Source organism: Zalophus californianus, chromosome 4, assembly GCF_009762305.2.
Source record: "Zalophus californianus isolate mZalCal1 chromosome 4, mZalCal1.pri.v2, whole genome shotgun sequence".
NCBI classification, from domain to species: domain Eukaryota; kingdom Metazoa; phylum Chordata; class Mammalia; order Carnivora; family Otariidae; genus Zalophus; species Zalophus californianus.
The window spans coordinates 36727965-36857995 of record NC_045598.1 but is presented as its reverse complement, the minus strand read 5'-3'; the positions used below and the strand labels follow the sequence as shown (position 1 = coordinate 36857995).

At 52.4% G+C, this 130031-nt stretch overlaps 5 protein-coding genes across 15 annotated transcripts; 4 read left to right on the top strand and 1 right to left on the bottom strand.

Annotated features, from left to right (window-relative positions):
* Positions 1 to 13388: 13388 nt before the first annotated feature.
* On the top strand, positions 13389 to 21993 carry MOB3C (MOB kinase activator 3C). 4 transcript variants are annotated; one of them, XM_027604381.2, is made up of 4 exons: positions 13389 to 13633; positions 16904 to 17372; positions 19486 to 19688; positions 20009 to 21993. In XM_027604381.2, exons 2-4 carry the CDS (start codon positions 16955 to 16957, stop codon positions 20036 to 20038), a joined length of 651 nt encoding a protein of 216 aa, XP_027460182.1. In that variant the 5' UTR covers positions 13389 to 13633; positions 16904 to 16954; the 3' UTR covers positions 20039 to 21993. The 4 variants fall into 4 exon arrangements, with proteins under 4 accessions (XP_027460182.1, XP_027460178.1, XP_027460188.1 ...); XM_027604377.2 differs by having other exon boundaries at positions 13391 to 13526; XM_027604387.2 differs by lacking the exon at positions 13389 to 13633 and adding an exon at positions 13697 to 13770.
* Positions 13429 to 67297, top strand: MKNK1 (MAPK interacting serine/threonine kinase 1). 8 transcript variants are annotated; one of them, XM_027604334.2, is made up of 15 exons: positions 13429 to 13526; positions 34102 to 34272; positions 40736 to 40806; positions 41987 to 42093; positions 44236 to 44337; positions 46461 to 46558; positions 49487 to 49566; positions 51123 to 51196; positions 53794 to 53898; positions 57251 to 57306; positions 60556 to 60651; positions 62338 to 62532; positions 63211 to 63375; positions 64620 to 64663; positions 65957 to 67297. In XM_027604334.2, the coding sequence occupies exons 4-15, from the start codon at positions 42078 to 42080 to the stop codon at positions 66189 to 66191; spliced, it is 1266 nt and encodes a 421-aa protein (XP_027460135.2). In that variant the 5' UTR covers positions 13429 to 13526; positions 34102 to 34272; positions 40736 to 40806; positions 41987 to 42077; the 3' UTR covers positions 66192 to 67297. The 8 variants fall into 8 exon arrangements, with proteins under 8 accessions (XP_027460135.2, XP_027460116.2, XP_027460109.2 ...); XM_027604315.2 differs by lacking the exon at positions 13429 to 13526 and adding an exon at positions 24839 to 24940 and having other exon boundaries at positions 40752 to 40806; XM_027604308.2 differs by lacking the exon at positions 13429 to 13526 and adding an exon at positions 24839 to 24940.
* Positions 67298 to 72755: 5458 nt separating this feature from the next.
* Positions 72756 to 76475, top strand: KNCN (kinocilin). Its single transcript, XM_027572152.1, has 4 exons — positions 72756 to 73115; positions 74189 to 74257; positions 74943 to 75017; positions 75819 to 76475. Exons 1-4 carry the CDS (start codon positions 72965 to 72967, stop codon positions 75896 to 75898), a joined length of 375 nt encoding a protein of 124 aa, XP_027427953.1. The 5' UTR covers positions 72756 to 72964; the 3' UTR covers positions 75899 to 76475.
* Positions 76476 to 81458: 4983 nt separating this feature from the next.
* Positions 81459 to 88360, top strand: TMEM275 (transmembrane protein 275). Its single transcript, XM_027569454.2, has 2 exons — positions 81459 to 81591; positions 86753 to 88360. Exon 2 carries the CDS (start codon positions 87092 to 87094, stop codon positions 87614 to 87616), a length of 525 nt encoding a protein of 174 aa, XP_027425255.1. The 5' UTR covers positions 81459 to 81591; positions 86753 to 87091; the 3' UTR covers positions 87617 to 88360.
* A 17157-nt stretch (positions 88361 to 105517) lies between these two features.
* DMBX1 (diencephalon/mesencephalon homeobox 1) lies at positions 105518 to 111400 on the bottom strand. The gene is made up of 5 exons (XM_027576749.1): positions 111379 to 111400; positions 110757 to 110922; positions 107368 to 107546; positions 106753 to 107101; positions 105518 to 105969 (listed from the first exon to the last, which is right to left on the bottom strand). The coding sequence occupies exons 2-5, from the start codon at positions 110908 to 110910 to the stop codon at positions 105518 to 105520; spliced, it is 1134 nt and encodes a 377-aa protein (XP_027432550.1). The 5' UTR covers positions 110911 to 110922; positions 111379 to 111400.
* Between the last annotated feature and the right edge of the window lie 18631 nt (positions 111401 to 130031).

Genomic DNA, 130031 nt, shown 5'->3' with positions numbered 1-130031 from the left:
GCTACTTCTTTCAGTTTGGAAGCAGGAACTACGTGTTCTGGGTTTTTTTGCAGTCTCCACAATACCGATGTCTTGTTCAGTCTTGGAGAAGAGGTATAAACGCCCACCCCCGGTCATTTGATTTAGCATTGATTCAGCAGTCATTAATATTTATTGAGCACCTATTCTGTGCCAAGCATAGTTATAGGAAACTGGGGAATACAGCAACAAATAGGACAAATAAGGCCCCTGTTTTCATGGAGTTTATATCCTTGTGGAGAAGACAAATGAATAAACTAATAAGATTATTTCAAATACTGGTAGTGCTATGAAAATTAAAAAAAAATAGTGTGCTAGAATGTGGAGTGGAAGCAATAACCTAGTGGTCAGGAGAGCCATCTCTGCAGAGGCGAGAGCCAATACATGAGTTGAGGGAAAGTAGCAGGTTGAGAGAATGGCAAGTGCTGAGGCCTTTGCAGCAGGGCCCGGCTAAGCATGAGTGTTTCTGGGCAGATTTCAGGGTTCATTCCTTGCCCTTGAGGAGCTCACAGTTGAGCAAGCAAGACACATGAATAATTAAAATACAAGGCAAATGGCCCAGTGCTATCCCAGAAGAGGGGCAAGGAGGGCTCAAGAGCGCTACTGGGTACCGTGGGGATGCACATCTTCCCTGACCGTGGCCCCCACCAAGAAGTGCTTATGGTTTTAAAAGAGAATAACAGGCAGACGATATCACAGTCTCAAAAAATATGTGCTCCATGCAGAGAGGTCCGGTGAGCTTAGAGCTGGCCTCACAATTTATACACATTAATGGTAACCACTAGCATGGATTACTGGAAGCTCACTACGTGCCAGGCGCTGAGCAAGCCCTTTGTATGTATCAGCTCTGCCCTTCTCACAAGCCTGTGAGGTCAGCAGGAACCTGCTGGTTGGTGAGACGCGTGGCTGCTCTCTGTGGACCAACCCTGTCTTTCCCTACTTCCAGCTCAGAGGAGATGGCAGCCTCCCAGTTACCCCTAACCCTAGCTCCAGCAGCCAGCCCAGGCCCTGAGAAGTCATGGGTGGCTCCGGAATCCGCCCTTGCTCTGAGACACAGGTATGCCACTTTTCCTGCTGTCAGCTAAAGAACAAAATGCATGTGTTAGACATTTCTAATTTCTCCAAACCCTATTTCAAAAGGCAGTGTGTCCCAACTAAGGAGAACTTGTTTTGTGCTGCCTGGAGCACTTTGGTCTTGGCAGTTCTCCTAATGTGGCAGGTTGGTGGCAGCATTTCTATCCCTGTTCTGCTGAAGGAGAGACTTGGTACACGAAAAGGGAAGAGATGACTGAAAGGTCACTGCCTGCATCAGGAGCCAAGCCAGGAATAGAAGGCGACTGTCCACGCTCCAGACTTAATGGTGTCATTTGTAACATCCAGTGAGCAGACTCATCTCTCATTTTCATAGGACCACCTCTGAGCTCTGAGGACCTCAGGAGCTGAAAGGGCTGCAAGAAAAATCGGTTCAAACCATTAGGAATCTTCCCAGGCTCCCCTGAGCTTTCAGAATCAAGTCCCTTTCAATTAGCTCACAGGACACAGGAACTTCAGGATCTGGTCAGCTTCTCCAGGCCCCTCTCGGGCTAGGCCCCCACCTACTCCCTTAGCTCCACTCATTCTGGATGAGCAGCAGTTTCCAGAATAACCTGTGAGCTTCTCACCTCTGTGCTGGTCTTTGGATATGTCTGCCTGCCTCAAATGCCATTCTCCCTTCATCAGGTTAATTCTTACATGCCTTTCAGAGCTCCACGGAAGCATCCAGAGCCTTGCCTGACATCTGCCCCCCTCCCTGATGCCCATCATGTGCTCCTCTGTGCTTCCCCAGCATTTTGTGCCCCACCTGTACAAGGCTGTCGCTCCCTTAGACTGGACACTTTTTGGAGACAGGGATCATATCTTAACTGGACATTATCTTTCCAGGGTCCAGCATGAAGCCTACACAGAGAGATAAGATACCCAGCGAATGTGGAATAAATTCCTCTTCGATGACTGCTCAACTCAGACCACCTGTGTCTATAAACATCCCTTGCAATGAGATCCAGCCCTGGCAAAACATATTGTGATTATGTCCCAGCCCAGGCAGTGGGCATTTTACTTGCTCTTATTACGGAGGCTGCATGTAGAAAACAAAACCATGGGGCCATCATTGGAGGCAGCCAGGTTCAGGGTATATAAGCAGGAAAAACTGAGAGACAGCGTCCAAACTTTTGGAGCAAGATCATTATTTTATTTATTTATTTATTTTAAGATTTTATTTATTTGACAGCACAAGTAGGCAGAGTGGCAGGCAGAGGGAGAGGGAGAAGCAGGCTCTCCGCTGAGCAGGGAGCTGGACATGGGGCTCGATCCCAGGACCCTGGGATCACGACCTGAGCCGAAGGCAGCCGCTCAACCGACTGAGCCATGCAGGTGCCCCAAGATCATTATTTTAAAGCATGTTCAAGCTCCTGTCTTGGCTTACCAAGTCTTAACATTAAAAAAGACCTTGGAGACTGTCCAGTCGCTAGTTTTCAACTATGCTTCAGGGAATGCCAACAGTTCTTTAGAGGTAGGGATCCTGGGAGCCTGGTCCTTATTACCGCTAACTCAACCAGAGAAGCAGGGTGTTATTTACTGGGCTTCCCCTAAGCTGTCATTTGAAGAAACAGTTTCTCTAAGAAAGATTGAAAAACGGTGGTCTAGTTGAACCTCCCGCCATGACAGCAGCCCTCTCTACAGCATCCCCCAGCCCCTGGGCAACTATTTGAAAACTTCCAGAGCCTGGGAGCTGTCCCACCTGCTAGCTGACCTGGGCCCTGCTGAGACAGCTCTGAGTGATAACAAGTTCTTCCCCACGCTGCACTGAGACCTAGCCAGCTCTCAGTCCTCATCTCACTGGGCTTCGTTCTGCCCACCATTGCTGGAGCCTTCCAGAAAAGTCTGTTCACTTTACTACCACCACAGCAGCTCTCAAGTTGCCTTGAAGTCTTCGCAGCAGATGAAACCACCTTCTGTCTTTCCTTGTATGACTCGAAACCCCAGCCCCTGCTTATGGAAAGTCTAACGCACCAGTGTCTGTCTCACATTGGGGCCTGGAGCTGAGCCTAAGATGACTTTGTGGGGTAACCAGAGTGGACGTAGGGTGGCGGTCCCTTGGGAGTTGCCATGGCCCTCCTGGCAGCCATCTCCCCACCCTGCTGCCCCTCACTGAGGTCATCTGACACCCCTCCACCTTGTCCTTTTCTCCCTTTTGTCCCCCTCCCACCCTCTACTGTCTCCCAGTGATCTGCTTGTCAAACATGGTTTTTCCTATCCAGAACTCCTGGCTTCGAGGCTTCTATACATATCCCGGTTTCTCATCTGGCTGGTTGCAGGCCAGTGTGCCCATCACATCTTGACTTGAATCTTGACTCTGTTGCCCAGCACCTGTGTCCCTCTCAACGTGTGGTACTCACTTTTCCTTGGTCTTCTACTTCTGTCATGGCAGTCATCAGAGATAAGTGGTATCCCCTCAAGTGTTTCACTTAACCACTCCCCTCCAAAAAAAAAAAAAAAAAATCCCTGCTTTGGTTTGCAGTTTCACTACTGGGCCATTTTTGACTTTTGGTCCACTGTGATCCCCAGATCATTTTTGCTGGAGCCGTTATTATTCCCACTGTTATGATGTGGCACGAATCCCCGCCTTGCACTCATATTTCTTCAACCCACATTTATTCTCCCATGTTGACCTCCCTCTGGTATGGTGGGAAGTAGCTGACAGATCTTATATTTTGCAGGGGAAGGGAGGGAGCAGAGAGGTACTTTGCTGAGCCTCACTTGGTACATGTCTCCCAGGAGACTCTGAGATGTTTGCGTCCACTACTTAAGTTTCTTCCATTTGGTCTTTTTCAGCAGTACTGTGAGGATATTACTCCCATTTTACAAATGAGGACACTGGGGAGACAGCATTGGAGGTGTTAAGAGTAAGGTGTAAATTAGAATCCCAGGTCTGCCTTTGGACAAGTTACCCAGTCTGTCTGAAACTTTGTGTTCTCATCTGTAAATTAAAAAAAAAAAAAAAAGTCCTATCTCAAAAGAAAAGGATTAAATGATATGGCATATCATATCAGTGATATGTTATGTTTAGCAGTGTTTAGCACTATGCTTCACACATAATAAAAGTGCAAAACAGTAGCTGCTAGGTTTTTTTTTTTAAAGATTTTATTTATTTATTTGACAGACACAGCAAGAGGGGGAACACAAGCAGGGGGAGTGGGAGAGGGAGAAGCAGGCTTCCCGCCGAGCGGGGAGCCCGACGTGGGGCTCGATCCCAGGACCCTGGGACCATGACCTGAGCCGAAAGCAGACGCTTAACCGACTGAGCCACCCAGGTGCCCCCATAGACCTACTTTTAAACACAAGTTTCTATTGTGCCATTCTTCCTGCACTATGTTGTCATTTCTAAAAATTCTCTTCCACGAATATAAAGAGGCTTGAGCAACAGGTATCATGCCAGACAGCACGGCAGTAGGAATATCATGCCAGACAGCACGGTAGTAGGAATATCATGCCAGAGAGCACGGCAGTAGGAATTTGGGGATCTCAAGGCTGGATTCACAAACTAGCAGGTGGGAGCAAGGAGGGGAAGGGTGGGTTAAGCCCAGACCAGAGCATACAGGTTGGAATGAGCACTGTTTATCTCTTCTGATCACCAGCTGGCTGGACCCAGGGCCTATACCTAGGACAGGGTCAGGAACCAGGTGACACTTGGGAGTTTCGGGCCAAGGTGCAGGGCCTGCCTGATTATTGGTGGATGGCTTATCTGAGACCAAGTTCCTCCAGATTACAGACCTCTGCTTTCTTAGCTCATTAGACATAACAGTTTACAGCGTAGAGTCCAAAGCCATAATTTTCCCACCTGGTTGAGCATCAAAAACACCTGAACAACTTATCAAAGATATTGATTCTTAGGCCCCACCATGAACATATGGATTCTTTTGGTTGGGGTGAGGCCTGGGAAACCATTTATTTAAAAAAAAAATCTCCAGGTAATTCTGAGGCTCAGTCTGGTTTGGGAACTCCTGCAATAAGTTAATGATTTTACACCTGAAGAAAAAGGCCCCAAACCAAGCGAAATGATTTTCCCAATGTCACACAGTGTGTTGGTAGCAACATTCCTTCTCTCTCCTTGTTGCGTATTTTCTCTGCACTTCGGTTCCAGGCAGCCCACCTGTAAAATATCTGAAAAACAAGAGTTTGTTTATTATCTTCCTATAGGAAAGATTTCTGGGATGAGACTAGCTCTTCCTAGCATGTCCCAGGTAAGGACTCTGACGGATAACAGAGGAAAGTAGAGGCCTTCCCAGTCTCTTTAGAGTCCATATGGCTTCCCTGTCTAATTGTTAAGTGCTGAGAATTCCCCAGCTCATGACTCCTGGAGCCAAATGCTGGATTATCTGTGCCCGGCCCCTGCAGCTGCAAGGAGAATTGTGTGTTGCCTGCACAGGCTGAAGCTCTCCATCCATCCTGTGCACATTTGCTCTTGCCTGTGGTGAGGGAGCGGAGGGGGATGATGTATGGAAGCTGGGCAGGCATGGGGATGGATGGGAACTCAGCTATGGAGCTCGGCTGGGAGACTCACACCCCATTGGAGTTGGGATTGATTGGCTGGAACTTTCTCGCCCTTCTCAGTTTGTCTCAGGCCAGCAGGCTGCACTGTGTCCTCTGGGCACCCCTGTGGAGAGGGAATTGCTGTCAAGGTCAGGGAAGTTCTGGGTATCTCAGTGGTGGTCTACCATGTACCTTCTTCCCAGAGGCAGAGACCCTCCACTCTAAAAACCAAGTGACCCTCAGATAGGCTTCTGTTCCTGAACCCCTTCTCGCTGTGTTTGGGCTCCTTGTGTCTTTCTGCTTTTCTCCTTTTCTACCTGCAGCTCACCCTAACGACTTTCTCTCTTGGGTGCTATCTGTAGAATGTATGAAATATGACCCGCACTGGCAGATTTTGTAAGGGTATCAAAAGAGTGAGCGAGAAATCTAACATGGTGTCAAGGTTACTGAGGATGGTGGATGAACTTAATGCTATTTAGTGCTTTGACATGGATCCAGGTACAAATGTCCGTGTTATCATCTATTTTCCCAGGAGACCATTTTTAGAAAAATGTCTAGCTCCCTTTCAAGCTGATTTGCTCTCGTTTTCCCTGACTTAACTGGGTGGGTCATATGAGATAGCTCTTAAACCGTGTGTCTGCTAAGCGCTCAGTGTGTTGGCAGGGGGGAGGGTGGGCATGATTGGAGTTAGGAGGCCTGGGTTTGAGTCCCAGCTCAGCCATTTTCAGGCTCTGCCTCTTGGCCAAGTAATTTCACCTTTTGGAGCTAGTCCTTACCTCCCGGGGTTGTTACAGGACTCAAAAATGACCGGAGTGGTGAAAGCATTTTGTAAACCAAAAAGTTCCTTACAACTGTCAGTTGTTGCTACAGGGTGTCAGGGGAAGGGGTAAAATAAGTAACAGCCCACTTTTCAGGGTTTCCTGTGCAAAGGGAAGACAATCTCATGGGCCTCACCAGGGAGCCCATCTGCGGAGTGCTAAGAACTTTCTGTGCCAAGGGCTCCCCCATGAGGAGGATTGGTTCCAGGCAGCTGGTGTAATGGAAGGAGACTCCCTGGAAGAGGAGAGCACACCCTTATTTCCCTTTGCCTTGGGCAAAGCTGTGCTCCTCCAGCTGTTTCTAGAAAAAGCCCTAAACACAGCACCGCCCCCCACTCGCACCCCGCCCCGATGAGCTGGAGGACAACTGTGGGAAGTCACAAGCCGTCACAAGCTGCGCTGGCTGGTGGTGGAATACAGGCTGCGCAGAAGCGCCCCCCCCCCCCCCCCCCCCACTGCCTGACTGCTGCTTTCTGGCTGGGAAGGGATGCAGTGTTCCCTCCTCCGGAAAATGAAGCCAAGATGGGACCTCGGGGTTCTCCCAGAGAGAACTGTAGGGCAGAGTGTGGGGTGTCATCCTAACATGTCCAATGCCTTCTTCCCCCTTGGTGTAACTTCTTTTTCTCTTGCCCACCCCTCCATCCCTCCCTTCCAGGGTCAATGAGAGGAAGGAATGAGAAAATGTATCTCAAGCACAGTACATAAAAGGTTCACTGAATGGCTTTTATTGTCCTTATTTATCTTTGGGCCCATCCCTCTCACTCCCTGTGCCTCATTTTCCCGATTTACTCTCAGGAAGTTAAAAGAAGTGATGATAATCACTGGGGCCTTCCCCTTTAAGAGCCAACCCTGTTATGACCTGTTGCACATAATGATCTTCTGTAGCCTCAGGTTTTTGTTTTCTTTTGTTTTGTTTCAAAGTAAGCTCTATGCCTAGAGTAGGGCTTGAACTCACCACCCTGAGATCAAGAGTCACATGCTATACCAGCTGAGTCAGCCAGGAGCCCCAGTGCAGCCTCAGTTTTATGAGCTGTGAAATGGGACATGTAGGCCTGGTGGAAAATCCTTAGAAGACTGAGGCTTTTTGTCATCACCCACAAAGCAAGGGCAAGGTCTGCGTGGGGGCCACGTACAGTACCTGCCATCTAGTAAGCCCTCAGTAAATACTTACAGAATAGAGTAAATGAACAAATGAACAAATGAACCAGATGGGCATACTGTTTTCACTCTACCGTACTGTCTCCATAAGGTGTTAAAGCTATACTAATTTACTACCATTATTACTAGAAGACATCACCCCGCCCTCTTAGAGGCCCTCCGGCTTTACCCCGCCCCACAGGTGATAACAGGGAACAGGAAGAGGTTGTCTTAGTCTGTTTGGGTTGCTGTAACAGAATGCCATAGACTGGGTGGCTTAAAAACGACAGACATTTATTTTCGACAGTTCTGGAGGCTCGGCAGTCCAAAGTCAAGGCAACCATGGTTTCAGTGTCTGGTGGGGACCTGCTTCCTCGTTCACAGACGGCCACCTTTTTGCTGTGTCCGCACGTGGTAGAAGAGGCAAGGGTATGCTGTGGGGTCTCTTTTTGTAAGGGCACTAATCTCTTTCCTGAGGGTTCCATCCTCATGACCTCATCACCTCCCAAAGGCCCCACCTCCAAATACCATCACATTGGGCATTAGGTTTCAACATACGAATTTGCAGGGGAGTGATAGAAGCATTCATTCTGTACCAGATGTTCTCAAACCTCAGTGTTCTGAATAAACATCACTGGGGAGCTTCCTAAACAGCAGATTCCGAGACCCACCCCAGAGATCCTGAAACAGAATCACTATGAGAGAGGCCCAGAAACCTGCCCTCATGTGGTTCCTTTTTTAAACTTACTGTTAATAACTTTACTTATTATTGTTAATAAGTCAGTACTTATTATTTATTTAAAATACTTATTATTTAAGTAATACTAATTATTAAGTTTACTTATTAATAAGTTTCAACTTATTATTGAAATATTAAAATGTATACCTAAGTAGAGCCAAAAGTGTAATAGGTAATAAAGCCCAAGTCCCTATGACTCAGCATAAAAAATTTTCAACACATAACAATCTGGTTTCATATATACCCTTACCCACTTTCCCTCCAAATCCTGGACATCATATTGTTTCATCCATACATACATCTGTTGATATTTCTAAGAGACAAGTACTTTTAAAAAATCCTAAAGTAAATAACAACAATTCCTTACTATCAAAAGTGCAGTCATTCAAATTTCCCCAATTGTTTCATAAAATGTTTTATAGTTTATTTGTTCAAATCAGGATCCAGAGAAGATTTGCAACTGATATATCTTTTGGTCAGTTTTTTTTAAACTTATTTTTTAATAATTTTGGACTCACATAGGAGTTGCAAAAATGAGAGTTCCCATGTACCCCTCCCTCAGTTTCCCCCAGTGACAACATCTTACATAACCACACTAAGGGTCACAACCAGGAAACTGATATTAGTATAATGCTATTAAAACTATAGACTTTAGGGGTGCCTGGGTGGGTAGTCAGTTAAGCGGCTCTTTGTTTTGCCTCAGGTCATGATCTCAGGATCCTGGGATCAAGCCCTGTGTCTGGCTCCATGCCTAGTATGGAGTCGGCTTGAGATTCTCTCCCTCTGCCTCCCCCGCCCCCCTCAAATAAAATAAATAAAATCTTTTTTAAAAAAACAAACTACAGACTTTATTTGGATTTCACCAGTTTTTATATCCCCTCATTTTCTTTTCTTTTTTTGTATATAGTTCTATGAAATTTTACAACATGTACAGGTTTATGGACTTAGAATCAGGATGCAGACCTGTGACCCAGAGAAAGTCCCTTGTGCTATGTCTTTGTAGTCACACTCTCCTCCCCAACCCTAACTCTAGCAACCACTGGTCTGCTCTCCATCACAAGTAGGGATGGACAGAACTTCCTGTGCCGGCTTTGTGGTGGGCTCTATGGAAGGCTGAGCCTGGAACACTGGTGAACACCACCCCCCCCTTTACTATCACCTCCCCTGGGAACTAACTGGGAACTCACCCCAGTGGTTGGAGGGTATGCACTTAGGGGAGGGGCAGTGTCTATCAGAGCCATTTTGGGGGTCAGGGCAGAGGGTGGTGACGTTAGTCCTAAGGCCCTTATGCACACACTCTGCCTCCCACTCCAAGGGTGCGTAGGGAGCCTGGAGGGAGGAGCACCTTGGAGCACAAGCAGGCTATGTGGTTGGACGGCTCTGATGTGTCTCCTGTTGCCTGGGTCTCTGCCCCCTGCCTTCCAGGACCACAGGGACCAGTGCAATCCCTCTTCTACACATAAGCCTGCTGGATGCTTGAAGGCAGCACCCCCCAAAAGACTGGCTACAGCTTTTTGCAGTTTACAAGGACTATCACATCCGACCCTCACAGCTCTTCTGTGGGGCACGCATTATTATTGTTGTTGTTTCTATTTGACAGAAGGAGAAACAGACTCGGAGAGAATAAACGCATTGTCCAAAGTCACATAGAATTTTAACGTAAATCCTTTTTGACCTTGTCTTCTCCTGTCACATTCCCTTGAACTTTGTCTTTCTCAAGCTAAAGGCAGTCAGCTCAATTCCTCTTATTGCCATGACGTATCCCTCACTTTTTCCTCACTACCAGGATGAAAAGACTCAGGATGAGAGATCCTGCCTTCTGGGCAGGAAGGGGCAGAAGCTGAAATAGAAACTTTTTCTTGGGAGAGTGAAGGGAAGATGGGCACCATCAGGCTGTAGATGCTGCCAGATACCTGGGTGGGGTGAGCTGGGGGTACTGTAGTTCATTCTGGGAGGAGTGTGCAAATGAGGGGGGCTTTCCTGGCACAGGAGGGCTGGGGAGTCCCCAGGGAGAGGTCACTCTGTATCAGTGGAGTCACCGGGTACAGGCCTATGGGGGCAGGAGTGGGAAGTTGGTCCTGTAAAGGCATTTGGAATGGTGGGGCTGGAAGATACTTTTGTGGTACAAAGGGGGAAAGTAGACTTTCCCAGAGACACACAGAGAAGGGCAGAGACTTTCCCAGACACACACAGCAGGGCAGCGGCCCAGGTCTAGCCACAGCCCAGCGGCCACCTGGAGCTCTCATAGAGGAGTCATGTGCTCAGGCTGTGCGGTGCAAGAGAGTACGTCCTCAACTAGGTCCTCGATGGCTCCCGCCAAGCTTTAGAGACAGGGCCTTATTTGAACCACTTATACTCAGGACACAGTGCCTGTCCTATAGGGTTCCAGCATGCCATCAGAGAGGGCAGGAGTAACCTAAGTTCACACAGCTAATATGTGGTATAGCCAGGACCTTGTTCTCCAGGGTCTGGGTCTTAGTCCCAGAAGGGCCTCCTGGAAGAACACAGTCTCTCTAGCCCAGACTCAGAGCCATAAGAAGAGGGTACAGGTGTTTGAGGGATTTGGGGTCATCTCTGGCTTCTCCTAACCCTTCCATCTGCCTCCCATCCCACCTGCCAGCCTGTCAGCTTGTATTAAGGCAGGCACCAGGGAGCTCTGTGGATGAGCTGGGAATTACGAAGTGCCTTCAAAATGGATCATTTATATTGCCCACAACATAAGATTCTGTGCTTTTCACTCTTCACCAGGCAAACTCCTGCCCATCCTATAAAACCCAGCTCAGAGGTACAGCAAATAACCATGTACAAACCCACAGAGGGAGTCACATCACATTCCAAAGAATCTTACAGACCATGATCTCCGACCACAATGCAATATAATTAGAAGTCAACAAGAAAAATATAAACCTCCCATAGGCTGAGAAACTAAAACCATACTTCTAAATCATCCATGAGTTAAAGAGGAAATGACAATGAAATTTTGAAATATTTAGAACTGAATGATAAGGAAAGCATGAGCAGTTTCTATTTCCTTTGTGAAGTCACAGTCTCTGGGCCCATGTGCCAAACATTTATCTTCCGTTGCCTCTCCAGCTACACTCTGCACCCTCCTCCCTCCAGCTCTAGGCTCCGGAGCGCCCACCTCTATGGGCTGCATAGACATTCCCTTGTCCAGGGCTTCCATAGGATTTACCCCCAGTCCTTTGCACCATGATTGCTCTGAGCTGGGTATGCCTGTCAAGCTTAGGCCGTAGCTCCTGTCAGTAGCACCCCCCCCCATAGTTGCCACTTTCACCACTCCCTCCCAGCACCCCTTCAGCTCGGGGTGACAGCTTTGGCCTAGGGCAGATGGCAAAGGGCTGCTCTTGCTAGCCCTTCAGTGATATGCCACCCCTGTGGTTTCCCTGCACCCTGACTACACCTTTAAATAGTGCTTTCCTTAAACTCTCCTCAAAGGGCCCAATTTGAGTGTTCCATGTGCTTCCTGTGGATAACCCCATGCTTAGAAAGTGCTCGCCAGCAGTCCCTAACCGTGTTCTCACTTCTGGATGACTGAGCTCTGACCTTATGTTATCCCTCTCTGGGTTGTCCCTACTGCTAACTTGTCAGCACCTGAGGTCAGCAACAGGGTCAGCTTCATCACCTGGTCTACTCTCAGGGCACAGAAAAGGTATTGATTAGGATATCAAACAAATGAAGGACTAAATTAGAATTCCTTCTGCATACATGAGAGCATGCGATTGTTCGCTTGTAGGGGATTTGGGACAGAGTGAAGACTCAGACATCAAGAAAAAAAGAGAGAGAGAACTTTAGACTTTAGACTGGGGCAAAAATAGGTGCTTAACAAAAGAATGAGGGGCGCCTGGGTGGCTCAGTTGGTTAAGCGACTGCCTTCAGCTCAGGTCATGATCTCAGGGTCCTGGGATCGAGCCCCGCATCGGGCTCCCTGCTCTGCGGGAAGCCTGCTTCTCCCTCTGACCCTCCCCCTGCTTGTGTTCCCTCTCTCGCTGTCTCTTTCTCTCTGTCAATTAAATAAATAAATAAAATCTTTAAAAAAAAAAAAGAATGAATCTTCAGTTCTATGAGCTGGGATTCTTAAGGATTCAGTCTGTTCTCCTGCCATCAAGCAAACAGAAGATCCAGACACAAGGAGAGCCCAGTGGGGCATCAGTGCAGTAGTAAATGCCTACCCCCCCAACCTGCTCACCGGCACCCCTCCAGAGTGACTTCTGTAGCCCATCTCTCGGCCTTGGTCCTCCCATCCTAGAAGGTCTCCAACCTTCCCTCCCATCCCAGAACAGAGTCAGCCAACTGATCTCTGGGCCGGGGGGCCATAGTGCCTTGAGTACTGGTATGGGGTATCTGTCTGCCCTCAGGGGAGGAACCTAAACTGAAAAGTAGAGAGAGCACATCAGGTCTTAAAGGTTTGGATTTGGCTGGAAGAAAGGAGGTAAAGAAGATATTCCAAACTGGGCAGAGCTGGAACAAAGGTCTTGTGGGGGGAAATGGGGTGACTTTGGGTGAGGAGTGAGGAGAATCTGCCCAGGCTGAGCAAAGACCCCAGCCTTGGTCGGTCGGGGAGGTGAAAGTCTGTCACCTGATCATTTCTCAGGGCCAGTCCTTTCAGTGCTGGGTGAGGGACTCAGCTTGTTTCCCAAAGCATTCATTTACCCAGAAAACGGGCATTAAGTGCCTGCTATGTGCCAGGGACTTTGCCAGGAACTTAGGGTACAAGAGTGGCGAGGGCAGCCCCCATCCCTGATTGAGCTCGGGGACAACTGGGACACAGATGATTCTAGGAGGGCAAGGAAACCACCATTACCTAGCAGCCCCTTTGTTTCTGCTCCACGCAGAGGCTGGGTCTGTCCCCATTTTACAGTCGAGGAAGCTGAGGCTGCCTCGGTGGCAAAGCCCAAGGACTTTGCTGACAGGGTCAGCTGCTCAGTCAGTCCTTTGCCCAGAGGGAAGCTGGGAGCACGCTTCGGACTTTCCGGAAAGGCGGAGTGCGTCTGTGCACTGGGAGGGGGTCCCCTTTCCCCGCCCCTTCCCCGCCCGGAGGCCGCGGCGCGGCGGGGCCCGGGAGGGCGGGGGCGGAGCTGGCGACGCCGCGGGGGCGGAGGGCGACCGCGGCCCGGCCGGGCGGCGGACAACCCAGAGAACCGGCGTAGCCGGAGGACCGGAGGAGGAGGCGACCCGGCGCGCCGGGGATGTGACCCTGCGGCCAGAGGAGGACCGAGGCGGTCCCCGTGAGTGAGCACCCGCGCCCCCCCGGCGCACGGCCCAGCCTCGCTGCCACTTTCATTTCTGCGGCTGTCCCGGCGTGGCTCCGTCCGGAGGCGACCTCCGCCGCAAGGCAGGCTGGCCGCAGCGCTCCGTCCGGGGTCCGAGGCTCCGAGCTGCGAAAGTCGGGGTTCGGGGGTGCCGGTGTTGGAGGGGGGCGTGTCTTCGGGAGCGGAAACGTCAGGCCTGCGCCTCTGGGTCCTACGACCGGTCTGTCCCGGCAGCTGGGCGAGTGGGGTTAGGGGGTGCGGGGGCGGCCTAGGGGTGGACACGGGGGACCGAGCGCCGCTGGGCAGAGTCCCGCCTCCACTTTTCTCTTGGATCTCTGCCTTCAGGGCGCCCGCGCGCGCACACACACAGACGCACACACTTCGCCCAGGCAGAGGCAGCATTCTGGTTTCAAACTGGGGCCAGCCCCCTGCCAAGGTCCTGGGCCAGGCCTGGGGAGTGGCAGGTGTGGCCCTGGCAGGGGGCTACATGTCAAAAGCAGGCAGGGCCACTGTGTGGTCTTCATTTGGGAAGCCCAGATGCCCACCCAGGGAGTGAGCCATCCCTGGGCACTTTAGGAGTAAAAGGACCCCCGGAGTTAGGAAACGGGGGCTCAGAGGCAGAAATGGCCAGAGTTCAGGGAGGGGACAGAGGTTCTGTGAGGCAAGGAAACCCAGTAAGGGCATGGGAGTGGAAAGGGAAGAGACAAGGGACAAGTGGCTTGTATAGATTCTCCCCTGCCCTTCCTGAAGCTTACATTTTCCTGGGGAAAGACCCAGGTCTTGAAATACCCAGATTGTGGGAGTCTAGCTCACTGGTCAGGACACTCATGGTGCTGTGGGGGAATGGGGGAGGTCCAGCATGTTGGGGGAACAGGAATTAGGTTGGTCTGACTGGTGGGAACATGCTTCCCCTCTGTCTCCACTTCCCTCTTTTCCCCTTACCTCCGCCAGAACAGTGACCAGCCAGCACAAGAAAATGGCCCTTTACTCATTGTGATGGGCTGAGCCCCACCTTATCCCAGTTCCCAGTTCTGCCGTTGGAGATCCCCTGTCAGTAACTTGCTGTGTGAATGGCGGCTCCTCAGAAAGAGGGCCTCAGTTTCCCCATCTGTGCAAGAAGTGGGTTGGTCAGTTGATTTCTCAGGGCTCTTGAAACTCTAAGCTTTACTTAAAGCCTGAGCATCGACTATGTGCCAGGCCCTGCCCTAGGCAGGGGGTGGGGGGGCGGGGGGGGACTTGGGGGGAAACAACAGTGGCCAAAGAGCAGCCTTCCCCGCACCCAGGAGAAAGACATCTGGGTTCAGTAGAGGGGGCTGTGGGAGGAGATAGCTTTCCACCTGACCGTGTATAGTCACAGAGACTGGTGTGAGAAAACACACAGAGGCAGCAGGGTGGGGATAGATTCAGGGATCACGCAGCAGCGCCAAGGTTGGGGGCAGGTGGCAGACGGAAGTGGGCAGGAAAGATAGGGTGAGGTGATGAATGTTGGTAACTATGAGTAAAGGGGGCTGTGGAAAGGAGGAGAACCAGGAACCCCACCTAATTGCAGTAGGAATGATTTTGGAAGCACCTGCCCCAAGCAGAGTGTGGAATACAGGTGGCATGTGAAGTGTGGAAATCTCCTCCTCTGGGATCAGGAAACCCAGGATCCACACTTCTCTGGGTAGAAGTCGAGGATCAAGGAATGGATGAGATGACTTTCCACATCTTTGAGGGATTTTTTCAAGAGGACAAGACCCTGCTGGGAGACCTGCCCCTACTCCCCAAACACCTGTCATTGACTTGACCATCCCCATCCTGACCTGCCTGTTGTGCATACAAGGAAGAATCCTTGTTCCAGGCTTCTCCACTAGCCTGACTTGTTGTCTGACGTGACATCTCCCTCCATCTGTCGCGTTGTTCCTTCCCCCATCCTGCCCCAGCATTATGAGAGACGTGAGAAGGTTAAGTGCTTCTGTGTCAGCTCTGAGGTTAAGGCGAGGCTTTGTTTGTGGCTGTGTTCAGCCTGAGTCTAGGGCTAGAGTCAGGACTCAGATTGACCGGGGTCAGGGCCAGGTCAGAGGTCAGCCGGGAGCCACAGCTCAGTGCTTAGCCTACGCTCAGCCTTAGCCCTCCGTCTGTGGCTAAATTCTGGTCTCAGCAGGTACCTGGGTGCACGTTTCCCAAGGACTCATACACGCCCAGGGGAGGTGAAATGACTACCACGTGAGTCTCAAACACCTGGCCTATACCTGCATGGCCCAGGACATTGTGCGGGTCAGACTCATGCTTGCTCTGGCATTCACCAGCCGTGGTGGAGCTGAAACTAGAATCCAGGACTCCTGCCCCCAAGCCTGGGGCTCTGCTGTCCCAAAGTCTGTTCTGAGTCTGGGATCCCTCCATTTGAGAGGCAAAGCAAATTTGTCTGAATTTTAGAAAGGCCCAGCTGGGTAGATGTGACTGCATTCTCCTACCTCCCGGTGCCAGGCGCGTAGTAGGTACTCGCAGAACATGTATGTCAGGTGCAGGGGGAGAGGCCAGTGGCTTGTTCTGCTTTGGGGCGGGAGGAGGCTGGCTCGGCGGGGGAAGGATCTCTAGCCACTCTCAGAGGAAGTGGCCCCCATCCGGACCCGCCACATCCCCCTCTCCTCCAGCGCCTGCAGCCACACTCAGAGGCCACCCAGCTGGCCATATGAGGGCCCTGTCCTCTTCCAGGGTAATAAAAGGAAAGTACATTTTTGGTAGAAAAGTCCCTCCTGCTCCCTGGGAATCCCCGGTGGCCGGATGGACTACGGGATATCCCAGAGGAAGCTGAAGGCGGGGCCTTGCCCCTACCCTGACCCCCAGCACAATGCAGCCAGGCTCTCCCACGCTGCACCGGCTGGCCCACGGGGCGCCCCCGAGGTCATTTCATCCAGGCTCCTGCCTCCTGGCGAGCCTGCAGGAAGCCTCTGCCACCTCTCTAATGGTCAACAAGAAGTCAGATGAGCACCTGTTTGGAGCCCAGGCCCAGAGCTCTGTGAGGTGCGGTGAGAGGGGAGAGGAAACAAAATGAGATAGGAGGGCTGAGGCCGCTTGGCCGGGGGAGCGAGGGTAGCCTGGAGACCGGGCAGGGGCCCTGGCCCTAGGGGATGCGGGGGATTTAGACTCTAGGCGAAGGCTGCAGAGGCTGGCCAAAAGCTGAGGGTGTGAGGGTAGCCTGGAGACCGGGCAGGGGCCCTGGCCCTAGGGGATGCGGGGGATTTAGACTCTAGGCGAAGGCTGCAGAGGCTGGCCAAAAGCTGAGGGTGTGAGGGAAATGATGTGTTGGGAAGTCAAAGCCTTTTGGTGAGGACCTGACCACCACGCTCCCTCCGTGCCCTTGGTCCTGGCAGGGCATCCACAGGTCCTGCCCCTGGACACCTGGCCCTCCACCCAGCCCGGCCATGGCGCTGTGCCTGAAGCAGGTGTTCGCCAAGGACAAGACGTTCCGGCCTCGGAAGCGCTTCGAGCCAGGCACACAGCGCTTTGAGCTGTATAAGAAGGCGCAAGCATCGCTCAAGTCCGGCCTGGACCTACGCAGCGTGGTGAGGCTGCCCCCGGGGGAGAACATCGACGACTGGATCGCTGTGCACGTGGTGGACTTCTTCAATCGCATCAACCTCATCTACGGCACCATGGCCGAGCGCTGCAGCGAAACCAGCTGCCCGGTCATGGCCGGCGGGCCCCGCTATGAGTACCGCTGGCAGGATGAGCGCCGGTACCGGCGGCCCGCCAAGCTCTCGGCGCCGCGCTACATGGCTTTGCTCATGGACTGGATTGAGGGCCTCATCAATGACGAGGATGTCTTTCCCACTCGTGTTGGTGAGTGCCTCCCGGCAGGCAAGTCACACCCAGCCGGGGAGGGAGGGAGCCGCCAGAGCCCATTCTGTAGATGAGGCGTTTAGTTTGACATAGCAGTTCTGTAAGGGGTTGGGGTTGGGGGGGCGGTGGCGGGACATGATTTTCATCCCCATTTTGTAGAAGAGGAAACTGAGGCTCAGAAAGTTTAAGTGTCTGCTCAAGATCAGGCATCTTGAGCTAGGACTGCCTGACTCTCAGCTTGGGACTCTTCTCATCTGAAGCTCAAATGTCCCTCCAGGAGCCACCCTGGCAAGACCACTGTGATTCTTGGAACCTTCTTGAAGAGAATGCCTCTAGGTGCTCCTAGCCCGTCACCCTGCCTGGGCTGACTGACTCGCAGCCGCCTGTTAGTTCTGACTTTTCCCTTCAGGAAAGGGAAGGGGGTGGGGATTGGGAGGGCCAGATTGTATCTGGACCTCAGAGGGGTCTAAGGGCAGAATTCTCCCTTGTCAGGCCCAAGCTCTGGGGCCTTTTCTTTATCTCAGCTGGGCAGCCTGGTGAGGGTGGCGAGAGGAGATGAGTGAAGTCACACTGGCCCTGCTTCCCCACCCAAGGGCAGCAAGAGCGGGTGTTGGCCCAGGAGCCAAGCAAGCATGACAATGTATTCATCACAGCATCACCACCCCCACCTGGCCTCCTGTTCTCCACGTTAAGGCTATGGGAATCAGAGATGGGTGGGGCAGGGTGGGCAAGCCCAGAGGGGAGAAGTCTGAATACTGAGGGAGGCTGGGCACTGAGTCACAATTCAGGGCTCACAGCCCCTCCCCATGTGGGGGCCTGTTATTTCCTGCATTATCATGTCCAGCAGTGGGCATCTGCATTTCACATAGGAGGAACTGAAGCCAACAGAGAGGGACGGTGCACTGAATCGGGGATTCAGAACTGCACCTCGGGTCTCTTGGGGTCCAGGCCCCCGAGTCTAGACGGGCAGGACAAGTCTGAGGAACCTGGGCTGGGCCTGCAAGGGCTCACGAGGAGGCAGGGCTCCAGCCCACCTGAGAGCCATGAGGACCCGGATGGAGCAGGGTGGACCAGTATGGGCCCATGTCTGGGCTCTTATTCCCTTCTAGCCTTAACCCCCAGGCCTGGGACACCCCAGTGTCTGTGCCTTAACCCTGGGGATGGCTCTGCCATAGAGGAGAAGAAGGTGTAGTCACCAAGATCTCTGCCCTGAGCGCGGGGGACTGTGCCGAAATTACACCTCTTTTACAGGTGCCGGAGCCTCTCTCGGGCAGGGGGTGTGGGGTTTGTCTCTGAAGGTCGCTGCAGGGCAGTGCCCACAGGTTGGAATCCTGCCTCCAGTCTGTACTAATTGCTAGTATCGCCTTGAGCGAGTGGGGTTGCCATCATGCACCTCGACTTTATCAGGTCTAGAAGGGCTACCGTACCCATATCATAGGGGGCCAAAAGTGCAGAGGACCCAGCACAGGGCCCAGCTCAAAGACGGAAGGTTCTTTGTGTTATTGAATAGTTGAAGTGATGAGAGTTATCTGAACTAGTTCTTGAGGATTTTGTAATTCTCAGGATGCAGGATCTGGGGCCTGCTGTGTGAATGTTATGAAGAGGAAGGAGATGGGGTGGGGCTGGCGAAGGAGGTTGGGGTCAGATCATGAAAGGCTTTGAGCAGGCACCATGCTGCGAAGTTAGAACTTAATCCCGAAGACCCGTGTTTTTAAAAATGGACCAGAGATGTTGATAAACTCACCTTGGAATTATATCCAAGATATCACGGGGCAGTACCTGCACACACGCACATATTTCTGCGGGGAATCTGGGCATAACTTCCATCCTAGTCGAAGAAGGTTGGTCAGTGGCCCCAGCATGGTTGCAGAGTCCGGCTCTGGGTGATGGGGAAATGTGGGAGATGATTCGTAGTTCAGCAGGGGAGAGGCACAGCGAGATCTGTGCTTTGTTTAAAGGGGAAGTGGGGAAAAAGCGGGCCCTGGTCTCTCCGTCCCCTGCAAGGAAGTGGCCATCCTGGGTGAAGGCTGCCTGTGGCGGAGAGGGCAGGGTTGGGCAGCAGTTCATCCCCAGACTGCTGATCCCCCCACTTCTGCTCATCACCGCCCGCTAGGAGTTCCCTTCCCCAAGAACTTCCAGCAGGTCTGCACCAAGATCCTGACTCGCCTCTTCCGGGTCTTCGTCCATGTCTACATCCACCACTTCGATAGCATCCTCAGCATGGGGGCTGAAGCACATGTCAACACCTGCTACAAACACTTCTACTACTTCATCCGTGAGTTCAGCCTGGTGGACCAGCGGGAGCTGGAGCCGCTGGTGAGGCTAGGCCCCTGCCGCCCTCCCCTCCCAGGGCTAGCCTCAGAGTTTTCAGATCCAAAGGCTACCTACTTTCAGAAAATCGAATCCCCATGTGGATAAATTAGGGGAAGGCAATTCATTGAACAGTAGATTCTGTACTTTAATACAGAATTCATTCTAGTTTCAGTTTATAGACTCATCTACAGCCTGGAGTTGGGGTGGTGGGTGCGGGAAGGGGCCAGATTCAGGCAGAAGAACAGCCAGGCCCCGTGGTTTGGGAAGGGACTGCCTAGTAGGTTGAGCTCTGACTGACCCCTACCTACCTTCTGTCTCTGCAGAGGGAGATGACAGAGCGGATCTGTCACTGAGCCCAAGCCTGGAGTTATTGCCTGTCAGATGGACCATCTGAACACAGAGTGGCTGGGGAGAAGACCCTCAGGAATCTGGTGGCAGAGGAACCTAAAGTCCCTGGGACCCCTCCACACACACAAAGCCCCTGGACTTGTAGTTCTCAAGAGTCTGCCCACGTGCCCCCTGACTGCTTATCAATGGAGAACGGGAGAGCTTAAAAGTGGGCAAATAGAAAGAAAGAAGGAGGTACATCTTCATAGGAAGTCTAGGGTGGGATAGACTAGGTTTCTGCTCCAGTCCTTGACCCTTCCATGGTGGTTCCCGTGCCCGTGTGGGGAATGTAGATGTGGCTGAGTGATAGCGAGAAAGGTACAAGAGTGTAAGCAAGCTGTGTGTGGAACAGCACAGATGACTGCGTGAGTGTGTGTGAGTGTGTGATTTACACTGTGGGGTGTGTCTGTAAGAGCTAGCTGCCTTAGACCCTCCTTGGCACATAGAAGGCCCTCCATAAATGCTAGGTAAATGAATGAACGGAAGGAGGGAAGGAAGGAGGGATTGGGACCACCAGACCATGACCCCTGGGGGAGTGATGACAGGTCAGTGGTCTAACCATGTGTGTAAGTGCACAAAATATGACTGTAGATGTAGTTCTTTATTTGAACCTTCAGGCTACCAGCTTCCATAAGCATGCGTTCTGGGGAGCCGTAGGGACTTAAGAAGGGACTCTTGCCCTGAGTACCTAAACCCTTGGCCCACCACAGACACAGGTTCTGATCTGCTCAGTCAGAGATGCCCAGGAACTGTCATTTCACTCATCCCTCTGCTTCTAGGAAAGCCTGATTATAGATAGCCTCCTGAGGGCTGGGAGCGATCCCTCATGTCCACAAAGGTCCTCTGGTCCTTAAATTGGGAATCATACACTCCAATCTAGCTCCCAGAATCTATAGACTTGGCTCTCAGGATCTGAAGCCCAGTGCAAGATAATCCTCCAACCCAAGGAGCTAGTGGAACTTGAATTCGGAAACCCCAGAGACTTGTCTCCCATCCCCGGCCAGTGAAGACATATTGCTAGTGAATGGACTCTTCCAGGCTTGGAAAGCCCCCATCCTGCAAGGATCTGCCTCCTGCCCAGCCATCCGCGAGACATTCCAGCTGGTTGGATAGCTGTCCACAGAGAACCTGGGATGTTCATTCGACACTCCATTACTTGGTACCGCCATGCCTAGCCCTGTGCCCAGACCCACCTGTGGGGAAACTGAGGCAGGGACGGGGCCCTCCCTCCCAGAGCCTCTACACTGGGAGGCCAGGATGGAGAGCCAGAAAGGGCCTGAGGATCATCCAGTCTCCCAGAATCCTCTATGTACGTAGGAGGAAGCTGAAGCCAGGAAGAAAGGAGAGAGAAACTGTCCAAGGCCTCACAGAGAGGCTTTTGTGGAGCGAGACTAGCAACCAGGGGTCCTGACTCCCACCCCAGGGCCTGTGGATTGCTACATAGGGAGATGAGTTGCATGTGGAAAGAGGGTTTGACAGCCCCTCTCTAGAGCACAATTGTTCCTGCTTTAAGCAAGGATTTCTAGTGAATGCCAGAGTACCCACTGCCCCGCAGGTCCGCTGGGGCTGTATGCTGAGCCAAGCCTCCAAAATTATGCCCCTCTCCGTGGCCCAGCAGCTGCCTGATCTCTGAGAAAGCAGATGGGGCTCCTGGGGCCCCCATCTGGACCCCAGACCACTGCCTCTGGAGAAGTTCCCGAGGGAAACACTTACCCAGCAGCTTTGCCAGAGGCTCTGGGGTGGGGTGAGGTCCGGGGGGATCAGAGATTCCCTCAGGGAGGACTGTGGATTGGAAGATGGGTTCTAGGCTGTGGCCAGTGCTGGCTGTGGAGGGGGTGGGGAGACGGGAAATCTATTTTTGTGAAACAGAGAGAAGAGTTTATTATTGTTATTTTTGGTAAAATAAAGGAGGCAAACTAAAGCGGCACTGGTGGGAAACTGTGGTCTGGGTGCCACATGGCTCCTGGGCAGGCTGTGGGGGGAGCTGGGCCAGACTGGAGAAGGGAGGGCTTTTTGCCCTGAGATCCCAGGCCATGTGGAGGGCTGGCTGGTGTGGTCATGTCTGGCCTAGCTCTCCAGGGTGGAGACACCAAGGTTTTCCCAGGGCTCTAGGAATTCTGGACCCAGAATTTCTGGCCTAGTCCAGGAGTAGGGAGGGCTGGCCCTTGCCTTCGGGAAATTCAGTCTCTTGGGAGTGTTTCCTTGTTTCAGCTCAGGTTCCCTGGCATGGCTATTCTCATCCCACCTCCTTAGTCTGTGTGGTTTGTTGGAGCAAATGGGTTAAGGGACAGAGCAGAACTATAGCCCTAACCCTAATGACAGCAAAGGAAGCCTTTCTCAAGAAAAGGCTGTTTGTCAGGTGCTGGCTAAAGCTCAAAATGGGGGTGGCAAGGCATGGGGCTGACTTCTGAGCTTATTCCTTCAGGATACATCTGAGCCCCTTAGCGCAGGTCTTGCTATCATTCCACTGTCCCTTACCCACCAGCTGCCCATACAAGAGTCAGCAAAGGGCCACCTAGAGCTCTTTCCTCTCCCTGAGAAGGAGACAGGCTGGCTTTGTGCAGTGGCTCTCCTGGGAGGTACAGTCCTGAGGTCTAGTCCCAGCCCAGCCCCTAAGGTACAATGATGGGCCTTTTTCCCCTCTAGACCTCGATTTCCCAGTCCGTTTCATGACCCCCAGTGTGGGAGCGAGGGACTGACTTACCTCTGAGCTCCTTCATTACTCACAGTCTGTGATCATTCACAATCATAACAGTAATAGCTAATACTTGACTGAGTGTCAGGCACAGTTCTAAATGCTTGACATGTAATAGCCTACCAAATCAGGTTTGTCTTTGGCTAGCTGCCTGGCTCCCTTCCTAGTGCCCAGTATTCCTGCTTTCACTGCTTTAATATCTGGAAGGCCTTCCACTCTGCCGTTCCTTCTTCAGGCTCACCAGAGGAGGCCCAGCCCAGCATCCTAAAAGGTGGCCCTGCTTGCATACCTCCTATGACAGGTCACCCACTACCTCCTCAATGACTGGACAGCTCAGACTCAAAGTTCAGGCTCTGCGCTCATAGTTGTTTTGGAATACACCACAGCAGAGAAGGTAAATTTATCTCAAAACTGTGTGGCCTTAACATGAGAATGTCTAATTACATCAGGAAGACATCGCAAAACTGCTTTGAGAAATTCAGAGAGGAAAAAAAAATTCAGAGAGGGATTCTCAGAGAAGACTGAGCAGAGGTAAAGAAAAAGGAGGATGTAGAAGAGAGAGCTAGGGCTTCAGCAAGCCAGAGGAAAGCAAGCAGCATTTCCCCCACCCCGTAGGGCAAAACTTGGCAGGAGAGGGTCCTGTGAGAGGCAATGTGTTGGGGGTAGAGGGACAGTTTGGTTGGGTAACCACTGCAGAAGGCTTTGTTTTCCTGTTTGTTCAAGATCCATAAAAATATTTAGAGCAGAGAATGAGGTGGAAGCAAGGCACTCTCCCCATTTTGGGACAGAGCATCTACCTTTGAATACCCTACCACCCTTGGCCCTGGTGAACATTGTAGCTTCTTTGAGGTTTCCTGCTGCCATTCCCACTCTCCCACCCCCAGAAGCTGTATGTAGTGCATGGTGAAGGGAGCCACAGTATAGCTGGAGGTCCAGCTGATTTGGGGGAGCCCTCCTGGAGCCCTTCCTTCTCTGAATCCTCCAGAGCCTTCATCTAGTATTAACTGAACCATGTACGTAGAGACATAACAGTTTTGAGAACCTGGATTGAAACATAGGCCTGAGAGACTCAGGACCAGCTGGCTATTTAGATATTCAGGGAACAGAGAGAGGAACAGGCCAGCATGGCCACTGAAGACATGAAGTTTGAGTGGGCCTAGAATGTGATGGGTGGGAGAGGTCAGGATATACAGGGGCTTTCGGGTTGGACTGAGGGATTCTCTAAGTGACTCAATACAGAAGCTTGGGGGAAGGCCCCCTTTCCAGCCTTCACCCAGACTGAGAAATGTAGCAAATCCCTGAATGTTCTCTCAGGTTCCAGACCTCCCATCATACAGATGAGAAGACTGAGCCCAGAAGGGGAAAAGAACATTCATCAGGATGGTGGGATGGAAGTCTAAGAGGCTCTTAACTAGCAGTGCTCATCAGACCCACACAACAATCCTGAGACAGACAGGGAAGGGATATTTTACTTCCATTTCACCAAGGAGGAAACACACTCAAAGTCAGGACCTGAAACCCAAGTCAGCACTCTCATTCCCTCATTACACTTGCAGGCTTCGGCCGCCAGGAAGGAGGCGGCCAAGCAGCGGCAGGGGGCTGTTGAAATATTAATTTAAACGCAGCTGATTTTCTCCAAGAAATGAACTTTTAAGTGTTTAATTTTGAACTACTGGGGGTAACGCTTTGCTCAAGGAAAACTCTTTGAGTAAAATGATAGGTACACAAACGTCTGAAGAAATTTTACGGAATTAGCCCTCGTTTTAGAAAAGACTGGCAGCATTCCCCCATATGCAAAAGGCACTTTAAAAATTCCATCCTGGCACACGGAAGCTCTCGGAAGCACTCGGTAAATGGTAATTACACCTGCCGGTGCTTGGCCGCCTCCCTCCTGGCCCTTCCCCGACTTCCCGACCTTCACTCGGAATGGAGCGAAGCTAAGCTCCACCCCCGCCGCAGCAATCTCCCCGCCCCAGCAATCTTCCCGCCCCTCTCTAGCGCGTCTTCCCAATTTACTTAACTCGCCCCCACTCTTGCTCGGGGCGTAGCCATCAGGGCGCATGCGCAACTCCGCCCCTCTCCGGTCGGGCCCGCCCCTCGGGTCTAGTACTGCCTCTTCCGCGTTCTCGGAGCGACCTGCCGGTGGGTGCGCGCGACCGGTCCCGCAGCTGAGGTAAAGGCGACGCAGCGAGGTATCCCTCCGAGCAAAATGGGGCGGGGGGGGGGGTCTGTGAACGAGTCGGTGTGCCCGGGACAGGGCAGTCAGGGCCTTCAGAGTGGCCCGAGGTCACGATCCGATGGTGTTGCGGAGTGACCGTCGAAGGGAACGCTTCTTTAGGGCTCTCCTCAGGGACCCCGTCTGTGACCTGGCTGGGTTCCGTCTGTGGCGAGCTCAGGACGCGGCGTGATGCCCCCGGCCGGGGCTCAGCCGGTACCTGGGGTCAGGATTAGGTTGTGACAGGTGTCCGAGGTCGGAGCTCAGTCAGTGGCCAGTGTGAAACTCAATCCCTACCACGCTGTATGGCTGGGCTCAAGGCTCACAAAGTACAACATCACGAAGAGATTTTCACATGAGGAGTTTATCATCTGTGTGCACTATCTTATTTTAAAGTTAACTGCTTTCATCCAAAAGCTCTTGACATGTGTGGGTCCGCTGTACAGTGAGGAGAGATGATGCTAGGCGTATTCTCTTATTAGGCTACCTGTCAGATGGTCAGTGGCAGATCAGAGCCCTGCGCAGGTGACACGAATGAAATGTTGGACGTGCTTGACTTTGGGTTAGGTAGTCCTGGGTTTAGCTCTCACCTCTGCCACTTCCTAGCTGTGTGCCCTTGAGTCATTTCCCCTCTCAGAGCTTCGATTTGTCTTGTATAAAAAGGGCATAATAAGGTCATTGTGAAGGTTGACTAGGATTACATGGGTCATCTAGTATGGCACCCATCACAAAATGGGTGTTGAAGACATGGCAGGTGTGATTTCTAGGAACTAGGTCATTTTGGATGGGAGTACTTTAGAGAGGGCCCTGGGGAAGAGTTGAGGTGCCCTAAGTCTTGAAGCCTCCTTGGACTTTATAGTTGGAACTTACCTTGCAGAATGGGAAGGGAACTAGTGCTTTTTTTTTTTTTTTTAAGATTTGATTTATTTATTTGCTAGCGAGAGAGAGCATAGGCGCAAGAGAGTGAGCGAAGAGTACAAGCAGGGGGAGCTGCAGGCAGAGGGAGAAACAGACTTCCTGCAGAGCAAGCAGCCCCATGCAGGACTCGATCCCAGGACCCCAGGATCATGACCCCAGCCAAAGGCAGCTGCTCAACCGACTGAGCCACCCAGGCATCCCGGGAACTAGAGCTTATTGACCATGGCTCATGTGCCAAGCACTGCACTGGGCCGTTGATGTATATTGTCGCACTGGATCCTCAGCCATCGGCCTCAGCACCAGCCATCAGCCTGGTGCTTTCAGTCTCACTGCCCTTTGCTTCAGCCCTTTGAAAAGGGCGAGGCTGGAAGTGATGTAGAGGAGACCCAGGATTGGGTTTTCATATGGAGCTGAACCAGCTGGAGACTTTGACGTCCCCTTTCCCAGTTTCTCCCACCTCAGCTCTTCCCTTTCTGTGATCCCAGAGTCACTTGGGTTCTTGACTTTGGGAAACCTGTTACTCTTGTGTTGTAGCAGATTTTGATGGTTAGAGGGCTGGCAAGAGAGCACCTCTTAAACTTAGATTGCATGAAGCTGAACGTTGGCAGAGAGAAGCTCTGTGAACAGGACCTGTTGGATTCCAGCACACGCTTAGGAAGTGTATGTGGTCTCCTATTACGTGGTCTTATAGTAATCTAGTAATTTGGTTCCTTTTGCATCCTTTTCAGGGGTGCCCATGTGATCTTCCTCAGACAATGTTCTCATCATGTTATGTCTCTGCTCAGAAACCTTGGCAGGCTTCCTTGCCTACTATATAGAGTCTGGACTCCTCTGCCGCATAGACAAGTTCCCCCATAATCTGTTCCCAGACATCTCTCCTGCCTTGTTTCCCTTTGTTCTTCCAAACCTGCCCTGTGCCTCAGTCAAAATAAACCAGTTTTTGTTCCTTAAACAATCCCTCCGTGTTCCTTTGCTTGCACTCTCTTCCTGACATTCCCTCTTCCTTCCCATCTTTCAAGGTCAATGTCTCATGTGACCTTCTCAGTGAAGCTTCTCTCATCCCCTTGCTGGATTAGTTGCCCTCCGTCGCATCTTCTGTAGCGGGGGCTGAACTTCGAATATAGCTTTGATGACTGTCTACCTTGGGGTAGGTCAGGTCACCCCATGTGTACTCTGAGTACACTGGCTAAGGGACCATGTCTGTTTCATCCCCCCTCTTCCTGGCACATAGTAGGCCTTTGCAGTGTTTGTGGTTGAATGAGTCATTAACATTTTTTATTTACTCGCTTTGGTCTTTGTTTTTTTTATGAGCTTCCAGTGTAGTTGGGAAGATAGAGAAGCACATAAATAACTGAAATCAGACTGACTATGGTAAGGAATGTAAACAAAGTGGGAGTTTGGGAAAAGGAGAAATCAATCCCAGCATGACCAAAGGGAGTCTAGAAAAGGATTCCTGAAGATGGAAATTTTGCTGGGCTTTGAAGAAGTTCATTCCTATGAGAAGCTGCAGTCTTGAGCAGTAGTCTAGAGGTAGAAAGGAGCAGGTGTGTGTGTGTGTGTGTGTGTGTGTGTGTGTGTGTGTGTGTGTGTGTGTGTGTGTGTGTGTGTAGGAGAGGAAATAAGCTGAAATGGTAGGTTTTGGAAGAAGTTCATTCCTATGAGAAGCTTCAGTCTGAGCAGTGGTGTAGAGGTGGAAAGGAGCAGGTGTGTGTTTGTGTGTATGTGTGTTTGTGTGTGTAGGAGAGGAATGGACTTGGTAAGGAGAGGAAATAAGCTGAAATGGTAGGTTGTGGCCAAAATGTAGAGGGGGGTTGGGAGGAAAACATTAACATTTATTGAGGGTCTGCTCTGCATTGTGGCTTACAGTATGTTAGATTCTTCACACACTATGATTTATTTAATCCTTACTATCCCACAATATGAGGATATTTTTCCCCAATTTAAAGATGAAGAAGCCAGACCTCAGCAAGATTAAAGTGACTTGCCCAAGGTCAGGTAGTGAGTAAGTGGCAGAGCTTGGTCCAAACTTAGGGGTGTTGGATTTCAAAGACCTATGTTCTTTCCATTATGCTGCAAGGCTCCTAATACCATGACTAGGACTCTGTTTACTCTGGCTTCACAATGGAGGCCAGTCTGGAGCAAAGAAGGTCCCAGAAGGAGGACATCAACGAGGAAGCTGTTGGAATAGTCCAGTTCAGGCTTAAACTGTGAACCATCAGCCTAATCGGAAGCTGCCTGGCCCAGGTGTGCTTGATTGGTTTAATGTGTGAGCATTTTTGGCAGCTCCTGTAGCACCATCAACCAAGTGCATAGCCATTTTTTGCTAGTAGAATTTCAGAATCAGTTTACAGAGGCTGCTGGCATCCTTGTGTTTCAGGCATAAGTTCTTTTTTTTTTAAGATTTTTTATTTATTTATTTGAGAGAGAGAATGAGATAGAGAGAGAGCATGAGAGGGGAGAGGGTCAGAGGGAGAAGCAGACTCCCCGCTGAGCAGGGAGCCCGATGCAGGACTCGATCCTGGGACTCCAGGATCATGACCTGAGCCGAAGGCAGTCACTTAACCAACTGAGCTACCCAGGCGCCCTCAGGCGTAAGTTCTAATCGAGATTAGCAGTTCATTACAGAAGGGTCTGGAGAAGGAACTCATTTGGCAGATACCATTCCTTCATTTTCTCACCCTCAAATTCAACAAGAATCTATAATTGAGGAAAGAGGTCCACACTCGGAGTTACTAGGCTGGTTCATTCAAGTCCTGGTTCTGCTCATGATCATCTGTGAGTCCTTGATCTCATTTTCTTTCTCTGTAATATTAGGTCTATGTGGGTTCACTTCTGAGATCTCTTCTCTTGCTAATGTCATGTGTTGCTTTGCTCTTCCTGGCTTGGGGTAGTGTAAGGAAGTGGCCGGGAATATGCACCTTGGATTCTGAGAGATTAGGCTTTAAATTCCAGCCTCTCATCCTTCTTCTGGATTGACAGTAGCTAGGTTATATATAGGTTATATATAGACTCCAGAGTTGGACTGGCTAGGTTTGAGTCCTGGCTCTACCAGTTGCTAGCTGTGTGATTGGGGCAAGTTATTTAACCTTCCTGGGTCTCAGTTTCTTTGTCTGTACGTTGGGGGTACAAATATTACCTACCACATAGCGTTGTTATGAGAATTGTCAAACACTTAGCACAGGGCCCAGCACATAGTAGGTGCTCAATAAAAGTTAGCTTTAATAGTAGTCATATTAACAACTATTATTAGTGTCCCATTAGCTGCTGTTTTTATAGAAGGTATATTTATTTGGGCAGTGTTCCCTACTGTCTTACTCTATTGCTGTCTTCTCTTGCCTTCCATTGCTTTATCAGGAAACTTTGAAATAATACATTGTTGTATCACAGAGCTGCAAAGTGTAACATGGCAGAAAGTGCCTGCAGGAAAAGGGTCAGTTAAGAGTCAGTGGCTCATTAGAAAATCTTACCTGATTTGTGTTTTCACCCACCTCTCTCCACAGTAAACAGGAACAGAGCAGCATACTTAATTCCCTTTTGCACAGCCTTCAACAAAAGTGCTAAGTAAGACCCCTCCAATGCGCTTGCCAAAAAGTACAATAGCGGTATCTCTGGAAAAATGATGCCTAATTTGGTTCTTCTTTCTCTCCAGCTTAAACCCCTTTGACTTTAACTTAAGCCATTTCTTCTCGTTCCATTTTCCGTGAATATGGAAAATTTCCTTCTGATTATAAAGGCAGGATGAGATCAAGATTTTCTCATGAGAACCTTTTGTGTACTTAAAGCCAGAATCGAGTTAGGCCTCCTCTTCTCTTCTCCAGGCTAAGCAGCCTTGGTTTCTTTTACCTCACTCTTAAAACCTATTTTCTGTTGCTTCGATCACATTGGTCATGCTTCTTTTCTTTCTTTTTGGTTTTTCTATTTCTTGGCAGTGACCCAGACTGCTTAGTCTGCTAATAAGAATCCAGCTAAAACAGTTTAAGGGAAGAATAACTTCAGGTGTTTTCATTCATTCATTAACATTTATTGAGTGTTTGCCCCGTGCCAGGCCCTGTGCTAGGTGTAAGGTACCCAGAGAGGAATCAGACATAGTCTTCACCCTGTCCCCAGCTCATAGGCTAAGGGGAGATGTGCAATCACATGTTATAGATGCTGTGATTGGACTATGCACAAGTGTGGAGAGCTGGAAATTGTCGAGGGCAATTAGGTAGAAACAGATCATCCATTCAGCCTGGACTGTAGGTCAGGATTTCTGTAGAGGAATGGTAGGACATAATGCAGGAGGGGTAATCTGGGGCAAGGTTGTGGAGGCCCTGAGTGATAGCAGAGGGGCTTGGTTATTCCAGGGGAGTGAACACCCATTAGAAGTGTTGGAGCAAGGAAGTGACAGGCTTTTTTGGACCAAGGACAGAGATACCACAAGCCTTAGTCTTATCTGCCCTTCACGGATATTTTCATATTATTTGAAAATAATATGATGGATCCCTGGTTTGTATACAGGCTTTTTTGCTCTAAAACTTCTATAGATAAACTAGTTCTTGAACTCTGGAAAAATTTCATTCCATATACAGGCAGGAAGTTCAGAAGAAATGAGAGGAAACTGGGTGCCCAGCCTATATAAGGCCCAGTGACAGGCCCCTGTGTGTAGGTGTGCTCTGGCCACATTCATCCTTTCCCAGCCGTATCCCAGGAAGAGGTCTAGGAAGAAGAGGGCTCCAGTGCTCATTGGGGTATTTAGTAAGCAATGCTGAGAAGATTCAGGCAGTGTGAGAGTCAGAAGTTCTTTCTAAGGAGGAAAAGAGACCCAGAGGAATTTGAAATGGTACCAGAAGGAATCAGGGCCAACCAGGCACTTAGAATCCTGGGTCACGAATCTGAAAACCTCCAAATTCTATCTCTCTGCCTTTGTACTTTGCTGTCAGTTTATTCCTTCTGATGCCCAGTTGTGGTTTATAGAGTGCATTCCAGGGCCACAGCTGATCTGGGGAAGCCATATCTCAAGCTAGAGTCATAATTGCTATTTATTGAGTGCCTACTCTATGTGCCATTGTGCCATGAACTTAGAATACATTAGCTCATTTAATTCTCACAATAACCCTGCAGCATAGGTGTTCTTGCCCCCATTTTATAGATGATGACGGTGAAGCAGAGAAGTTAAGTATTATGTCCAAGACAACCTCATTAGTGGATGGGAAGGCCACAATCTGATTCTAGGCCCTCATGGCTCAAAATCCCATGCACTTTCTACCTCCCCAGCCCTTGAGTAGTTCCAGACAACAGAATAACACAAAATCCATAAATAAATTCTGAAGGTTATTTTTACTACAGGCCTGCTAGAGGTGGAAGTGAACAGAGGTGCGTTCGTGTGTGTATGTTCATGGAGTTGGTGAGGAGGGGAAATAATCTGGGTTGGCCCACAGGCTGTATCTGGCTTATCACCTGTTTTGTATGAACTGCAAGCTAAGAATACTTCTTACATTTCTAAATGGTTGGGGGAAAAATTCAAGAGAAGATTAATATTTGTGATGGGAAAATTATCTAAAATCCAAATTCCAGGGGCGCCTGGGTGGCTCAGTTGGTTAAGCAGCCAAGTCTTCCTTTCAGCTCAGGTCATGATCTCGGGGTCCTGAGATTGAGCCCCTCATTTAGCTGTATGCTCAGCAGGGAGTCTGCTTGAGATCCTCTCCCTCTCCCTCTGCCCCTCCCCCTCTCATGTACTTGCTCTCTTTTCTCTCTCTCTCTCTAATTAATTAAAGGGGCGCCTGGGTGGCTCAGTATGTTAAGCATCCGACTCTTGATTTCAGCTCAGGTCATGATCTCAGTGTTGTGAGATCAAGCCCTGTGATTGCAGTGTGGAGTCTGCTTGTCCCTCTCCCTCTGTTCCTCACCCCACTCGTGCTGTCTCTTTCTGTCCCTAAAGCAAATAAATAAAATCTTTAAAAATAAATAAATAAAATCCATATAGAAACATAGCCACAGTCATTCATTTACATATTGTCTATGGCTGCTTTCACTCTACAAAGGCAAAATTAAGTAGTCACAATAGAGATCAGGCAACATAGAAAGCCTAAAATATTTACTATCAGGCTCTTTGTAGAAAAAAAAAATTTGGCCAACTCCTACTATAGGCAACAAGAAGGAACCTGTGGCAAGACTAAAGGCAAAGAGTTAAAGTTCAAAGGTGTTCAAGGTTGTCCCTGGAAATGTGGCCATAAGGAGAGGGAGTATAACCTGAGCTTCTTTGGGCCCTGGAAATAGTTTCATTGGGCCACAGAGATTTGTTGGCGAATAAAAAGCACGATAGGAAAAATAATTGTGTATGCTAACATTCTCTATTGGACAATAAAGAAATACTTTATGGATGAAGTAATGTAGTCAGATATCTACTAGAGCCCTTTTTGAGCCAGATACTCTGTTAGATACTAGAAATACAAACATGAAAAAGTTCTGTCCCTGCCTTTGAGGAGCTTACAGCCTAGTGGACAAGCCATGTATGTGTGTGAATATCCAGCTCTGTGTATTATCATAGCATGCCGTGGATGTGATGAAATGCTGGGTGAAGAAGAAAAAAGTCAAGGACTGCTGTAATTTGTGGGATCACTTTCAGTAATTCGTGAGGGGCCGTGAAGGATGAATAGGTGTTCTTTTCAAGAAGCAGCATACCAGGCTGAGGGAAAGCCTGACCGTGTAAGCATTTGGAACGACGAGGTTGGAGGAGAAAGAGCCAATGGAAATGATTCAAACGACCTGTGGCTGGGCCCCTGGCAGGGTGATATTATCTTATAGAGAAGAAGGGAAAGGAGGAAGGATGGGGGTTGGGACAAGTCGAGCTTGGGACACATGATTTGAGGTCATGGTGAAACATATCCGGCTTCCAGTTAGAAAATGTTAGCACAAGGGCCCAGAATTCAGATTTTTTTTTCAAGATTTTATTCATTCATTTGAGAGAGAGACAGAAAGAGCACAAGCAGGGGGAGGGGCAGAGGGAGAGGGACAAGCAGATTCCCTCTTAAGCATGGACATGGGGCTCCATCCCAGGACCCTGAGATCATGACCTGACCTGAGCCAAAGTCAGACGCTTAACTGATTGAGCCACCCAAGTGCCCCAGAACTCAGATTTAAACTGTATGTTCAGAGCTTTTCCACTGGGGAAAGGAGAAATAGGTACTCCTTTTGTAGGGAAATTGACAAATCAGCTTTGACATATGATAGCTAGAGTCCAAAGATTGAAAATTACAGTGGACATATAGAAAATGAAGTTATCACATGGAAAACTAGCAATAATTATGCATTGGGCCTAAAACCTTGTTCGTGTTTATACCACCTGCTGTTCTTAGCATCTACTTTATCTTTCTGGCTCTGTTGCCTCCTGCCTGTGAGACCTGGACCTGGCCACTAAGAGATGGAGCCAGAGTTCATTCATTTCTAAAAACATGGATGACAGGGGTGCCTGGGTGGTTCAGTCGGGTAAGCGTCTGCCTTCTGCTCAGGTCATGATCCCAGGGTCCTGGGATTGAGCCCTGCGTCGGGCTCCCTGCTCAGTGGGGAGCCTGTTTCTCCCTCTCCCTCTGCCCCTCCCCCTGCTTATGCACACACTCTCTCTCTCAAATAAATAAAATCTTTATTTTATTTTTTTTTTAAAGATTTTATTTATTTATTTGACAGAGAGAGGCATAGCGAGAGAGGGAACACAAGCAGGGAGAGCCAGAGAGGGAGAAGCAGTCTCTCCGTGGAGCAAGGAGCCAGATATGGGACTCAATCCCAGGACCCTGGGACCATGACCTGAGCTGAAGGCAGATGCTTAATGACTAAGCCACCCAGGTGCCCATAAATAAAATCTTTAAAAAAAATAAAATGAAAATGTCAATGACAGAGAAGTGTCAGCTTTTACCTTCCACAGGACACTCCTCAGTGAACAGAGCTGTCCAGATCTGTCCTCCAGGTCCAAGTCTGGACTCCCACAGTGGAAACAGAATCTGGAAACTTTTACTCAGACCCTCATTAAATCTTCAGATGCTTAGTATCAGCATTTTCAAATGCTCAAATGCCTGATTTTAAAAACAGGAAATCTGCCATGGTCTTGTGTATATCTACTTAGTGGTGTGACACATAGGTTTGGGGGACATGGAGGGTGATCTTTACCTTCACTGGTCATTTTAAAGAAGTCAGATTTTTATATCTTTTCTATTTCTGCTTTTTTTAAGATTTTCATACCAGATGAGGCAACAGCCAGTGGGGAAGTGAAGAATGCCTGCTACCTCCAGAGACTATTGAAACACTTCCTGGAGTTGGAAGACAGCAGCCCTCCGACAGGAGCGTTATCTCATTATTTCATTTCAGTTTACAGAGGATTTACTTCTCAGAAGTTGGGCAAGGTAAGATTGGATGCATATTTTGTTTAACGTTTTAGATTGCTTTGGGTTGAAATTATCTGATACTTCCAGAGGAAAGGGTGGGTGGGAGATTTCGGTATTCAGTAGGCAGCTAGGATTAGCTGGGCTGCCTGGAGTGCCTAAGACAGTTACATAGTAGGGATGAGCATATTTCTACCAGAATACAATGGGAGAGAAGGTCATAAGGAAAACCATGCAGTAAGTAACACATATATATTTACTTGTAATTATAAAAGTAAAACAACTGTGCCATAAATAACAAAATCAAATACAACAGAGGTATGAAAAGTATAATTCTGTACCTACCGAGTTTCGTTCTCCCAAAGTAACCGTTGTTAATAATGGCTTGAGGTGTATCTTTCCAAGGTCTTTTTTTTTTTTAACTTGTCATATTTTTGACATATATGATCCTCTTTTGAAGTGTTCTTGAATGCCTGAGGCTCCATCATGCCTGGCAGGTTAGAAATAATGCCTTAGTTGTAGATTGGGTGAGGATGGTTTGAGTCTGATCTGTGAGCTTTCTTACTCCTTTGCTGCTGTGTGTCACCCTTCTTCATTTGAAGCTTCCCAGTGACACACCGTCTTCCCCTCTCCCCATTCCCAACCAGCTCCCCGTCCTGAATTCTCCCCTTCTTTGATTTTAGTTCATAAACATATGTTGAGGTCCCCCTCTGTGCTTGCTCCCTGCTGGGCAGAGGGGACAGAGAGATAATAGGCCCCGTCCCTGCCTTCAAAGAGGATGGACATCTCTGACTCCTCCACCATCTCCAGTCGCTTGGAAGGACTAGGACCAGTTCTGCCTCTGCAGCTTCATCCCCTCATCTCTTTCTCTTCCTTCCCATCCCTGCCTTAGTTACAGGCCTTCCTTGCCTTCCTCCCAGCCACAGCAGCCTCTCCTTGCTCTCCCAGTCCCCGGCCAGCTGCCTGTTGGTTCTGCACATCACAGCCAGTTTCACAGCCCAGTCCCTCCCCACTGCCTAGAATGGTGGTTCACAAGTGGGCTGTGCAGACCAGGGGGTTCCTTGAAACCTTTTCAGGGTATCTACCAGGTCAGAACTGTTTTTGTAATAGCACTAAGATGGTATTTGTTGCTGCAGAGCAATAGTGGGTAGAACTGCTGGTGCCTCAGCATGAATCAAGGCCACGGCCTGGAACTGTCCTTGCAGTCATTATATTCCTCATTGCTATACTCTCAGTTTGTTTGTTTTTTAAAAAGAAGGTCCTTATGAAGCAGTAAAAATTGCTAATTTTAGTGAATCTCAACCCTTAAGTACACATCTTTTTTATATTCTGTGTGACAAAGTGGAAATGCTCATAAAGCACTTGTGTGCATACCAAGGTACGGTGGTTGTCTCAACAAGAAGCGATTGTGGGATTGTTTGAATTACAAGCTGAACTAGCCACTCTTCATTTTTACTTGAAATAATGACTGAGGCTTGGTGAGGCTGCAGAGCACATAGGGACCAAATGTTGGAGGGCCTTGTGGCCACATTAATAAGGTTGGGTGATCTGACTTCAGCCTGCCTTTTTCAGCTTTTTATACTGTCCTGCTCCCACAAATACAGTCCTTCCCTCTTGCTTGCTCTTTTTAAAGCACATACTTCTTTACCCGCTCTGTCCTTCCTCTGATCATTCCTTCTGCCAGGAGATGTGCTAACAGCTCTGAAGAGTCAGAACAGAGGAAGAAGATGGGCCTGACTCCAGACCTTTTCCCTCTGGAAATCTTGCTATCCTAGCCCTTTATGAGGCCTTTTGTGAATCACCACCCTGCCGGCACCCTTGTGGGCCTCAGACTGCCAACTCTCACTGTAGTTGTGTGAGATACTGCAGTCTGCCTCATTCTGGCCAGCCTACCTACACACAGGACTCTTGGGAAAAACCTGTGAAATAGCCTAGCCCCCTAGAATCACACTCACAGACTGTCCTTTGAGTGAGTTGATTGCACAGGTGGCTCCTTTCATCCATCATGTCTTAAATTTGACTAGCTTCTGTTTGAGTGTACTTTTTCCTTGACCTTGTCCCCTACATAGTAATGATACCATCAGAAATGACACCAACCAACCAATAGGTCAGATAGAAGAAGAATGTAGCCTTGTACCTGATACCAGAACTGCCGTGAAATAATGTGGTTGGACTGGTTTGTAACTCATCCTCCATAATATGCCAAAACACAAAATACAAAGTTATCTCCAAGTAAGACAAAGAAACTTCTGATAAATCAGATTTCAGATTAATATAATAATGGTAATGTGGTGATAATGCCTTTGTATTTGTGTAAGCTAGAGCAGAGCTGCCCAGCCTTCTTGACATCATAGCACACACAGAAAATTATATTCTTCAGCCCAGTGACGGGATCAATATCTCATTCACAGCACATCAGTAGGGAAACTCTGTGCTAAAGCTTCTAAATAAAAGCATTCTTGTTGGTGCCTGGCTAATTCTGACTGGCTACTGCTCCTGCCTTTCAGCATGAATGCCTCAATATAATATTAATAATATTTGATATATGAAATAATATTAAATATTCTACTAGTAATGTAATAGTTAAAAACTTGAATTTTAAGCCAGTCTATCTAGATGTAAATCCTAGCTCTGCCACTAACTAGCTTTGTGACCCTGGGCAAATTAATTACTTAATATCTTTGTACCTCAATTTCTTCATCTGTAAAATGTAAAAATATCTCATAGAGTTGTGAAGATGAAAGAAGTTAGGATATGTAAAATGTGTTTGTAGGGGTGCCTGGATGGCTCAGTCATTAAGTATCTGCCTTTGGCTCAGGTCATGATCCCAGGGTCCTGGGATCGAGCCCTGCATCGGGCTCCCTGCTCAACCAGGAGCCTGCTTCTCCCTCTCCCACTCCCCCTGCTTGCATTCCCTCTCTCGCTGTCTCCTTCTCTGTGTCAAATAAATTTAAAAAAAAACGTGTTTGTAAAATGCTTGGGACATTGTCTGGCATCTGGTGAGCACTGTGTAAGTGTGTGCACTGTGGCTGCTAGTACTGCTCCTTCAGAGAAGTAAGTGTCCATTTTTTGCCATTCTAACTGGTGTAAGGTGGTATCTCAGTGTGGTTTTGATTTGAATTCCCTGGTGGCCAATGATATTGAACATTTTTTCATGTGTCTGTTAACCATTCATATGTCTTCTTTAGAGAAGTGTCTGTTCATGTCTTCTGCCCATTTTTGACTTATTTGTTTCTTTGGTGTTGAGTTTGTTAAGTTTTTTATAGATCTTGGATACCAGCCCTTTATCTGTAGTATCATTTGCAAATATCTTCTCCCATTCCGTGGGTTGCCTCTTTGTTTGTTGACTGTTTCCTTTGCTGTGCAGAAGCTTTTTATCTTGATGAAGTCCCAAAAGTTCATTTTCGCTTTTGTTTCCCTTGTCAAATTGACAAGGCAAGAAACAACAAATGTTGAAGAGGATGTGGAGAAAGGGGAACCCTCTTAAACTGTTGGTGGGAATGCAAGTTGGTACAGCCACTTTGGAAAACAGTATGGAGGTTCCTCAGAAAGTTAATAATAGAGCTACCCTGTGATCCAGCAATTCCACTACTGGGTATTTACCCCAAAGATACAGATGTATTGAAAAGAAGGGCCATATGCACCCCAATGTTCAAAGCAGCAATGTCCGCAATAGCCAAACTGTGCAAAGAGCCAAGATGCCCTTCAACAGACGAATGGATAAAGAAGATGTAGTCCATATACAATGGAATATTACTCAGCCATCCGAAAGGATGAATACCCACCATTTGTATTGACATGGATGGAACTGGAGGGGATTTTGCTAAGTGAAATAAGTCAAGCAGAGAAAGTCAATTATCATATGGTTTCACTTATTTGTGGAACATAAAGAATAGCATGGAGGACATTAGAAGAAGGAAGGGAGAAATGAAGGGGGGGAATCAGAGAGGGAGACGAACCATGAGAGACTATGGACTCCGGGAAACAAACTGAGGGTTTTAGAGGAAGGGGAGTGGGGGGATGGGTTAGCCTGGGGATGGATATTAAGGAGGGCACATAGTGCATGGAGCATTGGATGTTATACGCAAACAATGAATCATGGAACACTATATCAAAAACTAATGATGTACTGTATGGTGACTAACATAATAAAATTTTAAAGAAAAGAAGTAAATATCTGGGCTCTGTCTTCCCAGGCCCCTCCTCATTGCCTCCTCCTCATTGCCTCCTCCTCAGCCTCCCATTTCTCAGTCTTGGCTCTTCCTTAAGAGTGTCTGCCCCCTTCCTTTGATTTCGTCAGGTCTCCATTGTTTGGGGGCCTCCACCAGCTGGCGACTGAGGAGGCGACACAACAGATAATTGTACTCCTTAGCTTGTTCTCACCACTCTTCCTTCTCTGGAAAGCCCTTGTGACTGAGGGAAATAACTCTTACAGGTTGGGAAAAGGAGTGAGCCATAGACTTTGAAAAGAACTCTCGAGCACTCGGGAGAGGAGCATGAAGTACATTTGCTGAGCTGAGTTAGCCAGCAAAGTTGTGTTCTTAGGGGGAAAATGATCATCTTGGGTATCACATGTCAGATGCAGGAGCTGCTCAGTTCTCTGTAGGCTCCATCAAAACATGGAGAACAGATCTGCTGCTTTTGGGGGCAGTGTGGCTCATAAGACTTTTTGGAGAAGTGACAATTCTTTCAGAGGTGGGCCTTGGGGTCACCTGTGGGGAGAGCAGTGGATGAAGGGTTTTTCTGGTTTTTTTTTTTTTTTTTTTGGATGAAGGGTATTTAACGTGTTGGGAATATCTGTTGCTATTGCAGTCCCACTGCAATAGGTGAGACTCCTCGGCCCCTCCTCAATGGCTCTGGGAGTTCTCTCGAATTCACACTGACTGGCCATGCTACCTCTCTTCAGCCTTAGCACACGCTCTTTCTCTGTCCTCCCCAGGCCTCACCCTGGCCAGTTCCCACTCATCCTTCAGATGGCAGCTTAGCTGTCCCTTCCTCTAGTTACTAAACTGAATTTGATGCCTGTCTTCTGCTCCACAGCACCTGATACTTGCCGGTCACAAGGCACTTGTCCTACATCTTGTTTTATAGGTCATTGGATTTAAATTCCTAAGGGCAGAGAGACTGTCTTCTCTTGTATTCTTACTGTCTAGCACTGGACAATCCATAGGTTCCCAGTAAATACAGTATTTGTTGAATGAGTAACTCATCAGTGCTTTCACATCATCTCTTCTTTGACCCTCGCCACAGCCTCGTGGTACAGGCAGCCCAGGCCTCTGACCTCTTTTGGTATATGAAGAAACTGATACTTAGAGAAGCTAAGCAAGTGCCAGAGCGCACACAGTGGTGGGGAGCCAGGATTTAAACTGGTATCTTGCAGGCTCAAATGCTCATTACATCATTTTGTTTTTTTACAAAGTTTTTCCTTTAAAAAAAAATAGCATTTAAAAAAATAAAAATTAAAATAGTGTTTGTTGTTTTCAAGGCACCAATATTCCTGAAATGTTTTTTCCTCACTGATTGTTGGATTTCAGTACAGAGAAATCTAGATATGATTTTAAATACTGTATATTCAGATTCTAAATTCCAGTGTGTGTTGGAGAAAAATTATTGTGTATTTTATTGAAAATAAAACTTGGCTAAAATAATAATAGCATTTAAAAAGTAACACATTTCATTGTATAAAATTTGGAGAATGCTGAAAAATATAAAGCAGAAAATAAAAATTACCCCATCACACGGAGAAAACTATAGATTAGAAATATCCTGGATGCCAAAGGTAGCATTGAGCTTGAATCCCAGTTAAACCACTAACCAGGTGTTTGGTGTTTGGTGTTTGGTAGATTGTTTAACCTCTGAGCCTCAGTTTCCTCACCTGAAATATAATAAAATATTTACCTTGTGGGATTATTGTAAGAATTAGAATTATTGTAATGTATGTAAAATACGTAGCACAGTGCCTGGCGTATATTAGGCACTCTTTCAAGTTGCAATAGTATTAACATTTTTGTGTATTTCTGTCTAGTATGTCTACATACCTGTGCATATTCATAATTTTTAAGATGTATTCATTTATTTTAGGGAGAGCAAGTGAGTAGGGTGGGGAGGGGCAGAGGGAGAGGGAGAAAGAGAATCCTGAGCAAACTCCCCACTGAGCGTGGAACCCAATGCAGGGCTCGGTCTCACGACCCTGAGATCATGACCTGAGCTGAAATCAAGAGTCAGACGCTTAACCGACAGAGACACCCAGGTGCCCCTTAATGTATGTTTCTCCTGCACATTTATATCAGGTATGTCATTGGGTCCTCACAGGGTTGCTGAAAAGGGCAGATATTATTTTAAAACCTGTTCTGTAGATGAGAAGGCTGAGACTCTAAGAGGCAAAGTAACTTGGCATAGCCTTGGTGCTATGTCTGCTAATATCTGAGGCGGGATTTTCACTTTGGTCTCCTGTTGCCAAGCTCATGTCCTTCCCTGTCAACAGTGTGCTTCCTTTCCAGCTCCACCTCTACCAGTACACGGATGGTAGACCACCGAGCCCTGACCAAGGGGAAGGTAAGGGCTAAAGGCAGTAGAAGTACTGGGAGCCTGCACACCAGCTGGAGTCTGTCTGAAAACGTAAAAGAAGTCCTCGTTTCCTCCTCTGAAATCACAAGCACGTTGCTCAATTCTATAGCAGAGACCAGGCTTCTGGCTAGAAAGTCAAGGGCCACAGGGCTTTTTCTTAGGAGGAGTTTGTCAGAGAACTCAGAACAGAATAGCCTCACTCTGCAGTCTGTAGGGCAGGGGTGGACCCACATTTCTTTCGGTGCATGCGCTTTGTTACTTAAAGGGCCTGGGTGACATGCACTGCAACTAACACTAAGTATGTGCAGCATTTTCAGTGCACATTTTCTGAGGGTTGGTATGTATCTGACACTGTGCCATGGCTTATAGGAGATGTAGAGATGAACAGGCAACAGTCCTGGCTTTTAAGAACACTGGGGAGAGAGAGCTCAAGGCCAAATCCCGCCAGTGCTCTAATGGAACTTCTAACAGGGTGTTTAGGAGCAGAGGAGGAGCACTATTAGTTCTGTGCAGTGAAGCCATCTATTTGCCTAATACCTAACTGATTTCCAAAGTGTTTGTACAAACTGAATTTGTTCAAAGGGGTGGAGACTCTGGAGGTGGGGGAGCAGAGACTTTTGAGCTGGGTTGTAGTGTTTGCAGTGAAAAGAAGTCTCTGGCCAAGGGAAGGCGGTGAGCTGAGGACCAGCATGATTGTGGAGGCTTATGCCCCGAGGAAGCTTTTTTTTTTTTTAAAGATTTTATTTATTTGACAGAAACAGCAAGAGAGGGAACACAAGCAGGGGGAGTGGGAGAGGGAGAAGCAGGCTTCCTGCGGAGCAAGGAGCCCAGTTCGGGGCTCCATCCCAGGACCCTGGGATCATGACCTGAGCCGAAGGCAGATGCTTAACAACTGAGCCACCCAGGCGCTGCCCGCCCCCCCCAGCCCAGGAAGCTTTCATCTAGTGTTTGCATGCTTAAAAAATTAAGGTCCCATAGACCCTGCCAGTGGATTGTCTGCAATAGAATAGAGATTATGGACAGGCTCCAGTTGGGGAACCTATCAACCCCTTGGTAAGATTATGACACCTCTCCCTCTCCCCTCCCCCCATGTAAACAGGGAAATTAAGCATGGTTTTTGGTTTTTTTTTTTTCACTTCACTGCCTTCCTACATTTTTTTCTTCCTAGTTTCAAAAACAACTCTCCTTCAACAAGTTCTGTTTCCAAGGAAAATCTTAACCATTTGTCCCTTCTGGCGTACCCTCTTCCATTGAAATCCATGCAGAATAGACCAGGTACTCTATCTTTTTGTGTGTGAAGTCATAAAATCTAATATTGAATATGCGGCAGTGCTCAGAGGTATGATTCTTCCACAAGAGGCTCCCTCAGCCCTGCTGTGGTAAAAACCAAGTATAAATTGCCTCTAACAGGGTTTTCTAGCTAGAGTCGTAAGTATGTCTGTGCATCCCCTATGAATTATAATGCTTCCAGCTCTCTTGCTGCTCCTCTGCATTGCCTACCTTTTGGCTGTTTTGCTTGTCCTTAGGCCCTCCGTCTGAGTGCAGGCAGAGGAAGGAGAAAGAGAAGGGAATCCAAAATCGGTCCAGTCTGCACTTGCCTCGCAGCACTGAGAAGAAAACGGATTGGCACTGGACTGCGCACAAGGGCAGGGCGAGAAGGATGGTGGCCCCTCCTCCTCAGCCTGCTGTCCTAGTGGCCAGTGCCCCTCCCTGGGCTCCTGAAGAGCCCCCTGGGTTTCATTTCTGTAGAATTTCTCACTGTGTTGGGCAGCTTTTTCCCTTTAACTTACCTTAGTGAGGGTGGATATTGAGTGCTGATATTTAAGTTGGATTCTTTGAATTCATAGTGTGTTGCCGTCCCCAGATAGATCTTGTGCTTGAAACTGTTGGCCAGAGTAATATTTTGAGATCCTCTTGGATTCCTTTTATCCATGTGCTTATCTGTTCTCTAAAGTATAATTGAAAATCTGCTGTCATCAGATCCAAAAATGGGAGGAAGAATGCACCTAAACTGAGCTGTCAGACACTTGGCTGCCTAACCATACTTTCCGGATTATGGTGTGGAAAGTGCCATCGTTCTGTGTGCTCTCTCCTAATGGATGTTGTGTACTTGCTTCTGAGAACAATATAGAGACGTGCTTCGGCCCTAATCAATCTTCCCGAGCAGACTTGCCATTTTTCTGACCGTGTTCAGCCGGGGTCCTCTGAGAAGAAAGTGGGCCTTTCCCCTCAATGGGCAAAGAGCCAGTTTCCATTTCAAAATCTCTTAGAAAAAAAAAAAATCCAACAAGCCAGAGCCTGTGTTTATTGAAGGTTGGTCTAAAAGTCTCTCACACTGCATGCCCCACCAGCACCCGAGTGCTTCTATTTTAGAAGGATGTAAAGGTTTAATCACCCTGGTGGGGATTTAGACCCAGAGACTTCAGAGAAATCTTATTATTTCTAACTGCAGGCAAAGAGTATTAAGGCTCACTCTGGATCAGGGGCATGACATGTTCTATAAGTAATTTATCTTTAACAGGGGAAGGCCCTTACTAGAGTGTCTTAGAAACAGTGCCCTGATTGGGCCCTGGTTCCCTGTTCCTCCTTTCTCTTTCCCCCTCTCAGTCTCCTGTTTATTCTTTCCATCCCTACCCTTTCCTGGTTGGTGTGCCCAGTGTCGAAATGTCTGCCTCACAAATCTGCCCTTTAACATGGGGAGCCTCCCTTTAACCTGCTGGCCAGTGAGAGATAATAATGTTTTTGCAATAAATGACCTTATGCAGCAGCCCGGTGTAGACCTGTCAACTGCAGACTTCTGAATAGACCCTAACTGCATCCTCTCAAATAAGAGGATGCTCGGGGTTCCACAGGTACTCAGGTCTGTGTTCCTAGACCTGAAGTAATTTAGGGCCATCCTCAAAGCCATCCCCTGCCCTTGTTGTACCTCCACTGACGGCCTGTGAATCCCTGTGCACATCCACTCGGATGTCACTGAGCATATGATTTCATTTGCAGGGGCCCCTCCCAAGCCCACGCCCTTGCTTAGTTCCCTGGGTCTTGCCTTTCTGGTGGTGAGGCAGGAGGACATCACAGGTGGGATTCTGCTTATGGATTCATTGTTTTTGTTGGGAACTACAGTTTGACTGGTGGCAGATCTAAATCCATATCCTAATGAGCTTGGTTAAAGCAGGTTCTGCTATCCTCTTTTAATCTAGCCTGTCTGTCTGAGTTCCTTTCCACAGTTAATGATCTCCAATAATGGCTTTGCCTTTAGTTTTGCCTCCTGGGTCAAACAAATCAATAGTCCTCACAGATATTTAAAAACCCATCAGTGTAAAGCTCCTGGGTCGCCCCTGCCCCCCTTTTTTTCCCTTCTGGGTGAACTTATGTCTTGACCGGTATAGTGATATTTCCCTTATATCTCTTTTTCCCCAGAGATGGGCAGCAGTGAACCCCTTCCCATTGCAGAGGGTGACAAGAGGAAAAAGAAGAAACGGAAGGCCCGGACCACTGACTCCTTACCAGGGAAGTTTGAAGGTTGGTCACACGACTCCTCAGATCTGGGCCTGTGGCTCCCCGAGCATGGGAGGAGCATCCAGGTAGCCCATAGGTCTAGATCAGAGCATGCGTCATCTGAGAGTCAGCTTGTCCTTATCTGTGTGACAGAGATGAAAAGTGGGATGACAGAGCTCTCGGATGATGCACTCTGAATGGTTTCAGCACTTCACCAGGGCATAGAAAGACCAATCCGTCAGACTTGGGTATGGAGTGAGATTGCTTGGTGTAGTTCGGCCCTTTTCTGATGTGATCTTTGTCCCAGCTGTTCCTGAAGGAGCTGCTGAGAGGTAGAACCACTGTGTAAAAGGATGAGAGAACAGCAAGGGCCATGGCTCCAGATGAAAGTTAAATCTTCTAGAAACAGAAGAGATGACTCCTAGAGATCACAGCTACTTGTGGTGTATGCATTTGACTCCATTTTAAGAGCACATGCTGTGTTCAGGGGATACGGTGTTGGATCATCAAAGATTTTGAACACTGTGTGAGGCACAGGCTCAGTGCTGGTCCTGTCATCGCTGGGCACGCGATGGCATGAGGTGAATCATTATACACTTTTGCAAAGGACTGGAGGGTCAGTAGCTACTCCAGGAGTGATGTGCCCCCTTCACTTATTATGTTTCTTTTATTGTGAGACCTGAAATAGCCTCCCCTCATCGTCCCTCTTTCCAACGTGGCAGAAAGACTAGTGAATCGATTGTTTTATAGAGTAGTTCTAATAACAAGCCTTTTATGAATCAGGGATATTGGACTTCCGACGACCAACCTATCCTGACATGCACGAAAGGCTAATACCAATATATCCTTTGTGAGAGAAGCATGTCATTTAAAATACTTAGAAACAACAGTGTGCATGCTTATAAACAGCTGCAAGACCATGCCGTGTTGGACTGGAGAAGGTACTTAGTGTAGGGTTTGTCTATTTGTTTGTCTTTAACTTAAACAGTAGATATATGTGTAAAGGGGTGGGGTGGACAAAAGTCTCGAGGTTTTTAGAATAGTTTCCAAATCAACAGGTCTTGTTCTTTCTGTGAACACAAGAGTACTTCCCGTTATTTGAGGATGGCTTGTACAATTATAGGCCTTTCATGCTAGGAGTGATAAAATCTAATTTCATGCTTTAAAAGTGTTTTGCTCACCCTGTGGGTTTAAATGCTGGGCTGCCTCAAGAGGAAAAAACTGAAGAATGGAGGTCAAGGGATGAGGAGGTCAGCTCAGCAGAGGCCATGATGGAGCTGTGGCTTCCTTTGAAAGGGGCTCAAAGAGTCTGTGCTATTTGTGAGCTTGGGCAGGTCACCTAAATGTTCTTTCACCCCAGGCCTATTACTCTGTTAGAACCGCCCTGAGTCAGCATCCTAAAAACCTCAAGGTGTCTGTTTGCATCCTACTTCTGTCTCCTGTTTCCTGTCGGTGACTTCTGGAAACTTCTCAGAAACCTCCAGTGACTTCTGTGTGTGGTATACAATAAAACAGTGCTTCATTCCCCTTTGTATAACCAATGCCTAGCACAGCACTGGGCACAGAGCAGGTGCTCAACAAATAAGTAAATGAATGAATGATGTCCACTGAAATCACATTCCTTCTCTGAGGATCCCCTAGTTTCCCTACACAGATTTAACCTTTCCCTCCCCCTGTTTTTGTTTTTAACTGTGTCTTGTCCTTTTATGATAGTACTTACTAGTGCCTGGTTTATTCTGGAGTCACTTGTCTGCATGTCTGTCTTCCCCACTGGACTGTGGGGGAGGTCCCTCCCCTCAAAGGGCAGGGACTATATTTTATTCCTCACTCTGTCCCTATTATGAATTTAATATGTTGTGTGGCACATAGTAGGTACTCAGGAAGCATGGGCCAAATTGAAACTCTTTCACTGACCTCATCTTTAAAATGAGGAATAGGATGCCTTCGATGTGGTCTGGTTGTTGAGAAACTGAGTCCTGCGATGGCTGGGAGAGTTAATGGTCTTCCCTGTCACTGAGTGCTACAGAGTCCCTGTGTGTGCCCGTGCTGTCACACCAGGGAAGTGGAGTGACAGAAGCTCTTCCTTCCATCTGAGCTTGCAAAGGCATGACTCATCTTGTTATTCCTCTCACCCATTTTACCTCTAGATATGTACAAGCTGACCTCTGAATTGCTTGGAGAGGGAGCCTATGCCAAAGTTCAAGGTGCTGTGAGCCTGCAGAATGGCAAAGAGTATGCGGTCAAAGTGAGTGTCTCATCTGGATGCCAGACTTGACTTTACATGCAGTCAGTCCTAGCTGGGCCTAAGCCAGATACATTTCATATTCTGCAGTATGGTAACTCAGTAAAAATGAGGGCTCCAAAGCGGGACTCACTGGATTCAACTCTTTGTTTCTCTACTTACTTGCCAGGTAACATTAGGCAAGTTACTTAACACTCTGTCCTTTGGTTTCCGTCTCTGTAAAATGGGTGTAATTATGGAAACTATAGAGTATTGATGTGGGGATAGAATATGTGTAAAGTGCTTAGAACAATGCCTAGCTGCTGCTGCTTATTCTGAAAAATGGAGCAAACTTCAGGGAGTAGACAATCAGATTTGGAATTAGAAGGCCTACCCAAATCTCTGTTTTACCAGACTACTACTTGGGCAAGTCGCTGAACCTCCTTTAGCCTCAGTTCCCACATCTCTAAAATGAGGATAACAACACCCGGCCTTCCTGTCCCAACAGAGTGGTTATGAATGAAAATAAAAATGAACTGGAAGAAGTAGAAACACTACCAATTACACAATGCTATAAAGTAACACATGGTATCATCATAATGAGGACTGAGCACTCAGCTCTGGGGCAGGAGAGGTGGCTCCTTGCTACATGACCTTGTGGTGACTCACCCTACCCCTCGGTGCTTCCATTTGCCAGCTCTACATGGAAGAAGGGATGGATCTGGAGCATTGGTTCTCAAAGTGTGGTTCCTGCATGAGCAGTATCAGCATTGCCTGGGAGCTTGTCAGAAATACAAATTATCTGGCCCTATCCCAGACCTACTAAGTCAGAAACCAGGGGTGGACCCAGCAATATGATTTCAGCCAGGTCTCCAAGTGGTTCTGACATTTGCTGAAGTTCGGGAAGCCCTGATATAGGGCCGTTTTACATTCAGTGTGGATCAGAATCATCTGGAGAGCTAATAGCACAGAGACCCAGTTTTCTTGGTAGAGGATAGAGCCTGGGTCTTTGTATTTTTTACCCCATTACCCAGGTGATTCTTACACCCACAAGAGTTTGGGAACCACTGATCTAGAAACAAGGTCTCATTAAATCCAAGGGGGCAATTCAAATGTATTTCACATCATCCACCTGAGCCCTCAGGTCTAAGCGCTGCCTCATACAGGCAAACCCAGCCAAAGTGCCTCCTGAGAGAAGTGTTTCTTCCTTTGACCAACTGGCCGTAGTCCCAGCTGCGGGTTAATAAAGGGGAACACTTCTGCTAAGCCACATTTCCTTCTGTTGGAGTGTTGCTTCATATGGTAACAAAAGTACTACCTCAATTCCTTTTTGGAAACATCAGTATAAATTACAAGTAATTTTTTAAAAATATGCTTAAGTGTAGTAATAAGCCACAAATATGAGTTGATTTTCAAAGGTTTGGGGACATTTATGCATCCATCCAGACCTTTTTCTTCAAGGTTGGATCATAAAGAGGAAAACCTGGCCCTCTGTGCCCCTGGGCATCTTTGGTGCACTCAACCCTGGCTTGGTAATTCTTTGGTTTGAGCAGTTCGACCCACATCTCATGTCTCTCCTGTCCTTTGGAAGCTCCCTAGAGATGGGCTACTTCTCCCAGCATGGCCCCACAACATTGGGTTTTATTAGGGCTTCCCTATAGGCATCCTAATGATGAATCCTAGAGTCTCAGGGTTGAAATGGAGTTTCAGGATAATCTGGTCCTGAATTTCTTCCATAACTCCTCAAATAATTGTCCATGTTCTGCTCCCTAACCTCTGATAGCAGGAGCCCATTACTTCTGCAGAGAAAATAATACCATTGCTGAATAGCTTGCCTCCTAGAAGATTCTTCCTGACTTTGATCTGAAATGCTAGGTAAATGAGTGAGTTAAATAGCTTCTGTGCCCCAGCACTGCACCTCTCTGACTTCTTAGAATGTGGGCCCACTGTGGTTTACTAACAGATGTGGACTTGTATAGAAAATTGCATCTGATCATGGGTGTTTGTGCTATAACACACGGGAGTGGTTTGAAGTATTCTACACAGCGGTCTGGGAATGAAGGAGCAGGGTGTTACCATCTGTGCTGCCCACGCCATATGTGGGACCGTAAGGCAGAGCCAGCTCTGCAGAAGGCTTTCCCCCAGGCTCTACTCGCAATGATTTGGGGCTCTTGATGAGTCTGTGGAGATGTTCAGAGTTAGCCCATCCCTGCTTAAACCACCTGCTCATCTATTGGCTCACCCATGCCTTCAGTTCCTACTTGCCAAGCATCTTCAGGTATAGGTGGGAGAGACAGTGTCTCTAGGTTCCTTGAGAGAAACTGCATGGGACATAGACAGGGATAGGATAGCAAGGGCTTTGGAGGCAGCTCTGGCCTTGAATGCCAACCCTTTTACCACTTATCAGAGCTGTGGACAAAATGTTTGACCTCTTCCTGTCTTTTGGGATTGCGTTGTAAGAACTGAGACTGTATACCTGAATTACTGCCAAAGGGCACGTTCTCCGCAGAACTGCAGATGTAGAGTCTGAGCTGGGCCTTGGAGCTTTAGTTCCTCTCCACTGCATCCTCCAGTCCCCTTGCTCTTCCTCCAACCCTGGAAGACCCTTCAGTGGAGGTTGTAAATCTCACCCTTAAGACAGGAAGAGATGCCCTTGAGGTAGGACCTGGGTAGAGGTAGCTCTTTATCTTCTTGCTGGCTGCCTCAATGTCCCCATAGGCTTCCACAGTATTTGCTTGGCCAGAGTCAAAATAGGCCCCAGCCAGGCTGAAAGCCTTGGGCTGGTCTCTTGTGTTGCTGGTGGAGTCACGGTGCCTGTGTCACCAAGGCCTACTCCATGCTTGCGCTTGAAACTGGATATGGGCTGAATTGGGCCTTGCATTCTCCCAGAGGGCTCCTGCCGAGAGGTGTTTCAAGGTCAGGTGGGTATGACAGATTTTATTCTTTCCACAGATCATCGAAAAACAAGCAGGGCATAGCCGGAGTAGGGTATTTCGAGAGGTGGAGACCCTCTATCAGTGTCAAGGAAACAAGTGAGTACAGTCTTGGGTTACTTGCTGCTTCTCTTGGGAGGGTGTTTAGCTGTAGAAAAGGTCATTTCTCACCACCTCCTGACCCTAGCATTTAGCTCACATGCCTTGGCCACAACTGCAGAGGATTCCTTCTGTCTTTCCGTGTTTAAGAGAGAGGGGTTAGAGGAGACGTGGCAGGAGCCTTTGCTTCTGTTCAGGCTGAAGTACTGTAAATAACAACCCAGGCAAGCTGGAAGAGAGAGTGATCCGAACAAGGGGCTAGGAGAAGATGGGGTTCCTTCCTTCAAGTGCCCGTGCGATGAGGCTGACCAAGTGTCTCCCGGCACACACTGTGAGGGCTCAGCTTTCATGACTAGATGAGGACAATGAGAGCTAGCGTGAATACCGCCGTGTTCCATACCCAGCATGTTAGTGTGTGTGCGGCCGCCGCTCAGGCTCCAGGCTCCTGCCTAGGACTCTGCAGGCCAGCTGGGCCAAGGTGGTCTCCGGCCCCACCTCAGCCGGCTCACCACCAGCTCCAAATGAGTGCTTCTCCCGCGGTGGCTTTAAATCAGGGTCACCTCTAAGACTGCTTCCCCCTCTCTCTCCCTGCACAGCAGGGTCAGCAGGGAGCCAGCGGCCAGGTATTGATGGCTTTGTCATTAAGCTTGGAGGATGGGGGCTGCTGTTGATTTAACTCCAGGCGCTGCTTCTACAATCTTCTTTCAAATCAGGCCATTTTAGTCATCTTACTTGGACGCCTTCACACTAGTAAAAGCCTGGTGTCTCCCAAAGTGGTCAGCATTTTTTTATGAGGGACAGATTTTTATTTTCAGCCCTGCAGCTTCTGAGTTCAGCATTAGAGCCTCTACTTGGTTTATTTCGTTCTTTAAAAGAAAAAAAGCCCCCAACACCTCCAATATCCAGGCCGGCGGCTTCCCTCCTGAGTTCTGAGACGACCTTGTTGGCGGCGTGTGGTAATGCTCAGGCCGACAGAGAGTGCTCACCGGGGAAGGCCACAAGTGCTACGGCGGCCGGGAACGCGGCTGTTTCATTAAGCAGCGCTTAGCAGTTAGGGTCTAGCGGTGCCCACGTTAGGCCCCAAGTCTATTTGACAGATGTTTCCATTTTCTCCAGGCAATGTAAATACTGCCCTGTGATTTATGGGCAAGAGGGAGGGCAAGTAATTATTTGCTGCTTGCCTCCAGGACACACACCTACTATTCAGTGTTATTAGCCGCAATTGCTTCCAGTCGGCTGCAGATTTTATTCAGTTTAATGTGACCGGGACTTTTTTATAACTCTACCTAGTGGGTTTTAGGGTTGGGGTTTGACAGCACAGACTTGGTGAAAACACCAGAGACTGAACATTATGGAAAGATAAGGTGACCTGAGTCTTGCTAACACCATTGGCTACTTCTCAAACATGGGTCTTTAATAAGCATTCTGATTTCAGGTTGATTTCTGCCCTGCTACAGGGCATTGTATATTTTTTTCATTGTGTATTTGTAAGTGGGCTTTAATATATAATACCATTTCCCTTTTTTTCCCTTTCCTCCTGTTTTTTCCTATTTAAGGAACATTTTGGAGCTGATTGAGTTCTTTGAAGATGACACAAGGTTTTACTTGGTCTTTGAGAAATTGCAAGGAGGTGCTTAACTGTTGAGTATGTGTTTGGACTTCCGATTAAGACCCAGGGTGGTGATCATCCATCATGAATCCCAGAGACTTCTAAAATGAGTCAAGCTAATAAAAAGGATGAAGGACTTAAAACTGCCCTTGATTTGGGAGAAGGGAGGCCAGAGGGAAGGATGATAATTAGCATTTTGCAGAGCCTAGAATGTCACCTGTGTGGGCATTCTATAAATGCCTTCTCATTGTAATAGGACTCATATATAGATACATTTAGTCATCAATTTATCAATCCATTGTTTTGATGTGTTCACTATTTAATAATGGGGTGGAAACTCTTGCATACGTTGTGAAGTCCAGAAAGGCTCACCAGAGTAGAGGAGGGTCCCATGGCTTAGGAAGTAGACCCAGGATAGAGAGGAGGCCTGAGGATCTGTATCCTTCAGATGGAAAGATGCCACTCTTGACTGGCACCGCTACTGCCATCACCCACACACACAATCACTGGAACGTGTGTTCAAGTTGCTTTTCTGACATACAGAATGGGATAGAGCAGCCCTTGCCCTCACCATCACTCACCCAGCCCGAGGACAGATTTGCAGGGTGCAGGTTAGGGAGGATATCTGGAGCTGAGTGGGGGGCCATGTGGAGGGGTTTGGTGGTTAAGGGAGCATGCTCTAGACCCAGCAAAGCTGGATTTAAGTGTAGTTCCATCACTTACTAGTTGTGTGACCTTGGGCAAGTCACATAACCTTTCTAAACAGTGTTCTCATCTGTAAAATAGGGATCATGACAGCACTTACCTCTTTCAGTAGCTCTGAAGATGCAGTGAGATCATTCATGTGACATGCTTGGCACAGTGCCCTATGGGCACTAAGGGTCCAATAAATGTCAGCTATTAATATTATTAAAACAATTGGGTATGCCAAAGGCTATCTTAGAAGTAGGTAGCATATTACTGTCTATCTGCCCTTTTAACAAATTTGGAAGCAAGAGACTCACTACAGTAGAGCAGATATGAGACTAGCCAGGAGCCAGTTATCTGGGAATGTTCCCTAGCATGCTGGGATTCTTTCATTGTTTTATCGGGCAAGTGAAAGATCTTTTATCCCTTCCCTATGCCAAAAACCAGCAATAAGTAAATATGTGCCATTTTTTAAAAAGATTTATTTATTTATTTGAGAGAGAGAGAGCAGAGGGAGAGGAAGAGAGAGAGAATCTCAAGCAGACTCCATGCTGGGCACAGAGCTCCATCTCACAGCCCTGAGATCATGACCTGAGCCAAAATCAAGAGTCGGGTGCTCAACCGGCTGAGCCACCCAGGCGCCCCTGTGCCATTTTTTTTTAATCTTTAATCCCCCTGTGCCATTTTTAAGATGCAGAGATAACCCCTCCAGCCCAGAAATACTGACTTCCAGTCATGAGCACAGAGTGCATGGAACCAGGCCATGTGCTCATGCCTGTGCCATATGTTCATGCCCTTGCCCTGCTCAATACCACCAAGACATTACATTTAAAATGCTGGGAATCATCTGTAAATGTATTGCTTAGAGTGCAGCCCTGCTGAGGCCAGAGCCACTGCAGTAGGTAAGGAGACTGGTTGGCTCAGGGCAGCCCGTGTCCCCAGCAGTCAGACTACACATCCAGTTGAGGGGCAGTTCTATACAGGTTCTAAGGCCAGACTTACTGGGCTTAAGTCCTGATGCCTCCACTTACTGGTGTGTCATCTTGAGCAGGTTGCTTAGCCATTCTTGGCTTCAGGTTCCCCATCTATAAAACGGGGATAACTGTATTTTGTACAATTTGCACAGTTGTGGTAAGGCTAAGATAATCTATTTGAAGACTATTACATAGTGCCTGGCACATAGTAACTACTCAATAAATGTTAGCCATTGCCAACAAAAAATAATACTATTAATAATAAATAGGAAAGTCAGAGGGAAAGCACTTTTTCCCCTTTTTTCTAGACTTTCTAGACCTTTACATATCTGTTGAGGGTGTCGTGTTTCCTTTGAAGGCTTGTGCTCTTGTTTGGATCTGAGATCAGATGCAGAGGAAGAAGAGTTCCTGTGGAGAGGCCCCCCAACCTTATGTGGATTCACTTTTAGTTCTTTCCTATTTCAGAAGCCAGATCTGCCTCAATGGCATTAATATTTTTGGTCATGCAAATAGTTGTTTTCTATCCTTTCTGTGCTCATCATGGGCAGGTACAGAAGATGGCAGTCCAGTTCTGTTCAGTCCAGTTTTTTTTTAAGATTTTATTTATTTATTTGACACAGAGAGATAGAGAGCACAAGCAGGGGGAGCTGCAGGCAGAGGGAGAGGGAGAAGCAGGCTCCCCGCTGAGCAGGGAGCCCAATGCGGGACTCGATCCCAGTATCCTGGGATCACGACCTGAGCCAAAGGCAGATGCTTAACTGACTGAGCCACCCAGGCATCCCCATGTTCAGTCCAGTTTTGTGCTGGTACCTCCTCTGTGCCAGGTACCACACTTGGTGCTGGACATTTAGTGATGAATAAGGCTGTGTCCCTACCCCAAACTTGTGCAGACTTGACCTCTGAGAAGTTATACTTCCTAGAGCCCAAAAAGTCATACTGTGTGTCTCTTCTCCTCAGGCTCCATTCTGGCCCACATCCAGAAGCAGAAGCACTTCAATGAGCGGGAAGCCAGCCGAGTGGTACGGGATGTGGCCACTGCACTTGACTTCCTGCACACCAAAGGTGAACCAAGCCTTTGCCTCGGTGATTGGGTTGGACCGGCCAGCCTCTGGGCACCGAAGGGGAGGGGCAGATCAGGCAGAGAACTAAGCCAGGAGCTGGTGCAGCTCACAGCCCCACCCATGAGGGTAAGGGAGTGAGCCAGGATGGTGCTAGGCTTCGGATTTGGATGGCAGGCAGATGTGGCGCTATTAAGAAGGGTAGAGACACGGGAGAAAGAACGGGGGAAAAAAGAGTAAATTTCATGACGAATAAGATGTATGAGTGGGTGGGTATGGATGATCTCTTTTTCCTGTCCTAGAAGGATGCAAGCCTCATCATAATACTATTCTAGTATAAATATTTGGGTGTTTTCTAGTTTTTGTTTTTGTTTTTTTTAAGATTTTATATATTTATTTGACACAAGATAGCAAGAGAGGGAACACAAGCAGGGGGAATGGGAAAGGGAAAAGCAGGCTTCCCGCCGAGCAGGGAGCCCGATGCGGGGCTCGATCCCAGGACCCTGAGATCATGACCTGAGCTGAAGGCAGTCGCTTAACCAACTGAGCCACCCAGGCGCCCCTTCTAGTTTTTTTTTGTTTTTTTTTTTTTTTAACTCAGGACCCTGTGATTAAGATCTGAGCTGAGATCACTTAACCAATTAAGCCACCCAGGCACACCCTTCTAGTCTTTTAAAATATATCACCTGTATCTCTCTTTTCAAAATCAGCATGATAATATATATCTAGTTTTATATCTTGTTCACAATAAATGGAAAATGCATTTTTCTACTAATGTGGTTAAGTTTTGAGGTATCTGTTGAACATGATGGTAAATTGCAGGTTGCTGTTGTTGAATTACACTTCAGTTTACAGTCCCTTATCTAGGACTGATTGTTTAAGAACTTTTAGAGTGAATTAAATCTTTTTACAAATTGTTTTTGTATTTCCATAAATATGTCTGATGGTTACATTTTTAAAACGTGCCTAACAGCAGTGCCATGGAAAAACGAATTCTAGCGTTACCTTTTTACCAGCTATGTGCTCTCTCAGTAATGATGTCTTCCCGCAGAATTACGGTGAGAAGAGAGGTAATTATTTCATCAACAGTAGTTAAACGCTGTTCTGGTTAGCAGGCGGCACTATTCTCGCTCGCTTACGGAGCAGTGTGGGCCTGTGTCTGAATCGTACGTATAACACAGTTGGGGCACAGTGCCCGGCACATAGTAGTTCTGCAAGAGTGTTCCTTCCTCCACCCTGATCCACCGCCAGACAGAAAGCATTTTCATTCCTAATATTAATTCCCTTAAAATAAAGCCATCTGTCTGGTGACGGGAGAGGGTAGATTGAATAGTTGGTAACTTAGCTTCCCCTTTGTGGATATTGGCCGGCCACATAGGTTGTGAGAGCCCCAGACCACTTGTAGGCGCTCTGGGCACACGTCCCACCTTGTGCCAGTAGTGCAGTGCATGCTGGGGGCATGTGTGCAGGGAGTTCAGCCTCACTGGTCCTACCTCATTTCCTCCCATGGCTGAAGGGAGATCTCCACGCTGACAGTGGCCATGTTGGGCGCCTGACTGGCACGTGGGACACAAGTTCCTAGAAGGGGTGTCTGTACTTCCCCAGCATGATGAATAGCACTAGTTCTGTTTCTGAAAGCCAGGATGCATGTAGGTAACACCTGCTTGACAAAGATTTACAACTGTTCCCCGAGCTGCCTCTGCAGATTGCAAAACTGGGTCATGCTTTTTGCAAGACCCATACCTTAGAGGGGGGCAGAGGCGGTTTTATTTTTTATTTATTTATTTTGTAGAAGAAGGCACTAAAGGGAACAGAGTTGGTGTGGTATTAGGAGTTTTGAAGTGCTTGCTAACATCTAGCCAACCAGCTGCCCGTGTGACTTGAAGTTGGGATGAAAAACAATTTCTAGCTGAACTTGGCTGTTTTCTAAATAACTTCACACTGGGAAGATGGATTGGGCAGGAATGGGTCAGCCTGGAAACAAGTTCCACACTTTTAAATACGGGACATACTGTAGCTTAACCTCTGGGAAATGAAGCCAAGCAGCTCGATGGCCAGCGTGCTCACAGAGGCAGGCCCATTATTCCGACATGGCGCTCAGTTCTCAGGCTGGGGGACGACTGGGCCATTGGCACCTATTTGGAGAGCGAGGTTCCATGTGTGGCTCGTGATCCTTCTGTGGGAGCACTTGCTATAATGGAAAATATCTTTCACTTTTAGCGCAGCAAGCTGTAGCCTGACTCAATTTGTACAGCCTGGACTGAGTTGCTCTGGGTTCTCACTCAATTAGGTGACTGATGAAGTTACTTAGCCTGTTGGAGCTCAGGTTTTCCCTCCCTGGTGAAGTGCCTTGGGTGGGCTGGGCCTCCGCCTCCTAGCAGGAAATCGGAGGGCGGCCTGAGAAGTTGGTCATCAAGGGAGTTTTAGGAAAGCAGATTCCGCTTTTTCCTATGACTCCGTGAATCCTCTGCTACTTTCCAGTACTTCTGAGTACCAGCTGTTTGGCTCTTGCTCAACCTTCCAGCCCTTCTGTCTCTGCATTGTGCATTCTGCAGAAGGAAAGAGAGATGGAGTTTCTGTGTCCACCACGCCCTATGAGTTGGTTCTCTGTCCCTGTCTTTGGTCAGAAGGTGGTTTTTCCCCACGTGCCTTCTTGGCCAGGTCAGCAGCTTTTAACCCCTCATGGAGTAAGCTGCTGTCTGCATCTCCTTCAGGAAGTCTGGTCAAAATGCAGAGTTGGGAGGTGTCTCTTAAGAACGGTACCCTCAAGCTAAAGCAGTCCTTGCTGTGCTTCCGACAGGACTGTCTTGGACCTGCAGAGCAGGTGAGAAGGAGATTGGACAAGCTTTGGAAGATTTGTTAACTAACACTTGGTCCTCTGAACATGCAGGGAGTCCCACCTAGGGAATCATTTTTTTCTATAAGTCGGCCACACAAGAAGAAATGAGGTAGAGCAGCTTCAGCCCCCTGAGATGCTCTTAAACAAGGCAATGATTATTTCTGCATTGCGGTTCCAAGCATGGCCATTTGCAGGGCTCTTTGCTCTGCTTCATATTAGGCTTCTTATTCTTGGTTGTCACTGCAGTGCTGAGAGGTAGGCTAGCTGGGATTCATTTAGCCCCCTTCTTATCCCTGCCCGACTTCTAAAGCTTCGGCTTCAAAAGAACTTGCAGAATCAACTGTGCTTTTGGTTCGTCTCTGGTTACTTCTGCCTCCTGCAGCTCGTTGATTTTTTTAATGTACCATAATTGGAAATTAATCTGCGAACAACAGCATTTGGAAAAAATTAATTGTGTGTGGAATGTTTGATAATTATGTGCATATGTTAACCATTTCTTTGCTCTTTGTCATTTCAGGCATCGCTCATCGCGATCTGAAGCCGGAAAATATACTGTGTGAGTCTCCAGAAAAGGTACTTAGGGCTGACTTGTTGGGGGTCACAGTTTACACTGAAGTGGGGAAGCCACCTCTATTTTCAGTTGGGTTGTTAGCAGTTCTCTCGGCCTCAGGTACCAACCTGCACTGATTACTATGGACACATGAGAATGTTAGACCGAAGGTGTAGTGTTTCTGCATTCTAAATCGGGTTAATCCCTGTCTCTTCTTTGCTGTTTATCAACAGTGTGATTGGCTTACACCTGAGAGTTTGTAAAATTCTGCACGAAATGAATGTTTTCTAGCCCAGTGCACCTGTCTTTAGAGCAGCTGGTGTGAGTCATAAACAACTGAATCTTCTGTGAAGCAAATCTTTGCCTAGAAAGGATGTTTATGCTATGGTATATGCCGGCTAGTGCCCACCACTTGAAGTACTAATTAGGAAGCAAGTTCCTGAAAAGGGTTTCCATTTCCATTTTTATTTCTAAAGGTGCCCTTAAATTAAAAAGCAAACATGTAGATTAGGTGTTGAACAGATGCATCCTATTTGAAACTTTACCTTAACCTACCAGTAAATGGAAGTGTTTGCACTTCCATAAGCATGTAAGAATTTGACAAATTCTCTGTTTGTTTGGAGGGATTGAGGCCCTGATGGTTTTGCTGGCACACATTCATGACTCTCTGTGTATGTATACGGGTGCGTATGTATGAACACACATTGTCGGTCTGAACTAAGGGATAGCCCATAAACAGAAACAGCTGCAAGAGAATGTGGTGAGTGTAAGCTGCTCCTTACAGCTCTTTTGTGGGGAGTAGTAATACATTACCTCAAATAAGATCTTGTGATTTCCTGTCAGTGGCTCTGGCATAAGACTTTATAATTTGTCACCATTATCATTATAATTATAGTTAACATTTCTTGGGTGCTTACATTGTGCCAGGCACTTATACTTATTAAGTATTTGTAAACTCTCACGAGGTAGGTACTATTACTATTCTCATTGTATGGATGATGAAACTGAAGCTCAGATAGATTAAGAAGCCTGCCCAAAGTCACTCAGCTGGTAAGTAGTAGGGTATATAGATTAAAACTAAGGTAGTCAGTCTGACCCCAGAACTCCACAGACACTCTGATCTACTCTCTTGCCTCCGGTTCACAATATGCTTTCATGGCTTTTGTCCTTTCATTTGATCTTAATGGTTCAGGATTACTGCCCCTTTTCTATGGTTGAAAAACTAAAACTAAGAGCAACCCAAGCATCAAAAGACATTATCCAGAAAATAAAAAGATAAGCCGAGAATGGGAGAAAATATTTGCAAAGCATATATATGATAAGGGTTTAATATCCAAAATATAAAGAACTTCTAAAACTCAACATCAAAAAGACAACCCAATTTTAAAAGTGGGCAAAGAACTTGAATAGACATTTCCCCCAAAAAAGTACACAGATGGCCAATAGCGTATGAAAAGATGCTCAACATCCTTGGTCATTAGGGAAATATTGATCAAAACCACCATTAGGGACACCTGAGCGACTCAGTTGGTTAAGCATCTGCCTTCAGCTCAGGTCATGATGCCAGAGTCCTGGGATCAGGCCCCACATGGGGCTCCCTGCTCAGTGGGAGTCTGCTTCTCCTTCTCCCTCTGCTCCTCCTCCTGCTCATGCTCCCTCTCTCTCTCTCAAATAAATAAATAAAATCTTAAAAAAAAAAAAAAACATAGACACCACCTCACAGCTGCTAGGATGGTTAGAATTTTAAAAAGAAGAAAAAAACAGAGAAGAGCAAATGCTGATGAGGCTGTGGAGAAATTGGAACCCATGGAATGGTGTGGCCTCAGTGGAAAGCAGCGTGGCAGTTCCTCACCAAGCTAAACAGGATTACCACACCACTCAGCAGTTCCACACCTATGTATATACCCAAAAGAATTGAATACAGAGGTTTGAACTTGAACATCAGTGTTCATTGGAGCATTATTCACAACAGCCAAAGCTGGAAACAACCCAAGTGTCCATCAGTAGGTAAATGGATAAAACAAAATGTGGTCCCTCCATACAATGGAATATTGTTCAGCCCCCCAACAGTAGAAGTTCTGATACACACTACACCATTGGACGAACCTTGAAAGCAGTATGCTAAGTGAAGTAAGCCAGACACAAAAAAGACAGATATTGTGCAATTCCAGCTAATGAAACATCTGAAATAGCCACATTCATACAGACAGAAAGTAGATGAGGTATTTACTGGGGAGAAGGGGGAATAGGGAGTTTCTACCTGATGGTTTCTGTTGGGGATGATGGAAAAGTTTTGGAAACAGATCCTGGAGATGGTTGTACAACAGTGTGGCCATAATTAGTGCCACTGAATTATACATTCAAAAATGGCTCAAGTGGATTATTTTATTTTATATATGTTTTATCACAATAAAAAAAAAGAGGTTAAGTGACAAAGAAGGGTATAAGAGAGGAGGAGGAAGGGAGGGGAGAGGAAAGAAAGGAAGGGAGGAAGGAAAGTTGAGAGACTTTCGGCTTCCCCAGCAGGTCAGTGGCTGAGCTGGGACTCCTACAACCAGCCTGAGAGGCTCACTGTGCTGCTTCCACCACGCAGGCCATTCTGCATGCACTCGAGGTGCCCTCCTGGTCAGCTCCAGAGATGACTCACGCTGTCTGTGGTTTCAGGGGCAACATCCAGTTTGGGTGACCAGCCCTCCCAGTTTGCTCGGGCCTGAGGGGTTTCCCAGGATACACAGCTTTCAGTACTGCAACCAACAAAGTCCCAAGCAAGCAAAGATGAATTGGTCATCCCAAGCCACCTGAGGTGGTACCCTCCACTGAATGGGCTGCAAAGAGTCTTTCAGGAATACATATTTACTTCTCTGATTCTGCAGACTACACCATCATTTGTCATTTGTGGGCAAGAGTTCCTTCTGTAGGTCTGCTACTCGTTTTACTAAGTGCACAGCAGCCTGCCACCACATAGCATGCACATTTTCTCTTAGGAAGTGAGGAAAGAGTGTGGGGCAGAAGACACCTTAGGATAAATTCTCAGGTGATTTCTAGAAATCAGGTGATTTCTAACCCAAGACGAATAAACATGACGTGACAGAAAAAGCTGGACTTTGGCATGGCAGCCATAGAGAGAGAAAGAGTGTGTGCAGTAGTTAGAGCCAGCGAGTGAGAGGGGAAGGAGTGAGGGAGGGTGAGTGACTGTGTCATAGTCACATTGGTCTCCTGGTGCCCTTGGTTTTCTTATATTTGTAACCTTTGCTTTTTCCTTTCCTTTTCAGGTGTCTCCGGTGAAAATCTGTGACTTTGACTTGGGCAGTGGGGTGAAGTTAAACAACTCCTGCACCCCCATAACCACACCAGAGCTGACCACTCCAGTATGTATGGCTGGGCACCCTGTACCACCTCCTTCAGGACTCCTGTACCCTTGGAGTACCCCTAACCCAAAGCTGGAGTCCAGAACAGAGAGCTAAGGAAGGAAAACCGAGTATTTCTGCCTGAGTTGTCATTTGGCCACTTTGTGAGCCACCCCCACCCACCCCGTCAGGGTTCAGTTGCTAATGAAACTGACATGGGAGCTTTTTGTTTGGGGCAGGTCCTCTGCCAATGATGAGACAAATTGTATCTGTGGGAGCAGGCTGAGCGCTGACTCCTGACCCAGGTAAAGACAGACACTAGCCCAGGCCAGCCCTTTGCACCTGAGCACACGTTAGCTCTGAGTCCCACTCTCCCTGGCAGCGTCTCAGCACGTCCCCCTGTGATGGAGGAGGGGCAATGTGGTCTCTCTGTGGCCAGAACTGAGAGGTCCCAGCTCTCCGCATGTAGGATCACTTGCCTGAGTTATCCTGTTGCTTCCTTCACTTCACATTTCATGCCCAGATGTGCAGCTGGGAGCTGTTCTTCCTTAGACATCTCTTGTACATACCCAATGTACTATAATTATTATGAGTCTTTTGAGATTTGCATGTTTCATAAGTGATTTTTCCTAATAACCTTTTTTAAGACATGCATTTCAATGTGCTTGTGTCTTATTCTAATTGACATTATTAGAAATGTTTCTGTATTAGCTTCTACTACGCTGAGCTACCTTGTTCTCAAAGTCATTAACTCTAATTGCCAATAACGGAAAATGTCCTTTCTCCACTTCCTATCTTCCCATCTAATTAGTTGTGGGTGTTGGGGGCCAGGGAGGCATCTCTTGGCAAGGCTGCAGTAAGGAAGAGGGGAGCAAAAAGAATTTGTTTTGTTTTTATCAGCATCTTATATGCAAGGATGGAAGGAAAGAATCCCAAATTCTTGTACTGGGATTTGAAACCAAATCCCTGCCCCCTTCTCGTCCTCCGTTTTCCCATCTATAAATGGGAGAAGCAGGGAGATTGGATTTGTTCTAAGAGCTCTCCCAGCTTGGATGGACTCTTAATTCTGAATTCTTATACCTCCTTGGTCTAAGCTGGCAGAGAAGCTTGGCAGGGACTTCACTTTAAGAATTCCTTGTCTTATGGGGGCGCCTGGGTGGCTCAGTGAGTTAAGTGTCCAACTGTTGATCTCAGCTCAGATCTTGATCTCAGGGTCGTGAGTTTAAGCCCTGTGCTGAGCATGGAGCCTACTTACAATTTTTAAAAAAAAATGAAGAAAAAGAAAAAAAAAAAGAACTACTCACTTTATGGGACTGGATGTCCACAGACCCCCTCCTGGACCCGTGCCCCTGGTACATTGAAGTACCTGTACATTAAGTGACTGTCTGCAGAGAGCTGAGCAGCTTCTTGACCAGGAGCCTCTGCCTACTGGAGAAGGACCTGGAAAGATGGGAAGGTGACCTGGAACTGGTCATGTGGATCATGGGGAACACTAGGACTCCATATACAAAAGCTCAGTTAGCCCAGCTTTTCCAGGTGCCTTGGTGGTATCAGGTGAGCCCTCTGGCCGGCTTTCCTGGCAACTCCTTGCTCTTCGGCCCCATGCTCCTGCTCAAGTCCCATGACATTCTACTCTTTGCCATCTCCTCTCTGTGACTAAACCTCTCTCTTCTCTGCCATTTCCCCTCCCAACCTTGGCCCCCACAGTGTGGCTCTGCAGAATACATGGCCCCGGAGGTGGTGGAGGTCTTCAGGGATGAGGCCACCTTTTACGACAAGCGCTGTGACCTGTGGAGCCTGGGCGTGGTCCTCTACATCATGCTGAGCGGCTACCCCCCCTTCATAGGTCACTGTGGGACCGACTGTGGCTGGGACAGGGGAGAGGTCTGCAGGGTGTGCCAGGTAAGTACAGCTCGGGGATCTGCTGCACGGGGCCTGCCAGGGGGTCAGCATGGTTGGGGGATGCCCAACAGGACTGGGCTGGGAGGTGTTCCTGCTCCAGAAGGGGGTCTCTGGTGCCCCTTTCCCCTCTGTCCAAGGGCCAGCGACAGGGTGAGAGAGAGACAGGCTTAGCTGGGAGTTCAGGGGAGAGTTGTTAGAGCAGACCATACCTGAGCTGAGCCTTCAAACATGAGTCTTGCCCAAGAAATAGAAGCAGGAGTGGCAGAACCAGCCAAGACATGGAGGTGAGACAGCTGCATGTGTATGGGGAAGAAGAGTAGAAGTGTAAGCTTGGCAGTGCGGGGAGCTGTAACCTGACAGATTGGCAGGGGCCCATTTGTGGGGGCCCCGTATGAAGGGCCGAGGAATTTGGGCTGTGTTCCCTAGTTGGCATTCCCCAAGTGTCACCCATGCAGCCCTCCAAGTAGCCTAGCCATCTCTGTCCGACAGGGGCATTCTGTGTGGTCTGATGACTTAGCGGGGATGGGGGGCCAGGGAGGGCCCTAGCCTGTAGCATCTCCAAGCCATGAGCCGCAGCTTCAGCTAAAGCCAAGGGGACCCAGGGTGACCAAATCAATGGCAGGCACATTCCACTTATTCCCTGGTAGCGTGGTGTCAGGAGGAATCTTCTTTACCTAGAACAAGCTGTTTGAGAGCATCCAAGAAGGCAAGTATGAGTTTCCTGACAAGGACTGGGCACACATCTCCAGCGAGGCCAAAGACCTCATCTCCAAGCTCCTGGTTCGAGATGCAAAGCAGAGACTGAGTGCTGCCCAAGTTCTGCAGCACCCTTGGGTGCAGGGGGTGAGTAACCCGGGGAGGGGCGGCAGTCCACCTCCTGAGGCCTGTAGCGTGGCTGTGAGGAAGCTTTTAGAGTAGCAAGTACTGGACAGCAGCCCAGGTGGCTGACCTCAGCTGGAGCGAGACCTGCTTCAGTCCCTGCCCATGTGGAGTGAAGTGGCCACTGACGTAGCCCCAGAAGGAGCCCCTTACTGGTCATAGACTTGGCTCTAACCTTGGCCCCGGACTAGGCTCCTAACTGACCCTTGCCTCTCAGGAATGAGCAGAGGCCTCTGGGGGATTTGACACACGCATCCTTCCATTGGCAGAGGCACACAGTCTTGGAAGCAGCCTGGTATTGGCATTTGGGGCCTGTGGCACCCTCCCCTTAGACAGACATGTCATGAGCTGAGAACGCCAGAAGCAGGGCCTTGCTTCCCTGCTTGCAGTGAGGATGCATTCGGGGCACAAAGGTTCTCCTCGTGGTCCTGGGGTGCAGCTTGCCTAAAAGGCAAATGGTGTTTTCCCCAAAGGATCCAGGTCTTTACCAGAAAACATTTTTAACCATCCTCCTCAGTTAGGCATGTTACCTGACTTCTGCCCCTCCAAGGGGTCTGCCAGACCTCCTGTGATTTACTGTGTCATTGGTCTGCCAGGCCCTAGCCAGCCTCAGTGGCCCTTCCAGTGGAAGGAAACAAACATTGCCAGCCCCATGTTACAGGGGGTACCCAATCTAAGAATCTCTGAGTGGCTGATTCCTAGCCACGCAAGAGTTGCTAACTTTACTGAGCACCTACCCCATGCCAGACTCTGGTGATACTGGGATGAGTAGGACCCAATCCCTGTCTTCTTACTTTAGTGGAGAGGGGGAGACAAGGGAATAAATTATGGGATCGTGTAACAAACGCTTATCAAAAGTGCTAGGGGTACAAAAGAATGAGGGTCCACCTCTGCTTGGACAGGGGTAGGGAGGTGGCAGGGGTGGGAGAATGAATGCTTCTCAGGGGAAGTGACCCTCGAGCTGGGTCTTGGAGGATAAAGAAGACTTTGCCAGGCAAAGGGAGTGAATCTCCATGCAGAATCAGCTGGGTTCAAGCTGTCCTTTCTTGCTCTCTCCTTGGAAGGTCTGACCCTACAGGCAAGCTCGGCCAAGTGTCTGTGCTGGGCCAGGAGTCTCTAGTAGCTTACCCACTCTGCACTGGTGTGGGTCGGGCAGCTCTTGAAGGAGGGAGCAGTGCTTACCCCCACGTCTATCCTTCCCATTCTAGCAAGCTCCAGAAAGGGGACTCCCCACGCCGCAAGTCCTCCAGAGGTAAATGCTCCAACCACACCTGATGCCCTTCTTTCTTTGGCTTTGACTTTCCCTCAAACTCTCAACCACGTTGGGGTGGAGGTGGGGTAGGGAGCCTAGGTGTCATCCTCATGAAGGGGCTCCCTGGCCTGCCTTCTCCGCAGGGCTCCTCCCATCTTTCCCCTCTTTTCTGCTGCCACCTGACGGCCTCCCCTGCCCTCCAGCTCCTTCAAGGCCCCTCAGGTGCTGTTTGCAGGAGAAAAAACTGTTACCATGTCTGCTTGCATCTAACTAGAAATCACCATTTATAGCCCAAAGACCTTATCTGTAGGTTATTCACCCCAAGGTTCCCTCCTGCAGCTGCGGGTTGGTGACAGTAGCAGGAGGGGGCACTGTGAGGCAGTAGGACCAGTTGTCCTGTCACCACTAGACACAGTAATAGTAATGGCCGCGCTATAGTAAATGCATACCACGTGCAGGATATGGTGCTAAGGGCTTTACAGAGATTCTATTCATAATCTTTATGATAAATTTAAAAGAGAGGTGTTCCTATTACCCCATTTTATGGATGAGAAAACCAAGAATAGAGATTGAGGTAACTCACTCAGGGCCACACAGGTGCCTTGGGTAGTTGGACTTTGAACCTGGATCTGTTTGACTCCAGTGCCTTTTAACACTAACCGTGTTCCTAGTGAGCACTGCCCTATTCCCAAAGGGCCAGGGCTACCACACTGTGGGAACCCCTCCAGGGAGCCACCTCATGACCAGGTGCTGGGAGTTACACGGGGAAGTCTTACATCACCGTAATTGCCATTGGAGTGAGCCAGCCTGATTCTCCAGAGCTGCGTCCAGGTGCCTTGAGGTTCCAAACCTCTGGTCCACCTTAGAAGATGTATCCGGCAAACCCACAGTGCCTGCTATATGCTAGCCCTGGGCTGGGCCCCAGGGATACAGACACAAAGGCACAGCCCCTGCTCTTGGAGCGCCCCACCCTGACAGGGGAGGGGGATACATGGGTGCGCGCTTCATGTGCCAGGCCCTTCCTCAGGGAGAGCTGGGTGTAGAGCATGGGAGCACAGAGGAGGGTGCTCTGAAGAGAAGGGGACATTTGTCCCAACTCCTAAGTCCAAGGACTGTAGTTGAGGCTCAAAGCCATTCCAGCCTCAGTGAAATCAGATTGCAAACCTGGGCAAGAACGACTTTTGGGGAAGGGGGGAGAGGAGCTGCCCAGAAAAAGCCTCCAGGGGTGTGGGAGTGGGCTGGCCAGGGCGCTGAGCCCCGCTTCCCTCTGCTCTGTGCTGCCCGCCCCTGTAGAAATAGCAGCACGATGGACCTGACACTCTTTGCGGCTGAGGCCATCGCCCTTAACCGCCAGCTTTCTCAGCGCGAGGAAGACGAGCTGGCAGAGGAGTCTGAGTCGATGGTCGAGGGCCTCTGCTCTGTGAGGCTTTCCCCTCCCTGCAAGTCACGCCTGGCCCGCCGGAGGGCCCTGGCCCAGGCAGGCCGCAGCGGCGACCCGGAACCGTGCCCAACTCCCGCTGCACTCTGACCCGCTGCACTCTGACCCGCTCCGGCCACGGCTTCCCGGACCTCGGCCCGCCTGGGCGCGGCAAAATTCTGCAGAGCACGCAGAGGCAGCTGCTCCGTGGCCCCCGTCCCGGCCAAGGCCCCGAGGTTCCCACCCAACCCCCCATCTCCCCGGAGTCCTCAAGGAAAAAGCTCCATCCGAAGGAGTTGTCTTTGAAAAGGAAAGCAATCACTTGTCACTTTGCATAATCGCCTGCGGCAGGGACATCTCTGCTGGGCTCCCGCCCACCTGCTCACCCGCCTGCAGATCCAGGATCCGCCTGCTCTCCTGGGCGGGCGGGCGGCAGCGGGTTGGGGCTGCAGCCTTCTGGGAGCCAGGCTTGAGAAGCGGCAGTAGACAGAGGCTCTTTCCTCTCCCTACACTGTCACCGCCCCCCCCCCCGCCCCCGCTGGTCCTTCCTTTGTCCTCCGGATGTCCTCCCCTCGGCTGAGCGAAGCCATCCCCTCAATTCAGGAAAGGGCAGGGAGCCTTCCGCGTTCAGGAGGCCAGATCAGTCTTCCAGTCTGTGGTGCGGGAGAAGCACATAATCTTTCTTTGCCGGGACCAAAACGTGTCCCTCATTTATCATCCTCTTCCTTGTTTGAGATTGCTGCTGAAGTCCGTATTATTTCGTTTAAAAAAATATTTGTTTTTTTAACCATGCACTTCCAGCAAAGATGGGACTTTAAACTCCCACTGCAAGCCGGTGGATTTTCCAGAACATGTCATGGCGTGCTCATCCTTGAATGTCCATGCATGTGGAAGGTTTTATTCAGCTATTTCCTATCATTCTAACTGGTTTTAAGCTGTTAAGATGAAGAGTGACTTAAGAGGCTGTGTCTGCTGGAGGGCAGCACTAGTCCAGGGCAGTTAGAAGGGGCTCCGTGCCCGATGTAGCACCAGATCGCAGGCAGCCCTGGTCCGAGCCATGTGCCGCCTGCTGCCAGAGAGCCTGAGGGTGCATCTGGTCCCCCGAGAAGCCGAGCTGCCCAGCTGCCTAAAGAAAATGGATTTGTACAAGTCAGACACACAACACGACAGTGCTATTATACAATGTGCTTGTTTTAATAAAACTGTTTTAAATTCTAGCTGTGGCCTTTCTGGTGGTCCTTTCCTCCCCTGTGAACCTGAGAGGGAGACAGGCCTTCTGGAGCGGGGCCGAGTCCAACCCAGTGGGGAGAAGGTGTCCCTAACTGGGACCTCTAAATCTAGCCCCTCACTGGATCCACAAAACAAGGTGAAGGAGAGATCATTGCTTTTCTTTTTTAGGTGAGGAAATGAAGTTCCTCGACATTGGTCAGTCTCCTGTGCCAGGACCCAGAGAGGAGTGAGAAACAGCCTCTGTCCTGTAGGGTCTCCCTATCAGGTGGAAGACGAGGCATCAGCAACCATCACACAAACCAGCTTCAAAAAATGCCTTAATAGGTGTGCCCTGTGCACAGGCCAGCCACACGCCCAAGCAGGAATGAAGGTCCCCTCAGTCTGGAGCAGCACTAAGCCTTTCTTGAGGATCTGTTGTGTGCCCAGGACTTGTCAGAGTTCGAACAAAGAAAAATGGGCCTCACGTCCGCAGCTCTCGTGTTCTCCATGCAAAGGGCTTTGTGTGCTTTGTCCTGTGTCACCCTCAGAACCACACTGGAGAGGGCTGGGGTGGGAAGGGGCTTTAGAAGTTCCCAAGCTGGAGCGGGAGGGAGGTCTGAAGGCTAGGGCAGCAGACAAGGTGCTGCCGGCAGCTTCTCTCCCTGGGGACAGGGGAGATGGGGTCAGTGGCTCCTCACTCTAGGGGCCGTCCGGCAGCATCAGTGCCTCCGTCTTGACGCTGACATCCTTTCTGTTGACAGTCTTCCCTTTGCAGCAACTTCTCGCTGGAGGCAGATGGGCTGGAAAAACAGGCCTGCAGAATCTAAGCCTTCTGGCCCAAAGTCTCCCCAGTCCCTGGGGACTCGGAACCAGGGTATGAGTTTTGTCTCGACTCCAGCCCCAGCCCATCAGTCCTTCGGGTTGGCCAACTGAGAGGTGATTTCCAGGGGCTTCCTGGGCTCGTTCTGGGTAGAGTTCTAGCCAGCTCTCAGGCCTCTGTGCCTTTGCTCAGGCGCTGCCCTCTACCAGCCCGCCTCCCCGCCCTGGTCCACCTGGCGAGGCTGCTATCATCCTCGGCTCCGCTTCAATGCTACAGCGCCTCCTTCGGTTTTGTTAGCGTTGTCATGCACTAAGCAACAGCCACTGGCAGAGAAATGTCCAGGCATTATCTCCTTTAATTTTCAGAGCCGTCATGTGAGGTGAGTGAGGTACCATTATGTCACCCCACTTAGAATTGAGCAGAGAAAAGAGAGAAAGACCTTGAGGTACAGGTAGGAAGACAGAACCGGGATTCGTCCTGGAGAGACGTGGGATGCAGAGCCATGCTGCCCGGCTTCCGATCCCAGCTCTGCCACTTAACTAGCTTTGAGCCCTGGGCAAGTGACTCAGTCTCTGAGGGCGGCAGTTCCTTCAACCAAAAATTGGGGCTGCTAGGGCTTACCTCATGGTCCTGTTGTGAAATGAGGGATTAAATGTAGAGTGGTTGGAGCAGTTCCAGGCGTGCACAGCCAGTGTGTGGTCCAGGGTTGGCTGTGGTGGTTGTGGTCCTTCTTACTGCCGTCTCCTCAGCACAGGGCACAATCCCTTTACTCGGAGCCAGTGACGGAGAGCAGTTTCCCCCACTTTCCTTGGCGTGTGTGGGTGGAGATGGATCTGCGCTTTCCAGATGGGCCTGGCCTCTGGCCCTTTGTGGGGTTCTCCTGCCGACAGGGTGCTCTGCCCCTCTGGGCTGGGGTCCCTGTCCCCAAGGCCCCTTGGCTGTAGTGCCAGGGCAGAGTCTGCGTTTGGGGATCGGGGGGCCTGGGTTCTAGTCCTGCCACTCTTCACTGGGTGACCTTGGGAAGTCCCCTGCCCTTTTTGAGGCCTGGGCCATGTGCCTGGCTCTACTAGGCAGGGGTAGGTATGGCAGACACACTGAGGGAGGCTCTGGGGCCTGGAACTGTGGCGGCCAGTCCCCTGGCTCTAGGGCTCAGGTGTGGACCGGGCCTTAGGAGAAAGCTGGTCCCGGCCAGCCGGCGTGTTCCAGACCTCAGGCCTCCTGCCTCTAACCCAGTTAGCAGGACTCCTATCTAACCCCTGTCTGGGGGCCTGGGCACAGAGGCCAAGCCTTTCTCCCTCCAGATGTCCACCCGCCTGAGCCCTTGGGGGCCGCTTCTCCCTGCCGGCCGAATGCCTCTCACCAGACCCCGCTCCTGAACAGCAGTGCCCTGGTCCCGTGCCAGCTCCCTGGAGCCAGGAGCCGGGTCCCCCCTCAGCTGGCACTCTTGTTGCCATGGTAGCAGTTGCCTTGGAAGCCACTTCCCCGAGTTCAGCTTCTGAACAGCCTGGGAAAGCGGCCCGTCCCCCAGGGGACCAGGGCATTAATCACGCTCTTTTCCAGGGTCCTCACCCCTCAAGGAAAATAAACGGAACTAAACCACACTGAGGCCTTTTCACCCCCTCCTCCTCCCCAGCCCATGCCAGCCTTGGACTCGGCACCTCTGGGGAGGAAAGAGCATAGGCGTGCGCTCTGGCCCGGGCCTCGCCGCGAAACAGAGGTTTTGTGGAGGAAAGCAGCTGTGACCTGGGGCCTATGCACCCCCCCACACGCCGTCCCGGATCCAGAGGCCTCGGGGACCCAGGCTTCAGCGAGGAGGGCTCCGAGGCTTGCGAGGTGGGGAACAGGCGGGGCAATCATCCTCTAGTGACTCGGGCTTCCACCTCTTTTACCTATGATAGGAGGCACGTCACCCAAGGACAGGCTTGTGTTTTCTTTCTCACAGATGAAACAGCCTGTATTGAGGAAAGAATAAGCAAGCCTCCCTCTCTACATTTCCAATCAACAGGAGAGCAGGCATCACAAAGGTTTCAAGTAGCCTTTAATGACACTCCCCTGTCAAGAGGGAAAAAATGGAGGCCTTGACTGAACACAGTGTCTCCCTCTGACTGTAGGGTTGCCAATCCCTCCCACCTCAAATAGGACAAGTTAGAAATTCAGGGACAGAGAAATGCTAGAGTACTTCCCAGCTGAGCACAGAATCTGGGCACTGAGGTTCTCTCAAGGACTCTGGGGCCATCCTTCCACTCCCCATGTCTCAGTTTCCCCATCTATTCCATAAGGATCTTGGATGGGTTTGTAGTTCTGTGATCTTGTAACTGATAATGGTTTACTGTGTCTCTCCTCCATATTTCCTCCTATGTCTCTGGGCCCTATGGGATTTACAAGGTCAAACAAAACAAAACAAAACCAAAACAAAACCCTTTAATTTCGAATTTGGTCTTGTTTTTAGAGGTTAGAGTGTTCTTCTGGGATCTGAAACTCACAATGCACAGGCCTCCTTGCCTCCAGCCTCTGCCATCGACATCCCCCTTCACCAGATGGGCAAAGTGAGGTTCAGGAGGTGAGTGGCTGGCCCAGGTCCCACAGTGTGCGGTGCCCTGTCCTGCTGACGGTGTGGGGGCCGCCCTCAGCCTTACGCCCCTGCCCAGCTAGTTATGCAAACACTGGGGGTGAGGTGTTGAGATTCCCAGAGCTCAACATCTCAGGAACACATTGTCATAGACAATTATTTTGACAGCTCCCTCTAAAACTAGTCAGTGGGGGATCAATTACTTGTGACAGAGACATGGGCTGTCATTTGATGCCTAATTAGAGGAATAATCAGACCTCATCCTGGAGAGTGGCACAGGGGACGTTGGCCACGGCTGCTGTAGCTGGGGAATGCCCACCTCCGGGGGCTTCCTCTTATGGGGGCCCAGAATACAGCCAGGGGACCCCACTGGTGCTCTGCAGTCCCCCTCCTCTCTATGTACCTTTGAGTTCACACCTGTCCTTACCCAGGCCCCTCTCCAGCCTCCCATCAGTGCCTTCCCTCTGCTGAAGCTCAGTCCAGTGACCCTGGCCTTCTCAGGCCCCCACCCCTGCCCAAGGAAAGCCCCTTGTTAGAGACGGAGGTCCCACGGGGCCCATGGCCCTCCTCCATGCTGACCTGAGGTCGTCCTGCGGGCCCAGGCCCTCCCTGAGCTCTGCCTTGTGTTCAGAAGCCAGGTCCTCTCGGGCCATTCTGTGGGGCTCACTCCCTGAACCGGCCCGTGAGGGGCTCACAGTCTACAGAGGAGACAGAGAACAGGACAGATGATGGGGGAGCAGTGGTAGGTAGCCCACCCACTCAGGCAACATCAGGAGTGGCTTTACAGACTTGGGGCTGACCGAGCAGACACTCAGCAGAAGGGCGGTGGCAGAGAAGGGGCGAAGCGAGCGGCAGGGGTCCCTGTGGAGGCGGAGGGCCGTGGCCTGGCTATGTTGGGTGGCAGACATCGTGGGGAGACAGAGGCACGCAAACAGAGGCCAGTGGGGCTGGTGATGGGACCCTGGGAAGAGGGCCCAGGTGCCTAGGTGCAGGCATAGGACCGGGTCCAGATTTGGGGATCAGGGAGGCCCTGATCCATCAAGGGCCAGAGAATGCAGTAGGTGGCGAGGGCCGGGTCTGGGGGTGGGGTAGGGCTGGGCTGGGCTACCACTGCCCAGCCTTGAATTGGTGGGTCCTGCAAGTACGTTAGGAGGTGCTAGCCATGTCCCCTAGCCACTGGCACCCAGTCCCTGACAATCCTTCTCCCCGTATTTGTTTTCCTCCTACCCCGTCTCCTCCCCCCACCCATCTGCTCCCTGCTCTTCCTTCTCAGCCCCTGCCAGGGATCCCAGGAGGGCTGGGGGCTCGCCCTTTCATCCCACTGGCAACTAAGGGGGTGGATACCAAGCCTACCCGAGGAGAAGGAGGTCCCCTGAAATCAGCCTCAAACCAGGACCCCTCAGCCCTGCTCCCCCTTGGAGACCGGAGGTTGACAGGCTGGCGGAGGGGCAAGGGGAAGAGCATGAACTCAGTGGAATATCTCTTTCTCTCCTCCTGTTCCAGTCACTGAGCCTCGTCCAGGTCCCCTCCCATGCCCACCTCTGCGTCCCTAGCAGAAGCCTCATGAGCCAAATGGCAGAAGAGCACAGAGTGGGCCCTGAGCATGCAGCCAGGGAATCTCCTCACATCCCTGGCTGCTAAGCCACACGGGAAGCCACCAGTCTATCCTGCCCCCTCAGGAGCCAGCAGCGGAACCTGGGCTGAAAGCCCCAGCGGGCCTCTGGGGCAAGCAGCAGCTCACATTGCAAACTCATGAATAACTCAGGACCTCCCAGCTGCCTGCATCTCCGAGGAACCCGTGGCCCCTGGACCAACCTCCTCCACTGCTTTAAACTTTAATAGGCCAAGGCCCAGTGGCCGCAGAGCAGGCTCCAGACAGCAAGGGCGGGACGTCCTGGGCAGGGCAGCTCAGGCTAAGCCCTCCTGAGAGGAAGCTAACGGGGGGGGGGGGGGGGGGACCCGGTGGGGCAGGAAGGCTCCCCAGGACTCTGACAGCCAAGGCAGGATGTGATCAGACAAGAGTCCCAAGAGTGGCCTCCAGATTCAGGGGCCTTCACGGGAGGAGGAGTAGGCTGGCATGACCTGGCAGGGATTCTAGGTCAAGGTGCGGCTGGGGGCCCCTAGGGGGGCTGTGGGATAGGGTTACTAGCCCCGAATCTTCCTGCCCAGAAATTCCCACTCTGAAGGTGGAGCTCCAACAAAGATACATCCAAGAGGACCGAGCCCTCCAGGGCCTTCCTGGGGACAGGCCCCACCAGCTGCAGACAGTACCTTGGGTAGACCTGCATGGACATCCCCATCAGCAGCGGAGACTTCCGCTGCCTACAGCTGGCCTGGGTGGCCCTCGGCCTGGTGGCCGGCAGCATCATCATCGGTGTGTCCGTGTCCAAAGCTGCAGCTGCCGTCGGTGGCATCTTCATTGGCGCCGCTGGTCTGGGTGAGCAGGTGCCGGGCTCAGAGAGGGAGCAGGGGCATGGTCCGGTGAATGAGAAATGGGGGGAAGGGCTGGTTCAACAGGAATTGGTTGGGGAGGTGTGAGCAAGGCAGCTGTCGGGGTGCGGGGAGGCAGAGGAGGCTTGGCGTGAGGTTCCTTCTGCCAGGGATAAGGACACTGTGGAGAAGGGAGCCGGCTGCCACACTCCTCTTTGGCTGCTCCCCCTCTGGCCCTCTAGTTCCAAGCTCTGGGCCCTTGGGTTTTTGGTGGAATTCATCAGCCTATTGGGGGTGGGTTGACAGGGGGCAGGTAAAAGAGTTCAGAGGTCCCAACGGGCACTCTGTGAACCGAGATAAGATCCAACTTTTCTGGTATACCTTGGCAGGGCATCTGTCTATCTTTCCAGGCATCTGACCATCTGTCTATCTGGGCCAGTCCCACTGATATCCCCACAATGATGCTGAGTACCATCCCTTCCCCACTCCACCACACTGGGGCAAAAGCAGAGCCAGAAGCACCAGGTTGGTGGGTTCTTGGCATCCAGACCGGCAAACTCCTGCCAAAGGCCACAGACACTTGGTCTGGGGATGAAATGGGGGTGGGTAGGGCACCGTCCACTCTTCTGCTAAAGCCCTCCCCAGGTCTGGGTGGGAAGAAGCCTGCTCAGGAGCTCCCAGTCCTGCCCTAGGGGAGGGCGGGGCAAAGGAGAGTTGGTGGTGATGTCAGCTGGGCCCATTTCCAGCTGGCTGAGAAGGAAGGAAGCCAACCATGCTAATCACCTGGGCGGGCTAGAGCTTCGAGCCTGGGCCTTCACAGCCTGGAGCCCCTTCCCCAGATAGGCACGACTCCCTGCCCCCGCCTTAGAGCTGGGTGTTGGGGAGCCGCCCCCTCCCAACACTCACAGGCTCACATTTACGCACCCACAGTTCCAACCTACACACTCATATTCCTCCCATGCACACGCATATCCCCCTCAGAAAACATCCCCAGGCTCACAGCCTACCCACAGCTTCATGCAGCCTGCACTAACCAGGCCCCTTCCCCATCACAGAACCCCTCTGTGTCTCTCTTCTCAGGGCTCCTCATCTTGGCCTACCCGTTCCTAAAGGCTCGGTTCAACCTGGACCACATTCTGCCCACCATAGGTAAGTCCTCCCCCCAGCCCCCAGCAGAGCCCTCTTCCAGGGACTGCTGGGTGAGACCCATTGTGTGTAAGTCTGTGGCACACTGTGTGGTGGAGCCGAGCCCATGTGTGTGACTGCTCCTGGCTGTGTGTGTGTGTGTGTGTGTGTGTGCATGCGCACAAGGTGCGGTCTGCTGGCGTTGCCATGACTACTGTGCAGCAGACTCCAGCCTGTTGCTACAAGTGTGCCTCAGCCAGCTCAGAGCGCCCAGAACTCCCATCTCCCCCCGAGAGAGTTTCCAACTCCCCCAAAGCCTCCAAGATCTCCAGATAAGCCCATTTCATTCCTTGAACCCCCATAAACACCCCCTACCACTCCTAAGACCTCAGGACCCCTGTATAGCTCCTTTACTCATCTCTGCCCCCCACATACATGCTACCATCTCCATCAATCCTGGAGGGCTTTACATATTCCTAGTTCTCCCCATGATGCCCACCTCCTTAAAAAGTCCACCCTCCTCCCCTTCAAGGGCCCGTTTCTTCCAACTCCACTCCCTAATCATATGGGTCACCTCAAGGAATGTGGTGGAGCAAAGACAGCAGCAGGGATGGAGATGAGACAGCGGGAAGGACTTCCCTTCCCAAAGTAAGACTTGATCTGAGAATGGCTTAGTAACCATGGGGCTTGGGGCGGTCTTATCCCGCAGGGAGCCTGAGAATCCACCCCGACCCAGGGCCAGACCATGGGGAGGGAAGATCCAGTGCCAATGGCAATAAAGAGGGTAAGTTTTAAAAATTCCAGTCCATCTTCCATCTTCGCTCTTTGGCTGAGCAGCTCTGTGAGACCCTGGGAGAAGCCTTGAGGGACACGCAGAAGAGACGTCCCCAGTCACCGGGAGCCAGCATATCGGGCGGTTCTGCCATGTGTTTGGTCAAAACCCCTCTTGCTCCAAGCTGAGCCGGGCTCCCCTTGTTTGACTTCAGGCCTTCTCCATCATGCCCACCATGGACACTGGGACTGTCCCTAGGTCCCATGCCCGAGTTTACGTTTTCACCCTCTTCTCCAATGACGGAATCCAACTCTCCTGAAATGGAACATCTTCCTCCTCTCCCATCTCCACACACCAGAAAATTCTAGGGCAGGAGTTTCTCAAAGATGGCCCCAGCCCACAGCGTCTGCCACCAGTGGTAGGATGCCTAATCCCAGCAAAAGGCCCCTTCCAGAGCCTGCTCCAAACACTTTACATGTGTTAGTTTGTTCCATTCTCAAAACAACCACATAAGGAAGGTACTGTAATTAGGCCCACTTTATATGTGGGGCAACTGAGGCACAGGGAGATTAAGTAAGGCAACTAGGAAGTGGTTGGGCCAGACCTGAAACCAGGTATTTGGCCCCAGAGTCCTCTCTCTAACCGCCCCCACCATGCTGCTGTCCTCTTGAAGGGCCATTCTGACCATCTGTGCCTCTTTAAATTCAGCTGAAATTGTCCCCTGGGATGCCCCTCTCTCCCCCGTGGTCCCTCTGGGTTGCTCTGCTCCAGAGTCTGTCTGCTCAGGCGGCCCTGTCCTGGTCTCTCCCCCAGGAGCCTGCAGCAGCCTGTCCACGGTGAGCAGAACACTGGAGAAGCTGAAGCCAGGGGCCCGGGGGACTGGGGAGGGCTGAGGTAGGGGCTGAGGGCCTACATCCTGCCCTCCCGCCCTGCCTGCTACCCTGATTTCACAGCCCTCCTGGGTCCAAACCAGAGGTGAACCGGGCCCTGGAGACACCAGCCCTGCATTCGCTTGGGCAAAGCTCTTGCAAATGGATTCCACGTGGCAGCGTCGGGCAGGGCCTGAAGCGGGGTACCACTGGACGTTCCACAGGGGGCCCCTGTATCAGGTTTTTGACCTGGATTTTTCTCTCTGGACTGCAGCTCAGCATCCTTCCCTTTTTGATCTACTGACTGGTTTCTCTGGAATTTGGGGCCAGAGATATCTCAGTCTCTTGCTCCAGGCTGGCCACAGAAATGAACCACAGGCCCACAGTAACCACAGATGGGATTCCTCAGCCCTTAAGGGCTGGCCCTGGGCCTCTAGAGCTCACTGGCTAGGTAGAGGGACTGGACCAGATTTTTTCAGGTTCACAAAAACTCTGGGGAACTCCTCAGGGACAGGCTCTTGGCAGCAGTGAACCCGACAGGAGCATGGCCTGGACAGACAAAATGGTCACCGCCATGACACGGAGTCCAGGTGAGGCACCAACCCAGGGGCTTCCAGGAGGAGGTGGCTCCTGAGCTGAGTCCCGTCCTGAGACTCTTGTATGTGACTCCACCCTTCAAAGCTTTTGGTGATCTGACTCCAGACAAGACCTCCAGCCTTTGCTCTTTGCCCCTGCCCTCTCACTGCTCCCGAACAATCTCAAACATTCCAGCCTCCAAGCTTTGGCTTGTGTTCTCTTGGAGGCCTCCCGTTCCTCTCTGCCCACCTCGGGGGCTCAGTCGGTTAAGTGTCCGCCTTCAGCTCAGGTCATGACCCCGGCGATCAAGCTCCACATCGGGCTCCCTGCTCAGCGGGGAGTCTGCTTCTCCCTCTGACCCTTCCCTCTGCTTGTACTCTCTCTCACTCTCTCTCTGTGTCAAATAAATAAACTCTTTTTAAAAACTGTTAGTGGCTTAAATTTAATGGAAAAACAATTAGGCTTTCCCTGGAGATCCACATCAAGACCCATGTTCCCACAGGGTTTGGGGCAAGGAGGACCTGGCCCAGGTGTGTGTGGCTATGCAGAAGACGTGGCTATGCCCTCCACACCCCTCCTCACTCACCTACACCCTCAGGGTGGAGCAGGGTCTGACCTCCACAGAGCCATCTGCTCCATGAGGCTTCTGTCCTGGTTTCTGAGCAGAGGACAAGCTGGGAAGAGTCTCATTCTTCAAGGATCAGTGCAGATGACACCTCCTCACAGAAGCCTCCCCTGACTTCGCCGTGCTCCCCCAGCCCCAGGGCTTCCGTCCATCACAGCCCACATCACTCTGAGTGGTCCCTGTCTACTTCCTCCTCTCGAGAGCCCGGGCCAGAGGACCAGGACCACAGGTACCCAGTGAATATTGCAAAACCAAACCAAAAGTGGCAGAGACCATGTCATCGTACAGATGGGAAAGCTGAGGCCCTCCAGAGAAAGGGACTCATCGAGTCCTGTGGTGAGAGGTTGGACGGACAGGACTTGTATCCAGGGCTCCTCTGTCTCCCCACCTGAGCCCCTACCCGCTGCTCTGCTCTGCACAGGGACCAAGCCCCTGGCCATGGTGCGACAGGCCTCCACTCATAACTGCTGGCCAGTCATGAAGACTGTGGTTCCTCCAGCCTGAGGGAAGTACCCCCCTTGCACTTCCCTCCTCTCCGCCCCCCACCCCGCCTGCTCGCTGCCCCTTCTCCATTCCCTCAGCAGCGTTATCAGCACATAACTCATAACTTGGGCCTGGGGGCCCCCCTTGATCAATAAGGAAACACTTCCTCCTGCCCATCTTCAATCCTCACCTGAAGCAGCCCAGAACGATGCCCAAGGATGGAAGGGGTGGGAATGGGGAAGTGGGGCCTGGGCTGTGGGGAGGGTGGGACCCCTCAGCCCGCCACCAACCCTTCCCTAGCGTGATCTCCCCAAGGCAGGGCTTTGGTATCTTTACTGACTGGCAGAGCCCAGCACAGAATGGTGTAGGGGATCAGAGCAGAATAACCTGAGGCATGAACACATAAAAAGGCAAGGGCTATGGGGCGCCTGGGTGGCTCAGTTGGTTAAGCGACTGCCTTCGGCTCAGGTCATGATCCTGGAGTCCCTGGATCGAGTCCCGCATCGGCTCCCTGCTCAGCAGGGAGTCTGCTTCTCCCTCTGACCCTCCCCCCATCTCATGTGCTTTCTCTCTCATTCTCTCTGTCTCTCAAATAAATAAATAAAAAAAAAATCTTAAAAAAAAAAAGAAATGAAAACTTAAAAAAAAAAAAAAAGGCAAGAGCTATGTCCATTGGGGAAGAACTAGGTAGGGGTTCAAAAGACCCTTGGAACTGGACCCCTGAGACCTCCTTCCCCCAGTCTAAGTGAATGTCCAGATGCATCCTGCCAAGTGTATCTCCACCCCAACCCCCCCACCCCCTCAACCTGGTCACAGGGGTGGTCCATGTGGAGCTCATGCCTTCTCCCCACCCATGCTTTGGAAGGTGATGTTGGGCCAAGTGGGCAGGGTGGTGTGGGGGGTCGTGTTGGGGGGAAGTGCTCTCTCAGCTCTGAGCAGCTCTGGAATCCTCCAGTATTTCCGCACGGAGTGGGTGTGGGCAGGGACAGGTCATTGGACCCAGCTCTTCCAAGGGTCTGTTCAATAAGTGAAATCAGTTCTGTCCCAGAGCCCTGTTCTGACCTCAACTCTGGCTGTGCCCAGCTGGCCCCACAAGGTGGAAATAATGCCGTCCTCAAGGAAGAAAGTTGGAGAACGCAGACCTGGACACCGGATCTGACCTGCAGGATTGGGAAGTTAAGGAAGGCTTCCTGAGGGAAGTGATGTCCCAGCTGTATGGTGAAGGTTGAGCTGGAGTTAACCAGGTGAAGAGAAAGTCAACCATGGTTCAGAGAACACACCGAAGTGGAGAGTGCTTGGTCCAGGCAACCCCTCGGAGGTCACAGCCCTGCTGGCCAATCGGGAGGACTGACCAGGCTGGGGCTGGAGTCTAGGGATGACTCACATCCTGCCTCTGCATCCCCCACAGCACAGGGGCACGGGGTGCTGGGCAAGAGGCCATGGGGACTTGCACCTTGGTTTCCTCCTCTGCAGCCAGGGGACGGGGTGTAGTGCCTCCTTCACAGGGCCCCTGTGGGAAGAAGGTTGCAGGGCACATGGTTCACATCAGGAAGGGTTTATGAATGGATGAGCAAATGAATGAAGGCACAACTTGGAGGAGATGCTCTTCCAGCTGAACACCTCAAGGTTCTGGAAGTCAGCACCTCGGTCTCCCACCCAGTCCTCCCTCCCCACCCCTCATCCCCAATAGGCCCTTACAGATCCCACTGGGAGATAGTGTCGCCTTCTGGAAGGGGCTCGTGGCCACACCCCATTGGGGGGGTTGGTGGGCGGTGATTGGGGAAGAGTGGCTGAAATCAAGCCCCTTCCCTCAGAAGTCTCCCTGCCCCCACAGCTCCACCCCCCGCCCCCTCCAGGGAAGGGGCTGCAGACGGAACCCGTGCCACTTACGTCCCTCGCTCCAGAGTGGCAACGTCTGCATCCCAGGCCCCCCAAAGTCCGGGCCGGAGACCGCGGGGGTGCTGGGAGCTCAGAGCAAGGTGCTAGAAGCCGCCGAACTAGAGGAGGGAAGGGGAGAGGGGCGGTGCGGAGCGGGAGAGGGGAGGACACTCCGTGAGAACGCCGCTCCGCCCGGGCGCCGAGGGGCCCAGCGGCCGCAGCGACGCTGCGCGAGGGGCGCCCGGACCCCGCCGCCCGCCGCCCGCGCGCCCCCGCCCGCGGCAGCCCGGGCCTGCGCCACCCCCCCACTCCCACGCCCCGCACGCCCCCGACCCCCAGCGCCTGTGGGATCCTGCCCTCCGGCTGGCCCGGGCTGCTCAGAGAAGCGTCCGTCCGACCGGCTCAGGCAAGTGAAAGCCCCACGAGTTGGGGGAGGCTGGGGGGGCGCCAAGGGGATGAGACCAGCGGGAGAGGGCGGCCAGGAGGGGAGTCTTTAGGGAGTGGAGGACAGGCTCCATCCAGCCTGAAACCCCAGCAGAATGGAGTAGTGCCCAGACAAGAGGTCAGGTACCTGTAGCCAGGGAGAGACTTCTCCGAAAAGAGATGAGAAAGACATAGAGGGAAACAACGGAAGGGGACATATAGCATGCAGTGGCTGCCCTGGGCCCCTCTGCTTGACCCTTATCTCTCCCTGTTCTATGTAACTCCGTGAGAATCTGCCCCAGGACCCACCTCCAGTCCTGGCCCTGCTGACAGCCACCGCTTCCCAAGGCCCAAAGTGATCAGGGAATCAGAGAGAAATGGGCACAGAGTCACTTCAAAACCAGGACCCAGGTGAAGCCAGGAAGGCAGGACACCCCTGTGACCAGCTCCTCTCCTCACCATTTGTTTAACCAACATTCCCTGGGCCCCTTGGGGACAGTCAAGCACTCCACTGTGGCTATAAGGTGGATACAATGCTGGTCTTCCAGGAAGAAAGCTGGAGGATGCAGACCCAGACACCTGACTTGACCTGCTGATCTGGGGAGTTAGGGAAGGCTTTCTGGGGGAAGTGACTGCCCAGCTGCACTCTGAGGGTTGAGCAGGAGTTAACCAGGTAAAGGGGAAGTCGACCACATTTCAGGCACAGGGGGCAGCATGTTCACCTGACTGCACCTATTGAATTCGGCTCCACTTGAGCAAAATCAAGGGGGCCACCTGGAAGAGGCAGCAGTGGGGAGCCCAGGAGGGATGCAGCAGGGAGAGATGGAGGAGGGGAAGGGGTGGGGTAGCAGGGAGACTGAAGAGGATGGGATGGTTTCTAGAGACACAGAGGGAAGAATCTGCAGGCGACTGGGGATGGACTGGGTTGGAAATGTGTGGAGGAAAGCCTGAGGGAGAAGGAAGAGCGAGGCTGAAACCCGAGTTTCTGGCTGGGTATCTGGGCTTTGTGGGAGAAGATGAAGTTTAAGGAGCCTGTTTCCAAGAGGAAGGGAATGCTTCCAGAAGGGAGGGTTCAGCAAGGCCAAAGCTGTGGAGAGGTCAGGTTAGCTACGGACTGAACCTCGTCTGCTGATTTCAGCAACGAGGAGAGAGAGAGCGTGATGGGACAGCAATCAGATTGGAGTGGAATGAGTCTTGCGGAAGTAAAGTGTAGGCAGATAGGGAGTGTAGACAGTGCTTTGAGGAAGGGGAGAGGGTGTTAAATGGAGGCAGATGTGGGGTTGAAGGAGGGGCTGGTTTTGTTTTAGGACGGGAGGGGCATGAGTGCATCCAGGAGGAGGTGCGGTCCCGGTGAGGGGGCTGCTGAGCACTGACTGGGTTGGGGGAAGGTTCCCCTGGAGCCTTGAAGGCCTGAGTGATCCCAGAGACGTGCTGGCTGGTGATTTTCTTTTCACCCATGAGGCTTAGCAGTTTGGGCATAGACTCAGAAGAGGCAGGGTGGAGGCTTTGCTGGGTGGCTTTGGCAGAAGGACAAAGGAAGAAGTTAAGCTGCAAGACAAGGTAAATTGCGAGGGAGTCACGGAAGTCAGGTAGTGTGCAGAAGGACGCGGGGGCAAGAGGCTCTGGAGGGAATGCTGAGAGCGGCAGGACGGCTCCAGATCAGAGAGCGTCACAGCAAGAGGCAGTACGGAGTCACGGCCACGGGCACGCGTTTGGAAGCTGCACTGCCTAGGTGTGAATCCCAGATCTGCCTCATATTATCACCATGTCTATGACCCTGGGCAAGTAAGGCAACCTCTCAGAGCCTCTGTGTTCCCATCTGAAAACAGAGGTGGCAATAGCATCCACCTATAGAGCCGTCATGGGGCTTAACCCAGATGATATATAACATATGCAAAGGGCTTCAAAGAGTGTTCGGCACACAGTGGGTGCCGTGCCAGTGTGTCTAGAGTGGTAGCGGTGAGGGTATAGTCAAGGGTAGGATGGCTGGGTTTCTCGAGCTGGAATGGCTCGTGGTGCTGACAGGGGTGGTGAGGCCCCCCGGGGCTGGTGAGGGAGAGGGGCGCTGAGGTGGAATGGAGGAATTGGGCACTGGAGATAAGAAGCCAACCAACTAGGAGGGCACAGGATGGGGCGGTTGTGCCAAAGATGCTGAAGTCCCTCGGAGTGGGGGACTTGGGCTGGAGGGCAGGAAGGCCACCTCCACACCAGGCAGCCCGCAGTCCCTCCCGCCACCCCTCCCACTAGCTCCAGGCAGCTGAGTTGTGTGGAGGGGAGGCAGAGGCCCAGACTGAGGCTGGAGATCCAAGTCTGGCCACAGACACGGCCCCTGCTGGGGGCTGTGGCCCAAGGACTCTGGTGGGCAAGTCAGTGAGCACCGGGGCAGACTGGACGAGAGCAGGAGGCCCGGGGCAGCCAGGAGCACGTCGCCTGCCTCGGTGCAGACTTGGTCTGATGACCACAGAGCTGTGATCACTGCAAGAGTCCCAGGTCCCCGGGGCCCCTCAGCTGTGCGGGAAGCTGGAGCCTGCTAGGCTGGCAGAGATCATCTAGACCGAACTCCCACTTTCCCAGAAGCAAACCCGAGCCCCAGGGAGGGGAGCCTCAAGGACCTTGCCTGTTGCAGGCATGGGGACCCACGATAAAGGGGAGCAGCTAGAATGGAAGTCCCATTACCCCTCTCATAGGCTCCAGCTCTGCTTACCACCAAATTGCCCCCTTCCACCCCCCCCCACCCCCGACACTGCCAGGTGGAGAACTCCAGAGCGCCTCTACTGGGCAGCGGCATGTCCACTGGCTAGGCAGGCCGCTGAGAGAGGGGCTGTCTGTGTGCTGGCCTGTGTCTGCAGCCCTCTCAGTGTCCGGCATCTGTGCTTGTATTTCTGGGTATGTCTGCTCACTGAGTGTGCGTGTGTGTGCGCGTGTGCGTGTGTGTGCGCGCGTGCGTGTGTGTGCGCGCGTGCGTGTGTGTGCGCGCGCACAGGCGCTCAGGGATTAGGATGATGGGGCCCAGGAGTCAGATGCAGGAGCTGGGAAGCCACACCTTCAGACCTCATCCTCAAGCCTTAGTTCCAGCCTGGGGAATCTGTGAGGGGGCAGGGGTGGCCTGTGGAATGGACTGGGGTGGGGGTGGTAGCAGCTCCGTGGGCTCTGGGGAGGCACAATTCAGCGGGCAGAAGCTGAGAGCTTGCAGGGGAGTGAATAAGCCAGCCCTGAGCAATGGTGGTGTGGGAGGTTCCCTGAGGATAGGGAGAGGGCTGGGGATAGACAGCATGCTAGAAGTGTTGGGGGCCTGAGCGTTGGCCCAGACTTTCAGCTGAGGGGGAAGAGAAGGGCTAAGATGAAGGGGAGTGGAGGGATTCACAGTGTGGAGTAAAGAGCCAGACGGAGCAAACAAGGGACTCGATCCCACCCAGAGGACAGGGGTTGGGACTAGCAGCTGCTGCCTGGACGGAAGCCCCAGCCCCTTCGCCCAGAGGCTCCTGAGCGCTTGGAGCAGGACCCTGGGGTCGGGAGGCCTGGCAGCTGCCCCTGGTCAAGCAGCTGCTCTTACAGAACACAGACCTCCCAGGTCCATGGACTGGGCAGGGGGCACGGGGCTGGCCAGCTGACCTGAAGGGGCTTCAGGCAGAGACTCCCCTTTCCAGGGGCTCTCGCCTCCCCCTACTGAGGACCACCCTCCTTGGGCCCCAAGCTTGTTGATGATTAGCTGGATAGTAATAATTACTATATTTTTTAAAAATAGTCAGACATCTCTGTACCTTCCCATAAGCGGAAATTCTGGTGTAGGGGAAACATGGGCTTTTCAGTCTGACAGACCTGGGTTTGAACCCCAGCTTTACTGGTTACAGCGGAGTAAACCAGGGCAAGTTCCTTCCCCTCTGTGAGCCTTGGTTTCCTCACGGCATCCTGGGTTCAGGACTGCAGCCCGTCTCGGGGTTGTAGGAAAGACTGACTGTATTCGTGTAGGAAAAGTGCTTAGCACAGAGTCACTAGAGAGGGACCAGAACCCCTGGGCAGCAGGTGGCTTCTCAGGGGAGTGACCTAATCCCAACCCAAAACAGCCATATCACAGATCAATGTACCGTTTTTCAGAAACCATTTGATATTTTGACAGTAATTTCTGAGCAGTTTCCCATTTTCACGTCCACAAACCGCAGGTAGGTGAGCGAGACAGCAGGTTGAGGCGTTCAGAGACAACGACCCGGTTAAACCTTTCCCTGCATTCTGACTGCTGAGGCCCAGAGAGGGGCCCCACCTCCCAAGTTGCGCACCCAAACCAAAGTCGAGAGTCTTGGTCATCTGAGGCTTAGCCTCTAGTGTCTTCCTCTGCCCCAAAGTGCTTCCGGCCTAGACTCCCAAACAGAGACCACAAGGCCTCTCCTGCCAGAGGCAGGGCAGCAGGGAGGCTGACTGCTTGATCGGGGTCATGGGCCGCTGAATGACAGTGGTCAGGGTCCTTCCTGGGGAAGGAAAGCATGGTTCTGGTCAGGCCTGGGCCACAGATTCCCTCCCTGAGCTTTCTCATTCCAAGCCTCAGTTTCCCCCATCCATAGAGGAAGAGATTGAACTAGGTGATTTCTACCAGCTCAGCAGCCTGGCGTGCTCACTAAAGCGAAGGCGTGTTTTAGTCCCAACAACTTAAGATTCAGAGCCATGACCTTCTTCCTTCCTGCTCAGGCAGTGAGGTCGAGGGCTGGGCTTGGGATGAAGTAGAAAGGCTTGAAGGATTCGGGAAAGCAAGAGCATCATCTCAAAGGTTCCTGCTTCTGAAATTAAATACTCCAGAAGCCACAGAGCGGGCAAGTGCTGCACCATACGATTCATTGGCCAGAACCACTCACGTGGCCAATGATCACAAATTGGCCAGGAAGTGCAATCGTAACATGTGTTCAGAACAGGGAGACCCAAAAAGATCTGGTGAACAGCACCAGTGACACCCCACCCCTGAGCCTGCCAGAGCATCTGCTGCAGGGCGGTATCCAGCGTTGCAACAGCCCCGGCTGGAGGGCTGCAGTCCGCCCGAGGGAGATGGTGGCCCAAACTGAACTGCGGACCGCCCTTTGCACCACAGCTCCCAATCAGCCAGGGTGGACACACCCACCGGCCCTGAGCCTTATCCCTGCCTCGGGTGGGGACTCCGGGAGTAGTTTTATCCAGGAGCAGATAAGAATCATTCATTGGCAATTAGCCCTTGGAAGCTGAAGCTGTTGCTTAGTGCTTGTGTTGCACTGAGTATGCTAAGCCAAGGAAAGAGAAAAGTGAGTTTACCTATCTGGAGAGATGCACACAACACGCCGGCCCCCTCTTCTGTTGTTGACATTTGAGCAGTGTAAATGCTGAATACAGGAGCTTATCTACAGGGCCTGAGGAGAGTTCCAGCTCCCGGCTCCAGCCGCTTCACCAGCATTTAGCAAACCTAGCCCGAGGCTAGGCTGAGAGCTCAGGCTGCAGGGCCTGGACACCAGGTTTCGAGTCCTGACACGGCCACGGCCACTCAGAGGTCTTGGGGGAATTTAGTTAATCTTTTTGTGCTTCAATATACTCATCTATAGAATGGGGATATAACAGAAATACCTAATCTCATGCTGTAAAAACTAAATTAGATGTTACTGCAAACCGAGAGGCCAGGCAAAGAAAGGCTGTCCCGAGTGAGGAATGTGCTGTCCCTCCCTGGCACTAGCCTTCGCTTTCACCCACCCAGTCATCAGACTCTCTCCGGCTCCACAGTGTGCAGGCTTTGGACGCTCAGGAAGGACAATCCAGGTCTCAGCCCTGAGGCTGAGCATGACCTGGGGGATAGATCAACTGTTCTGTTTCCAAACTCTGACGAGCCTCTCCAGATCTGAGACCTTTTGGCCCCTTCTCTGGCAACCACCACAATGACAACATGGCTAACATTTATTGAATTCTCACTATGTTCTAGGCACTGTTCCAAGCACTTGATTCAGCTGAAAGCATTTAATTATCACTACACCCTATGAGATAGGTTCTGTTATAGGTGTTCACACCGAAGCACAGAGAGGCCACTTGTCCAGGTCATGCTCAGTTGCTCGTCTGGCAGGCTTTGCTCCCCGGTGGTACCACTACCCTATTACTCCTCTCTCCTGCCCACTCAGAGCCCTTTTCTGATGTTTTTTCCACAGTTCTAACACAGCTCCATAGCTATGATCTCATCCTTTGAGGGCCTTTATATCTGTGATTTCATGTTCTAGAACAGAATTCTCAGAAGTCATAAATCTCTAGATTCTAATTACATTACCCTTGTTTCTGCATGCACTCCCAGAGTTCTAGAATCCAGTGATAGATTCCAGAACCAGATATAACAGAGAATCCTAGAAGGGAATTCTAACGCCCAGTGATTGGGCTTTCAAGTCCAGGTTCAATAGTAGAATCCTGGGGGTGGGATGGGGGTAGGGTTGGAATCTAATACAAAGCCCAGTCTACAAAGGATCTTGGGTCTGCTCCAGCCTGTGTAGAGACTGTCCCTTCTCACTGGCCATCTGAAACCTCAGGGCTCCTTACTCTCACATGGCCACTCACTCCAGGGCTTCATCTGATGTTCAGAAAATTTAATGTCACTGCCGTGCCTACCAGAGCCTAGGGCGAGGACACCCAGGCCAGGCAGCAAGGTCATTAGGTCCTGGTCCTGACTCTTGGGTAAATTGCTAGACCTCTCTGGGCTTCAGTTTCCTGATCTGGACAAGGAGGGGCTTGAGCAGATGATTTCTAAGGCTTCTTCCACTTGGGGGATGGAGGAAGTTGTCTAAATTCAAGAGCTGATATCTGCCCTCTAATTAGGACTACTGATCAGGATGATTATCATTTGATGAGCACCTAGTCCCGTGCTGAACACCTTACAGGCATTCACTCGCTTAATTTAATTCATGCAGGAAGGCTTCCTGGAGGAGAGGAGGTGGAGGAGCTGTGTCTGTCTGGAGCACTCGAGAGAGGATGGCCACCAGAGACCCCGGGGCCTGAGTGGGGAAACGCTGGGCAGACTCTTCCCATACAGGATGGGTTGTGCTTCCCTGAGGCAGAGGCAAGGGGCTGGCCAGGCACTGAACGTAGCCACAGAGCCGAGAGTGGTGGAAGCCGAATGCCCCGCTGACCGTCCCTCCCGCTCTGTGCCCGCAGGACGACGAGGACGACCGTGAGCTCGCGCCGCCGTGCGGGCGGGGCCAGGCCGGCGGCAGGACGGAGCCTGATGCGTGCCCGGCGGCCCCAGGCCCATGCCGCCCCCGGAGAAGAGCCGAGGCCCGGCGGCCCGGGCGCCCGCGAGCCGCGCTCGGGGCCGTCTGCCCGGACTGCCGTCGCCGGCGCTGTTCTGCGCCTGCGGCCTGTGCGTCCTGCTGGCGGGAGTGAACGTGACGCTGGTGGGCGCCTTCGCCTCCTTCCCGCCCCGGAGCAACGCGCCGCTCGTGGTGGGGCCGGCGCTGCTGGCGCTGGCGCTTGGCTGCTTCGCCGCCTGCTGCGCGTGTAGCCGCCGGGGCCCCGCGCCCGGTCCGCGCTCGGCTGCGGCCTGGGGCCCAGGCCGGGGCGGCGGCGGCGGGCCGGTGGCGCTGGAGATGGAGAGCAGCGAGCGCACGGCGCAGGACACCACGGCCGTGCAGCTCAGCCCTGCCGCCTCGGCCGCGTCCTCGGGCCGCTCCAGCCCCGGCCCCTTCGCCCTGGACGCCCCCGCGCCCGCAGCCGTCTACGTGCCGCGCTCCGAAGGAGTCCAGCTCAACCTGCCCCGGGAGCGCGTCGCCCCCTAGCGGAGCCGGTGCCGGGCCCTGACTCCCCGTCCGGGCGCCCTCCGTTCGGTGCCACTTAAGAAAAAAGAGGAGTGGGAGAGAGGAAGGAAAAGAAAAGAGAAAATGTTTCCATATGGGTCCGATGCTGGGCACAGGTGGCCTCATCTGTCCCACGTCTGGAACTTGTGGAAGGGAGAATGTGACAGGGAGGAGGCACACTCACCAAAGGAGGGAGCAGTGCCTTGGCCCTTTAAATGGGGTTGGCTGGGCCTTACTTTACCTCACTCCCCAGACTCGATGAAATGGGCCCCCCCCCGGACCTTCCATCCCTCACACAACCACCGCCACCACCCATGGCACGTGGGCACTGTGAACGGAGCCACTCTGAGAGGGTCGAACTCCCCAGCAAGGCCCCTGACCCCAGGGGTGGGGGGAAGCAGGGGCAGGGAGGAATGTCAGCCTGGGCTGTCTCCTGTCCCTACACACTGTGAAAGGCCACCAGCTTCCCCTTCTGCTCCTCCCTGCCCTCCTTGTCTCTATCCCCAACATGATCTTTTGGGATTAATGGGGGGAAGGGGTCCTGATTTGAGCCAGGGTAGTCTCCTAAGATAGAGCTGGGTTGAGCACCTCACTGACTGGTAGAGCAGGGGGAGCTGCAGGTGAAGCACAGACAGGGGTGAATGGTGAGCGCGGTCCTCCAACCAGGAAGGCCTCACTCAGTGTGATCTGCAGTGTGCCATCCCGATGTGCCTCACTCCTCAATAAAGCACCTTTTTTGAGTCAAGTCCTCTGTGATGGTGCAGCCCGGAGGGAGGGGCTGACTGCAGAGCTTTGGGCTGAGCACCCTTGATTCTGGGGGTCCTCCCAGCCCAGTGCTTCATCTGCCTAGCATCAGCCCCTCTTGGAGACGGGGAAGGGGACCCCAGGGGAGCAGAGCATGTGACTGTGAACATCCGTGGGAACAGGCGTGAGAGATTGGGGCCTGGATGAATATATGAGTGTGTCTGTGCGTGGGGTTGCCTGGCTACATGTATGAGATGGGGAGCGTGGGAGTGTTTGGGTGACACTGTCCGACATCACACATGAATGTGAGAGTGTGTGTGGGTGTGTGTGGTGGTGGTTAAGGGGTGAGTCACCTAGTGAGAAGGCTGAGAGAAGGGCTCCCCAGGGCTCTGCAAAGCCTACAGCTTTCTCCTGGCCTCCCTATGCTCTGCCCAGGCGGGCCGGGGCATCTGGTAGGGGGAGGGAAACTGCCTCACAGGAAGAAGCAAGGTTCCTGGGGCCTGGGGCAGGGAGGGGTGGTACTGCAGTCCTGGGCCAGCCCCTCCTCTCACTGAAGGGCCCCAGAAAAGCGGGGCTCAGTGATGGTGGTGGACCCCTTGTTGGCCATGACACCCTGCCCATCCACCTTTGGCTTCATCGGCCTCCCTTTTTGTTTCCAGGGTGGGCTCTACTGCTCTTCTGGCCTGGTCTGGGACTTCCCACCAGCGCTGGGAAGGGCTGACCCCCTCTCTGTCTCTGACCCTTCCTTTCCTCTGACCGCCTCTCTGCCTCTGCCTCTCCTGCTCACTCCCTGCCCGCTGACTTGGAGAAGAGAGGATCTATCTCCATAGGTGCTAAGCAGGTCATCTCTATTAATTCACAGGGATCGATGCGCCCTAACCTTTGAAGCATCCAGCCCCTGGAGCTGATGACCTCTCTGCAGAGCACTTCCCCACCCCCACCATATGTGCACACGCGCGCATGTGTGTGCACGCGCACACACGCTCACACACCCACGCGCAAGGAAGGCTGCCTTCTTAGGCTTCAGTCCTGTCTCGTCTCTTCTGGATCACTGGTCTGCAGCCTCACACGCCATCTGCTGCTGCCTTGGTAGAGCAGGAGGTGAGAGGGGCCACTGCTGATGCTGCCTCCGGAGGTGGCCTGAGCCACCCTCCTTAGGAGGAGGCACCCCAGATTCTAGCCCTGGTATACTAGGCCCAGCCCCAACCCCTCTCCCACCTGCTGGCAGAATTACATCACCAGGGCTCCTTCCTCTTCTCCCCACCAAAGAAGACTTCCAGATCCTGTCTGGGAGTCTGGCTGCTGGGGTGGAAGAGTGAGCATGTGCTAAGCGCTCAAGGCAGTGGGCCACAGATGGATGGTGTGAGTGAATAGAATGGGGGATGCGCTCCCTGGAGTCTCCCTTCCACGGCCACCCCCAGCGGAAGGTCATCGTTTGTCCCATCTGTGCCCCCTTCCCCCCCCCCCCCGGCACACCAGGAGATAGTCTCCATACCCCAGGGTCCACTCTGCGATCACCCAGCCCTAGCAGCCCTCACCCCCCCACCCTCGTACCTTTCCAGGCCTGCTACTCCAGGGATCTCCTCCCCTCACACTCCTTCAGCCCTTCTAGGGCAGTCCACCCCTGAGTAGCCAGCGAGGCCTGGAAGCATCCCTCTCTCACACAGAGCTGGACTATTGCTGTGCTCCCACTCGTCTGCAGGCCCCTCTCAGGCAGGCTCCAGGGGGCCAGTCTGTAGAAAGTGAGGACACGACTCTGATAGCACTAGGCAGCAAGCTCTCTGCCCTCGAGGAATTTGAGCGAAGATGAGTGACTCCTGCAGGGACACTGCAGAGGGGCGCGGGGAGGAGGGCCATACCCCCTACTCCCTCCCTGAGATTCTGAGAATTGAGTCGCCGGGGCCTGTCCTCAGAACTCCAGGAGCTGCAGGGCAGAACACAAAGCTGGTCCATCTGAAAGGAGGGGTGCTTCCTGGGGCCTTCAGGGCTCAGGGGTGGTTAGGTGAGCCCCACTTCCCAGAGGGAATTCCTGATAGTGTGGGACGGGGGAGCCCACTAAGGAGCTGGGAACTCGGATCTCCTCCCTCTCTTCCATTGGAAGAAATGAGGGCAGCCACTTAGGACCATTTTTTACTAATTAATTAAACAATTCCTGAGCCCTGCTGTGTGTCCAGCACTGGGAATATAGCGGTGAGCAAGCAAGCTCTGACCGGGTTTGGGAGGGGCTTACATTCTACTTGGAGGAGACAGAAAATAAACAAGTACGTAAGTAAGTAAACAAGACAAAAAATATTAGCTAGTGGAAGTGCCATGCAGAAAATCACAATAACGGACTTGTTGAGTGGCTGTGGAGGTCTTCTCTGAGAGGTGACATTTAAGCTGAGCTCTGACTGACAAGAGTCAGCCATGCACAGGTCTAGGGCAAGAACATTTCAAACTCAGGAAATGGCCAGTGCTAAAGGCCTAAGGTGAGAATGAACGTTGCCTCTGTGTGTCCGGTCAAGAAAGAAGGGCTGTAGGGACTGGGGTGGGAGATGCAGTTGGGGAGGGTAGGGAGGGGGCATGCTGCTCAACTCATGTACAGCTTAGTAAGCCAGGGCGCAGGGTTGGGCTTTTATTCTCAGTGAAGTGGAGCCACTGGAGGGTTTTAAGCAGAGAAGTGACGTGGTCTGATTTATGATTGTAGAGATCGCTCTGCCTGCTGTGTGGAAAATAGAGTGTTGAGGGGCAAGAGAGAAAACGGGGGGCAGGTTGGGAGGTTATTGCAGTGAGAGATGCTGGGGGCTGGGACTGGAGTGGTGGCTGGGAAGTGGACAGATTCTACACCCATTTTTGAGGTCTCCCTGTTGGGGAAGTTCAAGAGGAGTGAAAGAGAGAAATCTAGGAGGAACTTCTAGAATTTTGGTTTGAGCAGCTGGGCATAGAGTGGGGCAAGAGCCAGGGCTGTGGTAAGATGAAAGGTCTGTTAACCCAGTGGAGCTGTCCTGAAGTTGCTGGAGACACAAGCCTGAGTTCCGGAAAAAGGATACGAATTTAAAAGCCACTGGCATATGGGTGGTGGGGAAGCCATGAGTCTAGATGAGGCAACTGAGGAGAGGTGAAGACAGAGAACTCAGAATCTAGAATAGTCTAGAATAGTCTAGAAACCTCTGGATCTAGAGGAGGGAAGGAAACCTGAGTTGCCGAGCTATGAATCTCACCCAAACTTCTGCTGATACAAGTGTCTTTCTGATGAGGTCTGTGGCCTAGGAGTTAGGGATTCGGGAGAAGTGAGTAGAATGTGAGCTCCAGAAGATTAGCAGTTCTGCTCTGCACTCAAGTACTCACCTGGCATTAGATATTTGTTGAATGACCGAATGAGTAAAAGGTGTGGATCTTATCCCACGGCTAAGACCAGAGGTCTCCGGGTATAGGGTATTATTAAGATGCCCACTCTGGGCAGAAAAGGAGAAAAATCTCCTTACGTGTGTGGGAGTTCCCCTGAACAGACCAATTCCTGTTTTCTACTTCTTTGTGGGAGGTAGGGTGATACAGGAATATAGAGCTGGCTAGATGGGCAATGATGGATGTGCTTGAGGGCCAGGCTCCCCAAAGTAGGAAATGGCCCTATAGATTGGCTAAGCCTGAGGAAATCGGCACTGCTAAGGAGTGCCACCAGAGGGCACCCTGGGCACATGACAGGGGATAGAGTCCGCTCAGCCCAGCCAGGATGCACAACTTTGCCTTTTCCCCTTGTGTGGGCCAATGGCCCGAGGAAGAGGGAGAGCAAGGAATTGGGCATATAAGAGGTAGGGGGTGTTAAGTCACCCAGATTTACTGACACTTCCAAACCTGAAACCTGACATTATAGCAGGAGGCCTGACTCCGGACAAAGACAGCCTTTATCAAGGTCACAGTAAGTCCTGAGTCCGGTCGTAGACTGAACCTTCACCTTGATCTTAGACTGAGCCCTCACCTCAGTCCATACTGAGTCCTAACCTAAATCTGGTCACACTCTGAGCCTTGACCCTGCCTGGTTGCTACACTGAATCCTGATCCTGATCTTAGACTGAATTCTGACTCAGTGCATTGACTAAACCCTGATCTTTTATCAAAGATTGAACCTTGACTTGGGCACAGACTGAGTCTTGATCATGGACATATATTAAGGCTTTATTCTTGTGACAGACTGAATCCTGACCCTGACCCATACACTGAGCCCTCAATCTGGTCCCAACCTGAACTCTGACCCTGATCCATACATTGAACCCTGACCCTGGACAAAGACTGAATTTTCATCCTGGTCACAGACTGAGTCAGGTTTCAACCCCAGAAGGAAATAACTCCTAGAAATACTTTTGAGGGTAAGAGAAGGAATTCTGGGTCTCTGAATGGTCCAGAAACTCCTGGACATTGGACCCCTGAGAGGCCAGGCAGAGAAAGGCTGTCCAGGCCATGAGCAAGGAAGGACAGCTGGGCCTTCTCCAGATACCCTTGGAGCTCTGGGTGGGGCCTTCCTGCCTGCTTGTGTGTCTGGGGGGCCCCCAGGCTGGGAGTTTCTTCCATCTGTACTTCTGACTCCCAAGGAATCTTGGGCAAGTCCCTTTTGTTGTCTACCCCTTGTTACCTTTCAGGGACAATGTAAGGAGAAGGTGTCCTTCCATGGACCAGGCCATGACTGAGGGCCGGCAGGGAGAGAAGCCCTTTCTTCACTCTGGGAGCACACTCTGGCTGGTCACTCCAAATAGGCAAAGAAAAAGTGAATCATGCTCAAGGTGGCACCAGCCAGGCCTCAGCCTCAGGTTGGCAGGGGCCTGTGAGCGTGAAGGAGGTGTGGGTTAGGAAGCAGAAGTCCCAGAGGTCCCTGTACCTTCCGGGGGTCTGTTGGGTGTGAGGGCTGGGAGGTGCACAAGGGACCACACACCTGTGCCCAGGGCACACGGACCAATTCAGTTTCAGCCCTACTCAGGGTTCAGCCCGGGCGCCTTGTCCTGCAGGCACAAGCTTGCCTCTACCAGGCCCCCTGGCCAGCTCACCTTGGGAGGCAGTGAGGGCAGGAGTGGGGGCCAAGCCAGGCAGGAGCCTGGGCGGGGGAGGGGACGGCTCTAGTCAAAAAACGCTGACGCCAAAGACAATGAGCTCTCCGAGGCTGAGGCAACTCATTTGGTCCCGGCCACGCTTTATTAAATTCTCATAAACCTGTCAGGGGGGACAGGGCTCGCTTCAGTTTACCTCATTAGCCCGACACAATGACAGTGGGGCGGGGGGGGGGGGGGCAGAGGGAGGAGGCGGCAAGGGGAGGCCCTTGCTCAGTGCTGAGAACTGAGCCAGCCGGGAACATAATTGAATTAAGTGGCTTTTGTTAATGGTTTTTAAGACTCCGAAGTGTAAATAACATTTAGGGGCTTTCTTTTAATGGTACTGGGGTTTTAGAGAGCCAGGGAGCTTAGGAGAGGCCCAGCAGGTCCCTGCCCCTCTCCCCTACCCCAGGGGAGCCGGCAGGGGAGGCACTGAAGTTAGACTGGGAGGAGCGAGGGGAGGGGCCAGAGAAGGTTCGACAACTTCCTGGTGGGTCTTTGAACAGTGACGGGTGGTGGGTGATGGGAGCAGGGAGGGCAGAGAGGCCGGGGCGATGGACGGTGATGACCTGCCCAGGCTGGGATGTCACCGCTGGACGAAATGGCCAGGGAGATCCCTGGGGTGTTACTGGAGGCATGGCTTGGGAGTGTTCAGGGAACCAGGCCTCCTGGGGCACCCAGTGCTCATTCCTCACTGATGGGTCAAGGGACTCTTGAGGTTATGGGTCCCTGCTTATTGCCAGTGGGAGGGGCTCCTCTTGGGAGGTGGTGAGCCCCTCATCACAGCACATGTGGGAAGGCTGTGCTGGTGGATTACACTAGACCCCAGGTCTCCTAAGGAAGACTGGACTTGAACTGAGCTATAAGAACCTGCACAGAGGGGTGGGGAGCTCACTTTTCTAGGGGCACAAGGAAGGGCCTGGGGAAGCTGCGTGCAAGGAAACAGACACATGGGCAGGTTGTTTTGGAACCCAAGCCCTGGCTTTCCTCAGTGACAGCATCCCCCTCCCCACAAATACAACCAGGTCCAGGACTTCCCTGGGCTGGAGGTAAAGGGCTTTGACAGGGGCTGTAGGTGGGATGGGGTAGGACTGGCCCTAGGCCAGCCCACAAAGGGTTAAGGCATTAATCGCCCTGCGTGTGACAAAGGGAAGTGAGTTTTCTGATCCAGAAAGGATCAGTCCCTGGGACGCCCCATCAGACCCTTCAGCGTGAAATTACACCCCAGCAGGGGTGCCCCGCCCCCCCGCCCCCCCCTCCCCCCCCCGCAACTCCCCGCCTAGGCCTGGCACAGGATTAGGGTCTGGAGTCATCAGTTTAATAGATCCCACCTCGCCTCCCTACCCACTCTCCCCCAGGAGCCTTCAGTCCTGCCTCCAGGCCTAGGCCAACCTCTTTACTCACCCACCGGCCACCTGGCTATGGATCAGTCTGGTCATTCTGGCCTCGCTCTTGTTCTGGTCATTCCATCAGTCTCCTTGGCTGAACCCTGACCCCACCCAAGCACTGAGCCTTGACCCCACTCCCTATTTTAGTTTCTTCATAACCCTCACTCAGCACCCCAGGTGTATTTGTTTCACTGATTATCTGGGCGTCGTCTGTTTCCCCACTGGCACTCGGGGCCTTTGGAGCAGAGCCAGTCTTGTTCAGCACTGTCTCCCCAGTGCCCTGGCCCTGTCTGGCCCATAGATGGTGCTCGGTAAAATGAGCTGACTGATGTGCCTCCCATCCACCTCACAAAGACTGGGCTGTGGTCCCTAAACTCTGGACATCAATACTCCAGGGGCAGAGGTAGGAGCTGAAGCCTGTGTGCCCGGCCAGGGCCACGGCTTCCGGAAGAGACAGGGGCCTAGCTTCAGCTCTTACGGACGCCAAGAGTGAGAGAGAGAAGGGAGAGGCCCTACGTGGCCAGAGGGTGCTCACTCATCCTTGGGTGCCATCCCTGTAGACCCTTGCAGCCACTTCCTTAGGCTGCTGCTAGGCCTTTGCCACACAAGTGCCTCTGAGCCCCACCTGCACCCACAGCTGGGCACACCCAGCATGGGGAGAGGTCCTGGATGGAACAGTTGAGGAAAATGACGGGGGCGGGGGGGTTGATATCACACAGGAGAGAAACCCCAGCAAGACATTCAGAAACCAATGCTGTCCAAGGCAGTCAGGCAGCCCTTATAGACTACCCTCCAACCTTTACATGGGACACAGAGGTGCCCAAAAAGCCAGAGCTTGCCCCAGGCCACACGGCAAGGGCAGACAGGGATCAGGTTCCCGAGGTTCGAGGCAGAAGTTGTCCTTCACACCACAGCTCCAGTTCAATTTGACAAGAATGGTATTTAGGTTGAACACCAGCTCTGAGCCAGGCTTTGGGCCGTGCCAAGTCCTGCTCAGGGCGTTCTATCTGGATGTGGCCGGGAGGGCTTAAGAGAGGGAAGGGGCTTCCTCTGCCCTGGTGTAATCAGGCAAGGCCCCCGGAGAGGGTGGCTTGTGAATGTGTTCTAAACAACGAATAGGCTTTCCCCAGGAGGAATCAGCGGAGCAAACATGTGGGAAAGGGCACTGTGAGTGTGTGAGGTACCACATGGTTTAGTTGGACGTCCCAGAACAGGATGAATAGACATGCTCTATGGGCACAGCGCCCCCAACCCCACCCCAGGCCAGGCCTGTTGAGGAGGTGGCTGATTTCAGCTCAGTATGAAGAAGAACTTCACAATAGTCAGACCTGGTAATGAGCTTCCCATCCTTGCAGATTTGTGAGCAGGGGCTGGCTTTTGGTGACTCCTGCCCAAATGGGACTGAACTAGAGACCCCTGCAGATGTCTATTCTCAGAACCTGCAGCAGGAATCTCCAGACCATCCCCAAGGCCAGTCCTCCAGCAGGCAACCTGCCACCCACACCCTTGTCCATTCACTTGGGTTCAGCAGGATTCTGATGGCTGGAATGGGGGAGAAGGAGATGTGAAGGCAGGCAGAGAGATTCCTCCTCCAGCTACTCAGGGTCCTGCCTGTGTATCTGTAGCTTCCACCCAGCCCAGTCTAAGGGACTTTAGTCCAAGCCTGACTTAAAAACAGGACTAAGACCCCGAGTGGGACTTTTCCCATGTCCCACAGTCCGAGAGGCAGATGGAGGCCGCGCGGTCTTTCTCTAGGTGGCTTACAGAGGGCAGACTGAAGGTGAGCCTGAACGAGGGAAGCCTTTCAGGCCATCCTGTCCAAGCTGCCTCCAGGGGGCCTGGTGTGCTGGGGAGAGGCCCGGGGCTCTGAGGATGTCCTGTACCTTCCAAAAGAACTGAAACTCCCTTCCATCTGTCCCATGTTGTCAAGCATCCACCTCGGCCTGACCTAGATTCTTCCTGCGGTAATGGAGCTCCTGTTTTCTTGGAGTTCTCTCCTCCGAGAGAATCTTAAAGGAAAAACCAAAGAATCTCCTCCCCGCTGGCTGCCCAGCACCTCTGCATGGAGGCCAGGGGATGGATGGGGTGACCTGTGAAGGATCCAGACTTCCAGGGCTGCCAGGCTGCTCAGGTGGAGGTGGCGACAAAGAGCGGCTTTGTGCACAAACGCTCACACTCACACGCACCCGCACACGCCCCACACAAGCTCTTTCCAAGAACCGCTCTCCAAGCCCAGTTGCCAAGATAAAGGAGCCACTGGGCGGTCGGCCCCCAGGAGGAAATATCGCTCCTGTGGCCTTTGTTGTTCAAAGGGCTTTGCGAAATCTCCAGACTCCTCTTGGAACCGATCCCAGGCTGAGGTGGCGGTTTCCCCGCAGCTGGAGATGTAGGCAAGGACTTCGAGACCTCCCAGGCCTGGCAGGGGGAGGAGAGCCCCAGGGGGCCAGGCTTGGAGTCCTGAGCAGCATGGCAGCTTTAATCCCTCACTTCCATTCTTAGCTCACTCAATTCCCACAAGCCTGGGGGTAGGCAGAGATCTCCCCATTTTATAGTGATAAAACAGAGGTTCAGAGAAGCCTATGGTTTATTAAACAGCCCCACAGGGAATTAATGCTAGGAATGAAACTGACTTGGCCCCGGTCACAGACTTAGCTCAGCCCATTCAGAGCCGCAACTCTGACCTCTAATTGAGCTGTGACTTGCCCTAGACTGACTGAGCCCTGCCCCTCGCCTCGGCTGATCCCTGATCCCAGCTACACAGAGAGCTTTGACCCTGGCCCCTAACGGAACTACAGCCTACCCCAGATGGATCCCTGATCCCAGCATCAGATTCCCTCTCCTGTTAGCTGTAAACCTCATGAGGTCAGAGGTCTGTGCTCCTCATTCACCCCCCTACTTTACATTTCTATATGTGTGATTACTCGAATAATCTCTAATTTACCTATTAGGCTATATAGAGGGCCAAGGGGCTGAATCCATCTTGTTTGCCAGCACCTAGTATTGTAATAGCAATAAATAACAAGTATTTATTGAGCATCTACTAAATGTCAGGCTTTGTGCTAAGTGTTTTACAGATGCTATCTCATCTAATCCTCACAAAGAACCCTGAAGTAGGTGTTATCCTGAGTCCATTTTACAGATGAGGACACTGAGCCCCAAGGTCACACTAGGAGGGGGGATATTGAAGTACAGGATGCTCTTAGTAGTTCCCTCATCATCACATTCAGCTGCCTGGTGAGGGCTGGGGGCAGAGAGGGAAGCGTCAGCTGTGAAAGGAGGTGGGCAGGTACAAAGCGCTGAGAGCCTTCTGGAGACTGAGTTTCTGAAGCCACGGAAGGGCCAGGTGAGGGGCGCCTGGGTGGCTCAGTTAGTTAAGCATCTGACTCTTGATTTCAGCTCAGGTCATGATCTCATGGTGAGATGGAGCCCTGCACTGGGCTCTGTGCTCAGCAGGGAGTCTGCTTGGAGATTCTCTCCCTCTGCCCCTCCCCCAACTCTCTCTATCTCGCTCAAAAATAAATAAATAAATCTTTAAAAAAAAAAAGTGGGGCAGCGGGTGAGTCGGACGGAGGGAGACTGTGATGAGGGAGCCAGACCTGCTATATGATTTGTGGAGTCCAGTGCAAAATGAAAGTGCGGGGCCCTCGTTTAAAAGTGAAGGATTTCAAGATGGCAATGTCAGAACATTCTAGGGCTTGAGGGCACAGGCCCATGAAGGCAGCCCTGGGAGGGAGGACGGTGGGTGAGGGTGGACGTGAGGTTCAGGGGACACGAGTGTCCGAGAAGCAGCTGGAGCCGAGCACGGACTCGCCCATGGGCATCGGGGCGGGATCCTCAGCAGGCAGGCAGCGTGGCCAGGGAGGCCCGCATGTAGAGGGGGGCTGGTGCCGCCCTCTGCGCGTTCAGGGGCGCCTGTCTGGGGTGTAAACTGAGAGGAAAGCACGCCTGGGGGTGGGGTGAGTGTGTGCGGAACATCCAAGCAACAGACTGTGGACTGTGGGTCTGAGGGCTTGTGTGGGAGGTGTGTCCAGGAGTAGGGGAGAGACAGACACCCTGCAATTGTGGAGTCCAGTCCAAGTCAGCATGTCCCGTGTGTATGAGAGAGAGGATGTGTGTCGGGGGCGGGGGTGAAGGAGGGAAAAGGTACGTGTGTAATTGTGGGTGTACGGGAGTGTGCGTGTGAACATATGCATATCCCCACCCACCCTCCCGGGCCCTGGTCTGTGCTGCCTTCCCTGTTGTGAGGGGCTCCCAGGTGAAGGTGTCCCCCAGCCCAGCCCCCAGGCCTTTGTGAGGCCAGAACCTCCCTGAGACATTCCAGCCTGCCCTAAGGGTGGGCAGGGCCACGGAGCTGCTTCCTAGGCTGCTGGGGTGATCCCGGGCCAGTGGTGTCAGGTTCCCGGGGCGGCCAGGCCCTCCCTCTGCAGCCCTCTGAGGGCCTTTGTTGGAAGTTCAGACAAACTTGTCAGGGGGGCGGGCAGGAGGCCACCTCCTAATCGGCTTTCCCAGAAGGGAGAGGAGAATGAGAGATTGGAAGTGGAGGGGGTGGCGCTCCAGTCCCCGAAGCTCTGTGGGAAAGAGGGGGGAGGGGTAGGCCTAGCCCTCCTGGCCCTAAAGGGGTCCATCCCCCACGACCTCTCAGAAGATTCTCTGTCCCCTGGGCCCCTGAGGGACTCAAAGAACACTGAGGCCAATGCGTAAGAAAAGGAAGATTGGGGGGGAAGCTTCAGGGAACCCCCCCACTGCCTTTCTCATGTCACCCACCACCAGCTGTCCCCACACCTGCTGCATGCCAGGCGCTCAGCCCCTCAGCCTCCTCCAAGGCTTTCTCCTCTTTACCTCATGTGAGCCTCCGGGGAAGCAGGCTGGACATAGTTAATGATCCGCATTTAACGGAAGAGGACACGGAGGACAAGAGAGGGGCCGTTATTTGCCTTAGTAAACAGCAAGCTGACAGTAGCTTGCCCCAACTCCATAATAGAATCTTCTTTTCTTCGTTGCATTTCCCTGAGGTCCCATCCTCAAAGTCACTCTGTGTGATCTCATGTAGCAACGAGGCTTCATTCGCCATGTCTCTGTTAACAACCACCAAGGTTAAGAGCGTGGATTCTGAGGTTAGCCAAGGTCACACCTTGGTTCACTTATGACTAGCTGCCTGGTCATGGGCAAGCATTGAACCTCTCTGTGCCTCAGTTTCCTCATCTATGAAATGGAGATAATAGTACCTACCGCGTAGAGTTGTATGAGGATTGGGGGACTGAATATCTGTAAAGTACCAGGCACAGGAAAAGTGCTATGTAGTATTTGTTAAATAAATTAAAGTCTAAGCAGTGCAAACAACTCCCCTCCTGAGCCCTGGTCCAGTACACTCCAACATCTTCCTTTGAATAAATAAATTAAAGGCTCCTCAACTGCCACAAACAAGGCCAGAATGGGCTCCGGCTCATTTCCTCACACGCACCCCAGCTCAAGTGTCTCCATCTACCACGTGGCCAAACGAGAGAGACTCAGGAGCACCCTTGACCCTTCCCGTGCCTGTAGTCACCACGGTAGTTCTTCCTACATTTCTCATCAAGCTGACCCCTTCTCCCCTGCCCTCTCCTCCCAGTCCACATGGATGCACCCTCCTCTCAGCAGCACACGACAACCGCCTCCCCTCTGGTCTCCCAGCCTCCTCATGAACCACCATAATACAAAAAGTCGGGGAGGATGGGTTTACTAAAATGCAGTCTGATCACCCCACTCCCCCGCTGGAAATAACTTTTAATGTCCCCCACGGCCCTTGGGGTGGAGTCCAAGCTCCCAGCCTCTCTTTCCATTCTCAGCCCCTGACTGCCCACCACCATCCTCAAGCCCCACCCAGACAGTCACTTTGCTCCTCCAGATTCAGGGGCTCACCCAGCCAGCTCAGTCCTGCAGCTCCATATGTGCCCTGCCTCTCCCAGGACCCCCTTCTCTCTTGCCTCCTGGTGAACACTGGACCTAGGAAGCACAGCTCAGAAGTCTTTCTCCCAAGGGAACTTCCTGGCCTCCCCAGGCTGAGCTAGGGACCTTTCTTCTGTCTTCCCAGAGCTCTCCATTTTTTGAACCCCAAATCACCCTGTGTTGTAACTGTCTTGAGAGCATGTTTTCCTCCTTCGTGTCTGTGTCTCCGGCCCCCAGCACAGGGACAGGCATAGGGCAGATGCTCGGGTAAGTGTTGAGTAGATGACGGATTCAAACTGCAGTATTCCCGGAGCACCTTCTACACCCGGGAACGTGTGTTCTATGGGGCTGAAGCATGGAGGAGGCACACAGTGGCTCAGGTCTGGGAGGAAGCAGTGGGAGATTTGGGGCAGACATTTGATCTGCCAGCCTCTTGTAGGGAGGTGGGAAGGCAAGGTGAAGGGGGGTGCCCCCCGCACCACCCTAATCCACAACCACACTGGGGAGAGAGGAATGCATCTCCTGGGGTCCGCAGTGACCAGGGAAGTAGGGAGGTCAGGGCCCTCCCAGGGTCCCCGTGGCCTGAGGCACCTGCCCCCTGGAAGCACGGCCGGCAGCTCCCTGCACACTATTAGAGCCTGCCGGGGTTCTACCAGGAAATCTCCAGAGGGGACTCTCACCACCCCCAAACCCCAGCCCTGAGACTGCACTCCTCCTTCTGGCTCAGGGGCCCTGTGCAGACACTCTGGAACCCCAGGGAAGGACCGTGAAGGCTGAGTAGGGAAGATGGCCTGTCATCTTTGCCGCAGAAATGCGCGCGCACACACACACGCACACACACATGCACATGCACACGCAGACACAGGAATTCATGGCACAGGTTCTCCTACATACATATAGACTTATAGGCTATAATCACACACACACACCCTGCTCACCCTGAGCTGGAAGGACCTTCATAAATCTCTAATCCATCCTGCCACCCAGAGCAGAAATCCCTTCTTCATTCTCTGCTTGTTCATCTCCGAGGACAAAGAGCTCACTCCCTCCAGAGGCCACCCATCCCACTGGAGAACAGCTCGGGCTTTAGGTCCAAATGTGCCTTCCTGTCATCCCCTTTTGGTCCTGGCTCCCTTGCTGTTTCCATGGAATCCCCGGCCTCTCTCCGCCCTACAGACCCATCATCCCAGGCTACCCTGCACACCCCCAGCTGCCCCTGCGCCCACCACCTGTGCTGTGGTCCAAGCAGCCCACAGAAGATGGGAGCCCCCCATCCCGGCTCCTCTGTTCCCCATGAACACTCCAGAGTGGCATAACAGCTACAGATGGAAAGGGCCACGGAGAGCCACGCGGCCAGCCTGCCCCCTCGCCGCTTCTCCCCCACCGGCCACAGCACTGGACAAGCAATAAGTAGACCTTGAGACAGCTGCTCGCTCAGCCCACTGCAGGCATCTCAGGGAACGAACCTGGACCAAGGGCTGTGCTGCTGGATTCTTTTATTAGCCAAGAAGGACAAAGAACAGATCACAACATCACAGGAAATCAGACAGACGGACGGATCACAGGACAGAGCGTCATGCTGCACTACGCAGGAGACAGGGCAGGGAGGGGGAAATTTGAGTCTTGTTTTTTTTCAACTAACAGAATAAATAAATACGGTACACAGTGTTTTTGCCATGGCCTGGCACGACCTGTAAGCACAAATGGTCACAAAACGGCTGGTGTGGAAAGCAGTCTGTCCAGCCCGCCAGCTGCAGAGTCGGGGTGGGGGCCCAGGCCCCTGGACCATGCTCTGGGGGGAGTGAAGAAGCAGGGAAACAGAGACCTCAGATAAGAGGCAGAGGTGAGGAAGGAGGCTTTCCTGGAAGGAACAGTCAGAGACAGAGGCTTGGGGTGAGCCAGCAGGCCCGGGGAAGGCCTCCATCTCAGGTGCAAGGGGCCCACCCCAAGCCCATACCCTCGGGCTCCTGTAGGAGACACGCAGTACACTCTCCTCTCGCTCTCTAGCTGCTTTCAGGAACTCAGGCTGGTCCCCTGAACTAGGTTGACATCCGCCCAGGGCCGGGGATCATGCACACTCTCCCTGCCTTCTCTGGGCTGGTACAATTGGCTCAATTGAATGAGGAAGTGTTGACAAAGATCTGAGGGAAGCTGGCTGAGCCTGAGGGGGCGCCTGGCTCCAGCGAGGGGAGAACACGGCTCCAGGGTGGACTTGCCCCTTAGGAGGTCAGGGGAGGCTTCCTGGAGGAGGTGGTGAGGTCCAGAGCTGTTGGATTCCAAGGCCCACTGACAGTCACCTGCATCCAGGGACTATGAGACGCGTCCGTGCCCATGCCTGGTCTAGATGAAACTGTTTTCATTTCAGAAACAGATCTTCCTGGAACTGATCCCAGAAGACAAACCAAAAATCCCTTATGTCTAGAGTCTCCACACCCCTTCGGTCCTCCTGCCTAAGTCTCTTTTCTTCTGATGCTCCTGTGGCTGTTGGATTCACCTTCCAAATCCCAGATCCCAGATCCGGGTTCAACTCATCTCCCCTTCCCCCACCTGCCTGTCTTGGTGCTTGCCCCATCAGGGTGAGGTCTTTAGCCTGGATTCAAGGCCCTCAGCCCCACCTCTCATGAAACCAGGGCCCCCTGCCCCACCGTCCACCTAGTCTCACTCTATTGCCTTGTTCAAATAGATTTTCCTGGCCCAGGCTACCATCCCCCTCACTTTTTTCCCATCCAAAGCCTTCTCCATCGGCCCCAGCTCAGATAGACACCCCTCCACACCAAGGATGATGGGCATCAACTACTCTGCAAACCAATCCTACCTGGCACCAATAGACAGCCCCCTGCCCCTCAGCACTGGGAGAGGAGACACACCTTAGGAATCTGTACCCTGGTTTCCAGATGTGGTTTCTCCAAGCAGGGGGTAGAGGGTTCAGTGGTGAGCCACAAAGGGTTGGGGATCATGACTTGGAATCTGTGCAAGCCACTTCCCTCCCCTTGCCCTGAACCCCTGACACTATGTGAAGGCACGGCGATGGGGCAACCACAGAGCCTGGCACTGTAGCTCAAGAAAATCAGGATCCAATCCAGATTTTCTCAACTAGAAGGGACCCATTCTATGTATTGGGACACTGAGGTCCAGAGACTGGCCGTGCCCATGCAGAGGCTTGTACCTGCACCACTCATTGCTTCACAGCAAGGCAATGGTAATTTTCAACTCAACCATTGTACTTTTGAGAGCCTTTTTGTTGTTGTTGTTGTTGTTAGTTGAACTAAAAACTTCTGCGCTGCAAGGTCTGTGAGCACAGACATGCAGAATGTTATAGCTTGATAGCACATTACAGGCCATCTCATCCAGACCAGAAACAGGCCCGCCGCTTGGGAGGGGAAGTTGCTGAGCTGGGTTCCTCGCCATGAACAGGAGGACACCTTTCCGTGTCAGCAACTAGCTGGCCGGAAGCCCTCACTGCAACAATTGGCCCCAGGACGCACGTGAGCAGAAGCGGAGACCACGCACTGTGGTGTGGTTTGCACTTACTGTGATCAGGAGTTAAAATTCCGCCTTCCTTCCTGGCTCAGATGCACCCCTGCGATGGACTCTAACTGCTGAACCTGGAGGCCAGGTGGTAGGAGAGGAGAACCTGCCCCTGTTCCCCTGGAGAGACCTCTCTCTGAGAGCAGCCCTCCCCCCTGCTGCCTCCCTCAGCCAGAGAAGTCTCACCAGAGAGTTCTAGAGCCCTGTGGTCAGTCCTGGCTGAACGCCAGCAGCAGGCCTCTTCCTGGAGCTCTTACGGGCAGGGATGCTGCCCTTCTACTGCCTGCCTCAGTCTGCCTCCTGCCTCCATTCCCCTCCTCCTCGAGCTCGGGAATGGGGCCTCAAGGCTGAGAAAAGAGAGAGAAGAGAACATGACCCATGACCACTTCTAAATGCCAGGCTTGAGGGAGAGCGGCGAAGGGGGCCAGCTCCAGGGGCAGCAGGGTCTCCAGCGGGGGCCTCCCACCCCCCACTGGGGTTGGAAAGGAACAGCAGTCTAGAGAGGGCCCGTGCAGGGAGGAGACGGGCAGGTGGGAAGAAGCAGGAGGCGAGGGACAGGAAGAAGCAAAATTACTAAGAGTGAAAAGTCAAAATCCCAAACAAAACAAAGCCTGGGGACTGACAACACCACACAGCCAGCACCAAAGAAAGAAAGCAGGAGTGGGGAGAAGAGACGTGGGCCAAGGGCCGGAGCTGGGAAGCTGGAGGCTGGGGAGAGCAGGGTAGGCAACCAGACAGAGGCAGGTCAGGGAAGGAGAGGGCGGAGAGAGACAGAGGAGAGGCAGAGAGCCATGTGGAGGCCGGAGGTGGAGGCAAGGGCTACAGGGGGCCTGGGGCAGGTGGGTGGGGGCCTGAAAATATAGCTTTATATATTTATATTTATATATCACATTCCACACATCGACTTACTAGGAGGCAGAGGGGAGGGAGGGCGGGCAGGGAGGAGGCCGGGCTGGGGTGAGGATCTGGCCACTGAGGGCCTCACTGCCTTGCAGGAGGCCGCAGGCGCCCTGGCCTCACCCGCCCCATTTGGCCTCCATGGGATCCGAGCAGGGCCATGCAGAGGGTGTGCAAGTGTGGGCTTCACCTAGGACTGGGACTCGGGGAGGGGGAGAGGGAGCAGGACTCCAAGGCCCTGGGATCCCTGGGCTCATAGAGTTAACTCCTTGCAAGCCATCTGGGGGTAACCCTGGGGCTGGGAGGGGACACCCAAGACCCCTGGCTGGGTTGGAGGCCAGCAGTCAGTTGGGCAGTGTATCGAGTCCCAGAGAGGCCGCGTGCTGCTTGGCCCGAAGCCGCAGGTTCTCGATGCTCGTGGTTTTACTGTTCAGGGCAGCCGAGGCAGGTGCCAGGCCGGCGGGGGGCGCGGGCAGCAGTGGGGACCCCCACACGCCCTGGTGGGCAGCAGCGGCTGCTGACAGGGACTGGTAGTAGGACTGGCAGTGCAGTGAGCCCAGGGGGGCCATGTTAACACCCAGGTAGGGCACGGCGGCAGCGGCCGCAGCAGCAGCAGGGGCCGGGCCCCCCACTTCGAAGGATGAGTAATGTACGAGGTTGTTGGTGGCCGCCATGTGCTGGCGGAATTGCTCCTGCAGACGGAAGAGGCTCAGCGGGGAGGAGGAGTAAGAGTGGGAGGGGCCCAGGAGGCCGCCCCCGGGGGCTGCGGGGGCCAGGGCCAGGCTGCCTGGGGAATCTGCAAGCAGAGAAACCGAGAACCAAGGACTCAGGACAAGGACAATGGTCTGCCGGGGCGGGGGGACGGGGGGCTCCCTCAGACTTCCCACCCCCTCGGCACTGCAGACAAGACAGGTATTGGCTGAAACCATACCCACTCATCTCAGCCAAGGCACCTGCTGAAGCATCCCTCAGGATCCTGGGAGGGGGGCACCCAGGCTTCCTGCCAAGGCCCCCATGTCTGACTTCTTGGGGATACTCCTTTTCTTTTCAAGAACTGTCACCTTCCCTTCCCCTCTCCTGTCTGTGGCTCCTCCCACCCACCAGCTCTCTGCCTGGGCTCAGGATCTGTGTCTGAGATAGGCCTCGTGCCACAACTCCGTTCCTTCAAAAACGTGGTTCTGAGTCTCTGCAGCGTGTGAGAACCCCTGGTACCAATGTGGTATTCACCCAATAGGCACTGCTTTGTCTGCACTGGTTGTTAAATACCTTCATATTTCCATGATGGTTGATTAATAGCTTTTGCCCCGAGCTCCCCAAGTCCCCTCCCCTGCCACCCTCCCCAGAACCCCCAAGACCTTCTGAGGATTCAGCAACTGAAGAGTGAAGAACTGGCACAGGCCTGCTAGGGCCAACTCCCCTAACGGGCCATGCCCTAGTGCCCTATGGTAAAAGCTGACTCTCCCCGCTGTTCTGATCCACCTCACGTCCCCAGGCCCCTGTCCCACCAGATCTGGCTGTTCTCCCTGGGCTGGGCCCCCACCCACCCACCCACCCACCCACGGCACCTGCCAAGCCTCACCTGCCTTGGGGCTGCCCCTCTTGCAGCCCAGCCCCTTGCTCTCAGCCCCAGGGCTCTTCTCAGCTTTGGGATCCTCGGCCCCTGCCCGGGGATCCTCCTCCCGGTCTGGCTGGTCCTCAGGGGCTGACTCACTGGCCGACTGCTCAGACAGGCTCAGGTGAAGCTCGGCAGGGGGGTCACCACTGGGCAGGCTTGGGGGCTGTTCAGTCTCCAGCTGGGTGTCTGGGGTTGGGGCCTCTGTCTTGCCTTCCCTGTGGGAGCCCTCGGCCTCCTTCTGCTTCTGGAGCTGCTCTTTCTGCAGGCTGCGCTGCTTCTTCCGGAACTTGGCCCTGCGGTTCTTGAACCACACCTGGGGATGGGAGAGGAGTTGTAGGACGTGGCGCTGGGTGCTCTGGGAGGGGAGGCGCATGACAACATTGCTGTCTGCACCTCCCAGGAAACATGCACCCTCCATCGCTTCCCAAACCACCCCCCACCCAGCTAGCGCTGCAGGCATTCACGGGGAGAGCAGCTCCGCCCCACTTGGGGGCGAAAATGCCAGCTCCGCGGCAGCAGGAAGCAGACTGATGGGCTGGTGCCTGTCTGCAGGGTCTCCTCAGAGGTACGGGGCCCTACCTGCACCCGGGCCTCTGGCAGGTTGGTGCACATGGCCAGCCTCTCACGCATCACCACATCTGGGTAGTGGGTCTTCTGGAAGGTCTTTTCCAGGGCCTCAAGCTGCTGAGCGGTGAATGCCGTGCGGCTGCGGCGCTGTTTGCGGTGCTGGGAGCCATAGCGGGCCTCCAAGATGATGTCTTGAAATGTACAGCCGTTGGAGGGCAAGGAGAGGGGGCCCATTTAATTATGGGAAATGGGTTCTGAATCTTACTTTGCTCTGATCCCCCTGTGGACACCCGGGTCCTTGCAGAGCCGGGTCCTGACCCTTTCCCCTCAGAATTCACCCATGTTCTCTCCGTATGGCTGGGGTTCCAAGATCTCCCCGCAGCCACATTCGCCATAAGGACCACAGAGCTCTGACTCATCTCCATGAACCTCTGTCAGGAATACGGTTGACAGAGTCCTCGTCTGGTTTGGCGGTGGGTGGGTAGGTAGGTGGACATTGCTCCAAGATCCTTAAAGTCCTAGGATGCTATGAGTATAATATTCTAAGACCACATGACGCTAATAATCTGTACATCAGTGTCACAAAGGTTCTAACGTCCCATGATCCTTCGATTCTGGGTACCGGCAGAATACTGGCCCCTGGCTATGCGGAGCCAGGCTGGCAGCTGGGACATATCTGCAAGGTCTAGTTAGGGGAGGTCTAACGGGTAGCCCTAATTCACTGGTACTTGATTCTATGTCGTCTGGGTATGACTCTCATTACCCCAGTTGTTCTATGCGTCTCTGACGGCAGGACCTGAGGCTCCTGCTCTCATGTCTCCTCAACAGAAAACCTGGCTCCGGCAGGACCCTCAGAGCACAGGAAAGTTTTTGCATCTAGTCTTGACCCCTTTGGCTCCTTCCTCAAAGGAGGACAAAAAAACTAAGTTCTAAACACCACAGGTTTGGAGCAGAGACAGAGCTGGTGGACCACTGCTTCTATGGTCCTGCTCACACATTGGTAACATGAAGACAACTCAGGGGGCGCCTGGGTGCCTCAGTCAGTTAAGCATCTGCCTTCGGCTCAGGTCATGATCTCAGGGTCCCGGGATCAAGCCCCATTTCGGGCTCCCAGCTCAACGCGGAGCCTGCTTCTCCTTCTGCCTGTGCCCCTACCCCCACTCATGCTCTCTCTCTCTCTCTCTCTCTCTCAAATAAATAAATAAATAAATAAATAAATAAATAAAATCTTTAAAAGGAAGAAGAAGAAAGAAAACAATTCAGGATAGAGGTCTGCCCAGGGCTGGTGTCTAGGATCTAGCCCTTCTGCCTCATTAGACTCCGGTGGATGGACAGTAACCTCTCTCCCCTGCCTCCCATAGCTGACAAATGGATCCTGGGCTGTCTACATTGAAGAGAACCTGAGCTGTGTCAGGCTCTGATAGGATTGCCAGGGTCCTTCCTCTGTACTCCAGGTACTGGGGAGACATCCACAACCCCCTAAATGAGGAAGGATGCAACTGGGTTTCCAGAAAGGCTCAGACTTTGGGTTGCTCTTTCAGCTTCAAGAGGGAGCCCTGAACCTCTCACAAATTGGCACTAATCCCAGCCTGGACTGAGCTCATGTTGGTTACCTGGGGACTGGGGACCCCTCAGTCAGCTGAACCTTGGTTGAGGGAGCAAGAGTTCAGCATCCTGCTACCGGCTCCAGGGACCAAAATGGTGGGTGATCACAGGGGAGGCCAGGCTGTCTGCCCCTCAGCAGAACTTTCTACCAGAAGGTGAGGCCTCTAAACAAAGGCCCACCTGGAGCTCATGTCCCTCCTTCTTGAGAACTGGAGAATTGGGGTAGAGTGCTAACTATTCCAGGTCTTCTGCCCCCACCAGCGGAGGGGAGCCCCTATCCCCAATTCCTCTCTGGGTCTAGCACACAGTGAGAAGCCGGTGTCTCCACCAGGTTGGACATAGGGCATTTACTGCCAACCAGGGAAGCACCCAGTCAGGACAGGACTGTACCCACATCCCACACTGGAGACTCATGTCCCACGCTGATCTAGAGAAGGTAACCAGGGGCTCCGTTTTATCCACTGAGCCCTGCCCCAAGGCCTGGCAGGGTCTCGAGGAGTGGAAATGGCCGCCTCACGCTCCCTTCCAGGCCCGCACCTCTTCCCCAGCAGGGTCCTCATATCTCTCATCCCTTTTCTGTGCCTTTGCTCATGCGCTCCCCTCACCGACGGCGTGGCTCCCGCCCCACAGCCTGCAGGAAGTCCTCTCTGACTACACCAGCCCCACTGCTCTGAGCTGCCCCACCAAACGACCCTCGCCACACTCCTGCCGTGCTCTCCTAGGTGTCTAGGAGCACCGATCCCCCGGGTGCTCTCAAGCCCTCTGAGTACCGCCTGGCACAGGGCTAGGCCCATGTGGACTCACCAGCTGCTCAGGGTTTGACCTGGGACAGTAGAGAGTGGGTGGCACCCCCTCCCAGGAATCATGCCCCTCGCCTATGCTGTCAAGTCCTTCTCACGCCCAGTGAGAGGCTGCAGGGCAGGGGGCAACGTTCCATTGAAGGTGGAGGGAGACACAAGCCTGCAGCTCCCTTGTGGCCACTTACCTTGGGACTTGAGTAATAATGACTTCTGAGCACATCCCAGTCTCTGCCGAATACCTTGCATACCTTACCTCAAATAACTTCCCAGCCAGCCTATTGTCCCCTCTTTGTAAGGGGAGACCCAGGCTCAGAGAGGAGAGGTATTCGAATGGGCAGATCTACAGTGACCACAGATCCGGGACTTCAAAGCTCTATTTTTAGCCATCACGTCATGTTCAATGCCCCCAGCCCCGCCCCCACCTAGATATAACCTCTCTGAGCCTCAGTCTCCTGGTCCATAAAATGGAGGTAATAACCTCTCTTCCTCGGCCTTGAATACTGTGATGCACACAGAAAGCCTCACACGGCCCCTGGCACATCATCGGCATTCAAAACACGGGAGCTGTTATTCTTTATGTGCCTTCCTGCACCTGAAGTATCCTCCCTGGGCACTCCAGCCCTCTTCTGGCTACTTCCCAGCTACAATCCTCGAGGCTACTCCCTTACCCTCCTACCTCAGCCTTCGTCTGTGAGATGGGCTAACGCGTCCCCCCACCACCATAGGGCTGTTAAAGGAATCTGAAGCCTTGGGGCGGCTCCAGTGCCCAGCACAGCGCCGGCTAACAAGGAGTGCTCTAGATGGTCATACATAGATTTTGAATCGACATCTTTCTGTGCTGCTGAGTGACCTGGGACTTCCAGGGCCTCCCAGAGTAAACTTTGCCAGTGCTCCCTCCCTCCCTCCTACTGGGGGACTTCCAGAGCCTCCCCACCCAGACCTCTCCTCCACCCCCCACCATTCTGTCCCCCAGGGTCCCATCCCCACGGCCCTTACCAGCCAAGCGCTCGGCCAGGGTAAGTGCATGCACCGAGGGCCGGTAGTCTGGGGCGTGCTGGGCCTGCTGGGCCGCCTGCTGGTGCAGGTTGTACATGGCACTGAGAGAGTTCATTGCGTGCAGCGAGTAGCCGTTCACCCCGTAGTGCTGCATCGCGGCATGCGCCTGCCGACGGGAAAGGACGAGAAGGGGACATGAAACAGGGTATCGCACTCTGCCCTGGGGAAGACACCACCCCCAGCCCAGACCTGGGACGCCCACCTCAGCCCCAAGGGCTTCTGCCCCTCCATCGGAAAGCACCCCGTGCTCTGGGGTCAGACTGCGTGGGCCGGAATCTTAACTCTGCCACTCAGGAGCATTGTGACTTTGGACAAGTCACTTCACTTCTCTGACCCTCAGTTTCTCCCTCTTCAAAATGGGGCTAATCATAGAACTTATCACACGGGTTTGTTGCAAGAATTAAGAGGAGCATTTACCATAGGGCCTGGCACATAGCGTGTGCTAAAAAATGTCAGTCATTGTGATTTATCAGCCCCGTTGCTTCTTTCCGAAGCCATGTCTCCACTTAGTCACCCAGGCGCTGTCTTATTTGTACCTTCATTGATTCACTCACACACTTACTATTCATTCAACCATTGAGGCCCACATGGGGCCAAGTCCAGGGCTGGACTGGAGACACTGAGGCATTTGACGAGATCATGGATTAAGACCTTCATGTGCTGCACAGACGTAAGAACACTATCGTTATGACGGTTACCTATTCACTGCCATCACCTCCCTCTATTTACCATTTCCCCAAGAGCAACCAACCCCATTTACAGATGGGTCTACTGAGGCTTAGAGAAAGAGCAGGGACATGTGGAGGCCACATAGCCAATCCAGGGCCCAGCCCACCCACGCTGCTTCAGCCTCATTCTTTGGTGGTCAAGTTATCATCCTTCCTACTGAGAACGCCCAGCTCAGCATGAGGTCCTATCAGCCCCAGGTCTCCTCTGGACCCTCACGGTCCTCATCTGACCACCCACCCTGTGTCACCCTGAAACGGCATTTTTAAAATGTGCTCCAATGTCTGCAGGCTCCAAAAGACACACAGGTGCTTCCTGTTTCCTGGGTGTGGGAGGGAAAGGGAGAGGGTTGCAGCAATGGCAAGTTCATTTGGTAAGAGGAAGAACTTGCCCAGGTGTCTCAGCTCCCCGCCCTCACAGAAGTAGACGCTCGGGCTACACACAACCAATCATCCTCAGCATGCACCCGCAAGTGCGCGCGCGCGCGCACACACACACACACACACACACACACACACACACACGTTTCACGCACAAATACACATACATGGGCATTCTCAGCAAGGCACTCACAGATGCAGTCATATTCACATACAAACTCAGCAATATTTACAAATTCAGTGTCATTATTCTGGTGGTTCTGCACACATACTCACAGATATCTATCCATGCAGCAGATATATCTACACACAAACATTACACTCTCACACATTTATATATTACACATATTTATTCAATAAATATGTATTAAGCACCCACCTACTAAGTACCAAAGTCCTTGCTTTCATGGAATTTACATTCCAAGGGAGAACTACAAACAACAAATAAATATATGTAATAATGTCAGACAGGAACAAGTGCTCTGAAGAAAACAAGACAGAGGAGGAAAATAACAAGAGGCAAAGGGAAGATTATTTGAGAATATGTGGTCAGGAAAGGGCTCTCTGCTATTTGAAGTGAGCCATGCAAAGTTCTGGGGGGAAGGCTTTCCAGGCAGAAGGAATAGCAAGGACAAAGGCCCTGAGGCATGAAGAAGCTTGGTGTGTGTGTGTGGAACAGCAAGAAAGCCAGGGCAGCTGGAGCCCAGAGAGGGAGAGAGCAAGTGAAGGGGATGGGGCTGGAGGGAGAGGAGAGGCCAGACCCCAGAGAGTTTCACGGGACAATTGTAGGAGTTTGAATTTCATCCCCACCGTGATGGGAGACTCCTGGAGGGTCTTGAATAAAGAGTAACATGATACAATTTGTCATAAAAAGCTCATTTTGGCTACAGAGAACAGACTGCAGAGGGTGAAGAAGAAAAGCGGAGAGACCAGGTCACCACAGAAGGCCAGGCCAGCCACCAAGGTGCCTTCTGCTAGGCAGTAGGGGTGGAGGTGGTGAGAAGTGGTCAGATTCACGACGTATTTTGAAGACTCGACATGACTGCTGATAGATTAGCTGTAAGATGTGGGGAAAAGAGGTCAAAAAAGGATGACTCGGGGCGCCTGGCTGGCTTAGTCGGCAGAGCATGCGACTCATCATCTCAGGGTTGTGAGTTCAAGCCCCGAGTCCGGGTCCCTGCTCAGCAGGGAGTCTGCTTCTCCCTCTCCTTCTGCCCCTCCTCCCTGCACATGCTCTCTCTCTCTCAAATAAATAAATAAAAATCTCTTTTAAAATAATAAAAAAAAAAAAGATGACTCAAATTTTTGACCTAAGCAACTGAGTGAAGATGGATCTTTTCATGAATCAGGAGCATTGAGGGAGAAGGGGTTCTGGGGAAGAAGCAATAGAAATCAAGGTTTTGGGGGGACAGGTTAAGTGTGAAATATGGATCTGACGTCCAAGTAAGGGTGTTGAATTGGCAGTTGGATATACAAGTCAGGAGCTGAGGGCTGGATTTATAGATTTCTGAGTCAACACTCACACATAACAACTACCAACAACATTTACTTACAGAGGCCCACTCTGTGCACTATAAACATGACCTCAAGGGCAGAGATCTAAGAGAAAAGGATAGACATGGCGACATAGTGTTTAAACACTGTAGAAGAGAATATACCAGGGGCGCCTGGGTCGCTCAGTCGTTAAGCGTCTGCCTTCAGCTTAGGTCATGATCCCAGGGTCCTGGGATCGAGCCCTGTGTCGGGCTCCTGGCTCCGCAGGAAGCCTGCTTCTCCCTCTCCCACTCCCCCTGCTTGTGTTCTCTCTCTTGCTGTCTCTCTCTCTCTGTCAAATAAATAAATAAGATCTTTTTAAAAAAGAATAGAATATACCATAAAGAAAGCTAAAAGGCAAACAACAAACCTGGAAAAATCTTTACCATATATATGATAGAGCAAAATTGATTTAAAAAAATAGCACAGATAAAAATAAGAGAATATCCATAATATATAAAGAGCTCTTCTCTAGAAACAAAAAGATGGTCACCTTAATAAAAGACAGTGAAGTAACTGAAGAGACAGCTTATTAGGAAAAACACAAATAGCCATCTGACCTATGACAAAAAGCTCAGCCTTCCTTGTAACCAAAGAAATAAAAATAGAAACAATAAGATACATTTTTTTCACCAATCAGATTAGCAAATACGAAAAAAAGTTATTACCCAGGGTTATCTAGAGGAGTGGGAAATGGTCCTTCCCCTACTTCGCTGACAAAAGAGCTTTAGTCCCTGCATTGGAAGCCATTAGAAAGAGCATCATTTGACACAACAATTCCATTTCCAGAAACATATCCTTCAAATATGCAGAGCTGTGTGTACAGGAATGTTTATCACAGCTCTGCTTATGATGGCAAACAACTGGAAACCTCACTGTCCATCGAGAGAGGTTAGTTCAGCAAATGAGGGGACAGTCATGCCCGCGATGGAATACCGTGCCACAGTTTGAAACAATGATGTGTATCTGTACGTGCTGATGCTCACAATATATTGTTGAGTGGAAGAAATAGGTAACAGTATGCATGATATGATCCCATTTTTGTAATGTATGTATAAATATGCATAGAAAAGAAGTCTGGAAGGTTATACTCTGAAATGTTAACAGAGGTTATCTCTGGGAGACAGCAGATGGGATTACTGATGATTTTCACATTTATATCTTTTCTTTCTTTCCTTTTTTGAGGGTGGGGAAGGGGAGGGTTACCCAGGTGTTCTAGTGGATGTGGGGATGGAGCCAGGCCCCAAAAGGTGTCACAAGCTCCAGGTGGGGAAGAGGAAACAGAGTTTAGAAGTAATTTTATCCATCCCCTTCCCCCACCCCTGTGGGGCTTTGTTGCTTTAATACTCATTGCTGTTGATGTGGTGACATTTTAATTGACTTAATTATTGCTGATCTCACAGTTTTCGATGCACGATAAGTCTTTTATTAACTAAAGCCAAGGGAGGTACCGCTCTTGGTGCCACAACGGCCCCGGCTCACTGGTCCTCCAAAGGTCTCCAAGACCTTCCCAGTCTGGCCTCTGCCCGCCCCTCCAGCCCGATGCCCTCCCTCCCCTCAGCACCCAGGAATCTCGGATTACCTGCCATTCCCTCTTGTCACCTCCATGCCTTTGCTGCTGCTGGGCCCGCCCCCCTTCACCTGCCAAATTCCTCCTTCTCCATCAAGGCCTAGTTCAATTGACACCTCCTCAGAAATAGAGCCTTTCCCAATTGGTCCCTAAGAAGGCATCTCTCCCCTCTCCAGGCCCCAGAGAGCTAAGCTCAGGTCATAGAAATGATGATGCCAACAACAAGAAAACAACAGCAACAGCGTCTGATTCCTGAACACACTCTGAGCCCTGGCTCACCACACAAAAGACCTTCCACGGAATTTCTTAACCCTAGCACCTGAATCAGACTTGTGTGATGACACTTCTACCTCCCCCACTAGACCGAGCTCCTTGAGGGTAAAAGGTGTATCTCATGCATTTCTAGACTCCCCACTGCAGCCCAGATCACAAGATCAGAGGCAGGGCTCAGGAGATGAGGATCAGATGAATAAATTAATAAAAACAACTCTGTATGAAGTGCCTCAGATACATCAGCCATCTCCACCCATCCTCCCAACACCATAGGAGGTAGGGACTGTGTTTATCAGACGCAAAAGTGGAAGGTGAGAAAGACTGATCAATTTGTTAAGGGGCAAGTAGCTAGGAAGTGCTGGAACAGGTTTCCACAGTGAGGTTCTTCCCAGCAACTCGTGTTTCCTAACCCCAGTCACGCAGGCTCTTATTCCAGCATGTTCCATTCCCTGACTTCCAGCATCTCTGATTTGATCCAAGGCAACAGGACGACAGCAAAGAAATAGCACACACATTTCCCCGGTGTGCACGCTGTGCATGCACGTGTGTGTCGTGAGATGAGGCTGTGTGTGAGCCCAAATCTTCCCAGCTGAGCTCCCCTCTCCCCAGCCTCACACTCCTCTTCCTCACTCCAGGTAGATGTCAGGGCCCCCGGTCTCCTCTGAGGCCACAGAGGGGCTCTCGTCTGTGGATGCCACTTACCACCCGAGCTGTGCACACGTGACAGCACATAGTCCCAAGTCTGCAGCTCCTCTCAGTGTTTGCGTGTGCCCGTGTCTTTACGCAGCCTGACCGCAACTGGCCGCATAATGGTGTGCGTGTCTGTGTTTATGTGTGTATCATCTACAGCTATTTATGTCTCTGTGCATATGCATGTCTGTGGGCCCGTGTGCATGCGTGAGTTGATGTGCGTGCATGTGTGTGTGAGACCAGAGGAACATACACTAAATGGCACCCTCAGGACAAGGTCTGAGGGAGAACAAGAGAGAAATGCAAGGGGAAAAACCAAGGAGATGCAGTTGATGCAGAGATAGATCAACACAGAGAAAATGAATAGATTTGTCTCGTCCTTTTTTGTTTGTTTCTACAACACCTAGCACAGAGCCTGGTACACAGCCAGTGTTTAGTAAATCATAAATGCTGAATGGATGAGAAAGAACCACAGGCTAAGAGAGATGAAGGAATTGTTGAAGGAAGCAGGGCCACTGTGGTCCAGGATGGTCCTCAGGGCAGAGTCCCACCACCTCCTCTGTCCCCAGGATTAGAAGCCAGGGTCTGGGGAGAACCCTGCTCAGTGGGCCCTTTCCCAGCAATCAGGGCAGCCCAGACCTGCCCCTGGGGTCCTCAGCCAGGCCCAGCAGCTGGAACCCCATACACATCGACTTCTGAGTGGATGGGTCCTAGAGCAAGGCCAAGAGCCACCCTGGCTGGAGTAGTGCAGGGCCTGCGGGAGCCTCTAAACAGGGCCCTGCACTCCTGGCCCCAGGCCGGGCCCTGCGCGGGCTCAGCCCACTGCACACTCCAAACAGAATCAATTATATATTTAAAAGGTGCCGCCCCGCAATTCCTGGCGAGCCAGGAGAGCCATCCATCATGGCGCGGCCGCGTTTCACAAGCTGTCGAATTGTGCTTACATTGGTTAAAAGAATCTTTATATTTCATTAAGCAAGCAGATCGGCGGATCTCCCGCCACAGGCGCCATATAGATGGCTTTAATTTTCCAAATCTGCAAATGCATCCGTTATGTCCCCGCGTCGCTGCCGGCTGCGGCCTAATGCCCAGCCAATCGAAGAATCAAGCAGAATTTTATTAGGGGGCATTTTTTATAAATTAACAGCAGGACTGCTAGGAAACTGCACGCAAGGCGTCTTTGATTACCAAGAGAGCGGACCCTTCCTTTGGTCACACCCAGCTCAGCACCCCCACAGGCCCACAGCCTCTCTCTTCACTCCTCCTCTCCTGTTCCGAACTTTTAATTCCCCCTCGGCCCCACACACAGCGGGGAGCAAGGCAGAACAACTTTGTTTAAAGGGATGGAAACAAAGGGGGAGGGTGGGGAACCAGCATTCTCTGAAGATTTGCCTCCTCTGTTTCCAGCCCGGCCAGACACATTATCTCATTAACAACGACAGCCACCTTACAGAGCACACTGACCATGAGCCAAGCCCTCTTCTCCCTCACGGGCTTCAGCACAACCCTGCTAGGTAGGAATTATTATCCCCATTATATGAATGAGAAAACTGAGGCTCAGGGAGGTAAAAACCACCTGCTTAAGGTCCCACAGCATGAGCAGTGCATAACCCAGGGCTGGCCAGCCACCTGAGGGAGGCTGAGGAGGAGAGATTCCCTCATGGGGGTACGTGTGTGTGCACACACACATGGGGGGGTAGCTGACCAAGAGGACCTAGAACACTTTCAGCTCTGAGCAGGTGGGTCCAAGATTTTAAGAGGAGCTCTGTGCCTTGCACACGCCAGATACTCAGCTGCAGTCACCTCACTAATCTCTTCCCTCAGTTCCTATGAGGGAGGCATCGTTGTAACCCCTGCTTTACAGAGGAGGAACTGAGACTCGAGGAAGGTGAGTTACCCTTGGCTGACCTCTTGGGGAACTGGAAAAGCTGAGCCCCCTCCCAGGAAGCACCCCTATTCCCACATGGGTCCTTAGTCCTGAGTTGCCAAGAAAGAGCAGTGGGGACATGTGATGTAAGGGGGTAGCGAGAGCCCTGTCCTTCCCTGAGCAAGGGCCCTGCAGTCACCAGGTCTGAGGGCAGACTTGAGATGAGTGTGTCCCCAGCTTCTCCCTCTCAGATGCTGTTCTACAGCTTCCCTCTGAACCCTCCAACTCCGAAAATCTCCGCTGTCAGTATTAGACACCCAAAGGTGCAGAGAGCCCAGGAATCAGCCACTTCCTCCCCTTGCCAGGGGCCAGAGTCCCCCACCCACGGCCCCCCTCCCAAGGGCGTGGGCCACGGCGCCAACAACTCAGTGATTCAATGTGGCCAGCGAGGCCGCAGGAAAGGGCCAAAGACACATTCTAGAGACACACATAAGGCCTGATGGCTGGAAATGTGGCATCATTTGCTTCTAGGTGTGGAAGAGCTGGGGAAACGGGCACATCCACCTCCTCAGATCCTCATCCCCTAGACAGCCAACCCCGGCCCCGCTGCTCCTATCAGTACACATTCAAACCTGTTTCCATTTCCCCCTTTTAAAACAAATGGACTCATCTCTCAGACCAGTTATCTCTGGTCCCTTCAAAGATACATTTCTTGAAAGGCATTTCCAAATTCATCATTTCCACTTCTCCCTCTTTTGCTTCCCCCTACCCCCCTGCACCACCACCCTCCCACCCAGCATTGAGATATAGCTCTCCAAAGTCATTGTGTCGCTGCCTCCTCCTCTGGGAACACTGCTCCTCCACCTGAAGAACTCCTGATCCCTCACACTAGGCTTAGGTACCCCCTTTTCCAGGACGCCTCCCGTGATACTCCAGGCTGGGTCAGGTGACTTCTTTGAACTCCTATCATAGTATTTCCTCACCAGATTATAATTAGTTGACCATTTGCCTGCCCTTCACCCAAAACATAATAATAACTATTTTTACCAGCCATCCTGATAGAGACCTGACAGGCAGCATCTCATTTTATCCTTACAACAATCTCATAATTCCCATTTGACTGATAAGGGACCTGAGACTTAGAGAGGTAAAGTCATTTGCCCAAAGCCACACAGCTAAGCAGCTTAGCCAGGATAAAATCCAGGGAGTCTAACTCCACAGTGTGAACTCAGCGCTCACCAAGAACTCACCAGTTAGGGTGTTCCTGTAGGGCAGGATCCGGCTCCAGAGCTAGTTCTCAGTACCTAGCAGAGGGGACATTAGACCCTCATTCCTCAAGTAAAGAGAGCCACTGTTTGTCAGGCAGTGGACTCTGGGGTAATGTAATGAGTTCTAGCCCCCCGGGCTCAGATTCTAGGGGAAGGGTCAGATGTCCTGGATGAGAAGAGACCAGCTTTAGGAGAAGTGCAGCAGAGCCCAGAACTCAGTGAGCCAACGCCCAGAGTCTCCTCCTCACCTGCCCGATCTACCCTACCCTAGCAGGGAAGATCGCGTGTCCTCACCAGAAGCCACGCCACCTCCTGGCCATAGCTGTGACCCTGACCTGGCCACAAACTGAGCCCTGACCCTGTCCTACATGAAGCCCTGGCCAGTGACTCTCACCTTGGCCATGCCACATACCCCAGTGGCATCTGATAAAGGTACCATGACCCCACTACCATTAACCTCACACTGCTTGATCCATTTAGGGAGGGCATGGGCTATTGTTGAGGTCCAGAAATTCCAGCAGCCCCCTTCAGCTGAGGGCCCCCAAAGTGGTTCTGGATTTGGACCCAAAGACCTCAGACGGGCCTCAGGGTGTGTAGCATTGCAAGGGTCAGCTCAGATGGGGTGCTGGTCTGGCACCTAGAGCTCATCAATTCCTCAAAGGAGATTCTTACCTCCCCTTTTGGTTTAGAGATGCCCCCACCCCCAGTGGGGAGAGCTCCAGGGTCAGAGGTGGGTCTTGGGACAGTCCCCACCCCCATGGCCCTCCTGAGGAGCCCAGAAGCTTAGTTCCCTACACAAACTGTTATCCATTAACATCCAATTATCCCTTGGTCCGAGCCATTAATTATAAATCAGAAGCTAATTGGGGGTAATTAGCCCCCCGCAGGCTAATGGGCCGAGACTAAGGGAGGCCACTCTGCTTACCCTCCTCTGGTTTTCTGAGGTGTTTAATGTTGGGGAGGTGCAAAGAAATTAGGCGGCTGGAGTTAATTTTTTTAAGGCAATGAAATGTGGCAGAGGGAGGGAGAAAAGATGAGAGAGGCCAATTTTTCTTCTTTTTTCTCGAATCCTGAAACCTGTCCAGCGCGTATGCTCTTGAGGACAGTCTGGTGCGGGGGAGGCCTGACCATGGGTCCTGGGAGTAGAATTCCAAATAATTGCTCGATTCTATACTTCCTTTCCAGCATAGATGCAGCTAGAACGCCAGAGAAAACGGAGAAGACTTGGTCGGAGCCACGGTGGCGCGGCGGTCGGCCACCAGCATGTTCCCCGCCTCTCCCGCGAGCGGAGGAGGTCGCCTCGCTCGCTCGGGACGCCCCCGCTCATGCTTCTGCAGGGACAAGTGGGCCTCCCTGGGCTCGTCCAGACCCAGACCCGGGCCAGCGCTGGGAAACGGATTGCAGAGTCCCTGCGGAGCCGCCACTCCAGGCCCAGGGGTGGGCTCACAGCGCTGGAGGAACTCGGAGAGGAGTGCGCGGTGCCGGCTCAGAGTGCTTGGTTCCCGCCCTGCGCGCGGCCACAGGTCCGGATACAGAGAGGGACGCGCGGCCTGGGGACGCGAACAAACCCTGGTCGAGAGAGCTGTGCAGGCCGGCAGGGGCCGCGAGACCCCGTGGGCTCCAGTGACCTGGGCGCACTGAAGCGGCGCCCGCAGCGGCGGTAGACTGGCCACAACGAGTGACCCCATCTGGGAAAGGCACTCTTGCCTGGTGGCCTCGGGTCCATACAAGTCTCCGCTGTACCCCTGCCGGAAACCCGGCTCAAGTGCAAAGGACAGTCGGAGCCAGAGTTGTGATTCCGGGTCTGTGCGAGCTGGGACGTCCACCCATCCTGCAGCAGTGGGGCTGTGTCAAATAAGTCATTCGAAGAACTGACGTGAGACTTAAACAGAAAGAGAGATCACTGGGTGGCAGGAGGGCCAGACCGAGTAACCGAGAACCTAGCTCAGTGCCCTTCTTTCCGAAGGGGAAACTGAGGCAAAGAAGAGCAGTGACTTGCCCAAGGTCAGCGATGAGGGTTACTCAGAGCAGGACGACTGTCCAGACCGGACCACACGCTCCGCTAGAAGCTCACGAGCCCCCCCCACCCCAGCACCCCTCCCTACCCCGCCCGGCCGCTCGGTAATGGGCTTTGGCGGGCGGCGGTGGCGTTGCCCGGGGCCTTGATTAGATATTTATTGCTGTCATTTACATGGGCACCGCAGGGCGGCCGAGCGGGACTGTGGGGAAGGGGCGGGGGAGGAGGAAAGGAATGGGAACATGGGGGAGGAGGGGCCGGCTCCACACGGACCAGAGACCCAGAGAGCGTGGGGGGGAATTGGGAGCGCAAAGGCCAGGCGCCCGTTGCAGACCCGCGGGCCCTTGGGCTGCTCTGGCAAGACGAAGAACTGGGGTTGTTGCACCTCCCAGCATGGTCCTTGGGGGTGTCTGGTGTGATGGGCAGTGAGTGTCCCTGTGAGTTTCAACTGTGTATATAACTGTGTCTGTCTGTCTGTCTGAGGGGTTTTGAGTGTGTGGCCTGCAGATCTGCCTGTGCGCCCCTATGTGTGTGTGTTCCTCTACCTGCGTAGCTTCTCACCTGGGTAGGTCTTAGTGAGCTACCCTCTAGCCCAGGTGAGCCTATGCGTCTGACTCTGTGTGGCAGTTGGATGTGTGGCCCTGTGTGTCTGTCAATCAGAATGGCCCCCAAATGTGTGTCCAGGATTAGCTCAGAGATGGGGGGTGGGAGGCTGTGACCCTTGGTCACGTTCTCCCCCTTTGCCCCCACAAGGGGTCAGGGTGCTCCAGTACCCCAGAACCCAGGGTTCAGGGAAGCTGGCACAGAAGGCAGTAACTGATCCCTCAACTGATCCAAGCCCACAGGGCCAGAATAGTGTTGGCTGGGGGCTCCTCTGGAAACTGCTTCCTGATCAAGATCAAGCATGGGAAGTGTGAGAGGGTGTGCAAGGGGCCAGGTGTCCAGAACAAGTTGTTTGTATCTGAGCAGAGAAATGGCTCCAATTGCGTGACCACATTGGATGATGCCACGTGTGAAAGTGGCAGTGACGGTGAGCAGCTCCCCCACCACCACCGCTCGCCAGACACTCACCCGTTGCCCTTGAAGCTGACTGGCAAGCCCGCCAACAGGCAGAACCCATCCAGAGGCCCAGGGTGCTCGCCTTCGCCCCGGGCGGGTTTCCACTCCTCTGCACCTTTGCCGTTCCATTTGGATTTCCACGCAGGGTTGGTTCCCCCGCAGCCAGGTTCCCGCATCCTAGCAGGTGTCCGCGCTGGAAAGGTCTGCAAGGGGGTTGGGTATTTACCCCCATTCTGAGTAGGGATTCCCTGCTTCTGGTCCAAAGATTGTGTATACCCCAGCCACAGAGGAGAGAAATTTGAACCAATTATCCGGATAATTTGTTCTCACTAGGTAGCAGATTCGATTTTTTTCTGACCGCCTAAACAGCACAGCTGGCTCGCTAAATTCACCAATCCTTAGGTCAGACTGCTTTCCCTTTTGGGGAGGACTGGGGATGCGGGGATGTGAAACGCGAATCCCAGCAAAATTGAAAACAACTCACTCTGCCCCCCCTAAAGCTAATAGACAAGACCTCCCAGGAAGACGCTGGGCCCGGCCAACCCGCCTGCAGCGCACAGAATCCTGAGCTGGAGCGAGTGGAAGAGAGGGCGGCCACCCCGCCGTCGCGGCGGCGAACTGGGAACTTGCACAATTTCCACGGCTGCGGCGCGAACAACCTCCGCGGTGCGAACTGCCTTCCCCCCCACCCCTTCTGTAAGGCCCATCGAGTCCGTAAAGCCTTTCCCTCTTCCCGACGCCCTTAAACCGGGGGAACCTCAGAAAACCAGCACCAGCCGGGCCAATCCAGGGCCTCTGCAGACTTTCCTAAAACGAAAACGGTCGCCCGGTGTCCGGCGGAACCGGCCCTGAGCCTGCGCTGGAGACTCCGCGGGATTCCAAATACCCAAAGAAGGCGAAAAGGCCGCGGACCCCAGTCCCCAAGCCAAACCCCACATCGAACAAATCACCAGCCTAAAGAGCACCCCCCTCCTGCCGCTGCCAAAATCCAGAAAAGTTCGAGCCCCAGTTTCGGGGCGAATTTGGAGGAGAGGTTGCTCCTAGGCACCCCACGCGCACCACCAGGGCCGCGGCGGCCCCAGCGCAGAGCCCGGGAACTTGTGACTGGCGAGAAAGTTCAGCTAACTGTGTCCGGGACACCGCCTGTTCCCCTCCAGAACCCGGTCAAGGCCACCCGGGGTGGGAGGCCCAAAGACAAGAAGACCATGGCAGTTTCCCCAGCCCCTTGACCGCTCCTCTGGATGCACCTCGAGGGCCGCTCCAGGGACTGCCCCAGCGTTTGGTTCCTAGCATGAGCTCACCCGACCCACGCCAGCCGAGGCCGCAGAAGGCAAAACGAATTCCAGGGTACTGGGCCCGCCGCGCCCCGAACATCCACCTGGGGTCCCCTGGCCCGAGGCCGCGTGTACGCGGACAGAGGCAGGCTGAGAGCTGAACCACCCCCAACTGAAGGATTCGTGCAGAATCGCAGTCCAGGCAGAAAAGGCGCACTCGTCAGCGGTGGCTGAGTTTGAGCCGGAGCCGCGCGGACGCGACCTGAGCCGGATCCCGGGTAACGTCCCGGGCACCGTGGGGTTCGCAGGCGGCGTGGACACCGAAGCCGGGGAGGCGTGGGCGGCCCCTGCGTTCCCCGGGCGGGGACCTGGGCTTCGGGCCGCGCCCCCCTCCCCAGCCTGGGCCCCGGGCTTTGCAAAGCCCGGAGCGCATCTGCTCCGCATTACCCTGGCCACCTCCTCCCCACCCCCTCCAAACTGAGAAGGATTTGTCTCCGCTTAATATCCAAACCTTTTTTGTATTTATTTTTTTTCAGGGGTGAAGTAATATCTTCCAAATGAGGCAAAACCGTGACGGATCCGAAGCGTTCTCTGCGGGTGCCTGCGTCTCCGCGGGCCAAGGCTTCTGTCTCTGCCGCGGCGCGTTTCTGCCCACGGCTCTCTCCTCTCTCTCTTACCGCCTCGGAATTCCGAGTTCTGCGCGCTTTCTGTCTCCTTGGGTTGCTCGCTGTCTCTGACTCCGTTTTCAGCCCTGGGTATCGTTCCCTCTGTCTCACCCTGCGTGTCTCCCTCTGTCTCTCCCTGAATCTGTCCCTCTGGCCTTCCCCTCTGTCTCCTCTGTCCCTGCGCAGTCTGGTCTCCAAGTCCCTGACCGCAAGCAAACTTTCCAATCCTCCCAGCCGGTATGGGACTGCAGGACCACAAGAGGGGAGGCGGTCCCCAGAGTTCTCGGACCATGTCCTCCCCGCCCTGGCGCCCCTCCCGGCTCGGCCCCGTCGGCCCCGCCCGCTCGCACCTGGTCTCCCCAGCCGCGCCGCCGCCGCCGCTGCCATCTACGCGCGCGGCGGCCGGGGCTGGAGTTTTAAACGGCGTTTCCCGGGCGCCAGGCGCGGGCCCACGCGCTCCCTAATGGCCCCAGTGGCTGCCAATCACGCGTCGCTCCCGCCCCCGCCCCGCCCCTCCCCGCCGGTGCTGCGCAGCCACTCCTGGCCTAGGTGGCCAGGGTCCGACAGTCGGTGGGTCTGTGGGCCCGGCCAGCGTCCGTCACCTCCTCCGAATCTTCATCTTTCGATCTCCCAGTCCCGGGATCTCTGCCTCTCTCGGTTCTGCAAACGTCTCAGGCCAATTCCTGGGACGAGGAGGGGTCTTGAGAAACCTTCCCCTCCCAAGGCCTCACCCGTGATGGGGGCTTAGCACAAGGATCGGTAGCGATGGCGTGGGGGCGCTCTGACTGACCCCCAACCCCGCCGTCCCCGCAAGATTGGTCCTGAGCAGCGCGCGTGCACGCACGCACGCACGCGCGCACACACACACACACACACACACGCACGCACACACGCTCTCTCTCCCTAAGGTCCCACACCACCGGCAGCCTTACCACCGCCACACCACCACAGCACCCCACAACCTGAGATCAGAACTCACCGCTAACACACTCAGCCCACAGACAGGATGATGCTCCTAACCGCCGGCCTCCACTTTGGCAGCTATAGGCCTCTTGGAGAGGCTGCGGATGCCGGACTCAGCTTCAAACGCAGGGCACGCGCCTGTCTCAAGGGGGACAGACATGGGGTTCCAGGCCCACATGGGGAAAATCCTGGGCCTGGGGCCCTTACCCTCACATTCCTGCCAGTGGCCTACTCCCTCCAGGCAGGACCGGTTCACGCGAAGATGAAGTTCTGGAGCTGGCCCTGGGGCCAGGTGGTGAAGGAGGCCAGCCTCCTGAAAGGTGTGTCTGAGGTGCGTGCCAGAGGGGCAGGTTAACACCCAGGCTGCTGCTGGTGCCCTAGTGACAAGTGATTGTGTTGAGGCTCTGTGTGTCTAGCTGTGTGGCTGTGAGAGGCACTTGGCCAAGGGTGTGTGGGGTGCATATACGGGTGTGTCCCTGTGTGGCTGGGATTCTGTGCAGTCTGCCTTTGGCCACAGTGGTAGCAACTGTGAGTCGAATGTGGGGTGTGTCCTTGTGACAAGTGCTCTCATGACTGCAAGTCTATGTGTAACTGTGGTCCTAAGTCCCTTTTGTGTGTATAACCAATCTTTGTGCAATTGTGAGTCCAAGCATGATTGTGAATCCAGGTGGCTATATGTAAGATAAACACAGGGTGAGCACATAGCCTTAAACTTGGGGCTGGAGCAGCTGGACCCTGGTTTTGGCATTCCCTCTGGTAAGTGAAGCTCCTGAGAGCTGGGATGTTTACTTAGGGGCAAAGGCATGAAGAGGTGGAAGATGTTGGCTGGTTGATGCTGCCAGTAGATTTTAGAGCCCTGGCCTGGGTCAAGGAGGTCAGGAATTTTGGCCTGGGCAGGGCAGAAGGGGCCCGTGGACAGATTTGAGGATTGATCCCCAGGCAGAGTTAGGGGCTGAGCGCCTCAGCGGGGGGCAGGGAGTGGTGGGCCTCAGAAAGGAGGGGAGAGGAGGGGGCGGTAAGAGGATTAGGCTGCTTAGACCCTTCTCTCCCACCAGGATCCCCCACCCCCACCCCAAAGCTCCAGAAAAGATTTCTTCTGCCAAAGCAAAACCGTTTAGGCTCCATTTAAAGGGACAAGAAAGGTGGAGGCGGGGCCTTTAAATAACCTTTTAATTTCCCTTCAGGGATCCAGCCCTGTGAGGGAGGGGAGAGAGGAGGAGGGAAGGGAGGGCAGGGGAAGGAAAGAAGACTGTCTCTTTGGCTTAAATTATCCAGACTTGGGCCAGACCCTTCACAAGCAGGAGCAATGGTGGGAAGACACTGCGCCCCCACCTGGCTGCCCTCCACTCACAAACCCATGCGCACAGATCATCCCGGAGAAAACCCGTAACCCCCTCCACACATGCTCAGTCACTCAGTCACACACCGAAACCCAGATACAGGTGCACGTATGGAGCATCCCATTTAGAGATGCACAAATGAAGGAGGGGTCACTGAAGTCCCTCCCACAGTAGCACAGATGTGGAATCCCTCCCTGCCTCAGGCCATCTCTCCTTGGTGGTACCAGAAGGGTTTGCTGAGGGCGGTCCCCCCAAGAGGAATCCTGGCTTCAACTGGGACTCCTGTCCCGGCAGGAAGGGGCTTCATCTTTGCCATCTAACCCATCTCCCTGGGACCACCGGTCCCAGCCATCTGTGCAGAAAGATCTGGGAAGTGAGGGTCCGAGGTTCCCTCCTCAGACAGGACAGGGGGCTGCCAGGCAGACTGGTGGGACGGGGACCCCAACCCAGTCAGGGCCTGACTTGGGGCCAGGTTTGCCAGGCCCAGACTTGCAGAGCAGGGCTGTTGAGGATAAGCAGTTTCTGCAGGTGAGCTGAGAGCTACGGAGGGTTCCAGGTGATGGGGAATAGGGCCCAACTAGGCACCTGCTCTTGGAGGGAACTTGTCAGCCACACAGACTTTGAGCCCAGCTGGCAAAACCCCTCTGATCCCAGGCCCCTGCCAGGGCCAGCTCTCCCAGTCCCAGAGGTCTGGAGGTGGTGGCTAGGAGACCAGTATGCCTCAAGCCTCATGGTACACACGGGGCCTCCACAGACTGGAATTCCCAGGCACCTGGAGAATCCCACACTACCTTGCAGGAACACGCAGGGCTCCACAGAAGGGCACGCTGTGGGGATCATCACTGTCATATTCCCACCCCGGTGTACTTCCATAGATATTGCAGCACAATGTTGGATTCCAGGTTGATTGTGGATTTTAGGGGACTGGGGGCGGGGGGGGGGGCGGTGGTGAGCAAAATCCCCAGCACATAGCTGGGACAGAAAGAGAGGAAAATGGGGGTGGAGGGGTGGGGGAAAAGTATCCTTTAGGGAGGCCTGGGGTGAGGGGGAACTTGGCAAGCCACAAGGTGGGTGGGTTTTACTGATTTAACAAAATGATTCCAAAGGTGCAACCGTCTAGACAGGAGCTAAGAAGTAGAAATGATTCAGGGCCTCCCTCCCCGGCCTGCTCTTGGAACCTCCCACCCTCCCCGCCCCGGGGCTGTGGCTGACACCTTCAAAGGGCTTAAAAGGAAGGCGTCCCCAGACTGGCTGGGGACCCGCCCCCAATAGACTTTCCTGGGCTGCTGGGGCTGGGAGTGGAGGAAGCAGTGCATTTTGGGATGTGGTTGTATGTTTGTATGCATTCATTATCCTGTGAGTTATGTGCATATGAGTAGTTACATGTATATACTCCTATATTTGTGCACAACATATGTGTGTACACGTTTAAATACATAATATGTGAGTGTAGACTGCGCCTATGTGGACTGTGTGGGGGCATGCTGGGGGAGATGTTTCTAAATCGGACCAAGGTAGTGGGTAGGCGAGGGATGGGTTAACTTGGGAACTTGGGAAAACCGGGTGCTCACAGGCATGGAAACTCTGAGACCACCGGTCCCAGCCATCTGTGCAGAAAGATCTGGGAAGTGAGGGTCCGAGTTTCCCTAAAGTCCCATCTCTCGGCTCAGTTTAGAGCAGCAATGCCAAACCAACGCCCTGCTCCCGTACCACACACATACACACATTCTGAAAGAGAGCTCGTAGCCTCCTTGGCCACTCACAGCGCGAGAGGGAAGGGGGCAGACGCCCCGATGAGGCCACTCGGTAGGCGCCCCCAGACCCTCGAATTGCCCGAACGCCGGCTGCAATGGAAGAGGCTCGCGGGGCAGACTCGTGACCCTGCCCCTCCACGCTCCTCTCCGGAACCCCACTCTCCCCTGCGTCCGGATGAGACGGGAGTCGGGGGGTCTGGAGCCCTGGTTCCACGTAGGGGGCGCCTGGCCCACTCTCCAGCCCGCCCCCCCACGGCTGGCGCTCCCCCGGGCAGTGGCGAGGTGGTGGGCGGCTTAGAGCTAATTCGAGAGTTAATGGCGGCGGCCCGGCCCCCCGCGGCCCCCTCCGCGCCCCCCCCCACACCCCCACCCCCCACCCCCACCCCCACCCCCCCCACCCCCACCCCCACCCCCACCCCCACCCCCCACCCCCACCCCCACCCCCGGGCAGGGCCGCGGGCCGCCCGCAGCTGCGCGGTCCGCGGCGATTCATCATCTTGATCCATGGCGCGCGCTGACGGCGGCCCCGGCCGCGCTGACAAGACTAACAAAGCAATTTGCCACGAGCCATCTCCTGGACAGGTTATTAGCGCGGCCGCCGCTTAAAGAGCCCTCCCCCCAGCTCCAACCCCTGCGCGGGGCGGCTACCTGCTCTGTCCCCTCCTTCCGATGGCCTACTGCCCCTCGCCGCTCAAAGATACCCCGGCATATTCCTGGCCCTCTCCGGCCACCCCAAAGTAGCCCCCCCCACACACACACTCACCCTGCGAGTTGCTCTGCGTTCCTGCCTCCCCTAGCTGGGGTCCATACCTGTTCCCCGGCCTTCCTACAACCGGCTCGGGTGCCCAGCCGCTCCGCCAATCCTCCCCCCTTGCTCCTGGCCCCTTCCCACCGCATCTCAGCCTTATTCCCAATACCACCTGAATTACCCCTCACCTTCTTACTCCCAGAGGGTCCCCCCTCTTCTCTCCACCCTCCTCATCTCCTCTGCCTACCCCCTTGCCATCAGGGATTGGAAACCCTATTAATTACCAGCTTTGGGGGAGAGGGATCTTTTACGGTGCTTTTGAATTTCCTCCCAACCACTTCTGCCCCCAGGTAACCTTACTGTGGGGGTTGGGGTGGCGCAAGGCGCTGGCTAGCTGTGGAGGTGGGAGGGCACTGCCTTCTCCACCGGTACCTTGATGAGGGAGCTTGATGGTGAGTCGTGTAGATTTTCTCTGAGGGGAGGCTATGAATGCCAGGGGGAGGTGTTGCTCCCTATCCAAACAGAGGCTCAGAGAAATTCAGGGCCACACAGCAGGTCAGTGCAGAAGAGGGACGGTAACCAGGTGTGTGGCCTCCCACGCCTCGGGTTCATCCCCGGGCTACATCCCCTCTGGAAGGAAAGGAGGCCAAGAGATCAGGGTGCCCTCCTTAAGCAACTCCTCTCTCACCTGCAGCGAGGGGTGGGGAGAACTATAAAGGAAAGTAGGTGGGTTTGGCCAGACTTATCTATATATGATAGATAACGAGAGAGAAGAGCATGCTGCCCATTCAGATCCCCCAAAGCAAAGTGACTATTTGGTCATTTTCCACAGAAGTCTTCCTTAAAAAAATTCTCTGGGTGGGTTGGATGTGGTCCTTTAGATGTATGGCAGACCCGTGTGAAGGGACTGGATGTGTACTAGGTGAGCTCCTGGGTGTGTGGGTCTGGATGCATGGATAAGGCTAAGGGGTGTGTACTTGCACAGGTGGGGGTGGTCACGTGTGTCCCTCTGGATACATGTATGCATCGGGGGCTAAGTGTGTCTTTTTCAGTGTACACGGAGGCCTGAGAGGGGCCAGCATGGGGCC

Excerpts from the sequence above, each read along its gene's own strand:
- DMBX1 (XM_027576749.1), bottom strand. The coding sequence starts at position 110,910 with ATGCAGCACTACGGGGTGAACGGCTACTCGCTGCACGCAATGAACTCT. Across the intron at positions 107,102-107,367 it reads TGCCAGAGGCCCGGGTGCAG|GTGTGGTTCAAGAACCGCAG; the intron begins GTAGGGCCCCGT and ends TCCCATCCCCAG. Across the intron at positions 105,970-106,752 it reads GAGGGGCAGCCCCAAGGCAG|ATTCCCCAGGCAGCCTGGCC; the intron begins GTGAGGCTTGGC and ends CTCTGCTTGCAG.
- KNCN (XM_027572152.1), top strand. The coding sequence starts at position 72,965 with ATGGACATCCCCATCAGCAGCGGAGACTTCCGCTGCCTACAGCTGGCC. Across the intron at positions 74,258-74,942 it reads CCACATTCTGCCCACCATAG|GGAGCCTGAGAATCCACCCC; the intron begins GTAAGTCCTCCC and ends CTTATCCCGCAG. Across the intron at positions 75,018-75,818 it reads TGCCAATGGCAATAAAGAGG|GAGCCTGCAGCAGCCTGTCC; the intron begins GTAAGTTTTAAA and ends TCTCTCCCCCAG.
- MKNK1 (XM_027604334.2), top strand. Across the intron at positions 44,338-46,460 it reads CTTACCAGGGAAGTTTGAAG|ATATGTACAAGCTGACCTCT; the intron begins GTTGGTCACACG and ends TTTTACCTCTAG. Across the intron at positions 64,664-65,956 it reads ACGCCGCAAGTCCTCCAGAG|AAATAGCAGCACGATGGACC; the intron begins GTAAATGCTCCA and ends CCGCCCCTGTAG.
- MOB3C (XM_027604381.2), top strand. The coding sequence starts at position 16,955 with ATGGCGCTGTGCCTGAAGCAGGTGTTCGCCAAGGACAAGACGTTCCGG. Across the intron at positions 17,373-19,485 it reads TGTCTTTCCCACTCGTGTTG|GAGTTCCCTTCCCCAAGAAC; the intron begins GTGAGTGCCTCC and ends ACCGCCCGCTAG. Across the intron at positions 19,689-20,008 it reads AGCGGGAGCTGGAGCCGCTG|AGGGAGATGACAGAGCGGAT; the intron begins GTGAGGCTAGGC and ends CTGTCTCTGCAG.
- TMEM275 (XM_027569454.2), top strand. The coding sequence starts at position 87,092 with ATGCCGCCCCCGGAGAAGAGCCGAGGCCCGGCGGCCCGGGCGCCCGCG.